We start from the raw sequence: 139,203 nt of genomic DNA, 5'->3' as shown, positions 1-139,203 counted from the left end.
ACAGCTTCCTCCCCAGCTCTGCTGTCACGTAAATTAATTACTTGTTGCATCTCCACTGTCAGAATCATCCTAGGGGGAAAAAAAAAGAGAGAAAAGCACCTGTAAAGTCTGCAACAAGCAAACATTTGTGTTTACAAACACCGCTTACTTCCTCTTGCTCTCCAAGTTTTCCTTTATGATTATCTGAGTCATATAACTTTTGGGGAGGCCAATACAGAAGGATTTAAACTTTGTAAAATAAAATAAGCCACTAGTACTCAATAAACAGCACTGTGTCATGCATCATTTAGTTTCAGAATTTCAAATGATGCTCCTGCTCCTTACAGCTGTAAAGATAGTTAACAGGGCCAGGTCTGCTCCAGGATGGAGAAGTAGAGGGGAAGATGGAAGTGAGGACGGTCTTGCTGGGGTTTTCCAAAGCCTGGAGAAGAACATTCGACCTCTTGTGTCAAATTCAGATTTGACTAACATGCACTGAGAACTACAGTGTGCTAGGGACTGAGACAGAAGCTTTCTAGTATCTTATTTTTAAGAACTAAAAGGAAACTGCAGAGTTGAGGGGCAGGCTTTACTTACATCCAGGTCATCCATGGCAGGGGGAGGTCTCTTGGTGCTGACCTTCTTCAAAAGCTAGTGGGAAGAGAAACGTAGTCACAAGAGAGGAAAAAGGGTGAGGGAAGAGCAACCTGCATACTGAGGGACCACAGGAGAATGGTCCCAGCCAGAAAATCACCCTATCTTCCAAGCCCCTAACACATCACTGGAATGAATTGGAGAAAAGTAAATTGATCCCCTTTTTAAAGTAAATTTAAACACACACAGAGCACCCCCTTACTAATCCAGGTTGGGGTCTGCTAGTGTTCTTGTAATTTGAACAAACATTAGCTGAAATTCTGAACCCAAATCACAATGGCAGGGTGCAATTTATTGGGAACTTTTAATGTGAATTTTTATGGTGCCTAGTTTAAGCTTCCCGTGAAGTTGGTCTGGCTCAAGACAACACACCCACACAGAAAATAGAAGAGAAAACAAACATTACAGAAAAGTAGGAAAAGGTCTTGTCAAACTTTTTCAGAACACAGGCTCTACTCTGTAAATAGTGAGTGAATCTATGTATACAATTCACTAATAGAATATTCATTTCTCCCATCCCTACTAAATATTGCATAAAATACATAAAGAATATCAGCACTGATGAGCAGCTGCATGGGGAGCTCATATATCTCTGCTTAGCCCTGATGACAATCCTCTAGAGAAATGTGTGCAGAGACACAGAGAATGATCAAGATGGACAGAAAATGGCATTACCTCTGCGTAATGTTCCACCTGAGCCAGCTCCACCTCTTCATCCCCTTCCCAGTCTCTCCAATTATCAAAGTCCACAGACAACCACACTGGCTGCAAGAGGAAGCTTGAGAGTCACAAGCCAGGAAGGCAGCAGCTGAAGTGCATAGAAGAGTGTGGGTACATTCACAGGAGCATGGGGGAAAGAAGGTCAATGGAAGTACAGTCTTCCCAAAAGCACCCCTTTGATTAACCGCCCCTCCAGGTTCCATGTCATTATCATTATCCACAGAGATTTGCCAGGAAACTACTAAATGCCAAGCACAATGCCAGGAATTATAGGGGATGGAAAAGCATAGAAATTCTGCTCTCTGGGAAAAGAATGAGTAGGGAGATACATCTGGAAATATAACTGTGTCTTAAAGCATCATAGGGTCAACCAAGCAAGACATGGAGTCAGAAACAACCCTTCGAGATCCATGTTCCAAGTTCCCACACTGAGACAGGGAAAGAAGTTATTCACTCATTCATTTAATAGATATTTATTGAACATATACTATGGGCCAGACTCTGAGCTTGGCACTGGGATTGTAAAAATGCTCAATATGTAGTCCCAGCCATCAAAAAGCAATTGCAAGAGGGAAATGTATATAAATTGCTATAATACAGTGTGGAAAGTGTGGTGGTAGGTTATGTAGAGGATATTTTGGGAACCTAGCCTTCTTGAAGTAGTAGGGCCTTGAAGGATGAGTAGGAGTTAGGTGGGAGAAGGTAGTAGGGTAGAGACTCTTCAGGAAGAAGGTACAGCTTGAGCAAAGGTACAGAGATGAGAAATAGCCTGATATGTGCAAAAGAGCTGCAAGCAGTTTGCTGTGGCTGGAACATGAAATTTGAGGCAGAGAATAATGAGATATAATGCTGCAGAGAAAGGAATAGCCGTGGCATGCACTGATATCTCATGCTATGGTGCTTGGACTTGAACCCAAAGGGTAGAAGTTACAAGCTCAAATGCCTGAAGGAGTCAGGGAAATAATGAAAAGGAGTAAAGTGAAGTGTACCACATGTCCCATTTAAAGCTCCAACTCTTAGCATTTGGAAATTTAGAGCAGTGTGGCCAGAGTCTTCATTTTCTGAGAAAAGCTGATAATCTGAATTTTTAGGTGAAATCTCCACATTTTACATTTCAGCAACTGATCAAAAATTCTAAATGTCACCAATCAAAATAATTTTTAACACTGGGAAGACTGCTGAAACAAATTTGAGAGCCAGATCCAATCAGCGAGCAGCTAATTTTCAACCTGTAGAAGAAAAGAAGCCATTGGAGGATATGAAGGGGGTCGGGGGAATGACAGGGTCAAAAGTGTGGTTTAGACAGACCATGCTGGGAGAAATGTATTAGATGGATGGGGGTGGCACGGAAAATACACAACAAACTCAACCAGTGATGGATGAGGCCTGAATTAGGAAGAGATAAAGTAGTGCATTCAATACTATTTAGAAGGTCAAATATTTAGGACCTGGTGAGAGATTAAATGCTGATTGGAAAGGAAGCAAAGTTGATTTCCAGACCTAACCTGGGTACTTGAGTACATGGATAGAGAGCACAGGAGAAAGAGCAGGCTAGTTCCTACCTTAATATCCTCCTTGGTAAGCCGGGGCCAAGCCACCTTTTCCTTCCATTTCCTCACAAAGCAAGTAATGGAGCGGCCAGAGCGCTTATCTTGGGAGTCCTGCCAGATAGAAAACCTCATTCTTAGGGTCCGAGGTTTAAAGCGAATCTCCCATTTCCCAGGCAGCCTTCCCATCCAAACCTTACGGTCCCACCCCACCCTTACCTTGGAGTTCACTTTGGCATAGAACTCAATCTCATTGTACAACTCCACTCCATCTGCATTCTTGCAGCTGAGGAAGAAATGCAGCTCAGATGCAGGAGGCTGAGTGTGGGGGCATTAGGAGAAGGGAAAGTTTTCCCGGAAGCCAGGTCTTTCAGAGAGGGGTGCATTACCTAAACACAATGCGGTGGTCTTCTAGGAGCACATGGACGTCAGTGCTGTCCTCAACACAAAACTCCATGAACACATACTTGGGCCTGTCGTACCACAGGGTCCGGGCATGCTGCCTGAAGAGGAGTTGAGGCGGGGCTTCATAGGGGTGGGAGAGGGAAGACTGAGGGCATTTGAGAAAGATGGGAGGAGGGGAAAATGCAGCCCTGTCAAAGTGGAGCTAAATGAGACAGAAGCGGGTGGAAGGGGAGTGACTGGAGTGGGTGTGTGTGGTGAAGGTGAACCTGGGGACAACAAAAGTGTGAGAATAGAGAGGTAGGGAGTTATGGAGAACATCGAGGTCACACACTGCCCCTCGTCACCCCAAAGTTACAGATACCTGGGGCCTGTGGTTCCCATGGTACCTCGCAGAACTTGGAGCGCCCAGAAAATGTGGGACAAGAAATCTCCACAGCAAAGGGCGGCCGGAAACACTCACCGTGCCATGGCGGCTCCCGCTGCCCGGTGGCATTTGGAGTCTGAGGCAAGGACTGCTATCTTTAGATCCTTGGGACGCCCCCAGCAGCTGCTTCTCCTTATACGGTCGGGGGAAGGGTTTAGAGGCCAGTGGGATACGGCTCTACCGTCAAGGGGGCCGCACTCGGGAGAGACTGTGGGAGAGCATAATCCTTGCAGCCCTTTAGATCTTGGAGTCTCCAGAAATGTACAGATTAGGAAGGGATGACACACCCACTGGGACCAGGGCCACGGCCACACTATACTTGATACACACGGAATGACTATTCCAGCTTCATTCACCTGTTTATCAATGCTTAGTAAACTCAGTGCCTGATTCACAATAAGGTGCTCCATAAAAAATTATTGGCCCGAATTAAATCCCATGGGAAGGCCCGCCCTCGGTGACGTCTGCAACTCGGTGACGTCTGCAACTCGGTGACGTCTGAGTCCTGCCCACCCGCTCCTCGGGTTTCCAGGAAGCGCGCCGTTGCCATGGCAGCAAGGGGGCGCGGCTGACGTGCGGCGTCGTTTCCGGGAAAATGGCGGCTGTCGAAGCAGCTGCGGAGCCGCTAACGGTGGTGGCGGCCGTTGGACTAAAGGCAAAGAACGAAGAGGAGGAAGAAGAGTCGCTGCCACCGTTCGAGGCGGTGCGCTGGGCCCCGGTGGGGGCAGTGGCGGAGGCCGGGCCTGGGGCGACTGCATTTTCAGAAGAGGCGGCGGCCGAGGAGCCCGGCCCGACCCCGGGCTCCCCGCCCGACTCGCCTGGCCGGACGCTGCGGCGGCTGCGGGCGGAGCGGCGGCGGCTGGACTCGGCGCTGCTTGCGCTGTCCTCTCACTTTGCTCAGGTGCAGTTCCGCTTGCGCCAAGTGGTGCGCGGGGCGCCGGCGGAGCAGCAGCGCCTCCTGCGCGAGCTCGAGGACTTCGCCTTCCGCGGCTGCCCTCACGTCCTGGGTTATGGGGAGCCCGAGGACACCGCCAGCGACGAGGCCGACGGGCTGCTGGAGATCCAGCCACGGTTGCGGGGCGAGGACCAGGTGAGCAGCTGGGGCTAGGCCCGGAGGGATATGGGAATGGGATAGGGTTGGGTGAGTGGCGATGCAGAGGAGAATGAAGGTAGCTGGAGTGAGAAGCCGACCGTTCGTGCGTCCGAGACAAAGACTTAGACAAGTGTGCGGGGCCCGCCGAAGGACAGGAACCTGATTGTGAGAGGTGTCCGGTGTGATGACATGAAGGGCAGAGGAGCAGTGAGCGAAGATAGTATTCAGAGGGCAACAGAGCGAGCAACCGAAGCAATGCTGCTCTCGCTCACTTTGCTGTCACCTCATAAAGTAAGTGCTGGTACCTTTGCTGATAGAGTGCCTCGACCCTGTGGATGGGGAAAATTGGCTAGTGAAGGGCAAGTGAATTGGAATCCATGAAAATTTAGGTCTACTCTCTGCCCCTGCTTTCCTGGAATCTAGAGAATCTTTAATCTTTAGACTCGTCTGAGTGAGAGCTCTGGTGAACAACAAATTAAAAGAAACACAACTCCTGATTTTATGAATTTCCTAATTATGGTATTTTATAACTCCTTCCCCATCCTGCTTAATAAATAAGTATTCTAAATGAGGTCCCTTTGGTAACAGACATGATCTATTCACTTAGCCTACCCCAAGAAGTTATGAGAATCTATATACCACACCCAGTGAATGTTTTCTTATAGTCTTTGAATGTTTTCATACAACTCTCTGGAAGTGCACAGTTGTACATAGGTGTAGAAGAGACTCACCATCTTTTCTCCACCTTTTTATTTTTCAAGTTACAACCTAAATGTGGCTTTCTTCCCACTTAAGTTGGTTTAAACCAAGAAGACTTATCAGTAACAGATACTGAACTGTTTATTTTAATCTGAAATGTTCCAGCACAATCCTGTGTTTACTGTTCCACCCTTCTCTTCACATACCCACAGCTCCTCAAGGAGCAGGCATCTCAAATTGCCAGACATTTAAGGAATAGAAAGGATAGAAAGAATTATTGTGGCCAGGCCCTGTTCAGGGGTGAGGAGCACCAAAGGTTCCCTGTGGATGTGGTGCTCTTTTGGTTGTTCATTTCACTTTTAGAGACAGTACAGCAAAAAAAGAAAAACAGTGCAGTGCTCAAAAACACCTAACAAGCAGCCATAATCTTGTGTGTATATATTGACACATGAACAGATAGTGCCAAAGTGGAGGGTATGTGTGAACCAAATGATTTACTTATCAGTTCCAGATATTTTTAACCAGTATTTTATTCCATTTCATACTGGAAGTTATTTTTTACTTCCTGCCTTTCACCGGAACTCATCATTCTGACCTATTAAACTTGTTCACTCACACTCCAATAAACAGCATACTAGAACTACCATGGCAAGTGACAAGAGTTCAGCAGACATTCTCATGAAAACGGAATCAGGATTTATGACTGGTTTCTTTCTTCCTTGGCTTCATAAAGTTGGGATACAATGAAAACACAAAGTTTATCCAGTTCTTGCTCCTTGGGCTGATTAGACAACTTCCTCCATAGTTCATTATAGCATTCTCCCCTATCCAAGGGGAATATAATCCAAGGCCCCCAATGGATGCCCAATAATATTTGGATAATATCAAACTTATATACTACGTTTTTTCCTATACTTACATACCTATGTTAAAGTTTAATTTATAAATTAGAAACAATAAGAGATTAACAACAATACCTAATAATAAAATAGGACAACTATAACAATATACTACAATAAAAGTTATGTGAATGTCTTTGGACCATTAGGAAGTAAAATAAGGGTTACCTGAACACAAGCACTACAATACCGCAACAATCAATCTGATAACCAGAATGACTACTAAGTGACTAGTGGACAGGTGGTGCATACAGCGTGGATACCTTGGTACTCTAGACAAAGCAGTGATTCAGACCCACATTTCCTCACGCTGCTCAGAACGGTGCACAATTTAAAACGTATGAATTATTTCTGGAAATTTCTATTTAATATTTTTGGACCTCAGATGACCGCAGGCGACTGAAACCACAAAAAGCGAAACCATAGATAAGGGTGGACTATGAATTTGTAATGTTGTTTTCTACCAGATTCAGTTCAGTAACATAAAACAAATGTGTATTGAGAGCTAGGCACTGTGCGAGGCCTTTAGGGTACTAAGTCAAGGTGTTCATAGACTGGGGGAGATAGAATCCCAATCAAATTACTTGAGCTAAAGTAGAAGTGTGTACAAAACGCAGAGGGGTAAATGATGCCTGGGGAACTTGAGGAAACCTCTTAAAGGATAGCTAGGCCTCTTGGGGGAGAGGCACAGCGTTCTAAGGAAAACCAAAAGATTGAAGGGGGAATATCCTGAGAGAAGGCTTCTTTCATGTTGAATAAAGCTAAAGCAAGAGGATTGCTTTTTAAATAGCTCGAAAGAAACTTAATTTGTTTTTCATCTGTTCTCTTTCATACCTTACTTCTGGAGGGCTTGGTAAGTACCATTTTAAGGTTAAATTTAATATCCTATAGGCTTCTAGTTTAAAATGCAGCCTTACACATGCATGATTTGCTGGGTTTGCTTTGCTTTGTTTTTGATACTCAAGAAAGGCATAGAAGAACCAGTGTTTGAGTATACATTAGCAAGACTTCGCCACTCTGAAGGGATTTTAATCATTTAAATGCAGAAGCTACCTGGTGGCCAACAGTGAGAAAAGTAGTCACTGCTCAGGGAAACTTACCAGACATTTTTTTTTAAATATTCTTACCTTCTCACCCCCATTATTTGACTATGAAGTTTTTTTTACCGCCCCAGGCATCTGCATTTATTCTTTTGATTCTTTTGATTTTGTAATACATTGGAGGGGTTTTGAACCTTTAAAAAACTGGTTTTGTTATGAAGCCTTTATCTAAACCCTTTCCTCCAGATTCTCTTGCAAAATTTGGCTGCAGAAAATATTCAGTTGTTCTGTGGTAATTGGCTGTGGAGGACAGCATGTCTAATTGCTGAGAGGCTGTCTTGGCTAAGATAAATTGTCTCAATCCTAACCAGACCTTTGGAAAAAAAAAAAAAAGCAGTCGTAACAAAAGGCCCCATTGTGTTCATATCCTATTTCCAATGAGGGGTAAATACTTTCTTAAAGAAAGCACAGATTTAATAAATTGCCCTGAAGAAATAATTACTCATTTTGAACCTATCTTATAAATTCCATATTTCATCTGGATTATTTGGAAACATTTTATATTTTACTAGTCATCGTTGGCTTTAGATGATTCTAAATGTTCTCTGAATTTTCCTTTTCCTATGAAATAAACCTAAGTATTTTTTCATCTTAGAGTGAGCAGGAGAAACGGGAACGTCTGGAAACCCAAAGGGAGAAGCAGAAGGAACTGATACTGCAGCTGAAAACCCAGCTAGATGACCTGGAAACCTTTGCCTATCAAGAAGGCAATTATGACTCCCTCCCACAGTCCATGGTCTTAGAAAGACAGCGGGTGAGTAGACAACAGGCATCTCCACCACTACCTAAGGTTATCTTGTTCCTTTCAGCGTTTACAGGACATTCTTTCCTAGCTTGTTTGCTCTTGGCCTTACTGAGAATTCCTTCGCTGGCCCAGATCGAAGGGAAATTTTACTATTACATGGGACCAGTCTTTATTCACACATGGAAACACAAGTTCCAAAGATTTATAATATGATGACTGAGCTCTTTCTTTTTGGTAGTTATTAATAATAGTAGTACTATATAATATTAACAATACAACTTTCTTTTATTTGATCACTAAAACAGTTCTACTTGGGCACATCATACAATTTAAACTAGCTTTTCTTCCTCACAACCAGTTGGTAACTATTCTAGGAATCCAGACTGACATTAATGCTGTATTTATTTAAGCAACACCTGGATAGATAGGTAAATTTGCTGGTAGAAATACAGCTACAGCCTCCCCTACATGTTTCTCCCTGAGATGTGGCTGTTTCTATAGCTGGACTGGAGTTAATTATCTAGATTTCCTCGTTCCTAATATTATCACGAGGATATTTTGGCTTTAATGTACCTTGATGTTTTATAAAGGTTTTTCATTGGAAGAAGGAATGAGAAGGACTAGAACTAAGAAAAATTAGGATTTATTCCCTTGAAGGCCTTGGGAGAAGCTAAGAATGAGGCTTTTTGGGCCATCAGCCACTTTAGATTATTCACACTGTTGTTCTCTTGAGTGAAACTTGCCTGGCTTGGTGGAACATTTGCAGGGAGAGGAGCCATTTCTGTCAGTGAGGAACCAAGGATTCTTGTTACTCTCAGAGAAGAGAAGGGTCTCTCCTCACCGTGATCAGCAATTGCTTCATTTTCTCCGATGAATTTGGAAGCTCTCTGTATCTTTGATTTCTGTTTAAGGGTAGAAGGTGTACTCATAAAGATTCCCCTTCCTAACTCTCTCCCTGAAACTTCCAAAAGGTGTGCTCATTGCTTGTGGTTTTTATAGGTGATCATAGATGAGTTAATAAAGAAACTGGACATGAATCTGAATGAGGACATCAGTTCACTGTCCACTGAAGAGCTTCGACAGCGTGTGGATGCAGCCGTGGCTCAGATCGTCAACCCAGCCCGAGTGAAAGAACAGTTAGTTGAGCAGCTGAAAACTCAGATCCGAGACCTTGAGATGTTCATCAACTTCATCCAAGGTCAGAGGAGCAGGTGGGAAGAGGAAAGTTGACAGACGTTACGATAATTCTATGTATTCTGAGTACTAATATCTGAAAGCACCAATCTTCATGTACTGTTTATGAAGTTTGATCAGTCAATAAGGGAGTCAGCATGGTAGAGTAGAAAGAACATGGATTTTGGAACTGGGTAGTTAAAATCCCAGCTCTGCCACTTACTGGCTTCATGTCCTTGGGCTGGTTCCTAACCTATTTGGTCTTACTCTCCTCACCCATAAAATGATTCATGTTTCCTTCAGCAAATATTTATTGAGCCAGCAACTATATGCCAGTCGCTGTTCTACACACTTAAATAAGATATATTTGTGAAAGTTTTGTCATGTGGTAGGCACTAGTAAATATTTTTCCTTTAAAAATCTGCCATAAAGAGGCTAAATAAGTATCTCTTCTTTGTAACTTCTGATTACAGATGAAGTAGGGAGCCCGCTGCAGACAGACAGTGGACACTGTGATTGCAAAGCCAATGGGAAGATAGAAAATGGCTCCACCAGAACAGGCAGCAGTAGACTGCCTCCAGGAAACAGTAAACGTGAGTAAACAGATTAGGCAAATCTATAGAGTCAGAAAGTAGATTAGTGGTTGCATAGGGCTTGGGTTGGGGAGAAATTGTGAATGGGAAATGCTAATGGTACAGGGTGTTTAGGTGGGATGTTGGTTACACAATTCTGTGAGTATACTAAAAAACCACTGAACTATATACTTTAAGTGGGTGAATTCTATGGTATGTGAATGATATCTCAATATAGCTGTTAATTAACCAAAAAAGGGGAAGTCCAGCAGCATCCTTAACCAAAATAACTAAGTCCAGTGACATCCTGGGTGGCTCTGGGCTTCATGTGGAACCCATACATAACTCAGAAGCAAGACTTGATCTCAGCTTGTGGCTTGTTGAATGTACTTCTGTGTCATTGTGGCCCTAACTAATGAGCCATTATGTTTTCTAAACAGAAAAGGCAGAAGATGTGAAGAGAGTTCGAGAGACAGGGCTGCACCTGATGCGGCGAGCACTGGCAGTGCTCCAGATCTTTGCTGTTAGTCAGTTTGGTTGTGCCACGGGCCAGATCCCACAAACTCTGTGGCCAAGGGGCCAGGCTGACAGGGACTACTCTCCCTTACTGAAGAGGCTAGAGGTGTCAGTAGACAGAGTGAAGCAGCTAGCCTTAAGGCACCAGCCACATGACCACGTCATCACCTCTGCCAACCTCCAGGACCTCTCTCTGGGAGGCAAAGACGAGCTGACTACTGCTGTGCGGAAGGAGCTAACGGTGGCTGTGAGGGACCTTCTGGCCCATGGATTATACGCCACCTCACCAGGGATGAGCCTTGTGATGGCCCCCATTGCTTGTTTGCTGCCAGCCTTCTCCTCGGCCCCTGAAGCCATGCACCCTTGGGAGCTTTTTGTAAAGTACTACCATGCTAAGAACGGCCGTGCTTATGTGGAATCCCCAGCCCGGAAGCTCTCCCAGTCCTTCGCCCTGCCTGTTATGGGAGGCAATGTCGTAACACCCAAGCAGAGCCTACTGACAGCCATCCACATGGTGCTGACAGAGCACGACCCTTTTAAGCGCAGTGCAGACTCAGAGTTGAAGGCCTTGGTGTGCATGGCATTGAATGAGCAGCGTCTCGTGTCCTGGGTGAACCTCATCTGCAAGTCAGGGTCGCTCATTGAGCCCCACTACCAGCCCTGGAGCTACATGGCACACACAGGCTTTGAGAGTGCCCTCAACCTGCTCAGTCGCCTCAGCAGCCTCAAGTTCAGCCTCCCTGTAGACCTTGCTGTGCGCCAGCTCAAGAACATCAAAGATGCCTTTTAATGGGAATGCCCTGGCCCTACCCCACCACCTTGCTCAGTGAGGAAAGATGGTTAGTCTTCAGAGTGTGGAGAAAGGAGTAGGAGGAAGGATTAAAGACGTTTTCCCCAACCAAATGATTGCAAAGTCTCATTTCCCCACCAGCGAGGCATCTCAGAAAGAAATTCTGAAGACTCTCCTGTTTAAAGGTTCTTCCCTAGTGTATAACCACAGTGTACATGTGGCACATAAATCAGTCATGGCACACAATTAATGCACCAACTCCTCATGCCATGTCTGACTTTCAGAAAACCCAGATTGCACTAACCATTCTCTTTATGACTGTGAGTGACAATATGAATGAGTTGTTGGTCCTGGAAGACATTTGTCTTGAGGCTCCTGTTGGGAGCCAAGGTCAAGTGAGGCTATGTATATTCAGTAGCTGCCTCTAAAACTAGGAATGGGAATATTCTGAGGACACTGTTTCTAAGGGAATTAACCACAAGTTGATTTTAATATGAGCCCTTTTTCATGTAGAGGTAAGAACTGAAATCTGTTCTTGGCAAGGTGGTCCTCTTCTCACGGCACAGACGATGGTCTTTTGGTTTTGGAGCTGGTTGTTTATAAGGAATGACAACCATTGTCTGGTACCATGTCCTCTGGCAAGTAACCTTTTCTCTCTGCACCTCCCAACGAGACTCTGATAATCTCAGAAGTAGACATGTTAGAAGTATACTTCTTGAATCATTGTCACCCGAGGCAAGTGTGAAAGGAAAACCGATCAGTGACCAGCAGGCAACTCCTTCCAGGGCTGTGACTCCTCTTGTCCTGGAGGCTGGATGATGGAGGAGGTCTGATCATGAGATAAATACTACAGAGCTGGGGAAATAAGACAGGTCAGTGTTGACAGACAAGGGACTAAACACTTCATTGTAAAACTGACTCTAGAGTGGTCCTATTTGGTTTTCAGTATTTCAGCCTTTTTAGTTGATATTTGTCATTCAGCCTACATACGGCTCCAGGACTGACCAAAGATGGGCAAAGTGTATCACTTTCTGGAAAACCAAATGGGCTCCCAACACTACTGATTCAGCATTATGTCATATATTAAATTGCCAGCTGCACTTTGTGTCTGCACTATTGTGTAGTGCATTTTACCTTAAATTTTTTTAGCAACATGTTATTTAAGATGTATTATTGATAATTCATTAGAATTAGTTCTCCATCTGTGTGAAACAGAATAAATGTAAAATGCTGTGAAAAAAGTGATATATGTGTGATTGCTAATAAAATCCTAGTAATTTGTATAGATGCCCTACAAATATTCAGAGACCCTTGGCTTTGGCTGTAAGTCTTGTCTGGGCATTATCAGGCCATTGGATCCAGATCATTTCTTTGAGCTATGTCTAGCTCCTGGCCTTTCTGCCTCTTCTCTGCCCTCTGCCCAAGATCAACTCAGCTTTGGTGGTGGTTTTTTGCCCCCTGAGTAAATTCACTAAAAAGTGCCCTGTCTCACCCAGGCCTCCAGTCCCATCCCCACAGCAGCCACCACACATGCCACTTTTGGAAATGGCACTTATAAATCTATTTGGATATCATTTAGGTTGGGTGACAACTGCTATAGCCATATGGCATAGTCCTGGGTCACCCCAGTATTATCTTTTTTAATCCTCAAAGACTAATTTGTATTAAGGTTTTGTGCTAGCATCATGGGAAGCATTTTTGTATGTGTCATCTTAATTTTCACTAGTAAGGCAGGACAATATTATCCCCATTTATAGTTGAGGAAACTAAACTGCAGAAAGCTGAATATTTTGTTTGGGTTTACATGATGAGAGAGCTGGGATTTGAATTCCAATTGCCTGAATCCATATTCTAGGTACATCAACAGCCTATTTAATGTTACTTGTCATGGTACCTCACTGTATCATGCTGCTGCTTGATCTTTTGTTCCTCTCCCTCCTTTCTCAAAAGTAAGATCTATCTATAGAACATATGGCTCCACTCCAGACCTGAATTGGAATCTGTTGGGTTAGAGATGCATCTTTAATAAGCAACCCAAGCAATTCTGATGCACACAAAAGTGTGAGGGGCAACTGAAGAACTGAGGCTGGTTCTGTTAGGGAGTAGATGGAAAGGGACAGAAAAGATTTAAAAGACAAGGCAAAATTCACAAGATTTAGTTACTAATTTTATTTAGAGTTTGTGAGAAGAGTCCAAGGCAATTATTAGATTTCAGGGTTTGGTTTCTGTCTTTTAAGGAAGCAACAGCAAAAGAGGCAGAAGCAGATATGGAGGCTGGGAGAAGACAGTGGAGGTGGAAATGGACAAGGTAGTATGGTATGGTGGAAAGAGCACTGGGTCTGGAATGGGGAGACCTTGCTCTGCCTCACCAACTGTGACTTTGCTGCTCTAGAACTGTCCTCTCATCTTCGAGAGGCCAGAGTAGATGATTTCTGAGGCCCCTTTCAACTCTAAAATGTCATATTCCAAATTAAAGAAGAAAATGTTTTAATTGACCGTAGAAATATAAGTACGTAATTAAGGTGCTGAACTGTTGTAATGGGGTCCCGATGGCTGCAGGGGAAAGAAAATGGTCCCTGGAGAGCTTTGAGAAAATTGATGAAATCCCGACTGGTCCCACAACTTGCCCAAGATCAATCCTATAGATTTTTTGATGTTCAGATGAGCAAAAAAACAGTAAGATGGTTTCTCTCTCTTGAACTTGGAAGATAAAGAACCATCTAAAAACACTCCTGATGGGAGTGATGGGAAATAATTCTCGTTTGAAAGCCAACTAGACCTGAGTTCAAACCTAGATTTGAATCCCATCTATGCTACTGATCAGGCTCAACCTCAGACAGAATCTCAATTTCTTCATGTCTAAAAGGAAGAAAAATAGGCTGTTGACTTACCCAAAGTGCCTAGCACAAGAGTAAAATGCTCAAGTATGGTGACAGGATAAACAGCATGGGCTCAGAAGGCCTGCTTGAGTCTGTGTCCCTGCTTCACCACTTACTAGCTGTAGACTTTGGGCAACATAATCTCTCTAAACCTCAGTTTCTTCAACTGTAGAAAGGAAATAATAGTATCTATCTCCTAGTGTTGTTATGAGGATCAAGTGAAATACGTAAATATAGTAACTAACTAGACTTAGCATAGGATAAGCAGCTACTATCACCATCATCATCTTTCACCACCAATACTGCTAGTCTGTAAGTCTGTAACTAGACTCTAAATGGCGGAGGCAAGTATCCTTGTTTGATTGATCTTCGTCCCTCCTTCCTTACACCTAACAGTTCACACAGTGGTCACTAAATATTGTGCTATTTTGTTAACTTCTTTCAAGGCCAGAAAAGTAAATTTCAAATTGTGTGACCCTCCCAGCGTCAGAGAAAGGAACTACAACCACAGGGCAGCGAAGCAGCAGATTCAAAAGGCTGAGCGCTTTCAAGCCTTGAGCTTCCCACTGTACGCTAAAGACGACTCTTTGGCCTTTGTCAATTGCTGGAGCTACCAATAAAATTTGATTTGAACAAATGAACAGCCAGGCCTTGCTTTCCCACAATAGCTTCTTCCGCCCCCAATCCAGAGTCTGAGCACCACGCAAGAGGCGGGGCGAGGCCTGAGGGGCGGGACCGGAACTGAGATCATCTTGCTCCGGGGTGAAAGGTTAGCGGAAGAGTGGTTCTTTCCTTTCTGCTGTAGGCCCGAGTGGCTGATGTCGGTAAGTGGAGGCTTGGGGAGGGTCTTAAAATCCGCCGCCATCTGCGGCCTGGGGGTCGAGTTGCGGGGCGGCGACGGGTACTTACGGTTCCTCGGTATGTAGCGGCTTCGTAGCGGATCATGTCCTGGGAGCAGGGCCCGCAGAACGGGGCCAAGACGACAGTGAGCGTAGCCTGAAGTTCCGGGCTGGCAGCCTGCGCTTGCGGATTTCTGAGCGACCTCTTTTTATCTGCAGAAATGGGCAAGTTTATGAAACCCGGGAAGGTAGTGTTAGTCCTGGCTGGACGCTACTCCGGACGCAAAGCGGTCATCGTGAAGGTATCAGTCTCGCGAGCTTTTATACGGCATTTCCCAAAAATCTGGCCGGTTTCGGAGGGCGGGCACTCTTGGAATTCAAGAACTAGTTTTGGGACATGAACTACTGAGCATTGCAGGTGGGGATAGGGGTGAGGGCGTAAGGGCTTTTGGAAGAGAAAGAAGAAAAACAAACGTGTTTTGAATTGGGCAGCTAATAGAACGCGTCCTCCACGAAAAAGGCTTTAAATAATTGGACAGTGTTTATTGAACGCTTGTTTGGTTCCTGGCCGATTGCCTTACAAGTATTTTCATGTCGAATCCATAGGGGTTTTCTTTTCTGCTGCTAAGGTTTAGATTTGTTCAGTAATTCACCAGAGGTCAAACAGGTAATAAATGCTGCAGCGGGGATTCTGTAAAAAGAGGAGAAATGGTTTCTGTTCAAAATGGTCACTTAGCATATTTTAGCCCTTTCCTCTTTGTCTTCTGCCTACATCTTTCAGCTTCTTGAGATGTCCCTAAGCCCTGGCCCCAAACAGCAGTGCTTTTGGCTGTTTTAGGGACACCGATGTACCCCCGGTTCCCTTTCCCCCATCTACCTGAGACTGGTTTCCAGAGTTAGGCTGCCAGTTTTGGAATCCTGCCTCTACCCCTTACTAGCAGTGCAATCGTGGAGGAAGTTAAGAATTTGGCACACAGCAAGCACTTCATAAATGTTAACTTATTTTTAAATCTCTTACCCTCCCAGGAGCCTCTCCAGAATCTTCCTGGTGGGAATGAACACTGCCCTTACCCCTACTATTTTTTGGGCACCTGGCATAGCACTTAGTGTCTGCTTTGTGGGTTTTTTTTCTGTACAATAGTGGGTTTCAGAGACCTGGGGGTGAGGTTATCCTTTTTAAACATAAACCCACCTACATCTAGCACAGGCCCTAATCGAGCCCTCAGTTGATAACAAATATAATTCTTGCTCATTCAGAACATTGACGATGGCACCTCAGACCGCCCCTACAGCCATGCTCTGGTGGCTGGAATTGACCGCTATCCCCGCAAAGTGACAGCTGCCATGGGCAAGAAGAAAATTGCCAAGAGGTCAAAGATCAAGTCTTTTGTGAAAGTTTATAACTACAATCACCTCATGCCCACAAGGTAAGCATTACAAGAATGGGAATAAAAGTCACTTTATTTCTTTAACCCCTCTCTGCACTGCTGAATAAGGAGACAACCGTGTTGCTATTCCAGTGTGGGGAAGAAACATCGTTTTCTTTTTGTCACTTATAAAGTGGTTGTGGTTTCTAGTCGTACCTCTTTCATCCATCTTGGAGCCATGTTCCTATCATTTTATGTGGTGATTGTGCTAACTTGTGGAGCAAGATTGAAAAATCTTTCCCAAACTTGCTCTTTAACTGTCTCTTTCACCTGAAAATTCTTTGTGCTGAATAAAGATTTGTTTCATTTGTTTGCATCCACAGTAAACACAGGAATAGGATCTGGCCTGCCCTCTTCCATCCTTTCACTCTCAAGGATAGTTATTACCGGCTTTCACAAATGGTGAACAAATGAAAGCAAGTCTCCCTCAGTTCCACTTGAATGCTGGGCCCTTTAGCTTCTGGCCTTTCAGAGTATTGCACAGCACATAAACTATCTCAGTAGGAGGGTCGAAAAGAAATACAAGATTTGAAAGAGTCCTGAACAATAATTAGCAAAACCCAGCAGCACGTGCCTTAAAGTTCTCTCTTGGGACTTCACATTTACACTTGGTTTGTTGACCTAAAATAGCAGAGCAGTTTCTCAGGTGTTGGAAAGTGATGAGATTGAGGCAACTAGCCACCCAGGTTTTGCAGTGTCATATAATGAGACTCTGAGCCTGTGTAGGCAGAATTTAACAGCACTAAATACAATGCCTCTGAATAGAAAGCTAGCCACCCACTGTGATCAAAGTAAAGAAAATGTAATAAAGTGATGGTTCTTAGCTAGAAAATGAGTAAATCTATGTCACTGAGTCTGTTAACATTGGGGATTTCCAAGGAATATCATCAGGACTTGGGGTAGCTTTCGATGGTTGATCCTGTGGAATCAGAACCTAACACCCCAGTGTCCCAGAAGGACTTAGGTGGCTGTGTGAAGGCCCTGGCAGCATACGGGCTGATGCTACCTCCCCACCATTGTCCCCAGGTACTCTGTGGATATCCCCTTGGACAAAACTGTCGTCAACAAGGATGTCTTCAGAGACCCTGCTCTGAAACGCAAGGCCCGACGGGAAGCCAAGGTCAAGTTTGAAGAGAGGTAAGTGGGCTTTGGTGGTGGGTGTTACAGTATGGTTTTACTAATTTCTCATGAAGGGAATTTTATCTCTTTGTTCCTTTTCTCAATGATGTCCCTTTTTTCCCTTCAAGGTACAAGACCGGCAAGAACAAATGGTTCTTCCAGAAGCTGCGGTTTTAGATCTTTTTTGTTTCAGTCATTAAAAGTCCAAAAACTACCCCTTTGTCTGTTGTATGTATTATTAATCTGGGAAAGGAGAACGGTCATAAGAAGAGAGACAATGGTTGGGTGAGGGGCTGTGGGAAAATATAAAAGTTAATTTTGCCTTTGTGAGACTTCCAAGGACTATGGTCCTTGGCCTGGTAATCCTTTAATGATCTGACTGCTCTCAATAGGTAAAGTGATCAGTACAACTGTACTGCTTCCCAAAAAAGCTATTCCTGGCATTTTTAGATGCAGAATTTTTTGGCATCCCTGGCTTTGGCTCTGCGTAACTAGAGAACCTGAGCCACCCCTCCCACCCACCTCCTTGGACAACCAAAGGCCCCTTCAAGTGAGCACTGGCTACTTCGGATTGAGAACTACTAACCTGAAGTTCTCAAACCTTAGCACTGGTCGCTTGTCAAGCCGGAGTGCCAGAGTCCCACCCTTTGACTTAGATTTAGTTGGTAAGAATTGCCAACGAGTCTGGTGAAACTGGTCCTCCAATGAGGACCACACTAGATGATACTGATGCAGGCCCAGAGCAGCCATTCCTAGTGGGACCAGGGAGAGGTCCCAAACAGACTGGCAAGAAGGGGTGATTCTTGGAGCTTGGGATGCTTGTGACCCTGTTTTACTGATAAGACCAACTGAGCTGCTGCTAAGCTGCTAGATGGAACTAGGATTCAGTCCTATATTTCCAAGCCTTGCACTTGGTACACTTCCACCCAGGATGGGGGGAGGGAGAGGGGAATAGAAAGGGGCTCAGTAAGTTATTGGTGTAAAAACCTGTGTGCTTTCATTTGGCTCCTCACAAGTATGGAGCATCTCTTGAGAAACTTAAGTAGCTTGTCAAGTCACAAATGAAACCGAATTTAAACCCTTCTTTGACAAAAAATTCAAGTTCTTTCCACTCTGCCTCAAGCCCCTAGTTCAAATAATGTCCAACTAGGTCTGTTTACACACTTATCTTCCTAGAAGTGTGACCTTAGGCAAGTTTATATATTTCTGTGTCAGAAATTTAGAATCTTATCTGTAAAATGGGAGAATAGAACCAAATTTACAGGGTTATTGTGAAGATTTGAGTTTAATTCATGCAAAGCAGAACCAGTTTTGGGCAAGACACCTTTCAATAGATGCTATTACAATTTTGTGAACTTGATGAAGGGGCTCTATCTTCCTGGTGCCATTTGTCATTCAATTGTTTTATCAATGTCTGCATGTGCCCGCCATCATTCTGGGCTCTAGGGAAATATCCATTAAGACAGCAGACAAAATTCTACCAATGGGGTTCTGCTGGGATTGATAGGCTGGGCATGAATGGTTGGGGCCAGAATTCAGTTTGCAGTTAATAGGGTAGCTTACCTTGAATCCTCTGCTAGATGAAGTCTGCCAGACCAGGAAGGCCCCTCCCAGGGGCGGGGAAACCAGTTGGGGGCGTGTGCATCGAAGGGCAGGGATTTCACTGAAATGAAAGCGGAAGCAAAGAGCCAGCACGCAGAACTGCCAGGATTACCTTTCAGGTTCTGGGAGAGATCAAAGCCGCTCGGGAGAAACAAGTTTAGGGTGGGCTCTGCCACTTTGTGTCCAGCTCTGAATCCTCGGCGCTTGCCAACCAGTTCCCAGGCCCATGTCAGTGACTCAGGATGCCGTAAGTGAGGAGGTGGGTGTTGGGGGTGGGAGAAGCTGAGGAGCACTCCTCTTGGGTGGGAAACTGCAGGGCTCAGCGGTTAAGCCTCTCCCTGCCCATCTCTTAGAGCTGATGAGGTCTAAGGAGAAACCTGCTGGGATTTCCTCTTCCCAATGGTGTTAGTCCCTAACCTGTTGCCTCAAAGGCAATTCTATAACCTGCACCTCAGGAGCACATGAATTCCTTATGTGAATGTGCATTTTTCTGGGAGGAGACTCCATAGTTCTCATCAGATACTCAGGGTACTGTGGCCTGAAATGTTTGAGAATTGCTCTAATGACAATTCTAAACATTTAAGAAGTGCTCACACTCATCTCCTGAGATCTCCCCCAACAAATTCTTTCCCTTCTGCTTCCAACTGAGCTTAACCATGGGCCTTCCTCTGGGTCAGAGGAAGAAGTGTACCGCCTCTGAGAACTGACCTGCCTGTCTGCTGTGGTCCACCATTTCCTGACCAGCGCATGCCCCTACTCATGCTGGACTAAGCTCTGTGAGGACTGGTTCCCAGTCTAGCCTGTTCATCATTATTCCCCAGTGCCTAGTACTATTCTTGGCATGCAGGAGACAATGAACAGCTGTTGAGTGAATGAATCTCACCCCTCTCCAGTTTTTTCAGTCTTTCCTCCCCTGCTACTACCCCATTTCAAATATACTGATTTATTTCTCACTTGAACGTTTTTCATTTGCCCATCAAATATAAGAAGGAAGACCATAGGCTCTAGAGCCAACCTGCCTGGTTCCAAATCCTGGTTCTAATTAAGTGGCCCTGGGCACATTATTAGTCTCTCTAAAGTTTACAATCTAAGCCCCATTTTCTTACCTAAAAGATGGGAATGAAAGTAGTGCCTCACAAGAATACTTACCTGCAAGAATTAAACTAGATAACCTGTAAATTAATATAGTAAAAACTTAGCACACTGCTTGACACATACTAAGCACTCAGTATATGTTCATTATTGTTAATATTATTGCTAACCTCTTCAGAACCCCAGGACCATCTTGATTTACCCCCACCTCATGCCTACCTCTCAGCTAAAACCGCTCTTAAAGGACCTTTACATTTTAAAATGGAAGGAAGGAAGGTGGGTTTAGGAAACTTTTTATTTTTCAATCACACTAAATTCATTATTAAGAGACAACATTTATTAATAACATTGTGGTGTCTACCCAAAGTTTTTAATGCATTAATAAGTATCCTTATTTATGGATATTTATTAATGAATTAAAACTTTTTAAATCAACAGAATAGGGATCTTAATATAGTTTTAAATTTTGCTTTTTTGTCTTATTGTGAGCATTTTTCCACATATGTTTTTCATTAATATGTCTTTTAATTTTTACATAATATTTTATATTTATTTAGCTATTCCTCTGTTGTTGGACATTTCCTTCTTTTTGTTGTAAACAAGACTACAATAATAATCTTTGTACATGAACTTCTGACCATTTCCTTATGATAAGCAGGACTGGCTTTTTGTTGCTCAGTCTCAGTGGTCATTCTCATTCCTCATCGAAGCTGGCCTGTTAGCAGCATTTGGCAGAGCTGCTGGCCCCTCCTCCTCCTCCTTGAAACTCCTTCGTTCTACACACCTCACCTCTCCCTCGGGTTTCACTAGCCACTCCTCTGTACCTCCTTGTTCCCCTAACCTTAGTGTTGGATGCCCCAGAAATCAGCCCTTGGACCTCTTTTCTATCTACATCCACCCCTTGTTGCTCTCATTAAATTTTGTGACTTTAAATCTCTCTGCATGGATAATTCCCAAATTTATACTGTTAGCCTGAATCTCTTCCCTGAATGCTAGATCAGATCGGTAGAGACAACTGACACTATACATCTCTGCTGGGATGTCAGATAGGCACTTCATACCTAACATGTTCAAAATAGCCCCCTAACTTTCTACCCCAAATCACTTCCAGCCACAGTATTCCCCATTTCAGCAAATGTCTCTCCTTCCCTCCAGTTTCTCAGACCAAAAAGCTTAGCATTATCCCAGACTCCCCTCTTTCCTCTACACCCTATTTCCAATCCATTAGCAACTTTAGTCAATCTAGACTGCTCCTCACATCTTCCAATGCTGCCACCTGGTGCAAGCCACCAGCATCGTTCACCTGGACACTGTAATGGCCTCTTAAGTGGTCTCCCTGCTTGTGCCAACTTCTCACATCTCTCTATTCACACAACAGCCTGTTAACATTTAAGGCTGCCTATGGCTTCCCCTCACATCGAGTAAAAGGCCCTGAATGCTCCAACCCCGTTTCCTCTGTGACTTCATTTCCAACCAATTTCCCCTTGCTTCCTCTGTCCCAGCCACATTGGCCTCCCTGCTATTCTACAAATATACCTGACAAACTCCTACCTCAGGGCCTTTGCACTCGCTGTTCTCTCCGCATAGAACTGTCCTCAACATGTATACATGGCTCGCTCCTTCATCTTCAACTATATGATCAGATATCTCAGCGAGACCTATTCCGATCACCCTATTTAAAACTGTCCTCCAGCATTCTCTGTGCTCCTTTCCTTGCTTTGTGTTTGTAACACTTATCACTAACATAAGGTATATTTTGCTTATTTATTCTGCTTATTGTCTGGCTTATCCTCTAGAATGTGAACTTCATAAAGAAGTTTTGTCTGTTTTGTTTACTTCTTTGTCCCCAGAACCTAGAACAGGGCCTGGCAGATGGTAGATGCTCAGTAGCTAATTGTCGAATGAGTGAATGAGTAGGCAAGTGAACAGTGAGTAAATGCCTTTCTTGCAGCCCTATTTTGGCAGCTCCATTTCATCCCTCTTCCTGTTTGTCTGACACTGCCCAATCCTGGCCTGGCCCTGCTTATCTCTGACCTGCTTATCTTCTCTATTTCTTCTCTGCATTCCTCTGTCTCTCCTGACCTCTGACCACTTATCCTCAAAGATTACATTTTTAAAGCTGTGTCCTTCAGAGAGCTTTTCCATCCTCTTGGCTTTGACCATCACCAAATGCTGTTCTATCCCAGAGCCTTATCCGTCAAGTCCTCTTCCTGACCCTATGTGTCTTCAGTGGCCTTGGGTTTGATTTACTTTGACCCATTAGTTAAACTTGATGAATCTCTGGTTCCTCATCTATAAAAATGGGTCTTATTAAAATAGAAAACATGTAAGATAGCATTTATTATGTGCCAAGCACCACTGTTCCAAGCAAAATTATACACAGGTGGAAACTGCTATTATGCACATTTTACATGTGAGGAAAGAAAGGCACTGACTGGAGTTAAATAACTTGAAGTAGTAAGAGGAGCTGATGTAAGCCCCAGAGGTTTGGCCCCAGAATTCGTGGTCTTAACCGTTATGCTAAACCGCCTCCCAGTACTCCCGTGGTGAACATAGATAGCATGAGATTTTATCTTATGGGGTAGTGAGGTTCTAAACTCAGCGAGTAGGGCAGAAGAATGTATATAGTCAAAATTAACTTTAAATCATGAACTCGCTCCTTAAGTATCCAGAGTTTAAAATCTCTCAATGAGCTCAATGTAGAATAGATTGCAGATTTTTTTCCAAATGGACATTGGCTTGCATTTAGAAACCATGTTATCATGTTATGTAAATAAAGAGTCTGTACAGTGGAATTCAACTAAGTGACTACAGCCAGCCTGTGTTGTCCTTAAGAGGGTCCTGTAAAAGAGAAGTTTCAGTTGGGAGTTAGAGAAAGGATGGTCGTTTTGTGATACTTAAATGAGATGGAGTCCAACTGTGCCTGGCACTTTACAGGCCATCAATAACCACTGGCTCTCTTTCCTTGCTTGCTGGGTCAGTGGCATTATACCAAATTCTCAGACATCCAGGTCTGCAACCTGGCATCATCTCACCAGTTCGGTCCTCTCTGCCTCTTTGATACAAACATCCACAGAATCTGGGGGCTTTTCCTCATGAAATGTACTTCTCCACATGTGCTTCTTTGAAGCCACTGCTGGAGGCCCAAGTCAGCTCCTGTCAAATTAGTGGGAACTAGAACCACAGAGTCTGGGTTTGTTTTCCTCGCTCCACAATTCCTGCCCCAGTTCATCCTGTCATCACTGCTAAGATCTCTTTTAAACACCGTGTCTATCACTTCACTCCTTCTTTCAGAAATCTTCACTTAGTTCCCCATTTCCTACTGATATCATATCTAAACTCTCCTGCTTGAGTTATTCTTTAAATACTCTACGACATAAACGATTATTTATTTTTATTAAGCTGTTTATTAACTAGCATTGCCAATTACTACTTTTTTTTTTTTTTTTTTTTCATTTTTTTGGTCCTTTTTAGATTTTCAATTATGTATAATTAGATCGAGATTTAAGGCAGAAGTTAAAAGCAGATGGACTGAGGACTGAATCCAGCCTAGTAATGTATTTCATTTTTCATATATTTTTTAAATTGAGCCATCTTTTTCAAATAAAAATCCAGATTTCTTATTTCCCTTAAAAATGGGAAGATATGGGATACTGGGATGACACTTCCATGTCAAAAAACCTGGTTAGAGCTGAGAAGAGGTAGCCACTTTAGTGGGGACATGCTCTCTCCAGTATGTCAGAGTCCCCACCACTCTATTATACTATACTGGCTCCCTTGACTCACTGATGTCACCTGTCTGACCCTCATCTGCAACCCCTTGTTTGCAGAAATTTTAAGAATGAGATAACTTCCTCACTACTCATAAAGCAGCATTATTTAAGTCCTAGTTTTCTTCTGCTTAAAAGAGTAAACTCACTAAATTTCTTCAATGCCCTCTGTAATATGCTCCCGTCCTGTCATTCATTCAACAAACATTTGCTGAATGCCAGGGACTCTGCTGAACTGGTGATACAGATGACCAGGACAGAGTCCCATCTTCACTTAGACTCCGGGCTGACCTTTTTTATCAGGCTTCCGAACCGCAGGGTGAACTCTGCCAGCTAACGTCTGCTCCAGCTAACAAAGGTGCATTTATTCATATCCCTGGTATCATTCCCCCACCCATGTTGTCAGCTTTTTCTCTGGACCTGTTGCAAATCACACCCAGCCTGAAAGGCTGCTTGAAACAGTAGGAGGGGTGGCAGTCAAGGGACAAGCTGAGAGATGTAGGGTAAATTATTCCCCAATTTGGCTTGATTTCTTTACTGTAAAGCACAGATTAGCAGTTCAGAGTCAGACTGCCTAGGACCAAATGACTTTGGCTAAGTCACTTAACATCTCTGAGCTTCAGTTTCCTCATCTGTAAAAAAGGATAAAAGGGTATATTTATCTCATAGGGTTGTTGGGAAAACTGAGTGATACAATCCATACAAAGGGCTTAGCACAGTGCCCGATGTTTAATTAGTGCTTAATACATGTCAGCTGATAGTATTATGACATTTTTGCAACTCTAATCCCCCATTCCTCCAGGAGGCCTCCCTGTGTTAACTCCTTTGGGACTGCCCCTCCTTCAAACTCCTGCTGTCCCCTGCAATCAATTCTGTGATCGTGCAGTCTTGGGTACTGTTTTGTACAGGCCTGAGGGCTAGACCCTTGTCTTCTATTGCCTTGTTTCAGTCTCCAGGACCTCATAGCAGGGGTTCGATCAGTGTTTGTTAAACTCTAGGTATCAGTAAGGAACCAGTCATGCCTGCTGCAAAGGCTCCTGCCCTTCAGAGAGTGGCTGAGGCTACCAAGTCCTCAGCAGAGGGGGCCAGGACCAGCCCAAGGCCGGGTAAAGGGGTTGGGTTATTCTTGGGCTGAGCATCAACTCTGCTCCTGGGGAGTCCAGAATAGGGTCTCCCTTCCCCTGGGCTTACTCATTTTCTAGAAAGGCAGGTGGAGATCTGGTTGTTCCCCTCTGTCCTAACAGGCACTCTTCATGGAGAGACACTTCCACATCCTTCAGGAGGAGCAGGCCAGACTAAAGATGAGGTTGCAGGAGCTGCAGCAGCTGAAAAGGGAGTTCGGGAACTACTCCCAGGTAAGCTGGGAGAAGCAGTGTGGCTTGATAGAAAGCCGGGTGACTTCTTAGTTTCACTCTTAGCTCTGCCACTTCCTCACTGTGTGACCTTAAGTACGTTACTTAAACACAATACTCTGAACCTATTTTCTTATCTGTAAAGTGGAACTACCTACCTCGCAAGCTTGTGTGAGGACAAACTAAGATCTTGTACGTAAAGTGCCAGTACAGGTTTAACCTGCATGCGTCCACTCAATTATCCAGCTCTACTTGCAATAAATGTATTTGTCCCTGGCACTCAGTATCAATCACATGGAACTGGGGACACTTTCTTCCTGGGAGGGAGTGGAGAACTCTCCCACCCTTGAAGGCTGCATCAGCTTCCCCTCCCCCATCTCCAGGTCCCATTCCCAGTGCCTGAAGTCCCCCTCGTGTTCCAAGGACACATTCAGCAGGGCAAGGAAGTGCCCAGGTCTTTGGTTTCCAACTTACAGATCTGCTACCCTCTGCGTGGGGGCTCTGCTCTGGTCACCTTCGATGACCCCAAGGGTGAGCTCTCTGGGAAAGCCTTGGGAGGGAGGCTGGGAGGCTTCCTAGAAGTGACCCTGCTCCCCCCACCCAGTGGCCAAGCAGGTGCTACAACAAAAGGAACATAAGATCGACCTGGAGGAGTGCCATCTGCGGGTGCAGGTCCAGCCCTTGGAGCTGCCTGTGGTGACCACCATCCAGGTATAGAATGGCAGGGTCCTGGGACATGCAGGGGATGCTGTGCACCTGGGCATGGGGGAGTGTGGGAATGCCTGGGACCACTCCTTCTTATCTCCCCCTAGGTGTCCAGCCAGATAAGTAGGCAGAGAGTGCTGGTCAGTGGGTTTCCTGCCAAGCTCAGGCTGAGTGAGGAGGAGCTGCTGGATAAGCTGGAGATCTTCTTTGGGAAGACGAAGAATGGGGGTGGTGATGTGGAAATCCGGGAAATGCTGCACGGGGCTGTCATGCTGGGCTTTGCTAAGGATGAAGGTAAGGACCCCACTGGGGAGATTAAGGCAGATGCATCAGGCCCCAGAGAAGGAAAGCCCATGATGCTAAAGGTCCACTCCACCCTGTCCTCACAGTGGCCCAGCACCTATGCCAGATTGGTGAGTTCACAGTGCCACTGGGTGGACAGCAGGTCCCTCTGAAAGTCTCTCCGTATATGAGTGCGGAGATTCAGAAGGCTGAGGTAAGTAGGAAGGTGCAGAATGGGGACTCGGCCAGGTCACCTGTCTTCTCTGCCAGAAACTTGCCCAAGGAAGGATCCAAGCCCCCAAACCCCACTGACCTACCCACTGCCAGCCTCTCCAGGCCTCCTGCCCCTCCCATGCTCCCATGGGCACTGCCTGCCCCAACCTCTGCCCTCAACTCCAGACTGTCGTGAGCCGTTGCTCATCTCCCGGCTCTTTTTCCAGATCGGATCCCAGCCAATGTCCCAGTCGGTGCTGGTGCTCAACATTCCCGATGTCCTGGATGGCCCGGAGATGCATGACATCTTGGAGATCCACTTCCAGAAGCCCACCCGTGGGGGAGGGGAGGTAGAGAGCCTGACATTCGTGCCCAAGGGACAGCGAGGCCTAGCGGTCTTCACCTCCGAGTCTGGCTAGATAGAAGCTTGCCCTTCTCATCACTCACCACTCCTCTGCCTAGGTTCTAAAACCAGGCTGGGGTCAGGTGCACGCAGATGAAAGAAGTCATGCTGGTCAATAGCAAGCAGGGACTCCTTGTTGTAAAACGCTGCCCTGGAACAGTAAAGGTGCCTGCATGGCGTGCTCTTTCTCATTTCACTTTTTGAAAGGAAACTTGGATTTGGGCATGGAAGAGGCTTGGGGGGAAGGTGGAAACCCTAATCCTCCACTATCAGCACTGGTCTTCCACCAGCTCACCTGCCCCACCACTCTCAGAAGCAACATCCAGGACCCAGGGTTTGGATTTTTATTGACACAAACACAAAGGCAGCTTCGGTAATGGGGTGGGGTACACAAAAGCAGAAGTCGCACTTCATACCATTTAGGCCTCATTTAGACAAAGAGGCCGAGCCCCTCCCACCCACCTCCCGTTGGCATTGGTCTGGGCAGTAACCTCCCTAATTCCAGCTCAGAGAAAAGAGGGAGATACACCCCTACTCCAGAAAGTCCCCCCTTTGGTTCTAGTAGCCCAAGTTCTACACCCCTCCTTACTCCCCTGCTCCATCTCCCCACCCATGTAAACGAAGTTTGGGGCTGAGTCTGAAAAGCTGCCTCCCTGCTCTGAGAAGGCAGGGGGCCTTCCATGACTGTGTGGGGATGTGCTTTAATTTTTAATTTGGTCCCAAGATAAGAAATAGATAGCATTGCCTCCCAGAGCTCTGGCTGGTAAATATCACACTTATCTGCAAGGCTGAGAAAGCTTCCCCACCTTTCTCCTCAACCACCCATAGAGAACTGACAGCCCCAGAGACAGGACATGGCACAGACCCCAGGTGGTTACGGGCTGGCCTCCCATCCATTGGCACACACAGATTTTTGGTAGTGTTGTGGGACTGGGGAGCAGCAAAACCCCAGCTCCACCAGAACAAGGAAGGCACTGGGGAGTACAGGAGTAGAGAAGGTGTGAGACAGGGACCCCCCCACACACACACATACACAAGCACAAGTTTTCCATTGCTAAGGCACTGAGAACAAATCCAGAGAACTCAGTGAAGGAAGGGGGGCTCCGTGTCCCTCCCACAGAGTCATGACCTAGGGGAGCAGGTTCCTGCCCTTGTTGTAAGAGACAACCTTGGTTAAGAGTAGCAGTAAACCTGGAGGTGGAAGAAGCCCAATTGTGCTTAAGAACTTGGGGACAAGAGGATGAGGCCATGCAGTGAGGCAAGGGAGTTCAGAGGTGGGCACTGGCTGGCTCGGGTTGAAGGGACATGCTGGACTCACACAGATTGGCCCCATATCCTGAGCTGACATTTCACTTCTTTGGGGAGGTGGTGGGGCAGAAGCAGGAGGGGAGATGAGGCAGAGGCGGAAGCACGCAGAACAAGATGGGAAGGGACTGGCTAGCCTTGGCACAAAAGCAGCACAGCAGGCCCGGGGGGGAAAGGGTGGGGTCAGGAAGCAGCCGGCCTCCCTCTAACCCTCCCTGTCCCCTTGGCAGGGCCCAGACATCCAAGTGGTCACTTCCCAACCTCTTCATAGGGAAGGAAGGAGGGAGGGGGCAGCCCTGACTAAAGAGAAAGAACAGGATGGGGGAAGAGGTCATCACCACGGAGACAGTTGGGGGAGAGAGGGCAGAGCATTATGGTAGAGGATAAATTCAAGGGTCTGCTGGCCAGCAGAATGCGGCTTCCCAGCTTCTCTCTTCCCGGGTCCCGAGGGTCTCCCAGCCCCCGCCCTAGTTCTCCTTCTCTGGCCCAGGCACCAGGATGACTTTGCCCACATTCTTCTTCTCTTGCAACTGCCTCATGGCATCCGCCACCTGGAGAGGAAGACAAGACTGCTCCCAGTGCCATCCAGCCCCTCTAGAGAGCCAGCCTAAAGGAGGAATTCTACCCCTGGGACCCCAGCCTTCGCAGGTTCAGGTCCTACCCAGGCCATCCCTGCAGAGCCATCACACACTCACCTTCTCGAAGGGCCACACGGAGTCAATGTGGGGTTTGATGTGGCCCTGGTTGTAAAGAGCCAGGAGGCGGGCCACCACACCACTGACCAACTCCCCCTCATCATTCAGGGAGGCCAGGTAGAAGCCACACACAGCCCGGTTGGCTGGTAGCAGCTGCAGAGCTGTCACACTGAACTGATTCCACCATGTGCGTGCCAAGGCCATCAGGTTCCGCTTGGGGCCTGTCAGCATGTTGGCCATTCCTGAGAGACAAGGAGACAGTCTGTGAATCCAGGTGCCAGACGCATCCCTGTGTGTCCAGATCCATGCTCATTTGCCCACTGTGGGCCCCTTATAATTATCCACACCAGTGCCAGGGAGTGACAAGATAATCCCCCACATTCAGGCTACCAGGCCCAAAAAGACTCCAGGTGACTTGAAAATGCTTCTAATCTTTGTTTATTTTTGTGTGATATATATTTTTAAATGGAAATGAAGTTTGCCCAAGAATCTCAGGAGGGTAAAACAGAAGGCAGACTGGTTGATTTTGCATCAGGAATAATTCCCAAACAGGAACACAGAAAGAACACAGAATTTATTATGACTTGCATGCAAGGCTGTAAAAACAGAATGAATTATGACTTGCATGCAAGGCTGTAAAAACAGTAGCTGTGCCCAGGCAGCAGCAATCTGAGTGCAACACCCAGGCCCTGACACTAGAGCACCTGAGTCCCTGCCCCTTCTTCACTCAAAAGCCCTAGGCCCCTATATCCCACCCTGCTTCTCCTAAGTCCTCTCCATTCTGGCCCCCTGACTTACCATAGATGACCACTTTGCCCATTGGTTTGAGGAGGTTATAGCCCTTGGCAGTATCTGACCCACCTAAAGGGTCCATGACGATGTCCACTCCTGTCATAGAGTAAGGGGGCTCAGAAACAACATTAGAAGTCACTAATCTGGAGACCCTCTCCCTACCTCATGCCACCCTACCCCTTCCCATACCCTGACCCCACCTTTGGGGGAGATCTTCTTGATCTCATCTGCATAGTCAGTCGTATGGTAGTCAATGGGGTATGTGACCCCATTCTCCCTCAGCACCTCGTGTTTGCTGGCCGAGGCCGTTCCGAACACTGTCACATTCTCCACTGTACGGCACAGCTGCAAGGCAGCCATACCCACACCCCCTGCAACAAGACACTTTCATAAGGAGAGGACAGGATATAGAGTCACCCAGCCACCACTCTCCATTTTTGCCTCTCAAGGACCCAGACCATCACCTTCAGTTTGCCTGGGCTCCTTTGGAGGCTTTCTCCCCTAATCCCATGTCCAATTTCTATGACTGAGGATTGGGGGGAGGGTGGCTGGCAAGAAAGGGATGCTGGGTGAGGGTATGTTGCTATGGATAAGCACATCAGGCTGGACCTGATGCCTGAAAGTTGCCACGGCAACAATATTGCAGAGGCCTCTGGGCGCCATAGGCCAAGGCAGCCTGTTGTTGCCATGACAGCAGTCGAGATCTGCTGCAGGGAAGGGGCCTAGAAGGAAATCTAGGTGGGGTAAGGAGTGGGGATGAAGGGAAGGAGCCTGTCACCTGCAGCCATGTGTACCAAGACACTGTGGCCAGGCTGTAGGTTGCCGAAGTCAAAGAGGACCATGTAGGCTGTGATGTAATTGACCAGCAAAGCAGCAGCTTCCTCAAAGGTCATGGCCTCAGGCATCAGGTAGGTGTTGGTTGAGGGCACAGTCACCTCCTCCTGCCACATGCCTGACCGGATAAACACCATCACCCGGTCCCCTACCTTGAAGAATGGAAGAAGAGCATGATTTAGTCACTCATTCACTCACCCATTAGCAATGTGGGACCTTCCGTTATGTACAAGGCCCTCTTTCTGGTAATGCAGTAACAGCAGAAGCAGCAGTAGTAGTCATAGTAATAATAATAATGTCATCAAAAACAATAACTTACCTTTATTGAGTGCTTACCAAGGTACAGGCCCTATTATAAGTGATTTATATATGAAGGCTCAACTAATCCTTATGCCTGCTCTTTGAGGTAGATCCTATCTTTATCTCCATTTTACAGATGTTAGACTTTACAATTGTGTAAGGTCCCTGATGCAAGAAGCTTACATTTAAGGCGGTATGAAGTATTGTTGAAGAGATCAAACTGCTTCTGTTTAAAAAAAAATGGGTTCTACTGTATACTGACAGTATGACCTTGGGCCAATAAAAAATTACTTAACTTTTTGAGCCCCAGTTTTCCTATCTATAAAATAGGGCAGTTATGAAGATTAAGTGGCAAAAAAATCATTCAGTGATTTTTTTTTTTAGCCCAATGTTAGCCACATAGTAGGCACTTAGTAGGTTTAGCTAATAATAATGATAACAAATAATGACAGTAACAGTAGCAAGGAGGGGAGATCACTAATCCAGTAACTGAAGTAAGAGGGAGTATGTGGTACGTGCCATATCACCGCACAGGTAAAGGTCTCTGAGCAGTTAGAGCTGGGTGTGGTCACCTCAGAAGTATCTGAGCCAGCATTGGGGACCAAGAAGACACCTTCACCCAGAGATGGGGGAAGGGTGGTGGACAAGGAGAGCCACACAATCCCACCCACCAGGAAAAGATATTTTCCTCACTCTCAGCAACCTGCAGGTGAGCCTCCTTATAGGAGAGAAAGGAAGAAAACAGAACCCTTCCTCGCAGCTTAGCAACTGGAGTCAAGGGGAGGACGGGGAAAGGGAGCCTTCTCAGGAGAAAGGCAGGCCTGTCCTCCCTCTCTGAAGAGCACAGAGAGGGAGGTTTGAGTGCTGTTCTGGGACAATCCGGGTCTATCTTGGTTCCTGCCAGGAATGATGGGAATTCTGTATACTAACCAGACTTGGGATCCATGAAGAAGGAGGATGGGACTCCCCTACACACCCTTTTTCATGTCCTCAAGGCCCCACACTCCACTGAGGAAGACTTCTCAGGGTAGGCTGGGATCTTTCCCTGTAAGCACTGGTCTGAGATGAGGTCTAGGGAATGGAAGCATTCCACCCCAGGACTCAGGACTAGCAGGCTCGGCAATCACCCTGGAAGCCTGGGAAAAATGCAGTGGTCAGTCTGGGTGGTGGCCAGGCCCAGATCTGGCCCAGAACAAGACTCACCACTTACCCAGGTTAATGCCCACCCCTCAGCCCATCGCAGGGCAGGGTCAGCCCTGGAATACTGGGAGGCAGAGAGGGCTCTCCCCAGAAAATCCAGCCTCTTACAATCAGATTCTTGCCCTGGACAGGATATCCTGTATTTACCAAGCGGAAAGTGTGGGGAGGAGAGGTTAGGTGGGTGGCCTTGAGCAGTAACTCCCCCCACCAAAAAGAAAAAAATAAAGAATTCCTCGTAGCACCTTCTCAAGAGTAGGATTATTTAGAAGTCAGTGGAAAGGGTGAGGCCAGAGCTGAATTCAGAAAAAAAGCCCTTTAAAGAGATGTTCGCATGTACAAAAAAAATCCAAGAATTCCAGCTCTGAGATCTGGAACAGGCAGGTCAGGTAAGAAGAAGGCTGCATCTTAAGAGCCTCTCTTGCAGGGACCTGATTTGAAAGGAAACCCCTCAACAAATGACGTGCAAAGGCTCACCCAAAGTTTCTCAAAAAGTTGGTCATTTGGAACTCTCTGGTGTCCAGGGTTGTGGCCAAGATTACTGATAAACGAAAAAGAGAAACAGCCTGGCAGAGCTGGGCCAACCTGCTCCCAGGGCCACATCCCCAATCCCAGACCAAATGGGCAATGCCGGGGTTTCTGAGGGTCCTCCACAAGGAAGGCAGAAGCGGGTTCTGACCGCCGGAACGTTCCCAAGGGCACACCCGGGGTCGTGGCCCCACAGCAGAGTCACCGGAGGAGGAGATATTGCAGTCACGGGAGGCAGAGTCCAAGACAAAGATTCAGAGACCCAATCTTTCCCTCTCCTCGTGCCTCCCTCCCGCCATCCCCCAAATCAGACTGGCAGTGTAGAGCGGGTGGAGGGGTGGCGGCAGTCTCCCTTTCCTTCAAGATGGGCGTGTCTCGTCTCTTGGCCCTGCTCTGGGAGGGGCCGCCTCACACCCCAACAGACCACGGGGCTGCATGTGACTAGGGCTCTGGCACCGCCATACGCCCCCGCCAAACCCCGAATACATAGCTCCTCAAGCTCCCTCGGGGAAAGAGGCACAACCGTCATTCAGGTTCAGAGACCACAATTACCTGGGGAGTATTTGGCGGGTAGGGGTACAGGTGTGGTTTTCCTGGGGATTGGGGTGGGGTGTAGGCCATTGTACGCATGCGCGTGGGAAGCCTTATTGTTTTCCCCCACACACCCACCATCGCAGCTTCTGGGCGGCGGCCACAGTTAAAAATGGTTGAGGAAGGGGCGATAACTCTGTCTCTACCCCCACCCTCAAATATAAATCCAGTTCTCCATGAGCCTCAGAACCAGGCTGCTTTTCAACGCTTTCTATACCCGTCAACCTCAGACCGTGCCACATTCCTCAGCCCTGCCACACCCCTGGCACCCTCTCACTCCTGCCCCAATGCCGCTTGGCCTGCGCAGCCTCTCCCTGCCCTGCCCTGGCCCGCTCACCATACGGTCATTGACGCCCTCGCCCACCGCGATCACGACTCCCGCGCCTTCTATGCCGGGAGTGAGGGGCGGCGGCGGCAGCCGGTCATGCAGCCCCTGCCGAGCCAGAAGGTCAGAGAAGTTGAGCCCGCAGGCTCGAACGCGCAACGTCAGATGGCCGGGCCCAGGGGCCGGGGGCGCGGCCGGCCGGGTCTGCAGCTTCAGCTTGTCGTAGCCTCCGAATCCTGTGAGCACCAGGCAACGCAACTGCGGAGGCGACGCGGCGGCGGCCTCCTCGGAGGCCTTGGGTGGCTGGGCATCGCTGGCTGCTTTGCCATCCGGGGGCTGCGAAGAGGCGTCTTCTCCGGCCCCAGCCTCGGCCGCCGCCACCACGACGGCTGCCTCTGCTACTTCTCTCTCGGCTGACATGGCTGGGAATCCTGACGTGCGCACACAGGAGGATCGAGTATGCACAGCTGGGGAGGGCGGGGCACACGTCAGGAAGAGCTGCGGCTTCAGTCTTGGAACCGGCGGGGCGTGGCGCCGGGCCGGGGGCGGGGCCTGGCTCGCTCACTTAAAGGGCCAGAGCCACAGCGCGGTAGCTGCAGTCGCGCGAAAAGCGGTCACAGGGAACATCTGGGGACAGACACGCGCAAGGGCCTTCTTGGAGTCTTGCAGATCGCGATTTAATTAATTAATTTATTCGTTCATAATAAACCTTATGCAAGTTAAAAAAAATATGTCGAAGGGCAGTCTGAAGGACGATCCCAAAACTTGAGCTGACATCAGATTTGGGGAGCCAGCCACCTGTGGACCGGAACCCAACCAAGTTGTTCTTCAGGCTCTGGCTCTACCCATGTGTGACTCATTTCATGTAGTCTAGCACTGGCAAACTTGAAGAAGAGAGATCGAGTCTTTAAAGTTTTCCATCTGATTTTGTTCGTTAAAGTTCTGTGCCTCGGTTTTCCTTTCTGTAAAATGGAAAATAATGATGTCGCTTGGCGAAGTGTAAAGAAAATTAAATCACGTATCCTCGATTTAAAGAAGAGCTTTTAAAAGATACCATTCCAATGCAAATCACTGATTCTGAATCAAGCCTGAAATGACTTTGGAGCTTGTCTCTGGCTCCAGCTGTCACTCTGGGCAGTTCTACCTGCCTCTTTTTCCTCCCCATCTCTGTCTCTCCGAAGTATCCACCAGAAGACGCAGCTCCCCAAAAACTTTTCACCTTGCTTTTGGCTGGAGAAACTCATTTCTGCTTCCCTGCTAATCCAAGCCCGTCGTTAAATCATCAAGCCCCAGACTAGGCCTTCCGTTGCCATGGGGACAGAAAGCCTTGACGTAACCTTTGTCCTGGTGGGTGTGTTGGAGTCCATACTCTTTGCCCAAGACTCCCTGCCGGGACAGGAGAGTGGAGGAGGGAGACCGAACCCAAAAGACTCTCTCCTTCATCTAACATCTTGCAGCCCCTCCTGTTCAAGAAGTGGATGATTGCTCCCGCGCGTGTCCGCACTAGCACACTGGCGTGCACGCGCGAGCACGCAGAAGGCCCGAGCCTCGTGCGTGTGCTGATCCTACCCTACCCCTCAAAACTTCGCCCGAGCTCTTCCCCATTCCCAAGGAAGTCAAATCAGTCAAATAGCCCGACTCGGCCCGCCCCAAAACTCCAGGGGCCCCTTAGATCACACCGGGCGAGCTAGATCCCTGATCCCGGGACTAGGTTTCCCCGAGCCCCGCCCAGCTCCTCTGGGCCCCGCCCCCCGAGTGAGCGGGCGGGAGGCGGGGTCGGGGGCGCGGCCGCCGGGTTGGGGGCGGGGCGGAGGGGGGGGCCGCGGCCCCGGGCGGGGGCTCGGCGCGGGCCCGCGAGATGCCGGTGTCCGCGGCCCGAGCGGCTGCAGCTGCAGCGGCTGGGGAGGCTGCAGCGGGGCCCGGGAGGGGGACTGCGCGGGGGGCCGGCGCATAGCCGGGACCATGGAGGGTCAGAGCGGCCGTTGCAAGATCGTAGTGGTGGGGGACGCGGAGTGCGGCAAGACGGCGCTGCTGCAGGTGTTCGCCAAGGACGCCTATCCCGGGGTGAGGGACTGGCGTCTTGGGAGAGGGTAACTGAGGCCGCGGGGGCGGATGACTGGGGCCCCAGGAACGGATGGAAATGGGTGCTGGGGTAATCAGGGGAAAGAGGGGCTCAGAGGAGGCGGGGAGTGGTGTTAAAGGGGCTCTGAAAGACTGCAGAAGGGATTAGGGGTGGGGAGGTGGGGATCAGGGTGGGATGAAGATGGGTTTGAGAGAAGCAGAGGATCCCGGGGGGCGCTAAGGGAATGTCGGGGGTCCTGGGCATCGTAGAGGAGAAGGACTAGGGGCTGAAAAAACTGGGAGGGGGTCTGGGAACCTAGCAGAGATTCCCTGAGGCAGCCACTCCTGGGATCTCCCCTTTGCCCAACACCAAATCAACTTGTGTACAGGGGCTGGGCTGGACAGAGTGTGGGAGTGAGGAGAGCATTTGGGGTGAGGATTGGAGGATCTCATCTTGACCCATCCCTCTTTGCAGAGTTATGTCCCCACCGTGTTTGAGAACTACACCGCGAGCTTTGAGATCGACAAGCGCCGCATTGAGCTCAACATGTGGGACACTTCAGGTAGCCAAGTCCCTGGGGTCACCCTAACTATGAAGACCCCTACTTTGGTTGGTATTGCCCTTGGCTAGACCCTTAGGCTCCAGGTCAGCTCAGCCCATCCATTCAATTCTAGGAGGGAGGGAAATCAATTTTCTGCCTAAAGTCAGGGAAACTGAGGCAGAGCTTGCTGACAAACATAGAAACTATGTCCAGTATCCAATCCCCTCTGGACTCGGCTTACCTGGGAAAGTTGGGAAGGAATGTTTTTTTCATTTGGGAACATGTTTTTTAGGAGATAGGACTGGGTTTAGAAAAGCCATTTAGAATTTCTTTGGGAACTGCTTTGGGTTTAGGAACTGCTTTTCTAAACTGAACTGTAGAAATCTGAGATCAAGTCCCAAGAGGATAGGAGAACTCTCCCTTCTCCCAAAAGGAGAAGTGTTTTTATTTTTATCCTGGTCCTCTGGAGGGCTTTAGAAGATGTCTGTCAAAGCCCAGAAAGCACATGCAAAATTTTGTGAGAATGTCGACAAATTTCATGAGCTTCTCAGACTCAGGAAAGATTAAGAATGATTACTTTTAGAGAAACCCCTAGGGAAGTAGAGAGCTGTTTTCTCACATCTAACCTACCCTCTGCCTCCCTCCACCTTAGAGAAACACAGACTCCTTGATGAGTATTAATAATTGCTCTTTTCCATTCTCTGCTCCTAACTTCCCTTAACCAGTATTGCTAAGGTCTCCCATTCCGTTCCAGGCGTTGCATCCACTCAGGACCCTCATCTGTCCCCTCTCTCCCTGTCTTTTCTCAGGTTCCTCTTACTATGATAACGTACGGCCCCTGGCCTATCCTGATTCAGATGCTGTACTCATCTGCTTTGACATTAGCCGACCAGAAACACTGGACAGTGTCCTCAAGAAGGTGGGAGCCTGAGGAAACAGGAAGCTAGACTCAGAAGGACCAGAAACTGTGGTCCTGACACAATATAAGCCATCAGCTGGGAGTGTATGAAGTTCTCATCCTCCTCCACCCCCCTTTCCTGGAAATTAGTCCTCAGAGCTAGATAGGGCATCTGGAGGTGATGAGGCAGAGCAGGGAGAGGTACTCAAGGGATTCCTTAGCCACTCATCTCCTTGGGCATGGGAGCCCCATATGGACAGGATGGGAATGCTGCTCTTGGAATTCAGGAAAGCCCTCTCCAGGCCCCTATTTCCATGAGAAAAGCCCGTGGTGAAAGGATAGAAGTCAGCTAAGGCAGCCCCAGTTCCCAGATGGGGGAGGGTAGGGCAGGATTGGTCTGTTCCCAGGAACAAATTTGGGACAGGGAAGGTTCTAGGCTGGCACATGCTTCATGGCCCCTGAGGTAGAAGAAAGGCCCCCAACCCTACAGCCCGACTGCAGTCCTCAGCTCCCTCCCGTTCCATACCCCATCCTGCTTTCAGCCCAAGCCCACCAGTCTCACATCCTTGCTTACATGGGAGAATCCAGAGGGGTGCATGGTTTTCACATGCCGTGAGGAAGAATGTCCTCCTGGCATGGAGGATGATTCACCCTGTACCTTCTTCGTTCCCTCTATAACTCTATTTTCTTTTCTGTTTTCTTCCCTCAAATAGTGGCAAGGGGAGACTCAGGAGTTTTGCCCCAATGCCAAGGTTGTGCTGGTTGGCTGTAAATTGGACATGCGGACTGACCTGGCCACACTGAGGGAGCTGTCCAAGCAGAGACTTATCCCTGTTACACATGAGCAGGTAGGACCCTTGACCTCTGACCTAGTCCTGGCCTGGACCTCCCATCTCTGACCTTCTCAATCTCTTATTTTAAAACACCCTACTTTGCTCATCCCTTGCCCTGGCCTCTGACCTCTGACCTGATCCCTTGACCCTCTCCTCCAGCCTCTATGCTCCTTGCCAGGGCTGTAGGCCAGGTCCCATAACTTCCTCCATGCACTCCATCCTTCCAGGGTACTGTGCTGGCCAAGCAGGTGGGGGCCGTGTCCTACGTGGAGTGCTCCTCCAGGTCCTCTGAGCGCAGCGTCAGGGATGTTTTCCACGTGGCCACAGTGGCCTCCCTTGGCCGTGGCACTAGGCAGCTTCGCCGTACTGATTCACGCCGGGGACTGCAGCGATCTTCTCAGCTGGCAGGACGGCCAGACCGGGGCAACGGGAATGAAGGCGAGATACACAAGGATCGAGCCAAGAGCTGCAATCTCATGTGAGGGGCCGGGGTGGGGCAGTGTCAAGAGAGGTGGCAAAGGGTACAGTTGTTCCCCAGCCTGCACCCAGGCTTCCTGACTTTGGCTAGGGCTTCAGGGCAGGCTAAGTGAGCAATTCTCCTGAGCAAGGGAGCCACAGGCAAAGGGTGCCACCATTCCCCACATTCTCATCCCCCTCTTCTCGACAGGAAGTTGAGGGAGCTAGCAGGACAGGCATCTAGGCCTGGAGCTGGGATGGGGCACGGGGGTTGGGGAAGCTGGCATCAAGCAGTGACCTTGGTTGAGTCTCAGTATGTGAATGATGCCTTCTTTCCCCACCTCCAGTTCCATATCCTGGCCCTGGCTTCTTTCCCTAAGGAAAATATCCATTTCATGCCCTTCCCTCTACTTTCACTTCTACAGCTGTTCTCACTCCTTCTAACCTCTAGGCAACATGCACTAAATTAAAAAGCAAGTTGATAAGCCCCTCCCCCCATTTGCCCACTGGTCCTAGCTCCCCTCTCCCCCCCCCCCCCCCCCCATATTCCTCCAACAGTCCCCTCATCACTGTGCCTCCATGTCCATGGTGAAAACGGGCTGTGGCTTTTAGTTTGTTGCTTTCAAAAAAAAAAGTCTACCAATTTCTAGGAGCAGGAGGGAAAGTTAGACTTCTAGAAGAACTTTCCTGTCTATGCTCACAGAAGTAGCAGAGGCGAAAGTCGCAGGTTGGGTCAGCAGTGTCGTTTTAAGAGCTAAAGGAGGGGGAGTAGGTATCTTGGGAATTTTCATCTCAGTTAATGAGCCAGACAATCCTAAGGCCATTAGGGGGGTTTTACGTGGACTGATGTGCTATTCATTAGTCTAATTGGGGTCCCCTGCTAGTGTGGAAGGGGTCTGCTGAAGTGGTCCAGGCACCTTGTTCACTGTCCTGGCAGTTGTAGGGGTAGGGAAGGCATCAAAAGCTTCCAGGGTCAGTTCAGAAGCTGACCCTGGGCAGAGTAAAATTTCCCAGGGGGACAGAGGTTTGATTCTGGGGCCCTACCCAAGGGCGGGCAAGGGTTCTCACCATCTTTCCATCTTGAGCTCCTTGAAATTTGAGGGGAGCATCAGCTGAGTTTAGGGTCACACCACCACCCCACCTCTTAAAGAAGGAAAGCTGGCGGAGGGGCCGGCTGGAGCACTTGTTGTCAGGAAAGACAGTGCTGGTCTGTTTTCTCTGGAGTCTGGTTTCACATTGTCCTGTATTCCCTCCCTGGCTCTGGTCCCACTGGCCTCTTTTCGGTGACATTCTCCCCCAGGAACCATCCGTGGCTCTCCCCTCCCCCAGCCCCAGCCAGTTCTTCCAGAAACACTCTGGGAGAGAACACAGACCTTACCCTCCCATCTGCTGGGATCCCCCCTAATTCACCGCCTATCCCTCCCCCATTCATTCAGTAAATATGTACTGAGCACCAACTGTGTGCCAGACACTGGCTTAGGAGACTGAAAGAACCAGTATCTCTGCTCTGGAGGCCAGCCCAGCAGGGAACAGAAGTACTGCAGGTGTGACTGTTTTGGCTGTGGGAGTTTCTTACAGTCTCCGGAGCCAGCCCTCTGAGCTAGGTCCCAAGGGTTGAGGGTTCAAGAGGAGTTTACCAGGCAGGGAAAGGGTAAGAAAGGCACTCTGAACAAGAGGGTACAGCATGTGCAGACACATGGAGATGAGAAAGAACATGGCACGGTTGGGGCTGCCATGGCTAGAAGGGCAGAAGACAAAGCTGAGAAGGTCTATCGGGGCCACTGCAGGGTCCACAAAGGACCCAGGACCTCATTCTGAGGATGTGAGGAGGCATTAGGGATTGCAAGCGGAGAATGAAGTGACCAGATTTGGTTTTTGGATAGAAGGTTATCTGGATGAGGTGATGGGGGCCTGGGGATTTGGCTCTGAGATGCGTTATCTAAAATAGCTTCTCCTTTCCCTATGCAAGGGCCCAGCCTTGAAATGAAAGGAAACCCCCACCCTCTCCTGGCTCGTCACCCTCTCCCTACCTCTCTCTACCTCTCCTCCAGGACCCTGTTCTGGTCCATCTCAGCCAATCTTCTCAAGAATTCTGGGACAGCTTCAGGGGCACAGGGTACCCCACGCTCTCAAACTAAGACCTGTTTAGAGGCTGACTATGAGATCCTCCTCAAGGACCCTAAGTCCTGGATTGGGGGTGCTGGAAAAGGCTGGGGCTTCCAGACCCATCTCTCAGTCTGGTCCCAAAGGACTGACCCTCCCCACACTGGGACCTGCTGTACCATTGACTTGGGATATGGGGCCTTGTGGCTTCTCTTTTCCACTTCGAACTTTAGTACAAAGCAGGCTCAAGCCGGTGGCCGCCAAAGTGCAGTCTGCGCCCCTCTCTTCTCCCAACCTCCCTCTCCTGCTGTGCTCAGGGAACGCAAACACATTTCAATATCCGCCTAAAGCAAATATAATTAGGAAGATAAATCAGCTGGAGGAGCCCCCAAAGTTTAATACATTTCCAATACCACTGGCAACAGATTTTGATCCCTTCTGCAGGTCTGGGTTGCCAGACGTTTTATTTCTGGGTAGGGGGCCATGCCTCTGGGCTCAGGAGCCCACTAGGTGGGAGGAGGAAATGGAGCTGTTGTTCCTTGATCTTCAAAGGCCTCTGCAGGCTGGGGAGAGGGGACCTAACCCCCACTCTCACCCCAGATGGGGAGTCAGACTGGGTTTCCTCCCCTGCAGCTGTTTCCCCCACAAATTAGACTCTGGTTTGGGAAACAATGTAGCCTCGTTAATCATTTAATGAAATAAACAACTAATCATGCTGTGATGCTTACAGTGTTTCTTAACCTCAGCAATCAGTCTGCCCAGGAGGAGGAGGAGGAAGGTTGGGATGGGGCCAGGGCAGGGGCAGGGACTTGGTCTAACCTCCAAAATGCTTCAGCTGACAGAGGGTCATCTTCTTTGTGACTCCGGCCTTCCCAGGAGGGAGAGTCTTGAAAAGAGCTTGAGATTTGGAGGCAGAAGTTTGAGTGCTTGGGTTCCAGCTCTGCCCCTTCCTCCCTGGGGAGCCTTTGGTGAGATCCTGCACCTGTATGAATTTCAGTTTTCACGCCTGGAAAAGGGAGCTGATCACATCTACTTCACTGTGTTGTTGAGGAAGATTCAGAGAGGAGAAAGGACGTAGAAGAGCTCTTTGACCCCTTAAAGGAGGCTGAACTGATGTCAACCTTTTTTCTTTACAACTTAGACATCTAGTTCTTCTGAGCTGGGCCTGAGGGAATCAGGATCTTGGAGGGGGCTTCTTGTGCTGGGGATATAAAGGCTGGAGGAAGGCCAACACACAGAAAGGGGCGATTGCTATGTCCTGTTCCCACACCTATCCCCAGGGCTAGATAGCTTTAGTGACTTCTCTTAAGTCTCAGTGCCTTTGGTCCCCATTCTTCTGAACTCTCCTATTACCTTTTCTGAAGTCTCTGGGTGAAGACCCCATGTTGCCATAGTGACCCCACCGCAGATACACTCAGACTGGTCCCGAAGGCTGAAGGAGGTGGGTCATGTCCCCGAGGTTGCCAGTGGACACCAGCAATCCTGGCATAGCTCTCTCCACCAACCCCACACTCTCTTCCCCAGGAAAGGGGTTCAGCTCTTATGCAGTATCCCCCCTTCCCTCTCTAACAACAAAGGAGTTTTTTCTACACACTGCAGCCCCTCGCCTGCCTTCCCCCTACCAGCTGGGTTCCCAGGTCTCTCCCCATCTCTAGTCAATCTACTCCCTCTTGTCAAGGTTGGGGATGAGAGTCAGAGAGAGGGAGGCTCCAGGTCCAGGCGGGTGGGGTGAGTCCCAAGCAGCTACCTCCCAGCAGCCAGAGAGACAAGAGGGACACATACATAAGTGCTCCTCCCTCCCAGGAAAATGCCTCCTCTGCTGTTGACTCCTAAATAACAGATGTCTGTCTGCATATTAATGAGATTGGACGAATAATTGGTGAGTTTTTCATTCAGTGTCAGAATGAACCCGGAGGCCTTATGTTCATGAACACAGACACCCACTCACACACACACCCCCACCCCACTCTCTTTCCCCAGAGCACAATAAGACAGACGCAGATGCTGGCAAGCTTGACCCACAGAGTGGAGGGGCAGACGGAGCTGGGAGGGGGTGTCAGCAGGAGGGACAACTCCAAGGGCTGGGGCAGGATTTGTTAGGTTTCTCCCTCTTGATTGCCATCTCCCCAGCCCCCCAGGGACAAAGCTTGCATTTGTGAGATTTTACCACATGCAGAAGGGGCCCGAAGGAAGGTGGGAACCGGATAGAGAGGATTGTGGGGAAAGGCAAGCGCTGCCTGGGGGGTTAGGGAGCAGGCAACAAAACCAGTCTTTCAGAGAGGTTATGCCTCGTGGGCTTCTTACCTTGCTTTAGCCCCTCCTCCAGGCTGTGAGGTGGAAGAACTGAGGTTTTAGGGTCAGCTGAGTATTCTTGTGCAAGTTACCCAACCTCTCTGAGCCTCTCACTCTTCCTGTCTCTGAGAACATCTACTTTGCAAGATTGAAAAGATGAAACGAGATAGTGTCATGTGTCTGTTAGTGCTTGTTTTATAATAGGCCCCAACACATATTTGTTCTGTCCCCACTTATCCCCAAAACATACCAAGACAGTTTCAAAGTCTGCCTTTCCTGCCAGACCCATCTTTGTTAGGGCAGGGATTAATTAGAAGTTTAGTAATTATCCTGGCTCCCAGGAAACTGAGAAGAAAAGATAGAGGGGCAAGAACAGAGAAAGAGGAGATTAGATAGACACAGGAGAGAAAACAGGGAAACCAAAGCCTGGAATAGCAGGAAAAGAGACCGCAGAGATAAAGAACCCTGAGCCAGCAGAGAACGGAGAAGAAATTGCAGGCAAGTAGATCAAGCCCTGGAATGAGAGTGTAGAATCTAGACTGTAGATCCTAGAAGCCCCAGTTCTGCCATGAACTCGCTGGACCTTAGCAAGTCTCATCTCCGCTTAAGCATCTCGAGTCTCCTCATCTGTAAATGGAGTTGGTTTATTCTCTAAGGTCCCTTCTCATTGTATGAGAACAAGAGTTCTAGTGGCCTGGGGGAGGGCAGGGGAAGGGAGGTGGGCCGGTGGCCCCCACCAACACACACACCCTATGGCTCATCAGTCACTCTTGCTCTGTCTCCTCTTCCCCTTGGTAAATGGATCTGCTGCACCAGCAAACAACTGTCCATTGTGTCCTAATAAGGGACGAGCAGGGAAAACCAATCACTTATAATGCAAATGAGCGGCGGCTGCAGCCTCCTCCTTTCACTGAGTGCCTCTCTTCTGCCCAGACCCCAGCGCTGCCCCAGTTGGGCCTTTCTCCCTAGCCCCAGTTCCCATCTGGTCCTGGAGGTGGGGAGAGGAGGGAGGGAGGCCCAGATTGGCCTTCCTATTGTCACTCATGGCCACTCCCTGCAAGGAGCCTCAACTCTCACAGCCTTGAGAGACCCAGCTTCTCTCCTCATTCCCAGGGCAGCTCAGATTTTGTTTTTAATAGAGGTGAAATTCACATAACAGAAAATTAGCCACTTTAAGGACAATTCTGTGACATTTCATGCATTCACAATGTGGTGCAACCACCACCTCTCTCTGCTCATATCTTTCCCCCACAGCCTCCAGGGAAGCCAAAGGGTCAAGACATAAGGGAGGCTGGTGTTGGGCTAATGGCTGAGAAAAATCCAGAGCTGGGGTGAAGGGGACAAGCTCTGCAATTCAGGATGGAGACAGAAGAGAGACATCATCACTGCCTCCCCCAGCACAGCCCTGGGCCGTATTTTTAGGGAATGGCCTCTCAAATTCCTATGGAGGTTTTTTTTTTCTTTTCTTAATTTCTCTGGTTAGAAAGTGGATCTTGGTTTCCATGGCTTTCAGAACCTTGTGGGCTTGGGGATGATCCCACCAGCAGGCTTTCCTTGGCAGCTGCAAAGGGCCCTGAGACAGCCCTCCCAAGCCCTATGCTGACAGGAGAGACCACCCCTCACCAGGCCTCAGGGGCAGGCTTCACCAAGGGAACATTTTCTACCCACTTGGCACTAGTTTATTCCAGAGTCCTTCTGTTTAACAGCTGGAAGGACCCACATAAATTGTAATCTCAGCTTCTCTTGCTAATATAAACTACCATTTGGTTTTATGTCATTTTCAAAAGAAGATGGCAAACATCTGCTTACCTGTGTGTCTGTGTTACCTTTGGATTCACTTTTTTTTCCTTTCCCTAATCTAGGACATGTGGTAATGCTTTAAAATAAACCTCTTCTGGAACTAACCAGTGCAAACTGCATCAGTATTATAGAAAAAAATAATCTTTTACAGGATACAAACTTTCTTTTTTCTTTTTCTTTTTTATTAAGCAAGCAAAGTACACTTGGAATTAAGTCTAAGTGTTACGGTTAGAGCGATCCATCATTGGGCCATGATGGGTGGTTCCAAAGGCATCCCTAGGTGATTAGCAAGTGAGGTCATTTTGATTGACACCTGGTTGCTATATAATTTTGCCTAGTGCACATATGCTTACCCAGAATTCAGTCTGTTATAATTCGGTTCATGAACTTCAGACATAAATGTAGTATTATAATGACCTTCTGCACAGGCATCTGTGGCCAGATCACGCTAGCTAAGACTATGACCCTCCTGTCCTTTGTCTCTGGGGATACAAAAGGGATTCTCTAACTACCAATAGGGTGTTCTTTGGGTAGTCTCTGGGCTGGGCCCCTATTCCTTTGTTCCCCTGTCCCTCATGTCTAACTAGCTACCTAACGCAAGTGGGCAGCTCGATAGAGAATCAAGTGCCACAAACTTTATCTTTCCCAGTCCCTACCCGGCTCAACTGGAGTCCATACTCCCTCTCCCCCAGACAAAACACAGACCAGACAATATAATGAGGGTATTTCCATCTGTGGCCTAATGAATAGGGACTCCTGGGCTAATTAGTTCCAGGTCTGCCACCAGTTCACTGGGTGACCTTTGACAAGGCCCTGGCCCTTAGTTTTATCACCTAGGAAGTAGAGATAACAATTTTACCCTAGTCATCTCCCAGGGACCAAGTGAGGAGAAAGAACTTGCAGAGATTATCCTGAACATCATAATTATTTCTCCAGTGGTGTCAGCAGCAGTTTATCTGTCTTGAGTAAGCAGCCTGGAGGCCTTGCTGGAGGGGCACATAGATAGGAGAAACTGGCATTCTGGCTTGGGCTGGTGTTGTTCTGATTAGTCACAAAGACATAGGCTTCATGATAGGCAAAAGAGAATCAAGGAGGAAATCTCTATGTGTGGGCTTGGAAGAGGACGAGTGGTTCTTGGACATTTAGATCTCATATTGTTTGTGGAGTAAATTGGGGTTCTGGAAAAATAAATGGGAGGAACTGCAGGGAATTAGTACTCCCAGTGACAGAATGTGTGTAGTTTTCCAGGGACCAAAATTTTTGAGGGTAGGGCCAGCTCTTGGACAAACACTTCACTCAGTGAGATCATTCATCCTTTCACTTATTAATTCAGCAAATACTCATTGGGTATATGTCAGGCACACAGCTAGGTTACAACAAAGATAAAATGATACTAATCCTGCCCATAAATATCTTCTAGTCAAATAGAGAAATAACTTATTGAAGGAAAAGTTGTCATAAATAAAGCAAAAATTCTGAGGTGTTCTGAGTGGGGAGAGAATCTGGCCTGAAGACCTGAGGTAGGCTTGGTGGAGGAGGTGGGGTGGACAGGATTCAGGACTGAGACAGTGTTGCAGGATACTCAGCAGAGAGACAGGACACCGAGGCAATAAGCAGGAAGTAGCGTTTATTGGTGCCGGCACGGGGCTCAGTGGATTCGCGTCCGAAGGCTGAGCCCAGATCACAGCAGGGCTTTTCCTTTTATTCACATCTCTTATTTCCCCATATTTACAGACTTGCATGTTCTTCCTATATAAGGAAAGTGTATTTTGATTGGTAGGGAAAGTGAATAACTTTTAACTGTCCCAGGAAGCGGTTAGCTCAGCCTCCGCTACCACAATCCCAGAGCAGAACTGGCTCAATACAAGATGCAGTTTGAGCAAAACCTGTGGGCCCTCGTATTTATTGGTCAGGATGCCTGAAAGGGAGCAGCAGGCAAAGCATGGACAGATTGAGTTTGGGCTTGGGATGGAAGATCTGGAGAGACTGGGTGGGTGGGTCAGAGAAAGGTATCCTTAGAAGACTGTCCCATCTCTTCTCTTTCTGGATCAGGTGCTCTTTCCCCCGATTCTGGCAGCTGGGACTCTAAAATCTCCTGGCTTCTTTTTTCACCTGGCCAAATCCTACCCAAGCTCCAAGGGCCAGCTTTCCCAGAGGCCTCCCCATAACAGGCAGACCATTATGTAAACCTTTACTTAGATTTTCCTCATCATTCAGACTCATTTCAGGATCAGCTCCCTCGCATCTCCCATAGCAAGCAGAACCTAACCCCACCACACAGCCTCCCAGAGGGCTTCTGAACCAAAGGCGCAAATCTGCAAGTTTTCTGTTGCTTTCTTGCCTCATCCATTGAATAGTAAGCAATTGGAAGGCTAGAAATGGATCTTTTCTCCCTCCCTTCCACAACCCTAGTGCGCGCGCGCGCGCACACACACACACACACTGAGGCTACCACAGAAGTGGGCACATAGTCTTTCCTCAATCCTTACCCACATCCTAGGACACAACTTAGCTTCACACAAATCTTTGTTTGAATCAAGGCTTTGCCACCTTTTATTGTGTGACCTTGGGCAAGTTGCTTGACCTCTCAAGGCATCACTTTCCTCCTTTGTATGTTGGGAATAGTACAAGGCACTTGAGTGCGGCAAATGACAGTCTTTAATGATTATTATTGTTGTTGCTCCTGAGAGCCAGCAAGATTAGATAGTCCTGAGAACCCAGGCCTGGGTTTCCATTTTCCTTCCTTTCTAATTTAGTCATCTTCTCCCACCTGCCTCCTGTTTTGCTCTCTTTGGGTATTTCCTGTCACCGGTCTGTGGGTCTGCCTGCCTTTCTCCCTCTAGGCCACCTTTCTCTTCTCCCCTCAGAGAGCCCGTTGGTAGCTGTCGATGGGCAGGTTGTCTGTGCCTTGCTTTCCATCAGTCAATAAAAATAAATTACAAAATAATTTGTTTTATTTGTTCTTGTTACCTTGAGGGCTGTCTGTAATTGCCTTTCTTTAGAAAGCTGAATTTGCATATCTCTATGCTGGAGTCAAAGGCTGCAGCTGTGGTTTCACTGCAATTTAAATATTAATAAAACCTCCTAAACCTCTAGCTGTTTTTTAAAGCAGTCTGGCCCTTCCTCTCCTAGGTTGCTAGTAGTCTTTGTCCTTTGTTTCGTGTTTGTTTAAAGGGCCATTCTGGAGTCAACTGAAGCCAGCTGCTGCAACCTTGTAGATAAGAAACACTAACCAGCCGTAAACCTATTTTTTTCTTAACAGCCCCAAGATTCTCCTCTCCTGGAGACAAATAGACCACAGGTAACACTTTATACTCCTCACTAAGCCAAACTTGAGCCTGCTTCAGAATCAGACTGCTGGGACCTACTCAGTTTCTGATTCTGTAAACTGCGGCCACAGGATATACATATCTAACGAGTTCCTAGATGATGTTACTGCTCCCCTTCCCCATAAGGAGACCATGGTTTGAGAATCACTGCACTATGTTGCATACTAAGCTGCTTTATTATTCCAGGTCCCTGAAACTAGGACCCCAAAGTTCTTGTTCTCTGGCCCCCATAATATGAGGGGAGTCTGTCCAGTTCTCTAGCCCCTCAAACCATTACTTAGATTTTCTTGATCATTCAGACTCATTTCAGGATCAGCTATCTCTACACCTCCCCAATCCCTGCTCTCCACAGGACCTGGCTATCTCTAGTTCTCTTTTTCTATTTGCCCAGATTCATTTCTTTGATTTTCTCCTTGTTATGGGCAGATTTACAGGCTGCTTGAGGGAGCTAAACATCAGGTAACGGGGCCTCTGGCTCAGCCATTTTACAGGCTTTGATAAGCAAGCTCTCATGGTGTCTGGCTAGCAAGCCTCATTCTCTCTGGAGCCTCTGTGGGGAGATCTGCAGCTCCCCCTCACCCTGCCTTATCTGCTCCTCACAGGATACACTCTGGGCAGCTTGGCTCCTTCCACTCTAACCACCCCAACATTCTTTTCTTTTTCTCCTGCATGTATTTGAGCCGATACTTTGTTGGTGATTCTGGTTGCATTTTTCAGGAGGCAGATAATCTACCAAGCTCTTTTCTAGGCCCCTCCCTGCGCCTGCATGATAATCCCTCCTCTTCCTTTCCAGCTCCTTTGCAGAAGTTCATTTCCTGAAATAAGATAAAGGCAGTACAGAAACTAGTTCCCTAAATGCTGCTGTGCCCAGAGAGGACTGAAGACTATGAGATGGAAAATGTGAGAAGACATCTTAAAGCCAGAGGTAAAAGGAACAAGTAGATCTACTCCATCATTAATTAAGACTCTTAAACCCAGCCAAGCATCATGAGGCCAAGGCTAGAAGTTGACTTTCAGGAAAGGTTACAAAGAGCTCAAAAAACAGATGGGGTGGACTACTGTTGGGGGACTTTGAGTGACAATCACAGAAAATGTTTTAATGTGTCTTAGTCATCTTTACTTTCACCCAGGATTCCTAGGAAGGCAGGCTGTGCTAGATAGATGTTGCTTTTTCTATTAACTCATCAGTGATGAGGGCAGCAGGCTGAGGCCTGGCTCACCCCCAGGGTCCGGTAAGCCATGGCTTATAACTGGAAATGAAACACTTTTGACTAAGGACTGGGTGTGAGGCACTTGTTTCTGGCCTGCCTTTACTGCTAACACTGAGACCCATGACTCCCTGGCTGTAGGCCAGGCTGAACTGGAAAGCTTTGACAACTGAAAGATAAGCAATCATGAGCTGGGAGGCTGGATGTGAGCGGAAATAGGAATAGCCATGATCCTTTGCCTAGGGCTGTTTCCCAGGCAGCGCTGCCACTTGGAGGCAGGCAGCTTCTATTGGCCCACGAAAGCAGCACCATGGCCCACGAAAGCAGCAAGAGTGCTAGTTCCCTTTACAACGCACTCCTCTCCCCAAATTCCCTTGAGGCTTGAAGCAGTGTGTCTTCTGACCTGGGGTCAGTGACTAATGCAGGTAGAAAGCTGAATGATGGGATGGAAAGGGCATAGGTTCAGATCTCTGGGTCATCATTTACTAGCCGTGCCAACTGAGCAAAAACATTCTTTTCAGTTCTCATTCTTCAAATGAGTTGTCAAATACCCACTTCATAGAGCTGTAATGAAGACTAAATGAGATAGAAATGTAATAATGGCAGTTAGTTCCATTTTCTCTACTCTTCCCTCACCCACCCACCCCTCTTACAAGTATGGTAGCACCGAATCATGATTTCATTCTCTCTGCCTCAAAGAGAATTCCAATCTCTGAACAGTGTAAAGACCAAAAAGTGATGACACGAACTTTTATCTGTGGATTAAGCATATTAAATAGGAGTAGTTGTCAGAATTCTAAAGCTGTCTTCCCTGGACTTCTGTCCCTTGATTATTAAATCAAACAGGAATGTAGGTACTGCTGTGAAGGGGCTTTGCAGCTTCAATTAAGGTTAAGGACCGTAAGATAGGGAGGTCACCCTGGATTACCTGGCAGGCACAATCTAATCACTTGAGCCCTTAAAAACAGAAATTTCTCTGGCAAGAGTTAAGAGAGATGAGGCAGAGGGGGAAATGAGAGTCTAAATGTGAGAAAGATTCGAACAGCCCTTGCCAGCTTTGAAGATGGTGGTAGAGAATCATGAGCCTAGGAATGTGGGTGGCCTCTAGAAGCTATGGATGACTTCTGGCCAAGAGAGGTCACAGAGATCTTAGTCCTACAACTTTGAGGAACAATTTGGCCAACAACAGGAAATGAGCTTGGAAGTGGCTTCATTCCTCTAAAAAGGAACACAGCCTTGCGGACACCTTAGTTTTGGCCTTGTGAAACCCAAAACAAGGAAACCAGTTGAGCCGACTTAGACTTCTGACCTACAGAACTGTGACATAATAAATGGGCACTGTTTTAAGCCCTCAGATTTGTGACAATTTGTTTGGCAGCAATAGAAACTAATACAGTAGGTTGTGAAGTCTCCTTAATACCCTAGGAGGTAGGTACTGTTACTACCCCCATTTTATAGACAAGGAGACTAAAGCAGAGTGAAAAGGCTCTGAGAGCTCTGCAGGTATGAGACTCAAGAACAGTCGTGTGCACGAGGACATGAAGTACCACAGAGGGGATACAGTCAATAATACTGTAAGAACTATGCACGGTGAGTACTAATCGGGGGGACCACTTCATAAATTACATCAATGTCTAACCACTAGGTTGTACACCTGGAACTCACATAAAATAATACTGAATGTCAACTCTAACTGAAAATTTTTTTTTAAAAAGGAAAAACAATCACGTGATAGAAGTGTTTGCTACCAAGTTTATTTGCAGGTGAAAAGCCAACATTTACAAACATATTTTGTACAATCCAGTGTGCACTGCCCTCATATACTGGGGGCTAAGGAAGACCTAATCCTTCCAACAGCTATAAGCAGTCCTGGATAATGAGTTTATGAAAAACATTTTCTCTTCCTTCAGCAAACAAAATTATTTATGAAACTGTACAGTTCAGCAACAGGGAGCGAAGAAAAAATTACCTCAAGGAAAGCAACAGCTCCTTTCCTGGTGGAATCTGTCATTTTACAGACAGGAAATATTCATATCAGAGATCTTACATTTCAAGAGGAATGGGTTACATAACAGAGCTACAACAATAAACATCTTACTTATTACTAATAAGAAATTAGAAGACTCTCTTTGGACTCCAGTTCTTGACCAGACTTTCAGAGATTGGGGCCAGCATGGCTCCCCTCTCCTCTAATTACTCTCATGTTTCATATTTATATCTACTGCCTGCTTCTGAATTCCTTTCCCGGTGCTCCATTCCAACATTCGAGAGCTGCCCAAGGACTGTTCTGCTTTTAAGTCACATCACATACCCTCCTAAGTACTCACCTTCCGTTGAAGGGTCTGACTCTTGGCCTTTATGAATGCGAGGTTTTAGAGAAACAAACTCAGGGAGACCATCTATTCTCCTGAGGCCAGCCACTCTGTGCTTCCAGCTTTAAGCCGACAGCCCCAGTACAAGGGATAGGGCTGATAAATAATGAATCAGCATCTTGCTCAATTGGTGGTGTTTAAAATGGTTTTAAATTCTTTTCAGGTGAAAAATTACCACAATTTTGTGCTCATGGCAGATTTCAAAGGGAGACTTGAAACAGAAAATCTTTAAGGGACCCTTGCATAGCCTGAAGTTCTTTCTAGGCTGACATACATAAAATATTTAGTAACCAGAACTGTGGAAGGACTGAAGAAGAACTCCCAGGGCCTGGCAAAAGGCCATTCCTGAAGCTCGTTCTTGGGGTCCTGTAGAGACAGGCCCTATACACTAGACACATGGCTGGCTGGACTCAGCAGCAGCTCTAGGAGATCTGGGGTATCAGGTAGGTGTTCAGCTCCTGGCACTGGTAGAGGGCTACGCTGTCCAACACCCATTCTCGGGTCACCACAGGTGCCTCACACATCTGCCCAATCGCTGAGGACAGAGAATGCAAGCAGAGATTAGTGTCAAATCACGTTTTCCCTGACCAGACTCTAGTCAATGTACTCTGGGGACCTGGCTATATGAGTTCTTAGGGTTACTCAGGTGGGAGCAAATTTTTGCTCTTAAGTGATACTTTAAGACATAAGACTTTATTCATAAGCCTGAGAAGTGACTGCTGGTGGAAGCCTACAGCTTCTGATAACTGTTAAAGAAAAAGTCACCAGAGACAGCAAAACAGCATTGCAATTTAATGATGTGAAAACATATTTGTAATATCATGAGTGAAAAAGCAAAACAGTATGATGAGCATGACGACATCTGTATAAAATCTATGAGTGTACATATACATACACACGTGCTTGGAAAAATTTTATGGTGATCATCTGCAAGTGGTGGGATTACTGAAATTCTTTTATTGTGTTTGTACTCATTTCTATTTTCTGTGATGAACATTCATATTTAATACCCTCCCTCCATGGAAATAGTTCATGCATTACTTTTACAATGTAAAATAAACAAAAAGTTTTAAAAGGACATTTTAGCTAGCTAGCTAGCTAGCCAGCCAGCCAGCCAGCCACCCATCCACCATCCATCTATCCAGTATTTATTGAGCACCCAGAATGTGCTGAGAACCACGTTAATTAAGCACTGGGTAAACTGGTGAACCAAACTCATCCTGCAGGACCCCATATGACACAAGTACATGCTTGTGGCCTTCTGAAGGCCCAAACAGCTGTACCATACACTCTAGTTGATCTAACAGGACCTTTACACCTAAAATCACCACAGTAATCTACACATTTAACCTGGGCCCTCTATCCCATACTCCTCTGGATAAAGGCTTACAGCAAGACTTACCATGGAAGCCACCGTCCTCTGTCCAGGCATCTGGCTGCACAACCACAACTGGGTGAGTATCCTGCATCCCCGGGAAAGAAATATTACGGGTATCAGAACAGGACTTTTAGAATAGTCACTTCATCACCTCTTGATGGTTTGCTGAAGTAGACTACTCTGGGGCGAGCACAGAAAGGAAGGAGAAGGGCACAGAGCAAAAAGGAAGGGATAGAGGGAAAGAGCCTTCCCTCAGAACATTACATACTTAGATCCTTTACAGAGAGAGTCTTCTGAGGCTACACTGGGGAGGTGGTGGCTCATAAGGACTGATAGGTGACGCCTTGCTCAATCACCGGAAAGAGTATTAACACTGTGTCCTCCCTCTCTGACAGGAGGACCAAATGCTTACCTCGCCAAGGGTGAATGATGAAGGCTCCTTCACCACAGAAGCCCCACAGAGCTGCACTATCCATTCTAGTTGATCTAAATAGGATATTTAAACCAAAATCACCACAGTAATCTGCACATTTAACCTGGGCCCTCTGTCCCATATTCCTCTCAACGAAGGTTTACAGCAAGATGTCTCAGTGGGAGTTCCTGTCTCTCTGCCCCAAAAGGACAGAAAGGCCTTAAACTACAATCTACAGTAGGGGTACGAATTTTAAGTCAATTTGCCACTGATATGCTACTTACTTTGGTTATCAGTCCCCATAAGGCTGCTTGGTAGATAAGGTTTAATAGTCTCTCAAAATATTTTGAAAGAAAAAAAAAATACAAGATCTAATTTCTATTAATTTGCTAAACTGCTGGCAAGATACTGCGAAAAAAACTCACACCTGCCTTCCATCCCTCCTTGCCTAATTCTGTGTTGGTAATTGATAATCATAGCCACTGAGAGCACCATGCTCGGTGATAATTACTATAAATGTCAAGAGACGGGAAGATCATTTATTCAGCCCAAAAAAAATACTTTTCCTCCGGGACAGAGACTCGACATATCAGCTGAGAAAGGCTACATGCTGAGCTGGATTCGATGTACTCGGGGGCCTAGAAACCAGGAGAGATTGTAGAAATGTTCCACTTGCACCTGGAAAATCAGCAGAACTGACCGATGAGTGGTTTCTGGGCCCTTTTGGGTACTCTATTCTATCAACCAATTCCTGGAAATTGCTGAGGTGCTCCTGTTTGTCTGAGTGCAGTGAGGTCAACTGACTCACCTCCAAAATGATACCTGCTAGAGACTCTGGTTTTCATTACACCGAAGTACAAAAACATTGAGAAATCCTTGAGTGGTATGTGAAAGTTTCATAAAAATTCAATCCATAACCAATAAAGAAGACATAAGCAAAATTACTTTGTCAGGCTCTCTTGCTGCCACTCATATGTCCCTGACCAGATGCCAAGGCTGTCTTCTGAGGAGTAAGAGGACCTGATCCCTGGGGCAGAAGTGGGCAAAGAGGCAAAGGTAGGGAGCCTTTGTCTTAAAAAGAAAGAACCAAATCTACATATATACCAGAGCCTGAGTTGAGGCCTACAGCACTCCTAATCACATTCAGTGTCAAATTTAATTAGAAAATGTTCATCAAGAGTCTTCCCCGGCTCTGAGGCCCCAGGCTCACAGGGCTTATGCAGCTGCTGAGCTTTCTTCTCTGTATCAAATAAAGAGGGTTTAGGAAGAGCAGAACTCTCTCCCTTCTTATTTTCCCCTTTTCTTAGACCAAAGGGCAGTAAGAGCAGTTCTATCCCATCTGATCACATAACATACTGTGTCCTGGATGTTAATTCTTCACTGCCTTCCAGCTCTTGAGAAGGAGCACAGGGCTGTTTTTTTTTTCTGACAGGGTAACATTTAGGTGTGGTTTTGCCTGACAGGTGGCAGAGAATATAATCTCTCACCAATCTGAAGAACCCCGATAAGATGACCCCTCCTATGTAAAACTCCACTATGTAAGGGAAAGGCTGGTACTGGACTCTGCAGTTCTCCCAGTCTCTTACCTGTGGGCATGTTGGTAAAAGGTCCGTAGCAACAGATTTCTAGGCCTCTGAAGATCTGGGAGAAGAGAGGGACAGAGGGACGGAGAGAAAGAAACACTAGTTGTAAGAGTGTGGGTTTTATAAAAAACAATATAAAGAGACTCTCAGTCCCATGTCCAGAACACTGGTGGATTTTAGAAGATGTTTCTGAAGTGTGTGTAGTTTATCTATAGTCGTACTTTGTCATTCAAGGGCTGAGCATACCCCCTTGCCACCAGTCAGGCCCAGGCTCCATCCTGATAACCTTTTCCAGGTGATTTAACTTCTTGTTAGAGATGAGAAGATAAAAAAAGGTCCTTTTTTTTAATAGCAAGAAATTCAGCTATTAGCTAGCATTTCATGTTTATCTAGACGTGGTACATTAGTACTTGCCATGACCCTGACTGGCAGAGAGGTCTACATTTGTATGTACACGCTCCTTTTCTCTTCTTTCTGGTCCCAAGCATCTGTTCCTGCATTCATACTGCTCTGAGAATGCCCACTGTTTCCTCAGGAACAATGTAGTGACGCCTGGTTCTGCCTCTCCTTACAGAGCTGACCTTAATGCCTGGTTTCCAGGAGACACAGATCACACTGGACCCCCTAGAGGGCCTCTTCCACCTACAGGGCTCAATAGCACTATCCAGAAGATCTTTCTGCGATGATGGAAATGTTCTATATTTGTATTAATAAGGTAGCCACGAGTCACATGCAGCTACTGAAATGTGGTTAGGATGAATGAGAAACTAAACTTCATATTTTATTTAATTTTAGTTATTTAAAATTTAAACAGCCCTATGTGGTTGGCTGGTGGCTGCTGTGTTTGATAGGCAAATTCTTACAAATGCATTGGTTTTGGTTTTTAGGAAATGACTTGGGTATCATTTAAAAGAAATCTAAATTTGTGCCAGTTGGCTGGATATATATCATTAGAGTAACCCTCCTTCTCTTGACCCTCTTTCTTTCTTCCCATTTCCACTGGAAAGAAAATTGCCTCGGCCTAGAACTCACCTTACTTCAAATCAGAGAGACTGGGGAAGAGAAAAATTGTGAAGCTAAAAGCACATGACTACCTTTTAGGAAGTGCCCCCCAACACTCCCCTACCCCACACTACAGTCAGAGGAATGAGAAAGGACAGCAAGAGAAATCTATTTTTGTTTTAAGTGCCATTCTCACTGTGTGAATAAACTGCATCCTTAACCTGTTGAAAGGACTTAGATGCCCATAATGCTAAAAGTTCTCCCCAAGCAGTCAGCTGGAGCCAAATGTTGCTGTAAAAAGTGCAAAAGATTAGAAATTTTTATATTTGGGCTGGCGCTCATTGAGGAGAATCACTAGTTATGACATAAGAAATCTGAAGTTTCACCTCTACAAATATATTTCTCTTCCACAGGAAAATACTATGGTGAGATTTTGTATCTTTAGAATGTCATTACTCTGACCAGGTACTTTCCATCATTGCCACCCCAAATGCAGGAAAAAACCCCAAACACTGGATTTCCTTTGAAGGAGGGAAGAATCTGGTGCTAATTCTGCCTTGCATATACAAATGGCTGGATCACACAAGCTCCCCTGGGGTGAAGACAGAAGCAGAAATAGGGCCAGCAGCTTTTCTTGGCATCTCAAAGTTACTTGTCAGGTTCAGAGGGGTGTGGCTGGGGTGACCCCAAGGGTTCAGAGCTCCAGGACTTGATTTGTGATCATATTCCACAGCAGTTTTCCTTGGACAATCATCTCTATGTGTTTTCTCTCAAGTTCCATACAGGGACAGAAGGTGCCCCATATGGGGTTGTCCTGAAATGTGGTGCACACTTAGAAAGAAATGCAGACCAGGAGCAGAAGCACTCAGTCAGGGACCTGAGAAAGCAGCTGGCTCAGGCCTGACACACACATGTGAAATCTTGCCTGGACTTCTCCCTGACAGCAGAGCACAATTTTGGTTATCTCTTAGTTTTTGCTACAGGATGATCTGGGGAAAGTCACTGAGTCTTCCTGGGCCTCTAGTCCTTCATTTTCAAAAATGTCAGAATAATCTTTTTCTCCTCAGCGAAACCTCCTCTAACTTTCCAAGAAACTACGGTATTGTAATTAAGAGTTCAGATTCTAGAGCTAGACTGGCTGGGTTCAACTTCTAGTTGTGAGTTCACAACTAGCTGTGTAAGCTTGGGCAATTACTCAACCTCTCTCAACCTCAATTTTCTCATGTATAAAATAGACATAATTATAGTACATGTCTCATAAAGTTGCTGTAAAATTATTAATCAGTTAAAATATGGTTGAGTGTTTAAAGCTGGCTATAGTGAACATAATGCAGATGTTAGCTATTGAGTATCAATCACTTTCACTTCTATACACCCACAGACAATACTGTGTACATCCCCTTCACAGCACTTATCACACTGCTTTCGAGAAAGACATCATGGTGAAGTGGAAAGAATAAGGCTTAGATTTACATATGTTTCAAATCCCAGCTCTGCCACTTATCAGCTGAGATTTGAACTCTAGACTGGGCCAAATTAGCTTCCTCCTCTAAGCTTCTAAGTTCTCTCAGTCATAAAAGGTACTTATTTACCTTGTTGGCCTAGGAGAACTAAAAAGGAACACACATGGAAGCACCTAGCTACTGCTCTAGCAGTGAGTCTGTAATGCCCCTTACAAGATGAGTGAGACCATCTCTGAGAAGGGGGCTGGAACACAGAGGGGTTTTTTGTCAATGTTGGGGAGGAGGGCCTTACCTTTCTGTCCTGGGATTCTCTTGCTCGCTTTGGACCTTGGTGGTTCCTTCCATTGACAACATCACCTCTGACTTCAAAATCGTGCTAAAAGAAACCAAACCCAAACCACAGGGATCAGAGGAAGAGAGGCCTCTTTCAATGGAAGCAATACTGTACATGTGTTTTGTTTAAGGAATTCAGTACTGCCAGGCAAGGTTTTGACCCTGCTCTCCCCCTACCCCATAAATAATTCTTTTTGGTGGACTGGATGAAATGACCAGTATCTCAGCTGCTGAAATCAATTCCCTGAAGCAAATCTTTGTGGGCAGAAATTAACAATTGGCTTTTCACCTCACTGGGACTTAATGCATTTTAATTTTCAACATTTATCTCCTCTCAAAACATTCACTTAGCATTTAGATTAAATTGCTAATGCTGTGCTGTTATAAAGATAACTGGAGAATTTCTGATCTCTTAAATCAATTGTGGATTACCATCTAAAGGCTTCTCAGATTTTCATTGAGAGATTTAGTTAATGAAATCAAAATGATAAAATATACATTTAATACACTGAAGAAAGAGGTTTTTCATAATTACTATTTTGACTGGTCAAGGACAAGAAAATGAAGAACAATGGGATTGGGGAGGTTACATCTTTTGGGAGAAACCTGGGTAAGAATGCTTAGAAACCATTCTGACTGAAACTCAGATTGTAGGAAGACCACATCTGTTGCCAAGAGTATTAAGAAGGAAAAATAGTCATGATAGTATAACCACAGGCTGCTGTTAGGGGAAAGACCACTTAATATTTCCCAGTCGCCTGAGAGGAATCCAGTGATAAATACGTAATCTATTTAAAGATAACCCTCAAATTTATAGTCCTGATTATACCCCTGTGCCTCCTTAACCTCTCTACCCAGATTCTTAGTATTAAATCCCAAAATTCACCCATCTAAAACAAAGCTTTTGATTCTACTCCTGCCCTTCCCTTCTCCCACTATCTTCCTTATCTAATATTACTAATATCCACTCTATTGTTCAGGCCAAAATCCCAAGCATCACCTTTTCAATTATTCTCTTTACCTCGTCCTCCAAATTTAACCCATTAGTAAGTCCTAGCTCCAAATATATCTTAAACCAACCTCTTCTTATCATCGCTATGTTTTCAATTACCTTATGTAGATAATTCAAACTCCTTACAATGACTTACACCAAATCCTACCGGCTTTGGCACTTGTCTCTGACCTTCTCCAACCCCTTGTCTAATCTCTGCTCCCTACATATTACTCACTGATTATTACTCTCCATCTACACTAGTCTATTTTTCTTTAACAAGCTCATTTCTACCTCAAGACTTTTATACTTGCTATTCCTCTGCCTAAAACATTTGTTACGTACATTTTTCAATGCCAATTCTTTCTTATGTTTTAATCTCATCTTAAGCATTTTGGAAGCCATCCCTGGTCTCCTTAACGTAGTCAACCTCTGTCCTCAATTACTCTCTGCTATTCTGTATATTTCTTCATAGTATTTATTGTTATTTTAAGTGATCTTTATTCTTGTGTATTTTCCCTGAATAGGACAAGAATCCCACTAGAGTAGGGACCTGTCAGTCTTGTTTACTGCTGCATTCCTGGTACCTAGCATATAGTAGGCTCCAAAAAATATAGGTCACTGAATGAAAGTTAAAATCAACAAAAATGTCACTTAATTATGAATGTTAAAAAGTACAAAATAGTTTAAAACCACTTTTGCTAATTTTATATTGCCTGATCTGTTGTCACCAGCAGCTCTTAGATAGTTCTGTTCTAAAATTATTCCTCCTCCTACACTCAATTACCTCTCACTGTTCTCAGTATCATAAAGAGTAATATCTCTCTGAAGGAATCTGATTTCTAAACAGATACATTTGCATATTAACAGGAAGAATTTTTCTTTAACAGTGAACAATCAGTTCTCTATAAAGGTGTATTTGTATGCATGTAAGATTTAGGTGGGCTTACTTCTTTTGCTTATCAATCTTTTTTTTTTTCCCTTTATAAACTCCTTTTCCTTCTTCCTAAGAAAGGCTTGTTTCTATTGAAACTTAGAACAAATGAGTGAGAAACACAATTTCTGGGTTTGTTCTGCTTAACTCTTGATAAACTCCATCATCAAAGAAAATCTGGGGTAAGTAGTGTGAGGAAGGAAGCAGCTAAATTTCCAATGATTATGTGACTCATCTGCACCAAGGCTTTTTGATTGGTTTGTAACATCAAATACCTACCTCATCTAGAATCGTTCTTTCTTTAATAGACTGGGTCACCCCTAAAGAGATCACAGAAAAGACAGGTCACAATGCAGAAGAACATGCTCTTTTCGTGTAGGTGGACGGTGAAGTAATTCGCATAAGCATACAGGAGGAATAACATTGAGTAGAGGTCCCCCCTATAAAGCCAGTCCTTAATAAGGCTTGTAGCAGAGATTTTCTTCTGGAGACACAGTTGATGCTTAATCTAAATATTATAAAAGTGCCTGCTGCACATAGATTTCTGCACTACTATTAAATAAATGCCTAGTTCCTATGCTAACATTGCTAGGAGCAGACTAGGTTCCCTTAGTTATAAAAAGAAATCCATTTCCCCAGCATGACCAGCTAGTTTAGTGTTATCATTAAAGACCTTTGGTAATTCAGATTCCACATCAGCAAAAACCTTCGGTGTTAAATGTTAGGTGTAAAATTGCAATTCTGAGGTGTTAAAGGAAAGGAGAAATACATTGTACTTACAGAAATAGCTAACTACCCACTTTCCTCCTGCAATTCCCAGAAAATATTTCAGTGTCCGTTCACATACAAACTCGGTGTCTGCAGAATGAAAAACATCCAAAGAATTAGCACAAGTTGAAAACAAGGTCAGGAAGTGCTGCCATAGAAGCTAAAGAACTCCAGATCCATGTTACTTGAAGTCAACCTGGATGGATGACTCCAACATCCCTGGTGATAGAATCAGAAGCTGGAAGCACCCCTAATTACAACCAGCAGGTGTGGATCTTTGGAGGCCTGGAAAAGGCTGATATAAAGTTAAAACCAGAGGAAATGTATGCCCTATCATCTAGATGCCAAAACTACCTACAGATGTTCATCATTGTGTTCAAGAAATTATCCACATCAGTAATGTCGATATTAGTGTGTGGGGAAGATTTTACTGGATGGCAATATGTGGAAGGAGAAAACAGTATTGTTGAAATGCTATATCTGAAAAGTCAATGCAAGTGACAAATTTTCACCCTCAGAACTTCTACCTGTGGAATTCTAACCCCTTTAATTCCTAATTCCCTTGAGCGTGACAGAAAAATACTGAGTATTTTCATAGCTTTTCTCCTTTCTATATACTACTTCAGAAAGCAGTAGTTGAAGAATCACTTATTTCCTAGTGTTTTAAAGGTCTCATTGAAGAACTAAGCAAACTGAGGAAAGAACACTTAATTGTAAACAGGAGAAATGTATTTAACTAAATCCTGAACACAGTAGGCCATCTGCCGGTAATAGCAACAGCCATTCCCCCTTACAGAATTCTTCACGAATTATTAAAATCTTTTTTCTTTCATCACAATTTTATAGCTTATGTTAACTTCTGTGAAAGTTGATTCAATATATTTTAAACTCATAAATTTTAGCTCAAAAGTGTTGTATTGCCTTTGAGTTTAAAGGTTGAATTACTTCAGATTTAATTTACATTTTACTTTCCTTTTCGCCTTCCAGCAGTTTTGTTCCAAATCTATAGCTTAAGATATATTAAACTTTAATGAAATTTATTTCTAAAATAGTACTTTGTTCATGCTACCTTGTTCTGGCACCAAGTTCCTGTATTATTCTGACTCTGTGTTATGACCTGTATGAAGTAGAAACCTAACATCTTAGAGGTTCTAAGGCAATGTGCCCCTGTCAAGGAGTCTGGACCCTCTGCTCAAAGACCTGTGGCAATGTGAACAGAAACATCCTGGAGTGGATCATCATATTCCCAGAGAGTTAATAATCGACTATTGGAAGACTTACATCCATGCTATGCTTAACAAATACTCCCATTTCTTCATGTAATGTTATACCACAGATGCAATATATTCTATAAAGGTTCTTGGCATACCTGTTTTCATAATGACATGAGTAGTCTCTTCGGTAATTAGATTAGTTAAAGTAATGTGGTGTTTTCTGGCAAACTTGTGTACAAGCATCTGAAATCAAATCAAATATTACATTATAATATATTACCTCTAGTGCACAGCTTAGAGTATGTTATCCTAGCTCTTAGTTTCCATTTTTTCCCTCAGAAAAGATACATTCTTTTTATTCTAAGATGCCTGAAGTCTCAAGATAAATAGCAATTTGATACAAATTATATACAAATCAGATGAAGAAATTCTAAAGTAGTCCATGTTAGCAGACGTGAACTATAACCACAGATTCAAAATAATAATTTTCCCTTTAATAGCAGATATCGTTTGGTTCCCTAAGACAACTAGTTTCTTTGTAGTGATACTCTACTATACCATAATTTAGATTTATCAGCCTACACTATATAAACTAAGAGGTAACTAGCCTATACAGAAAATTATGCTACATATATGTGGCTTAAAAATAAGATTCAACCCTCTGATAGTTACAAAACATTCAAGTCAAGAGTGCAGAAACTATCCATTTCTCTTCAGAAGGACTGGAAGAGACTCATATTACTCCCAAAAGAAATCTAGAGCCTTCTAGCTATTATCTATCAATCAAATAAAAATCAATAGGCAGTAAAGGAAATTAACAAGATCCATTATGGACACAGTTGACATAATTAGTAGCTACTGTTTGGTAAATAACTCTGTTTACCAAGGGCCATCATTTATTAGCCATTGCCACCCAAGCCAATATTTACGTGCTGTACAATACTGCAGTGGAGATCAGGTTATCTTTCTCTCATGCTACCTTATTCCATAGTGCCACAGGGCACTGAATAAAGCAGGCTAGTGAAGCTAATGACATCCTTCCCCTTTTGCCACTGCCCTCTGCCAGGATCATTAGCAATTCTGAACTGATTAATTGCTGAAATCCCAGCCTTGAAACAGTGTTCAGTTAGAAAAACAGCTGATGAAAAGATCATCTTAATATGGGCTTCCGAATTAATCATGTATAATACAGTCAGCAGCTTTCATAATAAATTTATCACACTCCAGCAATTCTGAATAGAGCTGAAAAGTTTTCCTCTTTGCTTGTTTAAAGACAATATGTACCCAAGCCACTTATAGTCTAATCTGCAGCTCAGAATTACCCATGGCAAAAATGATTAGATCATTTTAGCCACCTCTGAAAAGCTGAACTCACAAAACAAAGAAGAAATGCTATTTTTCAGTGAATAAATGGGAATTCTAGATATGCAGGCAAATGATTGAGGGCAACATAAACAGATACAGGTATGAATTTTCAGAGCAAACAGCTGGTCTGGGTACCAGGTTGTGAAATGAGAATTCTAGCATTATTGATGAGAACTTATATTCATTATATCTACTAGGGCAGACATAGCTTACTTTGTCTTTTTAGTAGTGGGACACATCTGGCCACAGGGAATGTTATGCTGAGTTGCTACCCATGGAGAAGTTAAGATGAGAAATGGTTCTTATCCTAGGAATGATATATCAACAGATACTCAAGAATGACTGGGTCATCTCTCAGTGTGTAATAAATGACACCCACTATTCATTTGATACTCTGGGTGTGTTATCTTACCATGATTCTTTAAGGAATATTCACTCGATTATTTTATTATGAAGTAATACCAATGGTGATTGATTACAAGGAAGGAAAATTTTCTAAGATGTCTGAAATCTACACTAAACAAGGTTTCAGCAGTCTTAATATTTTAATGGGTATTTTTCCACAGTGTGAAACAATTCCTGTTTCTGGCATGAGGGGCCAGGAGATGTCAAAATCCTAATGGGGAGGGGGTCCTGCAGAGCAGAAATTATGGGGCAGAATGCTGAATAACTGTGTCACAAGCCAGGATAAAGCAAACATACACTGGAGAAATGTCATTATCTGGCAGTATGCTTGGAACCAGTTTAAATTTCGTTAATCATGCTAGTATGTTCTCTCAGATATGAACCAAGGGGAAAAGAGGCCTCCTGGGGAGTAGAGCTATACTTATTTGTTTTAGATAAGAAAATTTTAAATAAAAAGCTCTATATCATACCTAAAACTATAACCAATATTAATATTTAATAATTGTTTTCTTAAGTGAATGTACACAAAATAAACCATGCTTTAGCTTTATCTAGGTCCAAATTTTTCAGAAATCAGTAATGGAAATTAAATTACATAGAATTGTGTCTGTTTCCTAGATTTCTTCCTGTAGGTTATTCATTGCTAGTATCTATTTAAAACTATCTGCAGTATGTTAATGAAGTCTTAGCCATTAAGGAGACACATACGAACACACTCACAAATTCTTTGTGGGTCAAGCCTGATGCCACCATAGATATTCTTTTGTTTACTCTTTTTGTTGAAGATATCACTTCTGGTTTCTTGCTCACACTTTCTTCTCTCACATTATACCCAACAGTATTAGTATGAGCAGCAGCTGGACTCTTGGCAGATTCTTGAACTTGAAATTGGGGTAACTTCAATGCAGAGGTTGAAGCTGGCATGCTGCAAATGTAAGCCGGCTCTGGGGCTCTGTCTTCAGAGGGATCAGACTGAGGGTCATCAGAGAAGAGGCTGACTCCAGATTCTAGGTAAGGGGTTCCCTCTGAAAGGAATGGGGAAGAAGTTTAATCTACATGACAATGAATCTTGAATTACAATATCTAGTCTGCTAAGAATCAAAAGATAGATTAAGTTAGGTTAAGAGAAAAATGGGTCCACTAATACACTGTTAGTGGAAGTACAAAGTGGCATAACTTTTCTAAAGGACAACTGGCATTATATTCCAAAAGCCTTGCATGTTTTTACATTTCTAGTCAAAAAGTCAAGTTTTAGAAATGTATCCTAAGGAGATCAAAGATGTGTGCAAAAGTTTAGTCATAGGAATGTTCAGTGCTACACTGTTTATAACAGTAAAGTATTAGGAACAACCTAAATGTCCAATAATAGATTAAATAAATTACAGCACATCCACTCCAATGGAGTACTCTTCACCCATTACATTTAATTACAATAAAATGGAGAAATGCACACATCCATGTTCACTGCAACATTATTCACAAGAGCCAAGAACGGACAACTCAAATGTCTATCAATAGATGAATGGATAAAGAAAATGTGGTAAATACATACAATGGTTTGAAAATGCTGAATGGATAGCTTAGAAAAAGAAAATCCTGTCTCATGCTACAAGCATGGATGAACCTTAAGGACATTATAAGCAAAAGAAGTCAGTCACTAAAAAAAACAAATACTGTATGATTCCATTTACATGGTGTCAAAAGAAGTCAAACTCTTAGAAAGTAGAATGGTGGTTGCCAGGGGGTAGGGGAGGGGAATAGGGAGTTGCTGTTTAAAGGGTATAGTTTCAGTTTTGCAAGATGAACGAGCTCTAGAGATCTGTTGCACAATGGAAATACTAATACTAGTGAACACTTAAACACGTAAGACGGTAAATTTTATGTTATGGTTTTTATCACAACTAAAAATAAAAGCAAAATTTAAATGCCATTGATTTTAAGATGCTATTCTATTTCAGAATCTTAAAAACAAAATTGTATCTTAGAATCCACTAAATCCAATATTACAAGGCCTGCTTTCTATAATTTTGGTCATTTATTTCATCTAGTTTAAATATCTCTTTTTTATTTCCTACATTCTCCAACTGTTTGGCAATGAACATAGATAGAGCACTTCAGTAAAGGAAAGAAAAAAAGGTTGAAAAATGAGAAATACTCAATTTGTATTTCTTCATTCATGATATCATTTCCTTCTTCATCTAATAAGTCATCTGATATCATTACCAAATTAAAAATAGGAGACCATCTCTGAAACATTTCAGAAAATGTCACTCCATCAAGAAGTAAGCACAGCTTAGTAGAATGAGATTCCTAAAATGACCCTAATTAAAATGGCCAAATACCACATTTAGATGCCAAAGAGCACCTTTTATGATAATGAGTTTTTGAGGATTAATTCAAAACTTTCCTTATTAATTAAAACTTTGATTTACAAGCCATAATACATACCATTCATTTAAAATGATTTATAAGACATAAAATGTATAGTCATTTATATTCATTAATTCATAAAATAAGAGCTTACTTTGGAGATTTGACTCATTTTTCAGTAAAGAACAGGCCTAAAACTTTATCCTAGAACTCTTATCTAACCGTTAAAGTATCTAGAGCACACCAAGATACTCTCATCTTCAAAACTGTTAGAGTTAAACCAGTATAGACAGATAAACAACTGCAATAATTTTCAAGTAAACTTGGATTAACATTCAAACTATTTTTTAAAAAATGGGTTTAAATATAACAGATGCATCTGTTTAAATATAACATGATATATTAGTATGTCTGAAAGTTAATTAACTAGAGTATCTTTAGATAAGATTCAGAGTAAAATAAACGTATTTTCTTCATCAGAAAAGATGAAATATTATCCAGATCTAGTTGTGGCAAATAAGATTGCTCATTATACCTTGGGCTTCAGGCTTTATCAGTTGTTGCTCCAACACTTTAGCAACTTTATCGAGCTCCTTTTGAGACGGGCAGTTTCTGTTCTGAAGACTCTGTGAGTGGCTGTGCACATACCACCTATCATCTAACAACTGGGATTTAGAAGGGGAAGACCTAGAAAGAAGGATAACAGAAGAAAACCATCACCACAGCTCCTGAAAGGAGGAATCGTATTTCTCTAGCAGCCAAAGCATAAGTGAAACAGTTCATTGTTAAGAGAGATCGGGAATGACTAGCAAAAAAGAACCCAAGTGAAGGTCTAGAAGCCTGGATTCATGATGTTGGCCAACATGTCAGGGTTGACACAGAACATTTCTTAGGGTCTGATCTTAGGCACTATATCTCTTAGTCGTTTAAAAGCATGTCAGCAAATTTCGGCAAATTATTCACTGCCACTCAGTCAAATTCTGTGGCACTATTCCACTTGAGTCCCAAGGGTGTGTCAGAAGCAGATTTCTCATGAAAATAGAAAGTCGATTAATTCTGACATTGGTATACTCATTCTTTCCACCCGTTTTCAGCAAAATTCATAGAATCATCCCTATCTCTTGCCTTTTCAATGTCCAAAATAAAATCATTCTAAAAACAAAAGCTAGCTATAAAGTACTGTTAGAAGAGTATATACACTCAGTAATTCCTCTACTCTTTCAGGTGTTCAGGACTTTGCTGAATAAGTTACTTAAAAAGTTTAAAGGACCACCAAGATAAGCTAATTAATTCAAATAGTTATTGGGTATTTATTATGAGTTAGGCACTAACACTTGATCCTATGGATTGCAAATGAGCAAGACCTAAATTGCTGCTCTCAAGTAGTCTAGTAGAGGGAAGAAACTCAATCAATGTGCAGGTTCTTTAAATCAATGTGTAGGTTCTTTAATAGAAGTTTCTTAGGGTGCACTGGGGTGGGGGAAGAAGAGCAGGAGTATTTGGTCTGAATATTAAATGGGTGCTTAGCTCAATTAGTTAAAGCATGGCAACGAAGTCATTACTTCTAAACGTGGGTTTAGTACCTATGGAAGCTGGATCTTTTACTTCTCTGTCATAGCCACAGTGCTAGTACCCTAGCCTCAAAAATACATCCTCAGTGACATCCCAGAAGCTTGGAAAAGATGGTATGATTAGATTATTGACAACTTACCATTATTCCCAGAAAGATAAGTAAATGTATAAAATATACATAAATTCGGTAGGAACTCAATAAATGATTTCCTCTTCCTTCCTAGAGTGGTAAGATGTGTGACTCTAATGGCTCTGAGACATTTTCCTTAACAATCAAATAGGAATAGTCCAGAACTTGTTCTTTTACCTTCAGTGTTGTTGCGAACATCAAATGAGAAAGTAGGTGAAGTATTTTTGAAAATAAAAAGTACTATATAGTCTTGTCTCACAGCAATTTGCAAAAACACTCTAAAGATACTGTGACTATTTCTTGGGGTAAATCAATAGCTCAATTTTTTCTACAAAGGCAAAAACTTCAATTAGGGCAAGGACTGCCTTGGAGAAGTCTACCATCAGCCTCTAGGCTTGTTTAGGTTTTAGTTCTATGCTTTATTCTGACTTTCAGAAGGGACAGATGTACTGTGCATCTCCCATATTGTCGCCCATGCCTTGTACAGTCCAAAAAGCCTATAAAAATTAAGCAAAAGAAGTGTCCTAAGGCAAGGAGGGGTTAGAAATGTCTGTGCACAAAAACCCAGAGAAAGTATGGTAAAAAACATTTAATAATAAGAGTTCAATATAAGCAAAGGTGTTACTTAGATACCACAATTTGACATTTACTACTTCTTACCTTTCCACTCCTGGTTCTCTATTTTTATTGGTGGATCTACCCAGAGATTCTTGAAACTTGTTTGCAGAAAGGCTTTCTGGATTCTGCCTTATAGGATATGCACTACTTTTCTCTGAAGTTAATACTGCTTTAAATGGAATGAGAAAACAAAGAAATCAACTGTTTTGTCCTGATGGTGATATTTCGGGTGAATATATCAATTTTTTTCAAAAGCAGTAATCTGTGACAATCAATTGGTTTTTAAGCAAGTATATCAGACAGAATTTTATAAACACAAGTGATCCAGCAGCAAATGGAACTAAAAAATATATAATAGGATCACTTTAAAACTGCATAAATAATGATACCTGAGACAAGGCTGAAAAAAACCATGTATTTACATTTTTTGGTCTTAAATGATAAGAAAATAAGAATGGGAAATGATTTTTTTAATCTCTAGAGCAAACTAAATTACACTCAAATCCCCTTAAGTACTGGAAAGCACAAAGCACGTTCCCTTTTCCATTTCTACTGTCTCCACATCAAAGGCTGTATAGGATGGGAGTTTGAGCTTTTTCATGTGTGGAGAAACAGAGGGGAGGGGTCAGATGAGAATGGAAAAACAGGTGACATTTTGCTTCACATTTTCAATTACTGAAGAAAAAAACAAACCAAAAAACCAACACACACGAAAAAACAAAGTGCTGACTGATAAGGAACCTCAAAGTAATAAATGGAATTAATGATGAAATGGCACAAGAAAGAAAAACACAAAACAGACCAAAGGCAAAGCTCTGGCATATTAGTACATCTTTTTTATTTATTAATTCCTCCAAATGTATTACTGTCCTCTGCTTTCTAGGAAGTAGCTTAAAGGCAAAAAGTTTTAAAAAGCAAAAACAAATACTTAAAAATTACAAATCTCTTCTATTCATGAAAAAGTCACTGACAATTGTAACTTATTTTGAGCTTCTATCAGAAAAGCTAAAATCCATAAACTAAGGCAGAAAAATTTAAATGAAGGGCTGTATTAATTAAACTGGTTTTTGTTTGTTTGTTTGTTTGTTTTAAGACACAGGGGGCCTGAGGGGAATAATCATTGATTTCTTGAGTTAATCCTCAAATGCATTATTTATAGTTTCCTTTGTGCTCATCTTTTCTGGACCTGTGGGTGTCTAGGAACATAAGAACTCTCTGTCTAAAGCTAGAGCTGCTTAAAGCAAGCAGAATCTCAGTTTAACCATGTAGGTTTTTCTTTCAACTCAGTGTGTAAAGCTTTTTAATAAGGGTATCCTTTCCCCCCAAATACAGGGTAATAAGGTAAATGATAATGTGCAGTCTCTAAGAGATCACACCAAACGGGATTAACCATTTGAAAGGGTTATAAAAAAGAAGTGAAAGGGTAGGGGGGAAGCCTCGGACACAAACACAGATATTAGTCATTCCATCACCTGAACATTTAGTGTATGAGTCCGTCTTTTCACTACAATGGGGTCAAGCTAAGAAGAAAATAAGCTATCCTGAATTGTTATTCAATAACTCAATGGTACCTAAAAAATACAGGGCGAAACTTTTCTGTTCTTTTTTCTTAATTCTTATTTCAAAAATGCAGGTATCCACAGCCCAAGTACTGAGACAGTACTGTATTCTCCTTTAAATCGTTCCCTTATCTGAGGGTCTTAATATATGTTATATTCTTCATGAGTAGGCAATATGGGCCAGATCAAACATTCAGTAAATTTATTGACTGCTTATTATGTGCTACGTACTGTGCGAAGTGTTGGGAGAATCAAAGGAAAAGACACTGGGGAAGAAGAGAGACCTTAAGAAATGGTAAACTATAAAATACAGAACCCACAATAAAATGCAGCTTTAAAAAAGCACATAACTCATCCACCCAGGTGGTTCAGAATTTCCAGGGGAGGAGCCTAGGAATTTTTAATATGTGCTTCCAGGAATGAACTTACTATGGGACAAAAAAGCTCAGATGTGTCTGAAAACCACTTCTGCTATAATGGGCTATGACATTATAAATGCTAATGTTTGCTTTATGAATGACAGGTAATCCAGGAGAAAAAAACAGTCGAGTGCCTGATATGAAATAGCTTTACCTGTAGAGGGAGGTACACATAATTTATAATAGATCGGTATACACATTTGCACAAAAATATTATACACATTTGGGAATGACCCTTAGATATACAGTAGGGCAGATCTATGCTGAGAGCAAGACATTTCATGTAAAAACCCTAGAATAGTAAATAAGTGTATTACCAAGGATAAAGTAAAACTTTCTAACAAAAATGTTTTGTATAGAGAGTTAGGAGAAATTTTCAAAAAGGTTCTCATATCCATGATAAAAGTGTATAAAAATATAGCATTTATGAAATTAAAAACAAGCCACACAGAAACATTTGTCTACAGATCTTCAGAAAAAAATAAACACCCACCCCCAAAGATGAGATAGATTTACACACATATTCAAAACTAGACATTTATAAGTTGTACATTAAAATTGAAAGTTTAGTCTGTTTTTAGACTGAAGATGGTGAAAATACCTCAAAGAAGAGAATTATGCTAGGGACTAGACTTTGGGCTTCATTATCTGGGAGATGAACTAAATGAAGATACAGTTATAAAGAAAGCATTTAAGGAAATACATTTGAACCACTGCCATAGCAACAGAGTTCCTAGTTTCTCATGCATGAACTACTGTTTCTCCCTGAACATAAAAATACTGCAAGGCACACTCCTGGCAAGGCCACCGTTCTGAATAATTAAGGCTTGAGTTCCTAGAAAGATTCAAAGGAAGGTCCTAGGGCCTCCATTAGGACTAGGGAAGAAAGTGATGAAGAAGGAACTGTAACGCTAAGTTAGCTAGGTAGGTATCACTGAGATAGTAGTGAAGAACCCTTGGGAGGGCTCACCACACCTACCTACTCCTAAGCACCAGCTCCTCCCCGGAACCCATGCCTGTGCCTAGCCTCTCATTTATCTAAGTATCTACCCTATTTAAAAATCTACCTAATGTGCTGTCCTTCATAATTCTCTTTCCAATTAAATATTCAAAATTTCATCTTACTTTCCTTCACTTACGCCACGTTATTTATTCCTCATCTCAGTGCTCACTTCTTACAGGAAGTCAGCTCTGATAACTCCACCTGCCTGGGTAATCCAAATGCCTCCTCTCAGAGGTCCATCTGGCCTTGTTAATAATTACAACGTTGTGATAAAGCATCTGACTCTGACGCATAATTGGGCTCTCTGTGATTGTTTCTGAAGCAGAGTATCTCTTCCTATAAACCAGAAAGCACATGAAATAGGGCTTTGTGATCTGACACCTGTATTACAAGGAATATGTCTGAGTGGTTTTTTTTTTAAGCTATCTAAAATAATGAGGGTTACCTATTTCCAATCTCCCTCATTACACTCAGCTTCCTATGGGTTCCCCATAGCATCTACTCATCGTGGGTACTCAGTCAGACAATGACACTTAATGACTGTCTTGGTCTCTCTGAATGGTAAATTAGTTGCTGGCAGGGACTAGAACAAAAGCTCTAAAATTCTCCTGGAGTGACTCAGCAAATATATACTGAGCAAAGATTATAAAATGTTGAAACTATGCCTATCCTTCTCAGGAGATAAAGGCTTAGGGAGGAGAAGAGTTTTGCTTAAGAAGAATTTGGTCAATATAACATACCTTTTTCTGATGTGTTTTGTTCCGGATTTAGCAGCTCTTCAGGGGCACAAGAATCAGCTATGAGGGGAGGGGACATGTTAGGCTGGCTCCCGTGCTGCTCTAACACCGCTTCCAGTTCGGCCATTTCCTGCTGGAGCTTTATCAGATTATCTTGCATGGTATCCCTCTGCTGCAAACACAATAAATGACACCAAGAAAGTTACATTCTTTTAGAAACTTGCCAGAACATAAGAATATGTCACACCAATTAATTTTAGCACAGGAATTAAAAATCATCTAGTATGGAATTATGAGTTCTGGATGAATACCTTTTAATCCAACCATATTCATGCAATTAAAGCCCATGAAATTACAGAATGACGTTTGAGGAAAAAAAATTTCCTCAAACTCTCCCAAATAGACTGCTTTATTGTGATGTCCTTTTGAAGTTGGTTTCTTTAAAGCTTGGAAGCAAAAACAAATTAAGGTGCTTAAACACTTCTGATATTTAAAATTAGCATGACTCTGTTCATGTTTTACATTGGCTGTGTTACAAAGATTTGATATTGTGAGACTTATAAGAGATTTGAGTTAGTCCATATAAAAATGTCTGATTTCTGGCTTGTGAGGACTTAGTTTTCTGGGATTCTTTGAACGTTTAGTTTCTAACAGAAACAGCAAAAAGCTAATTCATTAATTTATCTATTTGTTCATTCAACAACTATTTGTTGACCATCTATTTTATGTCAGACACTGTGCTAGTGCTGCAAATATAGCCCTCATGGTGCTGCCATTCTAGATGGGGACAGGGCACCTAGAGAAAGTCACAGAAGGACCTGTTAGAGGGCACGATCCAACAGAAAGAGCCTGAGGAAAGCCTGTAAAGACAGTTATTGTTTTCAACTCAGAAAAGCTTTCCTGCTTATAGGGCTCTTAATGTTTATTTTTCCATTTCAAAAAGAAATCTGCTAAGTCTAAGGTTTTTGATAAGCAAAGTATCTGGTAAGATTACCAGAATATTCATTTCTTCATTACTTTTTAGCAGGAACATCAATGGTTGCCAGCAACCCCTGGGGAAACAAATTGTTTCACACTCCATTTCTTCTTCTCATCCTTGAAAATGACTTTGTGACACTGCCCTCTACTAAAAACTAGCCATCTACTCTCTCTCGCTACACTGAGCTCATAAGTTTTCAGGAGCTTTTTATGACCAGAAAATGTATTCACAATGAATGGCTTCCAGTGTGGCCCTGAGACTCTCTGGCTGCCCACGTCCGCGGCAGCGCCATTGCCACCACGTGGTGCTCTTGAGTAGTTCCATCACTGATCAAAAAGGGATGGCCTCAGTCAGTTTGGAAGGAAACCATACAGACATCCATAAGCTGCAGAAGCTGTACTAGTCACTGCTGCCACGACCATCACAACTAACCTTTATGTGGCCATTAAACAGGTTAGAGAAATCAGAAAAAATAGTAAATGGGAGAATTATAGTTATATAAGTTTCCTTTGGGTTTTCTCAAAGGAATTACTTTATAACTTAAATGATTCCCTGTAAGCAATTGGCCAGATACATTTGGGAGACCAAAACCAAATTGCTTACCAAGTTTTCTTGATTCCAATTCTTAAGTGTTTCTAAAATTAGTCCTACTCTTCTATTTCCCAATATGCTACTCAGAATTCTACTTTTCATACAGCTACCTTACTGTGGAAGTTCCTTAAAAGCCACATTTATCATGCCTCTTTCTTTCATAAGGACCTCAGTGGTATACCACTGCTCAGATAAATTACTTTCTGAAAATTATATAATTATTACTCATTATCGCCTTCAGGACAAAGTTCAAATTCCTAAGCATAATATTCAAAAAGCCCTTCATACCCTGATCTTATTATCTCTTATTTTCCTCCCAAACCACCCACGTGCCATTTTCCAGTCACACAGTACAACTCTGTCTTTCCTGAGCATTCCATGCCTCTGTTCCTTTGCCTCTATTGCTGCCTCCCTTCTCTTTCCTCTTAGAAAATTTCTCATCTTTCAAGGCCCAGCTTGAATGTCTCCTTCGGAATCCCCACCCATAACACATCTCCTGTCAGGAACAGGTGATTCCTCACTATCTCACTCGCACTGCTAATGCATTAGTATACCAAAGTGGAATACGTGACCCTCCTTTGATGCAGCAGTGCTTTCATATGTCCTTGCTACAGGACAAATAAGTTTTGAAAGTTTAGCTTATTCACTAAATCCAGTGTTCAGTGGTCTGCAGTGAGCTAAGTGGTATGCATGTATGTGCGTATATGAAATAAAAAGTAGCATGAGTTCATGCATGAGTTCTATCCAGTTGATCACAATCTAATTTGAGGAGACAAGGTACCGAACACACAACTGTTATACTATTGATTCTAAGGAATGATATAACCAAATGTAAGAATGTGGGATGAATTCTACTGACTGCAGAGGACACTAGACACAGCCACACATGCTCTTTACCTGAGTGGTTAAAATATCGCTCTGAGAAGACAGCCTTGAACATTCTCCAGAGAGGCTAGTTTCATTCTCATACTCAGATGCTGCTTCATCTTTAATGATAATAAAAATAGAGATACAGATGTAAATAGACAGCAAATACTGCAACTTGTGGTATCTGGCTATTCCCATTGGCAGGACAAATATCACTTTCATGTCATGCAAAATGATTACATTCCTTGTTTTGGGACACCCAGATGTCCTCTATATATCAAAACAATGAAAACTAGAAGCAAGTCCACCAACCATTAGGGCATTAAATCGTGTTCAAATAGAGATGTTCTGGCTAGGTGAAAAACTTTTAAGAAAAAGCATCTTAGGAGGAACATGTATAAAAGTTTAAGAAGCAGTTACTTTAACTGTACTTGGAAACTCATAAAATGTACTCCCCCAAAGACACAAATATTTAGTGCATTTCTATAAAACAGATGGTTCTAATACCTAAGTCTGAATCCACACTCTGCTCTTCTTGATTATATTCTTCTGGGCCAGTTTCCCTTTCATCATCATCTGAAACCAATTCCTTGTCACTGAGAACTTCCTGGTTTTCAGACTGATGTCTCACTTGTTTGGAAGGAGGATCAAACATCAAGAAAGGATCCTGGGTGTTCGGATTAGCAATCAAGTCTTCCGATGCACTGTGTTGTGAGGAAAATAAGCTACTAGAACATCTCGCTTCCTCACTAAGGTGATGTTCCTGGGATGCCTTTGCTGATGCTATCCGGTTACTGCTGTCATTTAAACTATTCTTCAGTGATACCAGGTTCTCCTCTGTTTTCTTAGATAGACCCTCTGTGGCAACAGCATTATGTCTGGTAGATGAAGATGGTACTTTGGTGACTTTACCAAACAATAAGTGTTGAAAGCAGGGAAGCTCTTCATCCTCACTAGACACATCCTCTTCTGAGGACTCTAATTTCCTAGCCCCTCTTCGGCGACCTTGAGACAAACTTGTATGGGCTAAGGGACTAGGGCTCCTTTTGAATTCTGCTTTCTGGACACTTTTGCTAAAAACAGCAGATCTTTCCTTAATGCCACTTTCATCAAAGCCGATATTCTCTTTTATTTTGTCATCATTTAACAGGTCATCCGGTGTCTCAGAACAAACCTGAGAAGCATTACTGTTTCCCATAGGTTGCTCTAAGTTATCTGAAATCTGACGTAGAGAGACATCTGCATTAACAGCCTGAACTACTCCTTCATTTTCTCCTTGCCTTTTTATTTCAGGATGTTTACAATTACTTAGAGGAAGGCTTTGCTTATAGACTTCAGGCTGCATGAGACCCAATTGAAGCACAGCATTTAATTTTGGTCCTCTGTTTCTACTTAGTTCTGCTTGAATGTTTTCACCACTGGAACCTACTTCATTGACACTAGAGCCTAGTTCGTTAGTACTGGAACCTGCTTCATAAATACTGCTCGAGCTGCCTTCTTTAAAAGTGCTTTCTCTAATGTTATTTTGGCTAATTGCGCCCACTGTACTTTGAATGATGGTCTCATTTCCTATTGTTCTTTCAGGGGATACTGAATGTTCTTCAAACTTTTCCTCTGACAGATTTTTCTTACATGTAGTTTTAACAGATGACTTGATGGGAGAAATGGATGGCATATGATATGGGTTTTGTGAAATTCCAAGTTTATTTGCAATAGTGAGTTCAGTTTCATTTTCTCTGAACTGAAATGACTGACAAAGCCTAGAGACTTCTTTTATGCCATATTTAGCATAATCTCCTGGTTTTTTTTCTTTCTCACAAACCACAGGAAAGCCTACAGTTGTATAAACTGCCTGCACATGCTTGACGTTAGACTCTTTCTTTCCCTGATTTTCTTTTCGGTCACATTCAAGAGTGACTTTTGGACTTTGTTTCCTCAAGGACTTGGAGTGGGCATAGCCTGTTGCACATTCCTTTTCTAGATTTCCTGGGTTTGAAAACAAAGCAAATGACTGACGCTTTGAAACCTTGAATGTATTCTGTAAATACTGCGTATCAAGTTCATTCTCTTCTATGTCAATGTTTGTCTTCTGAGTGTAGTTAACTTCACGTCTCAATGGATCTTTAAAGCCCTCTGCATCATTTCTAGTATCTTCAGAACAACCATGAATAAGTTCTCTGGGGTTTTTAATTGCTGCATGATGGTTTGGTGCTGTCTTTACCCTCTCTGGGATGTCAGGTTCCAGTAATGAGATACTATCTTGAGTGCCATAATCTGTTTCAGGCACCAATAAAATACTGGTACTCTCTGTAGATCGATCAGTTTGTGAACCTCTTCCTTCACCGAAGATCAAAATTTTGGGGTCCTTGGTACTATTAGACACTTGAATTGTTCCTAGGTTCTCTTTTATTTCTTCTCTTTGAAGGCTAGGATTGACAAACTCTTGAAGTTTATTAGAACTTGAACCATTAGTAAAAAAAACAGGTATGTTTGTTATATTTAATTCTGGAAAAGCATCACTGGCAAGTCTTTTATTGATTGTCTCATTTGGCTTGTTATTCTTCTTGGCTCCAGTTGAAGATTCTTTATCTTCTATGAACTGAAGTTTTTTGCTATGTCTGACTGGCGTTTGGTCAGAATTTTTTTCCTTCAGCTCTTCACTGCTAGAACAACTATCAATTTGTAGTTCAGTATGATTAGGTGGGCTTGGATTTCTATTGACTACTAGTTCAAGTGCATGAATATGCCTGGTAGAGGACTTCCTCCTCAGCCTATTCTTCTTAACTGCTTTTGAACTGTGGATATTTAATTCTAGTTCCATATTGCTTATGCTGCTGCATATAGGTTCAGCTTTAGTTTTGAAAGTAGATTCTTTTTCCAATGATTCTGTTGGGTTTGTATTTTTCTTCTTCTGAACATAATCACCTTTTGTTTCATTCTCATGACCATTATTAGTACTATTCATCACATGACCATTCTGCTCTATTTGGTCAGTTTCCTCAATTATGTTTTCCGGAGTTTTCTGAACAACTGCCAAATCTATTTTCTTGATAAAATCCTCAGGATGAAGGCCTGATGTAGTTCTCCTTTTACGCTTTAGTTTATTTGTGAGGGGATACTCTTGTGTTATCATCTGAGGTTCTATAGCAGATGCTCCTGTAATTAGATTTTCAGTTATGTGGCTCAAGTTAGGGAGGCTTGCTTTCCTCCGATATGTTTTCCCAAATATTTTATCTTCAATATTACTTTCTACCAGTTTGGAGTGAACTCTTTCGCACATTAAAGCACCATGAGGATCATTGGCCTTTAAAGCTATTTTCTCTGAAGCACCAGAGTATCCATCTACTTCATTTGGAACTTCTACCACATTTGATTCAGACCTCCCATCAGGTGAGACATCAGAAGTTAATATTTTATCACGTCTGGAAAACCACTCATTAACTTTCTGTATGCTACTATTCCGTGTTATCCAAGAAATATCTTGAGAATCTCTAGGACTGTCAGAGCATGGAGGTTTCTGCTTATTCAGTTCTATTCTCCCATTCAGGGGATCAGCATTCAGAACTACCTTTTTCTCTGTGCTGGAAGTCTGCATATCGTTACATGTTTCCTTAGTTTCAACCCATCTGTTCTGTTGGCTCCTTGCTAAGCCAGGCTGTTTGCTTTTATTACAGAAGTCAGTCTTTTCTACATTCATTCTGTCTTTAGTGTATAATAAACTGTTCTCATGCTGTAAAGAGCTGGCATGAGCATTTGTGCCACATGGCTCCACATGCAAGTTTGAAACAGAACTACCCTGATATTTTTCTGGATGCTTCTCAGCTGCATGCTTCTCAGTGGTAGTCAAATCGTTATTACTGGATTTACGATGTTCAATATTCGTTATATCCTCAGAAAACTCACAAGCATCTGAAGATATACAAAAACAACAGGTGATTAACAACTGAATTATCATGAAAAAGTACACTTAATACAACTTAGGAGTGGAAATGAAACTAGCTAATTTTAGAGAAACTAACTTCTTAAACAACCAAGTATACAAAAGATGTAACTTATACTCTTTTACTTAATTCCTATTTATCTAGATTCTCATTAGTTCCACCTGAGACAATTAAAATTTTAATTTCAGAATTTCCCCTACTCATAAACCACACCTCCTATTTCCCTAACCTCTAACAGTGAATTAAAAGCAGACTGTTTGGACATCATACAGTGCTCTGTTTTATCTTCGGACTCACATTCCCTTTATTTAAATACCAGTACGCAAAAGAAGAAATATAAACACACCAATTAAAAGTCAACGACCAGTTACATAGGTTACTATTATAATCATATCAGTCGAATACAACTGAAATAGATCAGACTGTACCATAACATCTGAGAAAGAACGGTATTCTAACTCTGCCAAGAGATGTTGTAAATTATAAATGTCCCAAATGGCCTTCAGAATAATCTAATTACAGTTCTGTATCTACTCATTCTCTCTTCAGTGCCTGTTATGTTGAGAAGACTTGCCATTATCCTTTTTTGCAGGATTCAAACTGGCTTCAGCCCTGGCTCCTTGAGGGATGATCTGTAACAATTCGTGATCTCCCACACTACAGAGAAAAGACAGAAGCCTTAATGAGAAACACTAATTATATACTCAAAGAGCTGTCAAATGAGCAAGATCAAGTATTTTAGCTCCTCTGGGTAGGGTTGCGGTAAGTTGATCAATTTGATTCACTTAGACTGAGAATACATAGTCACAAAAATCAGAGCAGGAGTATAGAGCATTGTTTTATGGACATGCCAAAGAAAGCCAAAACTTAAAAGATAGCCCATTTAAACAACAAACAGCAGCCAAAAATACAGCAAAGCAAAAATACACAAAACTTAAAAGTATATCTTAATGAGCAAGAACAAAGATCTAAACAAAGGGAGCACTAGGGTGGAGCAGACATCCCAACAGAACGCAAAGAATGCGCCATTCTGTAACTCTGCCTTCTGTGCTTCTTTACAGGCTAAAAACCATTTCCTCCCAATTGAGAGATTAAGAAAAAGTCATTTGCAAACAAAATCTGATTGGCAAGGACATCATCATAATTTAGACAAGCCATCACAGATACTAAGGTCAAGCAATAATTCCTAAGGAAAGCAATTTGACAGGTAACACAGTTAAGGGCTGCTTGTAGGTTATTGTATAATTTATGTAGACAAAGTTTGAGGAATAGATGGAATTAAGGAACAGAGGAAGGAAAGAACTGAAAATGGAGTCCTTGAATATTTTCATCAGCCACAATTACCACTGTGTTGATACTACTGTACATGAGGAACTAAGCTAGAACACAGCAGAACCCTCTGGTGGAGGCGAGTCTCTGCAGATTTTTGTTATTTTAAACTTTTGGACTCTTTACTAGGAAATCAAGCAAAAAAGGTATTTTCTCAGCTATAAAATGAGGAGATTTAATACGCAATAGAATATACAGATGTCAAATTATGATGTACACCTGAAAATTATATAATTGTATTAACCAATGTTACCCCAATAAACAATTTTAAAAAATGAGGAGATTTAAGTAAATGGTCTATTTCAGTGCCATAATTCTAAAGAAATACCAATCGTTGATATTAACTAAATACAAAAATGCTAGCTTCATAGACAAAGGTTCTCTGACTCACCTGCAAGAACTTGCTTTATTAACTGTATCTTCAGAAGAATCGGATCCTAAAAAATTTCCCCAGATACCCCCAAATAACATGTCAATAAAAGGACTTTTATTGAAAGAGTTAAACTCAAAAAACATACTTTTTACAAGACAGATATTCATTCAAGAAATATTTACCCAGCTCTCACTATATGGCAGGCACAATGATACATAAGTCAGGCAATACAGAGAAGTGATTATAAGCATTGGCTCTGAAGCCTGAATTCCTAGGTTTGAATCATGGCTCTGCCACTTACTAGTTTTACAACCTTGGCAAAATTTCTTAACCTCTCTGTGCCTTAATTTCTTCAGCTGGAAAATAAGTATAACAATAGTAACAACCTCTGAGGTTTGTCACGCATTTCAATCAGTTATACAAGTAAAATACAACAGTGTCTAGACTGCATTAAGTACTCATAAATATTTGCTATTATAGTCATTTTGACTGTTTTTATGATACGGTCTAGGAACTTTAGGAAGGGAAAAGACATACAAATAATTTCAAGAAAATCTGGTAAGTGCTATGGTAAACATATGGTGGCGCTTGTGAGGCCAAAGAAGGGCCCCTCTCTCCACTTGTTAATATGTTCTAAAAGATAAAATGATTAGAGAAAACTGTCTAAACTAAGCTCAGCTTTTCTTAAAAGTCTTCTAGTCTAATATAATTTATATTGGATCCTTTCAAATGCTGTAGCCAACCCATCATGTTCTTTCTTATCCCAAATCTCCATCTTTCCAATGTGGAGTGAGTCCTCACTTAATGTCGTCAACAGGTTCTGCAACTTTAAGCAGAACAAAACATATCCGAAACCAATTTTACTATAGACTAACTGATACAAAAGAGAGTTAAGTTCCAATAGCATCTCAACGTCATAATAAAAACAGAAGAATTATTTGAGGAACTGCTATATATTTATTTACACATACTTGTAACTGGACATCTTTCTTTTGCTCTCTTTATAAAGAAAGGTTCTTTAAGATGAGAGCTGCATCTTTTACATTATTTATAAACATACCATAAAGCTAGTAAAATTATTTTTTTCCACTTCCCAAAGCTCTCTGCCACTGTGTAAATTATGACCAAGGTTTTTGGTAAAGCTATAAGACAAAGAATCCAACAACTATTGCTCTAAACTTACTAAATCTGAGACTCTTACCCAATTCAATGTAGACAAACTTATTCTGAGGTTGCATCTGTTGCTTTGTCCTCAGAGATCTCACAATTCCAAGGTTAGAGAGTTGGACGTTAAGACTGGTTTCCTGCTAAGCAATAAAGAATGATTGACTAATTATTGGCTAGTTCTTTGATTTTCTTTTTTTTTAACCTGGAGAGAAACTCAAGGTCATGGACAAAACAAATAGACTGTAATTAATTAGCTGAAATTTATGATACCTGGAAAACACACTTGGCAAACTACACGCCAACATGTGTTAAGTTCTGTGTGGTTTGAATATTTTTTCTTCTCTCTGTTGTTTTAAATTTTTCTAAGAAATGCATATTTTGAAGCTAATACTTTATATTATAGAAAAAGAATAAGATTCATTTAGTACACATTTCTAATCATATCTAATAACAGGGTTGGCAACTAAAATAAAATAAATTTTTAAAAAAGAATAAAAATACTAAAAATCCAGAAGTCTTAAAAACATTCGGTACAAGAAAGAATATTTAAAAACATAACATTACTCTAATAAAGCTTTCCTTCTTCTTTTAGAGCCCTTCAGCATCTACTGAAAAATGAATGCTGGTACTATAAGAATTATTATCTTTGAGATCTCTATTGTCCATTCGCATATGAGTAACAACAGTGCAAATCACTGCCTTTTTGTGTGTGACAATTACACGTTTTAAATTGAAGCAATTTTCAAATGTTAAAACTGATTTTCTTTTCAGGCAACTTTCAAAAGAAATAAAATAGAAGATACTTCCCTCATGCCTGGAGAATTGCCAGAGGTTGATTATTTTAAAAACTAGCAAGCTTAAAACCATCAGTGACCTTGTGGCTATTTTAGACAAGCACGAGAATGGATAAAGCACTAAAGTAGAGGAAAGGCCTGGCTTGTAAGGTCTTTTGCCCATACTGGGCACATAGACCTTCTCTCAATTCCTCTAATCCTTCTTCATTAGAACATTTGCCCAATCACTTAATTTACCATCTTACCTTGTTTACTGACTTTTTATATAAATCACTAACTCACTAATTCACAATGCTCAATAAAGAGATGTTACCAGAATAAATGAAAATGGCTTTACCAAGGTAGAATTTTCAAGTTCACTCTGTCGAAGTCTTTTGGCACGGTTTCGGTAGCCCAAACTTTGGATGATAGAAACTTCTTCATTTAGATGTTCAGGAGAGTTATTTTCCTTTTTTGAAAAGTTGTAACTGTTTGCAACTGTGAATTACAAGGAAAAACATTATTTTCAGAGTTAAAAAATGTATTCACGGTAATCAAAACACCAAGAGAAATCCTGTGTATGCTCTTAGTTATATTAAAAAAATGCATTAAAGTTTAGCTAAAAAAAAATTTTTTTGAAGTTTGACTTATGACAGAAATGGTATATTGGTAGAGAAAAGACACTGTTCTATGTTGCATAAATAAATATTTTATTAATCTTTATGCCCAGTTCTGTCACCTGCCCCAGGTGAGGAGTACAGAAAACAAATGCTATCATTTTGTCCTGGAAGAGCTCTAGATAGAGCGAGGAATGCCAGTTCTATAGGAAACTGTTAAGAAATCTGTGGGTCTAACTTGATCAAACATTCATCGTCTCCCTGATCAGCTGCAGGGCCTGGATCCATTTAGAGACTCCTGGCTACACCAGGCTTCAGCCAGGAAAGTCTCCATAATAACCAGAAACATGACAGCCAGACCCAGTCAGATGAGGTTAACCGTGGTATAATCGCTCGATGTAGAACCTGGGGAAACCACAATTACTGGGGTGCAAGGCCAAGAAAGGAGCCTTTGTCTGATAGCAGACACAGCTGTGGCTCCCAGTGTTACTGATAGTCATTTTCCAAAGGGAGACATCCACCCACTTTCTTTCTAGTTTCCGGTGCTGCATGGGTCTTCTAGTACTTATTTTCTGTGGAATAAACATCACATCCTCAAGTATATTGTCTGGCCTACGGCACTGCAGGGTCACATTTCTTCCTGGGGTCATGTTATACCTTGTGAGAGTCTGAAGGAAAAGTTTGGGTAAACTTCCTGTAAGAGGTCACTTCCTATAAGAGAAGGGCCAACCTATAATATTTTCTAAATCAACTTTGGAAATTCTGCTCCCAGGAAACAAATACATAGACCATCAAAGTTATTTCTACTCCTTTTTCCTCACCTCAATACTAAAAAGTTTGCCTATTAAATCGCATTTCACTGACTCTAAGATACCAACCATGTAAGAAGTACCATTATTTTCTATACTACCAATAAAAAACACTAAATTAAACAATGACACACCATTGATGGTAAGTTGCCCCCAATGTGAAAAATGTGAATCTTATGATCAATAAAGTGTGAGACCAGTGGGAATGATTTAAAAGATAGATTACAGATAAAGAGCTAAAATTAAACTAGATCAAAAGGTCTTATCACCCATTCAGAGAAAATAATTGTGTAAACTTCCTCCTGAGTTTTAATGGACAGCCACTTGAGCACTGGCCCCTGGAGCTAAACAACACTTACACTGCAATCCCGTGTCAAGCTCAAAAGCATGAATGATTTTCAATAGCTCTTCAACAAGTTGACTAAATCTTGTACTTTCTTGTAGGCTTCTGAAATTAAATTGTTTGAGAGATAGACTTAGCAAGTAATTATCAACTTTTTAAGGACAAAATAAGGAAAGACATGTAAACAATTAAAAAAGATGCAGCAACAGGAGAAAAACCATATTCAAAGAACAGAGCTTTCAGTGACATTACACTATAATCAAAACATTATTGATATTAAATAGATTTTTATAATTTTTTTTTTGTCATTCAAGTCTACCGAAAGCCTACAGCTATCTAAAATAATGGCACTCTAAATCCATAGTAGGTATAAATCCAGTGCACAGAGAACTTATTATTCTTAACATATGAACCCTATCTACCCAACTTCCCACTAGCTCTCAAGGATTTCTGTCAAATGATGACAGACAATGCCCAAAGATTTCCATTTAGTAAAGCTGTAGGACAATATTATTCATTTATTCCTTTAAACATGTGAGCAACTAATATGTGCCAAATACTGGAAAAAGTGTTGATTGAGACAGACCAAAGCCAATGCCCTAAGAGAACTTAGGTCCTGTCCGGAGGGATGCACGGTATGTAAATACATTGTGTGTGTGTAAATAATTAAGTAGAAATAAATTCAAGGAAGAAAATTAAAAGCAGGATCAGAAGACGATGGGGGCAGGGTGGTACAGTCCTACTTTAGATAAGACTGCAAGTTCTAGCATTGACCAGAAGCATTAGAAAAAGGCAGTGAATTGCTAATACCTGTCTAAGGCAGAGGTACCATAAAACTTTCAAGAAAATGCCTTAAGAAATAATTTACTCTATCAGCTAAACACTTTTTTAAACATTTTCTACTGAGGAATGGTTTGATAGGAACACAGCTACATTATTCAGGAATTTCTACTTTTTTACTGCTGTTGTTGCTTCCATCCTCCCATCACTACCCAAATTGTATACCTTTTGGTTATATCATTCTTACACAAAGGACACTGTGATGGCCCTTTCTTCTGGTTGAGAAGTTTCAGCATACAAAATCTATAAATTATAAAGAATGAGAAGAACAATTCGAGTTACCCATTTTTTTTTGTAGAGAGAATATTCAAAGGCAAATAGCCATGAAAAGATAATCTCACGACTGCCCTTAAAAGCCATTTTAAAGGTAATGGCAGGTGAATTACAACCAATGGCTTTAATTATTTTTGGATGCTGCATTAGCAAAAAACCAAAGTACATAAGCAATGATCTATGAAAACTGAACTTAAATGCATATGGCTTACTGTTACGATCAAATAAAACTTATTAAAGAGTTAATATGGCATATTTAATGATAATTATGCTGCATCATCAGACATAAATGGCAAATAGTTCAAGTAAAATGACTATAATTAGTTTAAATACTCAGCACCTCACTACAAAGCTACAGTAACCAAGACAGTATGGTACTGGCATAAAGATAGACATACACATCAATGGAATAGAATTGAGAGTACAAAAAGAAACCCACACATCTATGATCAATTGACTTTAAACATCCAGATAATTAAATGGAAAAAGAATAATCTTATCAACAAATAGTGCTGGGACAAACTAGATACCTACTTGTAAAAAATGAAGCTAGACTCCTACCTCACGCAACACAAAAAAATTAACTCAAAATGGATCACAGAAATAAATGTAAGAACTAAAACCAAATCTCTGTAACCTTGGGTTAAGCAGTGATTTCTTAAATAAATACCAAAAACACAAGCAACCAAAGGAAAAAACAGAAGCACTGGACTACATCAAACTTAAAATCTTTTATGCTACAATACCATGAAGAAAGTGAAAGGACAATCCATAGAATGAGAAAAATATGTACAAATCATATATCTGATGGGGGATTTGCATTCAGAATATATAAAGAATGCTTATAACTCAATAATAAACAAAGAAATAACCCAATTAAAAAAGAGTGAAGGTTTTGAATAGACATTTTCTCCAAAGGAGATATATAAATGTTCAACAAGCCCATAAAAGATGTTCAATATAATTAGTCATTAGGAAAATGCGAATCAAAGCCACAATGAGATGCCACCTTACATCCACTGGGATGACTATAATAAAAAAAACTGGTATTAGGGAAGATGCAGAGAAATTGAAATCCTTAATCATTGTTGGTAGAAATATAAAACAATGCAGCCACTTTGGACAACAGCTATTTTGGAAAACAATTTGGTAGTTCCTCAAAATATTAAACAGAAAGTTATCATTTGACTCTGTAATTCTTCTTCTAGATTTCTTCCCAGGAGAAACGAAAATATAAGTACATGCAAAACTTGTACACAAATATTCATAGCATTATTCATAATAGCCAAAAAGCAGAAACAATCCAAATGTCCACCAATCATGACTAGAAAGACAAAATGTGGTATATCCACAACAGAATATTATTCAGCCATAAAAAAGAATGAAGTACTGACACAAGCTGCAATATTGGATGAACTCTGAAAACATTATGCTAAATGAAAGAAGCCAGACAAAAGGCCATGTATTGCATGATTCCATTTATCTGAAATGACCAGAACAGGCAAATCTGGAGACAGAAAGATTTGTGCTTGTCGAAGGAGGTGGGAATGGGGAGTAGCTGCTAATGGGTAAGGGTTTCTTTTGAGGTGACGAAATGTTTAAACTTAGATTGTGGTGATGGATGTAAAATTCTGAATATATTTTAAAAAACTGAAATGTACACTTTAAACCGGTGAATTTCATAGCATGTAAATTATGTCACAATAAAAATGTTAAATAAAAACCTCAAGGCAGGGAGAAAATGATCTCATTTTAACATTAACAATGCCTGACATAGTGTCTAGCAAAACTAAGCTGCTCACTAGAAGTCTAAGGAAGTCTTCTGGGACACTTAGGCTTTAGAATGGCTCTGGATATCGAACAATTTTGTTGGTAGTCTCAGACAATGAATATGGCTAAGAAGACTTGAAGAACACATACAATATACTCTAATGAGTCAGCTTCCTTAACAAAGGAAATAACTGCTTCTATTGGCTGGAAATGTTTATAAAGATCAATGTTCTCTTAGGAAGAAGACAAAAGAAGATTCAAGAAAAAAGAAAAGTAGAAAGGTAAAAAGAGAAGAGAACAGAAGAGATAGCCATGGTGATCATTAAAAGCAGCGATTCACTCATATAACCAAAATTTACTACATGTCTGGCACTGTTCCAGATGTAAGGGATTCAGTGGAAAAGCAGAATAAAATCCCTGCCATTATAAAGGACATATTATTCTGGCTAGGGAGGTGACTAGGGAAGGAAGCAGAGAACAGATATGGACATTGAAGAGAGCCAAGAAAGGAAAAAGGGTGCTGAAAAAGCAGTGGGACTGGTGAACCAGACACTTAGGGAACACTTTCTACTGACCAGGTCCTTTAACATGCACTGCCCTCTCTTAATTCACACAAAGACCCTTAAGTATTATCTTCATTTTATAGGAGAGACTTGTCCCAGATTCACAGTAATCAAGTGGTAAAGGTGATATTGGATCTGAAATTGAACTGCAGCAAAGTTCATGGTTATTCTACTGGAGCAAGTGAATATAGGTAGGTATAGTCAAGGAGGCTCAGGGGATCTTCTTTACCTATACAGATGCTTTAACTACCAGCAACAACTCCTTAGTTTATGGAAAAAGGGTATCAAAAAACTACCTGTATTATATGTAAATTCTCTTTAAAGAGCCACAGAATACAGGATATCACTCCTTGAGAAGAAACAAATACTACCCGTACTCTCTACCATAAAGGCTCTAGGAGGCTTCAATGCATTACACTGACAAATGGTACAATTCAACAATTCAGAGTGGGGATAGGGAGAAAATTCCATGAGCATAGTACTGTAGAACACAGTAGCTAAACTATAGTGTTGTAGCCTGTACAATAATTACATAAATAACACAAGAGAACTAGGTATGTAGAAATCAACCAAGATATGGGTTCCAATCTCTCTTTCTGCTAGAAAAAGAACAGATGCATAAAGGTTATTAACTAAACTCAAGAGAAAATGTACTCGTACATGACTTGAAAAGACTGAACTAAGGAAAATATTGACAGATCAAAAGAATATTGGCATCTCCTTTGGGGCTCGGAAGAAAAAATTTTTAAATTGTTTTAGAGCTTTGGAAAATTATATAATATACCAATTAAATAAGAACACATGTATAATTTCTACACAAGGTTCTCAGTGAAAAGATCTAAGACAAGTTTTGGGCTTGGATTTCTAATGCTTAAGGAGAGGCAACACATTTTTAAGCAAATGCAGTATGTTTTCTGAAGGGTGTCTTCAACTTTTTAAGAAAAAGCTGATAGAAAATAGTAAAATCACAGTGCTTCAAACTAATTTGAGGGATTGTTCAGAGAGTACTCATTTTTAAGCACATCTATTATACCCGGAGCAGTTTAACAATGTCTTGGAAACTCATCTAATTTTGAGCTGTTTGTTCAAGTCTATCCTGGCAGGAAGCAATAAATTAATAGTTCTAAGTCTAGGCAAAAATAAAGGCAGGCTGGCTTTTGGTTACCTTTGATTATTTTGGGTGGCCTGGATTCCTGTCAACAGAACTAAGATTATGGACCAATATGATCCCTAGTTAAAGGAAATAAATACCCAGAGTCCCACAGCTTAGCATCTCAGCATCCTTATGTTGCTGGTCTCACCGAACCCTGTCAGTTTCTATAAGGCTCTATTTTCTTAATCAAATCTCGTTTGCACTTTAGTTTCGACTATTAAGAATCTATCCTGAACCTGTTATCTGGGAGAGTGTGTCTAGGCGCCATGCCTGGTATCCCAGTCTCATGGGTCAAGGCCCATCTCCTAGGGACAAGTCTTAACCCCTAACCCTTAGCCTCCTATGGCTGAATCCCTGCTCCATTTTGTCCCTTATAACCACCACCCTGAACTTCTGCTCATTTCTGCTGCTACACTCCTGAGAGACTATGTATGTTCAATCTACTTGCTAGACTATCCATTTCTTGCCTATTTCTGGACTACTGACATATCAACTCATTGCTAGACTCCAAAATCCCCTGATATTATGATCTAATGTATCTAGCTATCAAACATCCCTGACAGACTCACCACTTACCTGGATCTCCTCAGTCAGCTGACTCCAAGACTTGCCTTACTTGGTCTATCTGCTCCTCACACCTCAGCCATCCCTGGTCTGGTCCCTCTTATTATCTCAGTATCCTCCAAATAAGTGTATGGGGAGGTCATCATTCCAGAATACTGCTTACCAAACTTTCGTGTGTACAAGAATCTTCTGGAAAATCTTGTTAAAATGCAGATTCTGATTCAGAAAGTTTGGAGTAGAGCTGAGATTCTAGAAAGTGCCCATGTAACGTGATTGCTGCAGGTCCACGAGTCCCACTCTGAGTAGTAAGTTCCTAGAGCTGCACCATATAATACAGCACCTACTTGGCTAGTGAGCACTGAAATATGGCTAGTCTGAATTGAGATGTACTATAAGTATGGAAAAACACAGGCTTTTAGAAACTTACTACAAAAAAAAGAATGTCAAAAAAAAATCTCATTAATATTTTCATATTGTGGGAGGAGGAAAATATTTTCATATTGATTATATTTTGAAATGGCAAAATTTTAGTCATAGTTAGGTTTAAAAATATAAATATATAACTGTAATTTAAGATTTTTTTTTTATTTTACTTTTTAGTAATATGGCTACCAGGAAATTTAAGTTATACCTACGACTCATATCTCTTTGGATAATATGGTTCTAAATCTTCCAAGAAGTAGTATACATTTCATTTGTTATTTAGAAACTGTAAGCTAATGTATGAATGGCCTAATTATTTTTTTCTAGACTGGTATTATCTTTTTTGTATATCTCATAAAAGATTTTACAACTACAGGCTTACCCCAGTCTATAAAGCTACTTTATCATTAGCAATTAGAATTCATCCTGAGAAAATACAATTAATGCTTGGGGTATTTTCTCCAGCTTTTTCACCATACAGATCCAAGAGGTATTCAGATTATAAAAATATTACAACAAAAGAGATGTCATGAAAAAGTTGATCTATTACTTGGGTATTATACTCTACTTATAATTCTAATATATTATTTGAAATACGGCTGGTTCTTCTGCTTATCATATTCTCTGTATTAGGAGTTGCGAGCCTTTCTCATTCTCCCCCAGTTGCTAACTTTAACCCTTTCAATCTCAACAGATGTCTGTACCTCCAACTTCACTGAGCTCAAACTACAACTCCCCCAACTCTCCATCAGAAATTTTCTGTGGACTTATTCTTCTTTTCTTTCATTACTGCTTATGAATAATAACTATTTCTCTCTCTTATATTCATTTTCTATTTCCGATCCCTTCTACTTCCTCCTGGACTTTCTCTGTCTTGCAAATGTCATCACTCCTCTGAGGGCTCCCTCCTCTTCTAACGCAACTTCTTAACACATAGGCAAAGTTAGTGTCTTCTTCTTAGGACATATTCTACTTTCTTCTCTTACCCTTGATCATATTATTTTCTCTGCCTGTAATTTCCTTCTTCCACAAGCTCTGAAAGTAATGAATGTTGATAATTTAATCTCTTCTTTACTCACTGTAATACTACGTATTCATTATTCAAGGTGACAGAAAAGCGTACATTTCAGGAAGATTCTCATCAAGAAACAGTGTAAGTCTCACGTATAAAAAATCAATCTGTAGCTCTCTGTAACCTTTTAAATATTGGTACTTTTAAATTTTATGTTACATAAGTATTGATCTACAAAGAAACTGGTCCTACATTGAACCTTACAAGGAAGAAAGCAGGACATGTGAAATGAACAGAGAAACTGGCAAGGTTAAAACAATTTACTTATTTCACAATTGCTTGCAATCTGCTTCCACCTATGAATACAAAAAAAACCCAAATAACTATTCAAAGTCATTTCATATCCCACTAGATAAATATGCCAATATTTTATCAGGAACTACGGCTACAACCAACATATGATGACAAAGTACTCAATGAGGCAGAATGAAACAGACTTAGAATTTTCTTTCACTTAATTGAAGAAGCTAAAGCTTCTATAAAGTTAGGTGTTTTCTGTGTTATGAAGGATAAGCACAAAAGTTAATAATGGAGCCATATAAAACATTCAAACTTACTTGCAAAATATGTGGTCACATTTTGTGGAAACAGGCTCTTTGATCAGCTCCAGACTAGAAGGGTAGGAAAAAAAACGTGGCTCAATAATTCATTTAAAAATAAATATATTCTTAGTACAGAAGTTCAACTTTAAGTGGATATAACTGAGTCAAAGTAGGGTTTTAAGAGCATTCAATAACTATTTATTAAATGTCTGCTGTGCTAGAAGCCAAAAATACAGCAGAGAATACGATCCTTATCTTCAATGAGCTTTCAGACACCAAAACATAATATTATTCTTTTCAATACTCTATACTATCTATAGCATTTAAAAGATTAGCTGATATTACTTCACATTAGTTTTCGCCGATCTATTTTTTTGAGCTATCATAGGACATCATAAGACATCTTGTATCTTAACTAAACTTTAAGCTCCACAAAGACAAAAATATCTTGTATTTCTTTTGGATTCCGTCACAAAACTTTTGTGTATGTGTGATTACTTAATTTCTTAATATGGAAAATTTGAAGCATTTACACAAATAAAATAGTAAAATGAACTCCCAGTTTAAACAATTACCAACTCGTAGCCAATCTTATTTCATTCATGGCCAACATCCACTCAAAGCTCAGATTATTTTAAAATGAATCCCAGCCATCATATCATTTCATCTATAAATATTTCAGGACATATCTTTAAAAGAGACTTTTTTAGCGTAATCATGAGAACATTACTCCTAGAAAATAATTTTGCTAATATCATCTAATATACAATAAATGTTCTAATATTTCTGTCTCATAAAAATTTAATGATAAAATCTAGGCAAATCGGGATCCAAACAAGATCTACAAATTGCGTTTGGTTGATATGTCTTAAGCCTCATTTAATCTATAGCTTTTCTCTGCCTTTGTCATTTACTTAAATACTAGGTCATTTGACCTGCAGAATTTCCCACATTCTGGACTTTGCTGGTTGTAATCCTATTGTGTAGTTTAACATGTTCCTCTAACCTCTATTTCCTGTAAACTGGACCTACAGGCTTGATTAAGGTTTGATTCTTTTTGGCAAGAACTATTTTTGGTACTGTGTACTTTTATTACTTCACTTCAGGAGGTACATGATGTTTGCTTTGTGATTACTTTGTAAAAACAATGTAATAAATACTAACTTAAGAAAATAATAAAATAAATTCAAAAAAATTAAAGTTTCAAGAAAATACCTCACCCAAATTCCTATCTCTACCCACCTGTCCACAAAATCTTAAGGCCTACCTGAGATGAATTCATTTACTAATACAAAGAGTATTTACTGAGCATCTACTATATGCATGCACTGTTCTTGGGGACAGAAATACAGTAGTGAACAACATAAAGCCTGCCCTTACAGAATTTACTTTTTAGTTGCAGTAGACAGTTGATTGAGAAATGAGCAAGAACATATGGGAATAGTGCTAAAAAGAAAAATAAATAAGGGCAAGGGGTATAGGGAGTACAGCGTGTGCGGGGGAGTGTATACAGGTCAGGAAAGGCCTCACAGACAGCTGAATAATGTGAAGAAACAAGCTGTGCAACAATTGAGGGAAGAACATTCCATCAGAGGAGGCAGATAACACAGACTCTGACCAGGACCATGCCTGGTGTTTTGAAGGACAGAGAGTAGGTAGGGTGCTAGGATGGAATGATCAAGGGGGTAACTACCAGCAGAAGAGGTCAGAGAGGTAGCCGGGAACCTGAGCCGGTAGGAACTTACAGGCTATTTTAAGTCTTTAGCTTTTATTCTGAATGAGAGCTTTAGAAACTGATTTTTGGTAAAGTTCAGGCAGGACATCAAACAATAGGTAACTTGTGTGTGACAGGAATGTGGTCCTTTTCATTACATGTTAAACTTTTTAGAAAAGGATCACAAGAAAAACTGGGGGACAAAAGCCTCATTGTGAAGGATTTGGTAACACAACTCTTGTAATCATGGGGTTTCTGACGCAGCACAGGAGAAGAAAAAGAAAAATACTGGAGTAAGGTTAGAAAGCAGGGTATCTACTACCAGTTCTTTTTATTAGCAGAGTGACCTCAGGTCAAGCATTCTACCTGACAAAACCTCAGTTTCCTGTAAAGAAATTGTCACCCATTCTACCAGTCTCTTCAGGCTACTGTGAGAATAAAATTAAGTGCTACTTGGGAAAATGTTCACAACCTGAGATAACTTGTACCAACGTTTGTGATTAAAAAAACAAACAACCCAACAACGAGAACTCTGATTTGTTACAAAATCACTATTCCTCAGATAAGCTAGATATCAAAGACATTCTCAGTAAAAGAGAAATTGGATTCAGCTATGATACCAGATGGCTTTCATTCTCACCACTGACTCAGTTCCGAAATGATTATATTTCAGTATGGTAATTATAAGCCAAACTATACAAACATACTGTAAACAAACTTCAAACAGATGAAAACTCCAATATGTAAAAAGATAATGACTGTTGAAGAAAAAACTTGAAGAGGGAATGGGAATGAAAAGAAAAAAATTAAAATGTTCCTCTTCTAGGTCCCGATGAGAGTGCTTACTATAAAAGTGACTCAAATATTTTTAAACACTTTTCAAATCAGGCCTTTCAAATCTGCATTTTGAGCTTTCAAAATGGGTAAGTATTGGAAAATGAAGCTAGGTTAGGTTCTAAAAACAACCACCACTCAACTCACCAGGACACTATTTTCAAAAACTCTTCTGAAAGTTAAAATTTTTATATAGTCAGGCGTAAAAAGTTAAAAAGAATGATCAATTATCAGAAATTGTGACTGAGGCCAACAGAAGGAATTTCAGCTCTAGAGACTTCAAAGAAACTGGAAACCTACCCTATAGCTACCATAAGCAACACTGTTTTCAGTCACAATCAGGAATCATTTAAGATATAACAGCAAATTGCACTGTTTTAGGCACCGATAAAAAAAAAAAAAAAAGTAGATATGATTTCCATCCTAAAACTTTCCATTAAATGAGTTTAAGGTTTAGCAATGACTGGGATGCAGTTTTAGTTTAAAATTCTGTCTATTTCTAATAAAAACTAGATTTAAAAAAACAAGCTATAAAATATAAAATACTTGACTGAAATAAAAATTTAACATTAACATTCATCTTGCATTTTTAACTTTTATGTATCCGAGTTTTTTAATTGATGGTTTAATTTGCCAGAATGAGAAAAAAAAATTTTTATGACTGAGTTCCATGGAAATGTAAAATAAATGGACCCAAATGCCACATTATTGAGGACTTTTTGATCACTCTTTGTAATTATCATAAGTAAGTTTTATGCTTTTTCTAAAGCAATTTTTTTCCCCAATTGCCATTTCCTGCTTTTCTGGCTCTGATGTTTCACGAATGAGGCTGTAAATCTCATTTAGCTCTTGTTTTTGTTTGGCTGAAATGTTGAGAAGGGAGAAGGTTACTTATAAATCTTCTATCTCTCTGAAAATACAACTTCCATTTTCTTTAATCTTATTTACTTGACTCCAAATATGAAAAATGACTTTCATGAAGCACAAAGAAAATTTTAAATTTATTCTCCTTTATAGAAAGAAGCAAAAGGTGCAGCTTTCCAATTTATTTTTTGAATGAAACCCACCATTAGCCATCGCCATATTAAAAACAACTAAACTATCAAAGAACCAATATAGTTTATTATTTAATACCTTTGACAAATATTTACCAAGTGGCTACTATGCCTCTGAGGACACAGAAGTAAGCAATACAAACAAAAACCTCTGCCCTCATGGGGTTTATATTCTGTAGGAGTAGAGAAAAAGGATAAATTACATATACGGAATGTCAGTAATGAGAGTTACAGAGAAAAATAAAACAGGAAAAGGGGATAAGGAGTATGTTCAGGTGAAGTTGTTAAAATTTTAAATAATATTGTCTGAAAATGACAATTTTCTTTGAGAAGGTGGTATTTCAATCAAGACTTACAAGCCATGCAATTATCGAGGGAAGAAGATGCCAGGCAGAGAAAACAGCAAGCATGAAAGCTCAGAGGCAGAAGAATGTTACAAGTCTGAAGAACAGTTAAGAGGTCAAAATTACCAGAGTAAAGAGAATAAGGAGGGAGAGGGTAGGTAACAGTTGTTCTAAATTTTTTTTCTGGCTTTTCATGGAAGAGACTGAAATATGGCTAATTTATTTTGTAGATTTAAGAGACACCATAGAAATCATCTAGTGACTGCTTGATGAGGTTCATAACCTTTGTTGTGCCCTTTGGCAGCTGGTGAAGCTCATGACTCCCTTTCTCAAAGTAATGCTTTTAAATGCATAAAATAAAAATATGTAAAATTATATAAGAAACTAATTATATTGAAATTCAGGTCTATTCAGAGGCCTCCAGGGTCATAGAGGGCCGAAAAGAGGTCCTGAATACACACAAGAGAACTTGCCGGGGTGATGGAAATGTTCTATATCTTGACTGGGTTTCACAGATATATATATACACTTGTCAAAACTCACAGACTTGTACACTTAAGATCTTTGCATTTCACTATATGTAAATTACACCTCAATTAAAAAAAAAAAAAACTTGAATATTTTAGTCCCCTCTCTAAGATGAACACAAAGGCTCACACAAAAAGTCAGAGACTTGCTAAAGGCTTTGAGGACTTGTAGTATTATTTAAATATACAGGGCTAGTTTCAGTCAAAGGTTCTCCCAAAGACCTACCCACTTACAGACACCAATCATTCCTAATTTTATTTTGCCATTATTAAGTATTTCCATTCCAAGTGATCAAGCTGGTTTTAGAGCCGAATGAAAAGTTCAAGTGCCACTAATCCGAACCAGATCCATGCCCCAATGTAGAACCAATCGAGGCAGTTGGTGGACTGGGAAAGATAGGGAGCTATGTGTGTTGAGATGGTAGAGAGAGAAAAGGAGAGACAGAGGGGAGAAAAAGGAGTAATTTTCTATATTCTTAAAGCCCTTCAGTTAAGAGAAGCAGCAACTTTAATAGCTTAATCTTAACAAACATAATTTTTTTCTTGTTACTATGTAAGGTTAATTCTATTGATTTGCATAGGACATAATCTAAGAGGAAGAATCTCAAATTAATAAATTCTTCTTTTGACTTACCAGATTGGACACTCTAAGATTTTCTGCATAGCATTAAGGACATTTTGTACTTCTTCAACACGATCCGCACATAAATCCATTTCTTCCTGTTACAATGAACTTGAACACATAGGCTTAAATGTATGCTTTAAAATGTTTATAAAAAACAACTTAATTTCATTGTCATTTTAAATAAGAGAAATTTAAAATTGGAGTGCTTTAGAATTATAGCGACCATAGAACTAATCACAAAAGCCTTTCTTAAAACTCTAAACTTTTTATTTTTGTAATTAAGACCATTTAAATTCTCTGTTTTCACATATAGCCTCCAACCACCTCCTTCTGGTCTTTCCCTTTCTCCAAGCAAGGGTGACTGATTGGGTGAGTGGTGGTTGCCTCGGATTTCTCCAAATGTCCTGGCTGTTTTCTCTCGCTTAAAACAAAAATCAACAAAAACAAAACCAACACCAACCAAGGCTCTCCACCCTTGGTCTTTCCCAGTGTTTCCCAATTGCCTGCACTCATCTCAGGATCCTCAGGCACATCCATGCCAGCGGCATCTGTGACTGACGCCCCTCTACTTTCCTCTTGTCCCTTCTCAGAAACGCGTGTGAATACAGTTCTTAAAGGCTCTCCCTTCCCACAAAAATCCTGTCTCCTCCTCTTCCCAGACACGTTCCTGCCTCCAGTTCTTCCTCAGAGTCCAATTTTCACATAAACCAGCCTATTATGTCGTTCTCTTCAAGACACATTCCAGTTCCTATCATCGGTTTTCCTCTTTGGCCACACCCAGTCCCCTCCCGCACCCTTGGCTTCTCCCCTCCCCCACCATTTCCCAACTCAACGTCTTAGGCTTCTCAGGTTCCACTCTCAGCCCGCCCCTGCCAGACACCATCCATCTTGCTCTCCTTCAAAAGTCCCTCTCCCCATTCTCACCACACCTGTTCTCACCTGTCTCCCGAAGTACCCTTGAGGCCCCTCTCCCTTCTCCAGGGCTCTCTCACCGTTACACAAAACAGAGCGTCTGGGCTTCCCGGGTTAGGGGGTCCAACTTATCCAAAAAGCCCCGCGAACCGTCCTCGGTCCAGAAGCTTCAACGAACTTACGCCGCGCAGTCGCAGTTTAAATTTATCTGTAATTCCCGCACTTTTCCGTTGCCACGGAAACTGGCCTCAGCGGCTGAGCAAGAGCCTCTCAGAATACGATACTGAAACACGTTACGGAAGGGCGGAGCAGAAAGAGCCGAGAGGCTCTCTGGGCTCCGGATTGGTCATCCATTCTTTCCCTGCGGTACGTAATTAGAAAGGGACGGAAGAGACAGAATTCTGAGTTTTCTATTAGGCGCCCGCCTCTTCACCTCCACGCTTCCAAGGGCGTCTTATTACGTCACAGTGGTTCCTGTACCCAAGTCGGAATCCTTGAGGCCCGAATATGAGCGAAAGATAGTGTCTACAACACTCGCCAGAAGAGGCCCCGTTCCCTCACACTTTCCGCCGCAATGGAAGTCTCCAGTTTGGGTAAATAAAAGGATTGTGGGCAAAAAAAAACTACGATTTCCAGCATGCATTGCGGATCAAAAGGCCTTCGTCACTGTGTTCCTTGGAAACTGTAGTCTTATGGAGAGGAACTTCCGACACTGGAAGTGGGCACGATTCTCACGGCAACCTAGTTGATAATCTAAAAAGCTCCGTACGCTTATGCACGTCAACAGACATGGATTGGAGTGTTATGTTTTCGTATCTTGAGAGCGGAGAATAAGCTAAAGAACCTACAAGTCCTAGGAAGACTCCAATTCCCAGCCAGCCCCGCGAGTCTCGGGTAAGTAGTCCTTTAAGGTCAGTGAACTAAGGGAACGCAGTCGGCGCCGAATTAACTGGGAAGGGGAAATGGGCCCCGACCCACGGCTGCGCACTCGTAGTTCCGCCCCTCGGTCCCAATGTTTGTTATTGTTGTGAGGTTCAGGCTGCTCTTGTCCCGCCTCCGCTAGCGCATCTTCGACCAATCAATAGGGTGGTAGTTATGAGGAACAACTGGTAAGAGCCAATCATCTTGTCGGAAACTCAGAGAAACAGGGGACTAGGCCCTGTCTCTATCCGCCATGTTAGATTCATCCTGCCGGGAAAGCAGATGATCTGGTAGCGACCGGTCTCCGCACTGGCCTCTGGCAGGCGCCCCCCGGGGGCGAGAAGCTGGTAAGGAAGCTGCTGCGGTTACCTAGGGGTGAGGTCATATCGCACAGAGAGGATTTGGGGAAGCTCAAGGGAGCAACCCTGTAAAGAGGGGCGACTTTTTCCAAGTCTAGGGGCAGCCGATCTTTTCAGTGATCGGATGGGAGAGCCGTTCATGTTCTAGGGTCCGAGGGGGCAGATACTGCCGTAGGGATGGGGGATCGGTGGCTCGGAACGCCCGCTTCTCCAGATGGAAGGCCGAGACTCCCTGGCACAAAAAGGGCCTAGGCAAAGAAAACAAAGTCCTTAAGGGATGGTGACAGTGTTTGGGGGACATAAGATTGCTAGGAAACGATAACTGGATGACTAGTATGAAGTCCGCAAGGGGAAAAAAAAAATGACAGTACCCGCTCAGTCTCCTCACGCCATCCCCCTCCGTTTTTTGAGAACCTCATCAAAGTCTCCTTGGTCAGGGACCTCTGGTATTACAAAGGCATCGTTTTGACTTTTAGTCAAACACTTAGTTTTCTAGTCACACATTTTAACGCCCAGAACATCTTACACAGGCCTCTGGCGGACTCAGTAGTCTAAAGCTCAGATTCTCGGGTCAGCGTCATTAAAGGAATTTTTGATATCCTTAACCGAATAGAGGAAAAGCTGACTAGTGCCAAGCAAAAGTGAGTCAGTGACATGAACTTAAAATAATGCCAGTTTTGAAAGCTGAAGGCTAGGCCCCAGCTTCCTGACTTTACTGGATTCAAACTTACAGGGACAGATGGGCCTAACCATAGCTTTGGTGTTTCCACAAGTTCAAGATTAATGCTCTTGCTAAAAGAATTTTCATATATAAGCCAAACGGAAGCAGGCCGTTCTTTATGAAGATCTGGCTATTATTTAGCTAAGTTAGCCTCTCCCACTTCCTGTTTTCTCCTCATCAGCCTACCAGCTGGATGAGCTCCAAAGTATCTAAATTTCCAATTGTGTAATTTGAGAAAAAGGGAGAAAGATTAGTTTCCTCTGGACTCTCAAAAGTGTGGAAGTGTTTCCGAAGTTGAAAAGTGAGACTGTTTCAGACCCACTTTGGGCAGACAAATAGTCATTTAATTTCTTGGATTTTTTTTGTCTAAGATTCTAGGGAGTTGACAGGAATTCTGTCCAAGTTTTAAGGACCCCCAAAATTGCATTCCATATGAATGAATACTAGATGTCAGGATTGGTGCTAGAAACCAGTATCATTTGGCGATGAACTTGGCTTTAGATGCAGATAAAGAATGGGAAAATTGGGGGGATAATTGTTTTTTGAATTTTAAAAAAGATAGTTAATCCTCAGATCTTCAAGTTCTTTTTTAATGACAGTATCTGTTGTGTTGTTTCACAGGGTAGCGCATTATACTGTGGAAAACCACTACTTTAGGTCCCAAAGACTGATTTATTATAATTTTATATTTGAGTAACATTTTTGAAGAACTTGCACACATTTTTATTTGTTCCTTATGATAACATTATTAGGTAGTGAAAGCAGAGATATTAGACCTATTTTACAGATTAAGAAACTAAAGCTCAGGGGTTAAATGTCTTGCTCAGTTATATGGCTAGTAATGTGGCAGGGATGTGTTGTACTCAGCTCTTTCAACCCAGTGCTTTCTTCCCCATTACACTATAAACCCCTGGGACTTAATCTTGTTCATCTACTCCTGTGCTTAGATCAGAATCTGATCTTTATAGATGCTTATTAAAAATTTGTCAATATGTTTAAAAGCTGATATTTTTCATTACAACTTATATTTAGATTTAAACTATTTTTTCATAGTCATAAAACCAAACCAACCTCTAACAACTCATCAGTAAACAAAACCCTTAGTTAAAAATAGACATTCAGTTAAAGAGTTGTTAACTTCTTAGGCATCATAGTAGTATCGTGATTGTTTTTTAAAATTCTTATCTTTTAAAGGTACATACTCAATTGTCTTATGGATGAAATGATGGCTGTCTGTCAAAATAATCCAGTAGGAAAGGATATTTCTGTTAACAAGATTAGTTCTGAGTTGATGCTAATTATGGAAGATAGCTGATGGATCCAGTGAGATTTAATAAATAATAGTCTCTTTTGTATAGGTTTAAATTTTCCCATAATCATCTTTTTTAAAATTAGATTGCTATAGTTTGGTTACAACAGTTGACTACAGTCTCTCCACATGGGGGAGTTGGGAGGTATGTAGGGGTATAGATGAAGTGAGAGTAATGTGTTCATTACTCTCCACTTTTATACATGTTTAAAATTCTCCATACAAGAAAAAAAGTAGACTACAAAACAGATGAACTTGAATGAAGGATGTTGAATGCTACCTCTGTAGTTTCTTGGCTAGTGTTTTGGCCTCTAAATTGTTAAAATTGATCTTTTTTAGAAAACCTGAGTTGCTCAATTTGGAAAAAGGTTGCTTTTCTCAGAAAATGTAGAATGTTGCTTTGAAGTTATAAGAATGTAAATTCCCTGAGGGTAGAGACCTAATCTGATTTATCTGGTATCCTGCTACTAGCAGATAGTAGGTATCTGTTTAGTTAACCAATCATTATAAAGTTCTAGAAAATCCTAAAGGATTTAAGGAATGTTAGATGGTTTCTGTGGGCTTGACCAAAATTTACATTTTCTTAACAAACATTTAACTGTGAGATTTGTTTTAAACCACCCACTAGATTGAGAAGAGCAGAGATGTTGCCTTATTCACTGCTGTGTCCTCCTAGCCTAGTCCAAACCCTTTCTAATGTGTTTTCTCTCTCATCCTCTGGGCTCTAGCCTCACAGTATGGAACCACAGGTTACTCTAAATGTGACTTTTAAAAATGAAACTCAAAGCTTTCTGGTTTCCGATCCAGAAAACACAACATGGGCTGATGTCGAAGCTATGGTGAGTGTTAATTTTGTTTTGTTTCTCCATCTTTTAAACATAGATCTTTTTCCCTAAAGGTAGCTATTTTTAGCAGTGTGGTTTCATAGCTGCAAAGCCTGTCATATTAACCTTTTGGAAAATTATTTTTGACAGGGGTTCAGTATTCATATAGGAGATGTGCCTCAATAAAGGGAACAAATAAATTCCTTTTGAAGAGTTTAGAAAGGAAAGTAAGGGTTTTTTTGTTTTGTTTTGTTTTTTTAAGTGAAATAGGACTTAGAAAACATTAATTTTAGAAATAGTCTGAGGAATGAATTAGTATATGGGCCCCACCCTAACGAGGCCCCAGAAGAATGTCCTCTTGCCTGAGAGCTAATATGTGACTGTGGTTTGTGACTCATCAAGGATATAACTTGTGTTTTGCAAGAACTGATTGATTGTTTTTATTGCTAAGTCAGAGGTTGAATAAGTTGAGTGCAACCCCCCCTGCCCCCCCCTAAAAAAAAACAACCCTACAGGTGTTTAGACAGAAATTCATCTTTATTTTTCTTCTTGGTTTGCCCTTTGTACTCTTGTTCGATCTGTAGTCATAAATGTTTTACTTCATGTATCACTCTTTGTCTAACAAAACCCTTTGGTAAAAACTTATTTATACCTGGTTTGTAAAAACCTTTTATCTGGTTATGTGTTTTGGTAACTAAAAAGGAAAAGAAATGGTAGAGAGACTACAAAAGATGGTTTGATCTGGTCTTCTGTCTTCCAGCAAATACTACTTTATACCATCCTAGACTGACGGTTATCTAGAAAGTTAGATCTTGTTTGTCAAATGATCTGAAAATCAAACACAGTTACCTTTTTTCCTAGTAGTTAAATGAGCTGAAAGCTTACCTGTTTTCTTTTTTGTAGATTTTAAATTATAAAAGTGTCATACATGCCCATTATAAGTGAAACAAATCCAAACACCTATAAAGAAAAAGTTAATATCCCACCACTCCCCGCTGCCTCCCATCCACTATTTCCACCTCTCTGGGGTAATCGGTGTTAACAGTCTTGTATGTACTTAGATACATTTCCCATGTTCATATAGATATTGTATTAGGATTATGCTATAAACATTCTGCAGCTTGCTTTTCTTACCCAACAGTATATTATATACATAGTTCTGAATGAATAGGTAAGGATCCAAGCTCATTATTTTTAAAGTTATAGATTGTCCACAAATAATATGGTATTGTACCAAAGTGGTTATTTCTTATTGCAAGATTGTTTCCAGTTTTTTTAATTGAGGTATAATTGACATATTAGTTTCAGGTACACAACATAATGTTTCTATATTTATATATTGTGAAATGATTACCGCGATAAGTCTAGTTAACTTTCATCATTATACAGTTTTTCTATTGAGAACTTATGAGATCTACTCTCTTACCAACTTTCGCATATATGATACAGTATTATTAACCATAGTCACCATGCTGTTTATTACATCCCCAGGACTTATATATTTTATAACCAGAAATTTGTACCTTTTAACCACCTTCACCTATTTCACCTACCTCCCACCTCTTCTGGTAACCACCAGTGTATTCACTGTATCTCTGAGTTTGTTGTTTGGTTTTTTTTTTTTTTGAGTCCACATATAATAAAGTGAAATCATATAATATTTGTGTTTCTCTGTCTGACTTCACTTAGCATAATGCCCTCAAGGTCAAAAGGTTTTTTTTTTTCTAATTGTACTTTTTAAATTAATTTTTTAAATTTATTTTGCCTGGTAGATAATTCAAAAGTTACAATTACGACAAATTTGAATTTCATTTATGTATAGAAGTATAATCATTGTTATGAAATATTATAGGAAAGAACATTTCAGTTTTCCTGAAAAGTGTCTGAGCATTGAAGTGTCTGGAGTAGCTCATATAAGTCAAGTTACATTCTTTTAGATCAAGGAGTTCTAGTTGGGAGGGACCTTTGACTCTGTCACTGATTTAACTAAGACTATTAAAGTCTGGCGAATGCTTTGAACCTTGGGTTTCATAATTTACATAATGGGAAGAGTGATAGTGACTCAAGGTCAAAAGGTTTTTGGGGTTTTTTTAACCACTATAAAATGAACTGCAGGGGATAGCTGTTTGTATATATAACTTATGTGCTCTTCTATAGGATAAAGTTTTCCAAAGTGAGATTAATGGGTCACAAGACGTGATTTTAAATTTTAGTGAATACTACCAGGCGCTTTGCAGAAGAATTATAGCACCTTAAAGAAATACATGACAGCGCCCTAAAGTTTTGACAGCATTGGATGTTAATGGCTTTCTTTTTTTTTTTTTTTTTTTTTTTTTGCCATTCTGTCGAGATGACATCTCATTGTTTTAACTTGCATTTTTCTGACTACCATTGGGTTGAACATCTTTTCATATATTTGTTAGGCATAATCTTATGATTAGCAGTTTTGTAGATGCTCTTTTTGTATTGTAGATATTAACCCTTTGTCTGTTATGAGTTGCACATATTTTCCCCAGTCTATTGTTTGTCTTTTGCCTTTGTTTATGTGTGGTTTTTTTGTTTTGTTTTTTTTTTATCACATAGAATGTTTAATTTTTATATAATGAAATATGCCTGTTCTTTATAACTTCTAGATTTATGTCACAAACTACCCTTTTGATATCTTGATCATATAGTGTATACATTTCATTTGCAGGTAAAAGTTTCATTTGACCTGTACACTATTCAAATAAAATATCTGGATGAGGAAAATGAAGAGGTAAAGTATATGATGGTACCCTTGGCCAGGTATATGGAATAGGGATCTTATTTCTCAAGACTGGTGTAGGGCTGTAAAAGTTCAGAATAGTGTTTATCTCATTTGTGTAGTGGTTTAAATATGTTTGATTGCATATTCTAAGCTGACTTGTGACATCTGAGATGGAGTTGGGAAATAGGGAAGCAACATTGAAGAAGAAAATGTGGGAGAGAACTTTTAAAACTATATAGTGACCTTAAGTTCAAATATATCACAAGGTACCATTTAGTTTATAATAAAATAATAATAACAAACCTTTATCAAGTGGTTACAGTGTGTCAGTCTAACAACAATACTATGTATTTGGTACATTGTTCTCATTTATTTACCCATCAGGAAACTAAGGCACAGAGAGGTTAAATAACTTGCCAAAAGGCACAAAAGTTTGCTCCGGAGCCCAGGCTCCTAACCACTATGTTATGTTGCTGCATAATGTACATGAAATAAAGGAGGATACAGTAGTTAAGCAATAAAATTATGTTATCATTAGTCAGTTAGTTCATAATATTGGAAAAGCTGAACACTTACCTGAGATTTTATATCCGTCCTGTGAGGCTTGTCCTAGTGACAGAAATGTTCGTTTGATGATAGATTTATAATTCACTATTGCTTTTTTCTTTTTACAGGTATCCATCAACAGTCAAGGTGCGTTAAAAGCCTTAATCTAATCCTGAACGTATGCTTTTCCATTTACACAATCTTGTTGCAATATTCATTTTAGAGTGGGATTTTGTGTATAGTAAATTGATATTGCATTTACTCATCCATCAGCATTATAAAATAAAAGTAGCAGATTTTTATAGCAGTTTTTTGTACGTAGGTCAGTGCCTTGGAGTGAAGTCTAAGGACAGCTCTGGTGGGAGGTTCTCTTATATTTAACATGGTAATCTGAAAACATGCCTCCCAGTTCAACACACATAACTTGTTCTCCTGGTATGTTGCATTTGTTTCTGATCTGGTATATATGTTAGTGCTAATTTATAAACAAGTGGTATTCCAGGAGCTTATTTATAAGATAGTTGGTTGTTAGAGGTTAGAGTACATTTTCCCACAGGAACACTGTTAAATTTGAAGTTTAGGTTCCTAGGATGGCTCCCAAAAGCTTTTTTAAACCAGCTGAAATGATAGTATTAACTCCCTTGAGTCCTGAGCTTCTCTAAGCCTAGTGTGAGTGAGCTGGGTGGAAGTTTTATAACTGGAAGGCTCCAGTGGCACAGAGAGAGAGATTTAAGGGGAGAACAAACCTGCAAGTAGCTTCTGTTTGCAGTGGGATGAGAAAGGAGTTTGTCAGCAAAAAGTTAGTAGCTGTACATGTATAAGGATTGTGAACGGATGTGGTTCCATAGTGTAGCGGTTAGCTCATCTGCTTTACATGCATAAAGGTCCTGGGTTCGTGCCCCAGTGGAGCCACGGTTCATGGTAATAAAATAAAAAATAAAAAAATAAAAGATTGTAAACTAAGAATTCTTAAAAGTACGGATTGGTTTTACTTAACAGAATCTTTTGGGCTGGCGAAGAAATATCACAGTATGTATTTTTTGTCCTTTTAGGAGAGTATGAAGAAGCACTTAAGGTAATGGTTATTGCTTCTTTTTTTTTTTTCCCAAATAATTTTTAAATTATTTATTGACTGAAACTTGAACCTGAATTCCATTACATGAGAGAGAAACTAACCAATATAAACACAGAAAAACCTATTTTTAGAGAAACTGATGAATAGGGCATACCACTCAGCAAAAGGCAACTCCTTACATAAAGGTTCTTTTTATTTACTGTTCTCTCTCATTGCTGGTCTTGGTGCCACTGCCCTAGCATTTAAAAATACAAAGAACTCTGGAACAATGCTTTCTGGTTGACATTTTTCATCTCCTTCCTTCACCTTGTTCTTTATAGAATGTTTCAGTATAACGTGGGAGAATTTAAGGTATAAAGCATCCAGTTACAATCTCTTGTTTGTTAGTGATGAATTGAGCATTCCTTGAAGTCACTTCTTTAAGGTGTGTAAGCTGTCCATTCATTACCACTTTCGTAATTAAAGATATTCTTTATTCTTTAAAGTTTGACTATCCTTTATAAACTTCTAGTCCAAGACTAAGCTATTTTCCATAATCATTTTTGGTTTAGAGAGGGAGAGGCAAGAATTTTTAGTCGGGAGCTAGATTTACCCTTTTTGGTTTCTGATCAGAATGCTATTTTTGGTGCCAGTTGTTTCAATAATTTGGCCAATGTCTTCTTGGTTTTTACTCAGAAATCCTTAATTACCAGCTAGTCTCTTGGTTTTGGATATTCAGGCCCTTCCCTGGATTCTCTTTAGTTGAGATACCCATATCTTAATTTCGCATGCTTCATAATTTCCCTCTGCCCCAATTTCATGTGGTCTTCCATTTTCCTCTTTGCTTATGCTATTCCCCCATACCCCTTCACTCTTGTCCAACTCTTCCTGGCTTTTTTCTTTCCTTACTCTCAGAAGCTATAATAGTTTGAAAAAGTCTTCTAAGATCTTCAAAACTCTTTCACCTTTTCCACAGTCACTATTTTATCTATTCAGTCAGAAATCTTGGACCTCAGGAGTCCAGAGTTTATATAAGCCTGTGTTACCCCAGGAAGCAAGACACACACACACACACACAATTTACTACTTAAGATCCCATGTTTGTTTATATTTTGAAACATTTCATTATAGTCATTTCTTGAGCAATTTTTTCCACAGACTCTACCACACATTTTACTAAAAGCTTCTTGATTTATGGTCTAGAATAGGGATTGGCAAACTATAGCCAATGGCTGGCCATATATTTTTATAAATAAAATTTTATTGGAACACAGCCATGCCTGTTGTATTGTCTGTGGCTACCTTTGTGCTACATTAGCAGAGTTGAGTAGTTATGACGGAAACTGTATGGCCTGCAAGCCTAAAATTTATGTGGCCCTTTAAAAAGTTTGCTGATCTCTGATTACGTAATATCTTTCAAACGTATTGGCCATGGAATGCTATTTTAAAGTGGAATGTTAAGAAATGTAAAGTAGATAAAAGAATAGTTCTTGTCACTGGATGACAAGTGGGGAGAGCTAGAACTTTGTGGACTTGACTCCTAATCTCTTGGACACTGGAATACCTTCATGAAATCTCAAAGGCTCCTTGAAGTAAAGGTTTTAAAATAGAATGAAGAAGATGCTCTTCAAAATAAGTGACCAAATACTTTCCAAAATACTATTTTGGAAATGCTTTCCAAAATACTATGGTTAAACATGCTTTCCTAAAGACTTTCACGGGAAAATAATTATATGATATAGCTTTCTTTCTTGGGTTATGGTAGTCTGAGATTGACTTTTCGAAAAGTTGAGATTAGATCCATAAATGGAGTCCTACGTAAAAACAAACAGAAAAGTAGTAATCCAGTTAATGAAAACATCTCACCTGGTAAAGTACTGCACTAAAAACCTACTTTCGTGTAACAGCAAAACCATTCCTAGTTAACATTCTTGGCAAAGAAACAGGATGCTGAGTGTTAACATGGTATATGTTATTTGATTTAATAAAACAAACATTTTCCAGCATAATTCACCACACCTCTTTGCATTTTCATTTGGGAAATGAGACTCACATGATACGTTTTTATTTCATAACATATGCTCTCAGATGGCAGTTAAGCAGGGAAACCAACTGCAAATGCAAGTCCATGAAGGCTATTGTGTAGTTGATGAAGCTGCACCCCCAGTTGTAGCAGAAAAACAACCAGTCGCGAGGGCAGGGAAGAAGCCACTTGCACATTATTCTTCACTGGTGAGAGTCTTGGGATCAGACATGAAGACCCCTGAGGAGCCTGCAGCAGAGGTACGAAGGGACCATTCCTGTCTCTACAATTTTTCTAACCTTATGTCTCATTGTTTCTGGTGTAAGATTCGAGCCCTTCATCAAAACTTAGGAGTTTGTAATGACCATCTCTGTCTGACTTTTTGAAATGGGTAACAGTAGCACTCCTGGAGAGGAGCAAATAGGATGACACACAGATTTTATTTTCCTTTTGTACTCCTTTATATTATTGTTATTTTTTTTGGACCACATATTTATGTTTGACAAAAGAAACCTCAAAATAATATATTTCAGGAAAATTATTTTAAGTAGAAATAAAGGTAACTTCCAAGATCTTAGATTGTGTTTTCTTTGCAGCAGTTTCCACTTGCTCCATGTGACTTAGATCAGCCTCAAGACAAGCCCCCAGACTGGTTCACAAGCTACCTGGAGACAGTGAGTGTTTTCTCTGGCTTGGATTTTAGCAGCAGTGTGTGGAATGTGGAAGAAATAGCCCAGATGGCTTCTTCCTCTAGTAGCTAATAATCTCCAAACTACAGCAGTTCCAGTCAAGAAAGCTCCTAACTTTTTAAATGATGTACCAGAAAAAGTTTAATTCTAAGGATGTAAGGGAAAGGGACAAATCTCTATGCTTGAGAAAGAGGAAGGTGGAAATTAACTCATCAAAAGGATTTCTTGTTGTTTTTTTTGAACTAGTTTAGCTGTGGAAGGAAGACCTTCTTTTGCTATGTTTCTGTTACTTCGTGCAGTAGTTATTAGCTATTTTATTATGTTCTTATATCAGAGATATCAACGTTTCAGGTCTATTTGATATCTTCATGACTTTTCCAATATTGGAACTGAAGGATTTTTCCCCCATCTTCTGCTCTACATTTTAGTTTAGAGAGCAAGTGGTTAAAGAAACAGTCGAGAAGCTTGAACAGAAATTACATGAGAAGCTTGTCCTCCAGAACCCATCCCTGGGTTCCTGTCCCTCAGAAGTCTCAATGCCAGTTTCAGAGGAAACACTGTTTTTGCCAGAAAACCAGTTCAACTGGCATATTGCTTGCAGCAGCTGCCAAAGGAGGATCTTTGGTGTGCGCTACCAGTGCAGGTAAGCAGTAACTTGGGAATGAACAGCTATTAGTAGACCTTAGAGCAAGCCTTCCTGGCATTTGGGGTAGGTAAAGGGATATTGGGTTTACTCTACCTCTGAGCATCAGATATAATAGCTCTGCTTTGGGAACAAACTATTCTTCACCCTCAACAAAATAACTGTTTGAAAGGTAACTGTTCAGATTGTTGTGTTCAGGCGTACTTTTGAATTAACAGAGCCAGACAAAATTATATTCCCCAAAGCAAAACTAGATCACCAAAAATTATCTCCCTGTTGTTCCAAATGCTTTGATTTCTCGCCTTCTCTCATATTGTCCTTTGAAATAGATACAGGTTAAGTGTTATTGTCCTCATTTTATTAATGAGGAAAATTGAGACATGATATGGTCGGGTGGTGTGCTCAGATTACCACCTAGCTGTTAGTAGAGCAGATATGCAGGTCTGGTCTCATATCTCCCTACCTCAGGTACTTCCTACTGTACCATTCTTTTCCCCATAGCCAGTGTCCATCCTACAATATCTGTGAAGATTGTGAATCAAGGCCATATGCCCACGACTCCAACCACGTCCTGCTGAAATTGCGGAGACCTGTTGTGGGTTCCTCTGAACCATTCTCTCACTCAAGGCTTTCTGCTCCTCGTCTTCCTGCTGCTCTGGAACAAGCCAGGTAAACCATGTGTACATGGGATGCTTGTTCTCTGATCCGCTTCTTGGTTCTGGTGGCACGCAGTGAATTACAGAACTACAAATAGTCTTCTTAGTTCCTGCTCATTTCTAGTTGATGTGCCATGATGAGGACAGTTATTCAAAGCTAATGAAATGGAAATGAGAACTATAGAAGGAGGTTAAGAAACTAAACTAGAAGCTGACACTGGAGAGTACAAGTGGCTCAAAATAGTTTCAAAATTAATTTGTGAAGTTTGTTTTTAAGACTCATTTGTTATCTCACAGGCTCCAGAAACAGGTTGACAAGAACTTTCTTAAAGCAGAAAAGCAAAGGTTGCGAGCTGAAAAGAAACAACGTAAAGCAGAGGTCAAGGAACTTAAAAAGCAGCTTAAACTCCACAGGAAGATTCATCTGTGGAATTCGATCCATGGACTTCAGAGTCCCAAGTCTCCTTTGGGCCGACCCGAGAGCTTGCTGCATTCTAATACCCTGATGTAAGCCCAGGGCCATGGTGGGAGCCAAGACTTAAGGTCCAGCCCTCTAAGACAGGACCTTCAGCCAGCACCTCTCTTAGATATTGGCAGCCCCCAACACCCAAATCCTTAAAATTTCTCATTTTCTTATCCTAGCATTCTTAAGGGTGGTTTGGTAGGGGGTTTTTTTTGACACTTGCTTTGTCTTCTTCAGAAAGGTAGAAACCAGTAAGGTTCAGAACTGACTGGTATGACCTCTCTTTACTGGAGGCAGTCCGGATTTGATAGAAAAGGAACAAATATTTTAAGAGCCTGATTCTACTTGTTTTATTTATAGACCGTTTTAGTTATCCTCACCATAGCTTTTTAGGTCAGAAGTCAGCTCTGTTCTCTGTTTTTTAAAAAAAGTTTTATTAGTAGTACATCTTCAAGAGTCTTAACCTCTTGAACCACAGTCAGTGTTGGATATTCAAAAGCCATCACACCCAACAGCAAGTGACTATCTGAATTTCTGTTCAGGCTCCCTTTGCAACCCTGTGCCCCAGTTATGCCAACCCTCAGTGCAGCATTTGTGGATGAGAATTTGCCTGATGGGACTCACCTTCAGCCAGGAACCAAGTTTATCAAACACTGGAGGATGAAAAATACAGGAAATGTAAAGTGGAGTACAGACACAAAGGTATTTTTCCCACAAAAGTGTGAAGATGAAGTGATTCAAAGTGACCGCGTTCAGCTGACAAGCTTTTTTTCTCTTGTCACTTTTCAGCTCAAGTTCATGTGGGGAAACCTGACTTTGGCTTCTACAGAAAAGAAGGATGTTTTGGTTCCCTGCCTGAAGGCTGGCCATGTGGGAACTGTGTCTGTGGAGTTCATCGCCCCAGCCTTGGAGGGAACGTACACGTCCCATTGGCGTCTTTCTCACAAAGGCCAGCAGTTTGGACCTCGGGTCTGGTGCAGTATCATAGTGGACCCTTTCCCCTCCACAGACAGCTCTGATAACATCGAAAAGGGCATGATCAGCTTAAGCAAAACTGGTGATCTCACCTGCCAGCAAGAGGTGAGCATTGGAAGGGTGACCAGAACTAAAAGAGCCCACTCACAGCTGGTTGATCTTTCAGAAATTGGAAAGGCTAGCTTCTTTCCCTCCCCCTAAAACACACATATGCTTATATTGGACTTGTCCTCAGGGGCTTTGTTTTCATGTCCTTAGGATCTGGTGCAGGCATCCCTCAGTGCTTTTGTATCTCTTTGTCATGATGCGTGGCCAGTCTCTGCTTCTCTGGGGAAAGCAGGGTCACCTGGCTGGCCTGTGGAACTACTGGACCTAATGGCTTTGCTCCATAACATTCATCCCTCCTGAGTACCCCTCGTGTGTGTGCCTTAAGTACTAGTGAAGTCTCGCCCTGGTTGTTACTTGGTGTGCTGTTTTTCAGGCACCTTCCTATAGTCAAGTACTTTTTTTTTAGAGTGTTTACTATTTAAATTTAGTTACCCAATGTTACAGTCCTGGTTTGGACTATTAATGGTTAATCTAAGTTGTCATTATGAAAAGTTAGGTGAAGGGGATAATAACAACTCTACTATTTTTGCAACTTTTCTGTAAGTCTAAAATTATATCAAAACAAAAAGTTTTAAAACACATAGAGGTGCAATGTTTTGTTTTTAGGGAAGCAACCATCTGCTTGCCTTTTTGAGTTCTGTTAAGGGCCTAAAATTTGTCCCAATCATTTGTCTCTATAGGAAGCTTTTCTTCTGGCCAAAGAAGAAATTCAGCTTGGTGCAGTGACTGAGCAGACAGAAGAGACGGAAACCTGCATCCCACAGAAGACCAAAAATATTGCCAGCGAGAGGGAGCTCTACATCCCATCTGTAGACCTTTTGACTGCCCAGGTGGAGGATTGAGCACTTTGAGGGACAATGGACAGAAAGCATTGGGGAAAGAGTCCTTTATCTTGTTGAAAAGAAAGTGGTATAGTTATAGATGATGCCCAGAAGCTTGGAGATAAGCCCACTTTGATTCATGCAGATGCATTGAATAGCAAGGAGATCTGTGGAAACAAGTTTCTAAACTAAATGATTCCTCTTTGAATTGAAAACTCCTTCATATGCTTTGCCACATCTTCCCTTTAGTTGTCTCTTCATTTCTGCCAACTGGTTCACCTTCACCCCCACTGCATTTTCTTTTTCCTGCCATTTGGTTATTTGAATGGCTAGTTCACATTTAACTCTTCCTGTTCTCACTTGACTGAGGTGAGGCATGTATTTGAACAGAGTTGAATCTAGGCTGGTGTGGAGCTCAAAGACCTGCAAGTCCCACCAAGACAAAACATGGCTCCAGTGTGTACCGCAGGTAGACTAACATTGCCCTCTTTTTTCCCCAGGATCTGCTGTCCTTTGAACTGTTGGATATAAACATTGTTCAAGAGTTGGAAAGAGTGCCCCACAACACCCCCGTAGGTAAGAATGTCACTCAGTCCACCTTGTGTATTTTATTTATAAGCACAAAAGTACTGCAGCCTAGAGTGTTAGTATTTTGTTCTGAGGAAATAGATGGCAAGGATTTCTCCCACAATTTCTCTCAAAACAACACCCATGGGTCCATTTTCCTTCTTTTCTCTGTTGTCTGTCAGGCAACAATATAAGTTTGTATAAGACCTCCCCACTGTAAAGGAACCCCCTTCTCCGTTTTTCTCTAGATGTTTATGTCCCTTTGTTCCTTCACATTCATGGTTCTGTGTCTTAGCCATGACCTTCCAGGCTAAACACTGTTTATGATCTTTGTTACACTGATTGATCTGAGATACTTGCACACCTAGTAGTCTGGAGAAATTGTTTATAACAGATCTTGAAGCATACCTAGCTTTATTTTAGCCCTGTAGGAGGCAAGAAGCCTGGGAGCTGCTGTTTCTGGACCCTGCCTGTTGATGATGTGATGTTTTTTCTTGGTTGATGGTTTTTCTGTCTTCATTCTCCAGATATGACTCCCTGCATGTCTCCTCTGCCACATGACAGTCCCTTAATAGAGAAACCAGGCTTGGGGCAGATACAGGAAGAGAGTGAAGGGGCGGGATTTAAAACACTTCCTGGTAAGGGGTTAAATATTTATAAAGTATTTGCATCCTTTCCTTCCATACCACACCCCGTTTTTACACATACCCCCCTACTAACCTTACCTTGTTATGTGAAATGGGTTTTCTGTAACACATTTTTTTGAAGTCTCATAACACAGATAGCAGCTACTCCATGGCATAGTGTGAGAACGGGTATGTGACTAGAGAAAGCTCCTCAACACTTTAAACACCAAGTATAGATAAGGTTCGTGTCTTTCAGATTCCACAGTGTCAGTAAAGAGGAAAATTGAGAATGTTGCTTCAGTGGAGGAGGCAGAAGATGACCTGAGTGGGACCCAGTTCGTGTGTGAGACTGTAATCCGATCCCTTACCTTGGATGCTGCCCCTGACCACAACCCACCCTGCAGACAGAATTCCCTGCACAGTGAGTGTCCCTGAAATCCCCTGCCCAACAGCACAGTGCCTGAGTTGTGATTCTCAGACCTGAGTAGGTAGAAGTGCTATTCTTCACTGAGAATGGAGGTCGGTGGTCTTTTTTAGAATTTGGATCATAGTTATTTCTTTAGACTACGTACTATACCTGGCTATTTTAATTATAACATGAAGAGCAAAACAGCCATCATTACTCATTTCTGCACTTTGTCAGGGGTAGAATTACAGCTGCAAGCCACAGAGGAACAGCAACCAGTTGTGCTGCCTAGATTCTGCAGTAAGGAGTCTTCCTGTAAGATGACAGAGCTCCTTAGCAGAGACCCCCCATTGACAGCCGAATTGTCTCCTTTATCCAAAGGCAACAATCAACAATAGTGTGCAGAAGCAGGAGTACCAAACTGAGTTTCTCAAGGTTAAATTCTGCTGTAACAAATTCTTTTGTAACAGAAATTTCAGATTCTACCTTGGATATCGTTCTACCTAGGTACCAGATAGGTAGAACCAATACTGTGTATTTCAAGAACTATCCAAAAATTCAAATTCTAGTGCATCGAAATAATGTTGGAGATCTCTTGTGCTGTTATGAAGTTTTACCTATACCTTTAAATATGATTTTAAACATGATCTCTCTTATTTGAAATACACACATATATATTTTCCCCATATACACTTGTGTACAAATGTACAACAAAAAAGGACTTAACACCAAAATGTTCACAGTAGTTATCTTAGGATTATAGATACTTTTTTCCTCCTCATCTATGTTTTGCCAATTTCCTAGAATGTCTACTCAATTTGCAAAAAAGAAGAAAGTAGGCATACAGTCCTACAAAACTTGCCATGGAACATTTTCTTTTTCATAGTACTGTAAGCTCCCATGGTATATCAGTTTTGCTTTGACCACTGTCTCAGTTTATTAACTGTCACATGAAGAGAAAAAGGGATGAGGCCTCCTCATTTTAAGATTCATCGTGCTTCTCAGGAGCCAGGATGTTTCTGCCTACCTTGTTTTTGTGAGTTTCAGTTCTATCCAGCGTTGCACAGGCTTCAGAATTAGAATATGGCCATAACTGTGGTTCTAGTAGCAGCCCTTGCCTCTTGTTCATTCTTCTCCTCTGGCTTTCATAATTGTAGCTCACAGTGTTGGGCCTGGTTAGTACGTGGATGGGAGACCACCTAGGAAGACCAGGTGCTTTAGGTGTAAAAAATAAATAAATGAATAAATAATAAGGGATTGTAAGCTGACAAGGTCCTTGCAGTCTGTGAGGTCAACCAAGGGTTGCCTCACCTAAAAAATGAATAAATAAACAAATAATAATAATAATTGTAGCTCACAACCCACAGTTTTACCAGATAAGGGGCTGTTTTCTGCTGATACATTAAAATTGGTTGCTTTCATCCTTTAGTGAAATGTGCCTTGCCTGAAGAGGGACCACTTGGAGATGAGAGGGCAGAGATTGTCCATATCGCTGAAGAAGAAGCTGTTGAGGAGGAGGATGAGGAGGATGAACTCAAAGATGAAGTTCAGAGTCAGTCCTCTGCTTCCTCAGAGGATTACATCATCATCCTGCCTGAGTGCTTTGACACCAGCCGCCCCCTGGGGGACTCCATGTACAGCTCCGCACTTTCGCAGCAAGGCCTGGAGCGAGGGGCTGAAGGCGAGCCTGGGGTTGAGGCTGGGCAGGAACCAGTCGAGGCTGGGGAGAGACCCCCTGGAGGGGAGAACCAGCCTCAAGGGCACAGCATCAACGATATCCTCATGACTTCACAGACTCTGGACACAGTGCCCCTAACCCCAGAAGTGGTGGGGCCTCCACCACAGCTGCCCAGGTACCATCCACATCCCCCTTGGCTGGGCTGTTCTTCAGAGGTGGAATAAAGAGGAGTCACCTTGATCTCAAAACCTGTTTTTTGTCAGCATGGAAAGACTATTTCCCATAGTAAAGTCTGAATTTAGATGAATAAAAGTTGTACTTCCCAGTATTTGTGGATTCTGGATTCAAAAGAAATGCTTGTTTTAGTTAACTCTGATTATCTAAATATCATCTATCTACTTATGGTTTGATTGTTGAGAGCCAGTTTTTAAACACAAACGTCCCTGGACCTTCCCTGGACTCATGGGCAAAGGCAGCAGAAACTCATTCTCATATAATTCAAACAAAGTATAATTAGGAAGTTTAATCTGATATGGAAAAAGCATGCTATAAAACCAGATAGAAGTTATTTGTAATTCTCTACTGGCTATGTGTCACTGCTCTCAGTATGGAAAATGGTTGAACCTTGACTATAAACCATTCTCCTAGGGAACTAGACATTTCCCTTTATCAGCACCACTTGATATGGGGGAGAAGTGACTAGACTGAAGCCAGTTTTTCTAGCTTAACTGGCTGAAGAGGGAAACCAAAAGGAAAAAGAGCCCTTCTCACCTGATCCCTAATTTCAGACGTGATCTGGATCAGAAGTGTGAAGCCTCTGTAAAGAATTTGGCACTGCCGTGCTGTTTACTGTCTCCTCACTGTTATCAGAGGTGCCTTTTCAACTTACTTTGAATATTGTGTCTTTCTGAAGGAGCCCTCCTTGTGCACAGCGTCATGGCTCCCCAGGAATGGATTTACCAGTTACCATACGAGAAGTTTCTTCAATCCCTGATCAGATCAGAGGAGGTAATGACCAGCCTGAGCTTTCTCTCTTTTCCTATGCTCCTTTCTAATGGAAACCCAGGCATTCTTTGTGATCCTTGGACATTTTTAGGAACTTGCCCTTTCACCCTTTCTGTACTTCTCTCTCATACTTTTTTTTCCTCTTCTCTGGCTTCATATTTATTAAATGAGACCTCATGGAGGTTGGCATTATGTTGTAGTGGAAAGAACACAGGCTTTGGAGGCAGATCAGTCTAGGTTCCAGCCACGTTTCCTCACTATGTGAGGTTTATAATACGTGCAGGTCTATTTTCATATCTACAAAATAAGGAGACGAGCACCTTGAAGTTGTGAGTAGACCCTCAAAGTAACTTTCCACTCTTCCTTAAAACCTAAAAGTACTAAAAAAGTAATAAATCCGTATGATAGGATTATAGAATTAACTTTTCAGATTCAGTAAGTCGCCTTGCATTGCCTTCTGAACAGTTTTATTTAACCTACCTAAATTTTTTTTCAAGTATTTAATAAAAAAGACTGTATAAAACACTGATTAGATTGCCACCTGCCTCAATAGTAGCCTTGCCATGAGGTAGGAAACACTAGGGACTTGTGGATGCTGTATCTAACCAACAGCTCTTTTGCTTTTAGAGCCCAGAGGCTCATCAGGACTTGTAAACAGCAGACAGAAGAGCTATGACCACTCAAGGTAATTGGACCTTGTGTAGCCTCTTCCTCAGAAGCAGGTGGATATCCTAGTGTTGCTTCTGCTTAAAGAAGCCTCTCAGAGCATGTGCCATTCCAGAGAGCAGAGGAGAGCCGTCATTCCTTCTTGTTCTTATTTCTCCTAGAACTTGTGAGCGACACTGAACACAGGGCTAAAGTTGATGTTTAAGAGTGTTCACATTCCAGATCAGAAAGGAGTGCTCTCAAATTCAGCTCACCCTTAGTACCAGAGGAGAAGGCAGGAAGGTCAAGCCCGCTGTGCATCTTAGTTACTTAGACACACGTGCCTCTCTGTTCCCAGTCATCTCATGAGCATTGTCAAGGTGGGCTCCTCCCTACAGTGTCCAGTAAATCATATTTCCTTTGGGAGGTGTTTCCTCTGAGATGATAATTGAGCAGAGAGACTACCAGCACCCCACTATGCCCTTGACCACATTAATTTTCAGCTGGGACTGAAATTTGGCATGGGAACCAGAGTGGTGTGTTTTTTGCAGTGCCCATATCTTGCAGCAGTAAGCCAGGCCCTACATCAACCAAGATTTGTAGCTATAAAACTGATGAAAACAGTTACGTTCTCTTTTTACATCTAGTTTTTTTCTCAAGGAAATCTCATTTTCTTTCAAGGATTAGAGCCTAGATTATCTTGTAGGAAGATAATGGTTTGTGTTTCTTTAGGGAGGTAATTTGGTTTTCCTCCACAGACACCACCACCATGGGAGCAGCATTGCTGGAGGACTGGTGAAGGGGGCTTTGTCTGTCGCTGCCTCTGCATACAAGGCCTTGTTTGCTGGGCCACCAGTCACTGCACAGGTCAGTGTATCGTTTTCCTGAACCAAATCCAAGTCATCAGTGAAAATGATGGCATCTCTCTGGCTTTGAGAGTAGCTTGGCATAATAGAAAGTATAAACTTTAGGTTTAGTTTTTCATTAACACATGACTGCACCACTTTCTAGCTGTATGACTTTGGCCAAGTTTCTTAAGGGAGGAAAGGAAAAAGACCTAATGTTTGTTGAGGACCTGCTATGTGTGGGGAGCTATCCAGGTGCCAGCACTGCCAGATGAGTAAGACACTAGTCCTTGCCTATAGACAAGTGTGAAACAAGCCCGGTAAACAGACATGTATAGTGTAGAGTGTAAGATCCCGTGCCCGTATTTTTGACAGATGAAACACCCCAGCCTGGTGTGGGCCCCTGGGTGGGGCCAGGAAAGACTTCCTGGTAGATGATACCTGAACTAAGTTCTTAAGGACAAAATAAGTGTTTGCCAGGAAAAAGGGATGGAAAGGGCATTGTAGACAGAGAGTAGCCAGTAAATAGACTTGGAAATGTGAGTCTGAAAGATGAATTTGGGCTGAGAAGAGCAAGGAAAGATCTGAACAGCAGAATGCTGTTAAGTGGTTCGGATTTTATTTTACAGCTAGTGGGAGGAGCCATTGAAGAGTTTTAGGGGTATAATTAACATCAGATTTGTTCGTAGAAGGCTGGTGGACCTGATAAAGAAATCCACTTGAGAATCCATGTGTAGGTGGAAAAGAAGGGTAGGAGAGAAAAATAAAGAGAGAGAAATGGCAGAACTTGGAAACCATGATTAAATGGCCAGAAGGAAGTCAAGGATAAATCCCAAGTTTCTGGCTTAGGCAAACAATAGTAGCATTCATTAAGATATTCAGGAAGAAGGATATGTTTGGGCAGGAGGAGAAGAAAATTAGATCAGTTTGGGATAGTGTTGAATTTGAGGCACATCTAGGTAAAGTTATCTAGAGTGCAGCTGGATATGTATTTCTGGATTATGCAAGAGATTTGGCATGGAGATGAAGTCACTTATGTACAGGCTATATCAGAAGCCATGTGACTGGATGGAATTTTCCAGGAAGAAGCAGCCTTTAAGGATCATGCATGGAAAGAAGCAAAGCCCTGCAAAGAAGACTGAGAACTTGGAGGCAAATGAGCTCTGTGCTGGAGCTTATTGAAGGGAATTTTAAATGAGGACATGGCCAACAACATCAGATGCTTCAGAGAAGTGCGAATGGGTGGACTTTGAGGGTCCAAGTATGTCTCAGATTCAGATAGCTGGATACAAAGGGAAAAAAGAGTGAAAGCTAGGGATACATAAGGCAGAAAGAGACATTTAAAGATGGGTGAGCCAGTAGCAAAGGAGATTAACAATCAAGGTGAGAGAGGATAATAGAAATATCTGAGGTGGCGAGAGGTAATGAGTTATAGAGCAAAGTGCATGGGGAAAGAAGGATGGATAATTTATTCTGAAATAAGAGAGAAGAAAGGAACAGTAGAATTGGGTGTAGAGGGAAATGCCAGACTGTGCTCAGAACATTACCTACATTCTCTCATCTTAATCCTCACAACAGTCCTGCAAAATAGGAGGTATTCTCTGTCTCTATTTTCATAAAAATGTTGATACTCGACACAGTAAGTAAATGGTAAGACTTAGGGTATTCCAGGTGTTAGGATTTAGGTAGGTTATGTGTCCGCCAAAAGGCTTGGCCCAAAGAGGAAGGTAAGAGAATGTCAGCTCCCTCTTCCCAGAATCAGTTTTATTCTTTAAAAAAAAAAAAAAAAATTCTAAGAAGGTCTCCCAGGATATAATTTTCCAAGCAGTTTTTTTGTCCAGCTCCTTTGCATATCTGACTGAATATCCATTGCTAACTTTCAGTAACAGTCTCTTCTCTTGCTTATACTTGCTCCATCATCATGAGTGCTTTTATCTTCATAGGATTTGCAGAGCTTGTTTTCAGCTTTCTTCATCTGGCCAAAGAATGCTTCTGAAAGTCCCCTCTAAAGCATTCTTATAGTTCTAAGGACAATTCATCAGTTGCCAGGTTTTAGGTACAAACCATACTTAATCCAAAACAGCTTTCTTTGTCTTCCCCTCAGATGACCCGTTACTATCAGGTGGACAGGAGTGCTGTACCCTTACATCTAACTGCCTAATATTTTGAATAATTTACAAGATAAACATGTAAATTATATAGAGAATGTTTTGCTTTTCTTGACTCTACACAGCCAATAGTTTCTGAAGATCAGACAGCAGCCCTGATGGCCCATCTCTTTGAAATGGGATTCTGTGACAGGCAGCTGAACCTGAGGCTGTTGAAGAAACACAATTACAACATCCTGCGGGTTGTGACAGAACTCCTTCACATCAACAACAACGACTGGTACAGCCACCGCTATTGAGGAGTGACCATGTGTATTAAATAACTTTGCTGCTCAGAGATGATCTTTATTCTGTCATTGGGGTGTGAGATAGATGCCCTTGCTTACCTTTTAATCTGATGAATCTGTATAGAGCTCATCACTGAATTGTCAAGACAATACCTGTATTACAGTATTTTTTGGAGCAAATCAAAGACCAGAACGTAAATTTTCACTTTAGACATTGGATGAGTAGTAGGAAGACAACTTTTCAGTTGATATGGATAAAATTCCTTTCTCCATTTTAGTGCATTGAAGAGTATAACTTGAACTTCCTATACAGCCTTTTTTCTTTCTGCTTGAATTGAAGTTGAGTATTTTTCTGGGTTAATGTGGATATTTTTATTGGGTTGTGTGTTGTCAGTTTTTAAAAGAAATTAACCCTGAAAGTTGTTTTCAAGAATTAACTCTCATATAATTTCTCTACCCTACCCCAAGCCTCGTAGCAAGGTGGTATTGAAATGGCACCCAGAGCATGATAGGAATGTTGTTGTTCTTCCTTTCTCAAGGAGAAAATCATTTCCCTGCAATACTTAGTAATTGGCACTGCTGTTTTCTGAGGAGCCCATTCATGCATTTAAGAATATCTAGCTTCTGGGTCTCTGCACTTAGGTGAAAGGAAGGGGGAGTGTGCTAATTAGACCACCAGCACCTATTTAGCAGTGTCTACTGTAGTAATTTTGCATCCGTTTTTCTTCTATTTAAGGGAAAAATTTTAGGTAGTGAGATATTTTGCTAATCTTGTAGAGAAGGAAATAAAACTCTTAAAGGGAAAAGTAAATTTAACAGTTACCTTTTTTCTTATGTCGGGGCAGATCTTATTTACAGTAGGGTGGGGGGAAATAGAAACATGAGACAAGTGAAAGGCAGGCTCCTGTGTTAATCTCAGGAAAGTTCAGGGACGGGCAGTTGAGTGTAGTGAGGCACGGGAAAGCATGATGGCTTTCTACATGTCTGAAGTCTCTTCTGGGCTATCTAGCCCTAGAGTCTAGAACAGGAAGAAGAGGCTGGTGTTTTGCAAAACTTGGATGGGGGCAAACACTAAAAAAATATTGGTTTAACCCCAGAATGAGTTGGGGAGAGCTTGCTTCCAGGGGTGCATGTCCTCGCTTTGTTTACAGAAGGGAATTTGGGTACAATTGAAGAGGTTACAAAAAACACTAAAATATGTTCATGAAAATGACTTCCAGAAAAAGAATCTGACCCCCAGCTCGAAGGGGGAAGGATAGCAAAATAGTATTATTTAACCCAGTTGGTATTTATAATGAATGATTTTAACTACTCATTAGCCATAATGATGTTTATTTACAGTATAACTCTCAAATGCTATTAAGCCAGGAGTCACAGTACAAGACAACCAGGCTGTTCATTATTTAAAACGTTTTTATCTGGGCTTCTGGGTAGAGGCTGAGCGGCTGGATGTGTGTAATTAATTGGGTTGATGTCGGACGCGACCTGTCTCGACCATCTAAGTCATATTGTAGGGGTCCAGGAGGGCCCTGGGGTCCGGTCGTCCGTCCCGTTGTACTTGTACATAACCGCTGAAAGAATGGTAAAATAAAGGTTCTTTGAAACTCCTCCCTGGATTGGCTGGTCCTTGCTTAAGCCTCGTCGGGCGTCTGGGAGTCTTGAAGAACCGCGAACGTCTGGCCCCCGATGTCTAGAGGGGCGGGCCCTTGGGAGAGCGAGGGTGGGGCCGGAGAAGCTGGGGCGGAGCTTCCCGAGGCACCGAGTCAAAGTTCGGGGCCAATACCCTGGCTCCAGCACTTCCGATTACTCTTGCAGCCGTTTCTGTCGCCGTCACCTGGGGGTAAGGCTGTCCCGGAACCCTTCTTTCCCTTTGGGAGGCAAGGGCCAAGGCACCTTCAGTGTCTCCTAGCCCAACACACAAGCACACGCGGCTACCAAGCTCCACTAACTGCCTCTCGGGATGTTTGGTGGGTTGAATTTCCGACCTCTCCGTCTGCTCCCACCTCCCACCCCCCACCCCGGCCCATGGTCTTGACCCGGAGGAGGGCCGGAAGCAGCTTGGCCTTCCGTGGAAGCCAGGGTCGCCGCTCCCCCACTTCTTCCAACGCGACATATTTGCTCCCCCAGAACTCTGCTAAAGGGCCGGTTGCCCTGGCCGGCCCCAGCCCGCGGCCCTCCTCATAGATGCACTCCCAAATCTCTGCTCTCGCAGCTGAGAGGAGCCCCAGATCCCAGACCTGAACCAGGTGAGGCTCCCTTTATTTCAGCCCAGGAGGGTCTGACTGTGGCTCAACTTGCCCACTCATTCTGCCACCATTCGAGTTTAGGGGCAAGAAGCTGGAGTTCAGCCTTGGTCTTCCTAGTGAAGGACAGACCTTGACATTGCTACAACCATACCCCAGGCATTTTTTCCTAACCCACCTCAGAAAGCAGTAAGGAAGAGGTTTATGCTCCCAGGATTATTTTAAGGTTCTTGGCCTCACCTGTAATCAGCCTAGCCTCCTTTTTTCTTGTTTCAAAGAATCCCTGCCTTCCTATTAAAGCCTGCACCTGCCGGGGCTCAGGAATGGAAGCTTGCCTTCCACACCTGGGCTGAGAGACCTCAGGTATTTCTAAAGACCCCTGCAGAGTTGTTGCAGAGGAAGAAAGGGCTCTTTTGGCTCCTGCCTCGCCCTACACAACTTCCTTGAAGTAAGTGACTGCTCAGCAACTTTTCCAGAAAAAAAACCTGCTCTGCCATTCACTCATGGAAGTCCCTCAAGTGAAGTGAAATAACTTCTGCTTTTCTCTTCTCTCTCGTAAGCAGATTGAGCTCTCCTACAATAATGAAAGGAGTTGAAATGCATCGCGATTTCTGACCCAAGAGTCCTGTGTAACTGCTCGATTTTCCATACCCTAGCTTCCTTAGGCTTGAACTTGCTGAAATTGTGGTGGGACTCCTTGCCAGTCTTGAAAATCTAAAATCAGAGTGCATTCAGCATCAGTGCTAACAAGCTTAGCACTGAACTTTGTTCTTTTGTCAGTGAAAAAGCCCCCTGAACGATGGGTGAGACATTCTCCCAGCTGGGCTCTCAGGAGGATGAAAACAAGTCAATCCTGCCCACCGACCCCGCCACTGGCAGCAAGGCTGCCAGCTATGCCAGCAACAGTAATAGCAAGTCTTTTTCTTCCTGTGCACCTTGTGAAAGGGCTGCTGGTGCCAGCTTTGTGACTTGTCTCACCTGCCAGGGCAGTGGGGAGATTCCTCAAGGTGAGTGGCCCAGGGCTCTGGAAATAGCCTGAATCCCGGAGAAACTCTTAGCAGCCAGCTGGCCCAGGGCCAGGCCCCTCTGAGTCTCTTTAAATGGGGTGAGTCTCCCAGCTCTTGGTCCCCCAGTTTCGGGCTGGCCAGGGAGATGCTAACCCCTCCTGCCCTGGTTGTACTCTCCAGCACCAGGGGATTTCCAGTCTCTCCGCTCCCTTAGCAACACTGTGCCTTAGGATTCAGGAAATTACAAATAACTTCTCCAAAGAAGTTAGGCTCTGATTTGCTGGGGATTTGTAGCATCACATCTGTTGATTCTTCACATTTGTTGATTCTTCACATCTGTTGATGAAAATCTCACTACCATTCTAGAGATGTCAAAGCTGAGCTGCCAACTTCAATAGCATAGACCAGTGCTCCCAGACCTGCTCTGGGGCAAAGGCAGCATGCTTCCGACATAGCTCTGTGGGGTGGAGGGCTACTTCTGGCAGGCTGGCACAGGAAACATTTGTCATGGACACTTCTTGGCCCTTCCTCTCACTTCTTTCTCTTTACAGAGCTAGAGAAGCAGCTGGTGGCCCTCATTCCCTATGGGGACCAGAGGCTGAAGCCCAGACACACGTAAGCCCCTCTTCCTACCCCAGGTCCACAGGCCATCGCTCCTGGGGGCTGTTCCTCTTTGTCTCCCTTGTTTTGCCTCTCTCTGCCCCCACCAAGTTTTCTCCATTGGTTCTCCTCTAGAAAGCCTGAGCCTCACTGGGCTCAGATGTACGAGCCCCGTTTTCTGAGAATTTTCCTGGTTTAAGAAACCTGGGGCATAGCTACCTGAGGCCACATAGTGTGGCCTGAGCATCACTGCCTCCAATAAGCATGGTTCCCTTTTGAAGACAGAGAGGACCTCTTGACTCCGCAAGTCCTTTCAGGAGGGAGGGAGTAGCCCTGGCTGCAAGTTATTTTTCCTTCAAGCTTCCCTTGCTGTGGCAGTTCAGACCTGCTTGTTCTCGTCCCAGTAGAGATGGAAAACTATCTGCTCCCTGTACTGAGGCACTTCAGTACCTCAGAGGGAGCCCTGAGTTTCACTGGGGAGCCTCTGACCCTGTTTGTCATCTGGGTCCATTTCACATGGATCCTTACAACCTCCTCCCAAGGTCCTGAGCTTCAGCCTGGGAGCCACCACCCAGCCCTCCCTACAGCTACACCAGAATCCGAATCTGACAGTACCCCTCATCAGATCCACTTACAAGATGCTGTCTCTTTAATGCCCATCTCAATTTTCAATTAGGTGGACAGATGATGTCCTATTCTGAATATTAAAACTCAGAAGTCTCAAATTTCATATGGGCCGACTTTTTTCCAGTGGTAATAGCTAGCATTTATTAAGCTTTAGCTATGTGCCAGGACCTGGGATTAGTGCTTTTTCATGCATCAGCCCATAACAAATACTATGAGGTAGGTACAGTTATCTCCATTTTACAAGAAAACTGAGGCTTAGGGTTGCTCGGAGTTACTGGGCCAGTGGGTATGGAGAACAGGGAATGAAAGCCAGGCTGCCTACCTCCCAGTCCTATGCTCCTACCTGCTCTGGGCCACATCTGAGTGTAGGCTGGTTCTCCACATCCAGGAGGCTAAATGTAGAGTTGTGAGGTGGGGTGCAGAGGAGAAGAGTGTCTGAACACCCCCTGCCTGAGTGTGCTTGGTGTTCAGACTTCTCCCCTGCTTTGGGTCCTGCTTTCCCACAGGAAGCTCTCCGTGTTCCTGGCAGTGCTTGTCTGTCTGGTGATTTCCTCCCTCTCCGTCTTTTTCCTGTTTCCCCGGTCTATCACCGTGCAGCCTGCGGGCCTCAACTCCTCCAGCGTGGCCTTTGACAAGGCTGATATCCATCTCAACGTAACGGTAGGTGGGTGCCTGTACCCCTGTGCCCAGTAGTACTCCTCTATAGCCCTTATCGAGTGTTGTGACCCTGGGCGTTGATAGCCAGGGATCTTATGGTGCCCAGAGGATGTCAGAAACCTGGGGGGAAGCAGGAGCAGCCATGAGCCCCATAACCAATTGTGTAGCGTTAGGACTCTTCACAGTGAGGGGTCAAAGCCATGGCCCGAGAAGTAAATCACAGGGTGTAATAGGAGTGGCATGCTTGAGACTCCCTGGGTGGGCAGGGCAAGACTGGATCCTAAGCCAGCTTGGTGTTTTAGTTAAAGGTGAGCCCCTCACCATTAAGAGCCCCTGTGAGGGGCTCCTGGCACTAGTCCTCAGCAGCTGAGGCTGGGGGGTTTTGAAACTGTTTGATATTTCTTTTCCAAGGTGGCCACCCCTTCCCTTTCCTTGTCTTCATCCCTAGAATATCTTGAACATCTCCAATAGCAACTACTACCCCATCACTGTGACCCAGCTGACCATCGAGGTTCTGCACCTGTCCCTCGTGGTGGGGCAGGTCTCCAACAGCCTGCTCCTACACGTCGGCCCTTTGGCCAGCAAACAGGTGACTCCCTCTCCCTGGCCAGCCCTGCCCACAGGTGTGTGGATGTGTGTAGTGGTGGGAAGCGGGCAGCTGGAGTTGGGGCTAACCCTATACGCATTTGGTTGACAGATGGTTTATGCAGTAGCCAACGAGATCTGGGATGAAAACACATAGTGAGTATCCCTTGATCTCTTCTCCCTCAGCCTCTTTCCTGGTTAGAAACCCAGTTTTAATCCCCACCAGATTTCCTGATTGCTTAGCAAACCCTGCCACCAGCATCTGGCCTGCACTCATGGCTGAGACTGAAATGTGCAAAGGTTCAGGGTCCCAGCCTCTGCCTGTTTGGACATAGATTGGAGTGAAAAACAAGCTAGAATATGGTTAATCCTTACAATATGTGACCTTGGGCTCCTCAGCTTGGATTGCTGAGAAGAATAAATGTCTTGTTTTCTGCCGAGGGATGTGCCTGGGCCAAACCAATAGGGATTGGAAGACTGATATTCCAGCAAGGGTGACATACCTTAGGGAGAGGAAGAGGGAGAGAGAAGGAGTGGAAGAGGGGCCCCTGATGGACAGGAGCCCATGGGGTGAGGATGCTGGGACCTATAGGTCTCTAAGCCTTCTGACAGGCTTCTTCTCAGTGTGAAATGTGTTCCCATGTTTGTTCTCTCTCAGCAAAATCTGTACCTGGTTGAAAATCAAAGTTCACCATGTGCTTTTGCACATCCAGTAAGTACAGCTTGGAGCCCTGGTATCTCCTCTCCCACTGACTCCAGTCTCTTCTCAGCTCCTCCTTGTGGGAGCAGAGTCCCTCAAACCGACCCCATGAATCTGTTCTTGGGAGTAGCAGGTCCAGCTCCTTCTCTAGGTCCCGCCTTGCTTATAAGTGATTAGTGTGACAGCCACAGAGCTGTCTGGAGCACAGGTGAGGCAGCAGTCCCAGGTGCCTTAGCAGAGTGGGGAGCAAAAGGAGCGGGGATTCTGAGGGAGCCAACCCTCCCCAGAGAGCAGAACAGGGCCCGAGCTTCCCTCTTCCTCCTGGACCTAATAACAAAGCCTGCTTTCTTTCCAGGGGCACCCTGACCTATACTTACCTGAGCCATTCAGAGCAGGCTGTCTTCCAGAGCTACGAATACGTGGACTGCCGGGGAAACATGTCGGGGGCCCACTTGCTGGACTCTCACCCCCCGTGACCTCTCTGCTGTCTTCAAACTCCAGGCACCTGCCAGCCTGGTCTCTATCTCTCACAACTCCATGGTGATCAAGGAAGGACTATGGTGACTTCGCCAAAGGAAAATCACTGCTTTATCATACCCTCCACCCGTACCACACACGCACATGCACACACCGTTAGCACAGGAAGCTTTCTATGGAAGTTCACACACATTCACGCACACACACACACCCCTGATTTCCACAGGAATGGAAGGCTGGCTCTTCTAGTAGCAGGCTTTTCCCTTGGTCTGTCTTGAGGGAAGTCTGACTTGACATTTCTTCGGAGGTACTTGAGTCCCTGGAGTGGACCTTGCCCTGTCTGTTCTGAATGCTTTGGTTGCCCAGCTTCTCAGGGCTGCTTGAATGTGGAGAAAGCTTTAGTTTTATCTGGCTTTAAAAACATGAGTCCTTTTCAAGTTTTCCACCCAGTGATGGGAAAGTGACTTGGAAGACATCCAGTGCTGTCTCTGTGGCCTTTTTTGGGTACATAGATGCTTTCCTGTGCCTCCTTGCTTTGTTTGTGTGACAAAATGATGGTCTGCTTCTCTCCTGGTAACTCGCCCCTTGCCCATCTGCCAGCAGGATTGGCCAAGGCCCTTTGGCTCTCTATTCTTCCTAATTAAAGATTGTCCTGGTTCCTAGGAAGACCGAGTTGTTCTCCAGTTCAAGCTTCTCTCCATAGAAGTTTTATTATTCTCTTTACAGCTGAAGCTAAAGTAATAGAGGAGGGGAGGGAGGCACCAGGCACCCTTCGGGCCTCCACAGGAAAAACAGACTAAGCCAGAGTCATTTTAAAGGATGTTTATTGAAGGAGAGCTTCTGGCTGGTGGTGAGCCCACAACCCTGAGCTCATGCGATTGGACACAGGCAGGTCAAACAGTGGGCCCAGCTGCTCTCCCCATGAAAGCCTGCAGATGTGAAGCAGTCAGTACCCAGCCAAGCTGCTGGACTCTGCTGCACCAGGGCCCACCCTCTGCTCCCAGAGACCTCTGCTTTCCTTCAGGCATTGACAGCATGGAGCAGCACATCAAGTAAGGACTGATCTAGGCCCTCACCTCTTTGCTGTCACTCAGATGAAGCCAAGCCCCAGGTATTCCAGGTGCCACTGGGCTCCAGATAGAGGCGGTTTCTGTTCTTCAGCCAAATGGAAATGGTATTTGCTCACTAAAGGTGGCTAAGGTTTTTATCACTCCCAACAAGCAGAGACATGAGCTTAGGTGGTGGGGAAAGCTGAATTTTGGAAGTAGGATGGATAGAGAGGGGAAAGTGATGACAGAACCTGGTGACTAGCTGGCTGGGGAACAAGAGGAAGGAAGATTATGCTGTCTCCACATTAATGTCTGGGTAATTGGGGTCAAGGTGGTGTTGGCAAGAGCTCAGAAGTTCAGGAAGCTCAGGCTAGAGCTTGTGTTGTGCACAGGTCACCAAATGTAAAGAATTTATATTGTATTCAATAAACTACAGTCAATAAAGTTTAAAAAAAGAAAAAGTCTCCTCGTGAGTGGAGAGGGAGCTGGTGGACATGTCCCGTCTCACAGCCTGTTTCTTAATGTCCGAGTGCATGCCAAATTCTCTTCCCCAGGCTGAGCCCCTGGATAACGTGTCTTGCCTTTCTGGATTCTGAGAGATGGCTCCCAAGGAGCTTGATCTCTCCCTTTCTCTCATTGTATATCTCTAAGGTCCCTTCCAATTTTAATATTCCTGTTCCGTGCCCTGGCCCCGATGCTTCCCTCGGGAATCACTGCACTAAGAGGTGCCTTCAGTCTGACCCAAAGCGATGTTGTGGGGACTACAATGACAGGACCCAGGTATCCTCACCAGTCCCAGGTGACAGAGGCAGCCGGGCTGGGGGACCCCGTTGTCAGCTTCAGGAAATGGTGAGGGGGATGCCCAGGCCTTTGGAGCCTCTTGGCTGTCTCTGCTCCATGGAACAGCTGAGACCCAGGAAGGAAGAGGCCTGTGGATTTTTGTGGGCCGGTCTCCCTCCTCTTCCCAGGGCCAGGTGTCCTGCGCCTGAGAGGTTGTATATGCCCTTTACTCCGAGCTTTCTCTCTCCATTCCTGCCTCCTATTATCCATTCAACAGTTGGGTGCCCACTGTGGGCCAGGCATTACACTGGACTTGGGAGGGGGGGTGTCCCTGCCTGCCACCTCTTCCTACTTCTGCCCCAGGCCTACTCTGGTGGGAGGCAACCCCTCTGTCCCCAGCTGAATCTCAGTAAGCATGGGCTAGGAGGAAGGGATGATGGCTCCTGTGAGTGCCATAAACCTGAAGCCCCCGACAGAACTATCATTGCTAAAACGGCAAGCAGTGAAGCTGTAGACTTGAGTGTCCAAGGCCAAGTCCTCCCACTGGCCTAGAGAACCAGGGACTTTCACTTTCTTCTCCCACCCTCGCCAACGCCTTCATGGGTCTTCCTGCCTCCTTCCCCTCATTCCAGTCTCACAGAGCTGACCAGTCTCACTTCTTTCCAGGAAGAAATCACATTTTATTCCTGGCTAGCCTCTTCTTCTAGAGTGGATCAGGAGAGGGTGGTTTTTGGAGTGGAGATGTTGCTGGGTGGAGAGAAGGTGGGCTTGCTCATCTGTTTTTTACTGATGGCCTGTAGGGTCTTGGGGGTCTATCTCTGGATCACCACTGCTGTATGTAATTCTTTGACTGAGAAGAGGGAAAGACAGGAGGCAAAACAGGTTAGGTAGCGGTTTCTGGGCCTGCTGGTTTCAGAACATTTTATTAAGCCTTTTGAGGCCAGAGGAATCGAAGTGAAATGTCAGAGCCCAGTCCTCATCCTAATAGGGCTAGGAATGAGCCCAGCTCTAAGCTAAGTGTTTTTGATGCCTTCTCTTGTAATTGCCACAAACAGCCCTCATGATATCTCTATTAAGGAGGTGGCATTATTCTCATGTTATGGATGAGGCAGCTGAGGCTCAGGGATTAAATCACGCTGCCAGGGAGCGGTGATCCTGATTGAGACCAACGACCTCTGACTTCAGGTCTTGCCTTCCTTGTGCTCCAGCTCTAGCCCAATCAGCACTTGAAACAACCCCTTTATTTTGCTTCTCTAGGCACCTGTCCTATCTTTCCAAAAAAAGATTGTTAACCTTTCTACTTATGCTTAGTGCTGAGCAACAGGTCCTACGTAGACATTTTTAGGGGGCAAGGAATGGAGGAATGGGCCCCTTCCCCCACTCCTGCCAAGGAAGCCTCTCTAGACTCCACACGCACTCACACATAAGCACACACTCACAGACACGCAGCCAGAATCGGCCTTCACACTGTCTCACCGTGAATCGTTTGTACTTGGTGTATTTATCTGGGCTACCTTGGTCTGATTTCCTGAAACCTGGTGATGAAACAAAGCACATGTTACTCATTTTGCAGTTTCTGAGACTGGAACAGGTCAGAGCTGGACTGTTTACTATGTGACTGGGGAACAGGTGGAGGGCCCTACCTGGGCACTGCACAGACTGAGCCCACCTTGAAAACTCTCAACTAGGAAGCTGCATTGTGACTCCCTGTTCCAGGCTTCACAGGTCTCGGTATATCTGCTGTTAAGTTCATACCCAACCCTCTGACCACCCTCATCCCCTCTGTCACCCTTGCCCTAGAGCAGCGGTCTCCAACCTTTTTGGCGCCAGGGACCGGTGCTCCTATGAGAATCTAATGCCTGATGATTTGAAGTGGAGCTGAAGCAGTTATGCTAAATACAGAAGCTTTGCTCACTCACCCACCCACCGCTCATCTCCTGCTGTGTGGCCCGGTTCCTAACAGGCCACGGACCCGGTACTAGCCTGTGGCCCAGGGGTTTGGGGACCCCTTCCCTAGAGGAAGGGCTGACAACTTCTCAGCCAGTCCCTGCAGAAGTGTGCAGCCTTCTTTGCAGCTCTAGGTTGCAAACAGGCTCAAAGAGAGTAGCCCCCAAGTAAAGGCCAAGGGTGCTAGGGAGAGGCAGAAAGGGGGTGGTGATATAGATTCTGGACTATAGGGCTGGGATGAAAGCACGGGGCTCTCTCCTTGAACACCTCCCCTTCCCAGGCCTCTCACTTACCAGTGTCTTGAGGGATTTTCGGCCCTCTTTGGAATTCGTCGTCAAAGTAGTTACAGTGACTTTCATCTCGATGAGTCCCCACTGAGCCAAGCTGGGGACCAGGTTTCTGGGAATCCTGGAGATTGTGCTTGCAGGTGTATCGAGTAAGAGGGTCTTGGGCATTTTGTTGCCTTGGCTGAGGTGGCGGCTGTGGTGGCGGTGGTGGGGCTTGTGGCTGCAGTGGCTGCGCCTGCGCCTGCGCCTGCGCCTGCGCCTGTGGCAGCTCTGCTAGCTTCAACAGGGGTGGCTGTGGTTGTGCCGGGGGCGGCTCTTCTCGTGCTGGGGGCGGCAGTTCTCGTGCTGGGGGCAGCTGTGATTGCATCACTGATGACTGTGGCTCCTGCTGTGACCCCTGAGAAGACTGGGTTTTTTTCCCACTTTGGTATTCCTCCCTTTTGAGTTTCTTCAGTTCCTGGCAAGAGGCCCCGGGCAAGTGACATCCTCCTCCCTCCCACCCAGTTATTCATCTGCCAGATACCACAAATGAATCCATAGGTTGAAATGGCTAGAGGGTCTCTATGTTCCCTGGAGTTGGAGGGGGAGGTTAGAGAGAGAGGACTATGTCCCTTCACACACCACAACATCCAAGGGCTGTTTCTCTGGTGACAGAGCCCTCTGGCTCAGCCCCTGCCCAGGAAACAGAAGTCTCTGAGCACCTACCTCCTAGCTTGGGAGTTTTGCACTGAAACAATTCGCAGTACAGAAAGATAAAGAATAGTTTCTAGCAAGTGCTTTGAAACAGCACTGTCCAATAGAAATAAAATGCATGTCACGTGTAATTTTAAATTTTCTAGTACCCACATAAAGAGTAAGAAGAATCAGGTGAAACTAATTTTAATAATACATTTTATTTAATCCAATATATCCAAAACATGTAATCAATATGAAAATCTTACATTATATTCTTTGTTTTTTACTAAGTCCTCAAAACCCAACATGCGTTTTACACTTAACAGCACATCTTATTCTGGACACTACATTTTCAGCAAAAATAATCAGATTCAGATTTATAAAATTACAATTGAAAAAGTAGATTCACATGTTTAAGTTGTTCCAAATATAGTTTTCCAATATATAAACAGTATTAGTTTTAAATTTTACATTTAAATGAATTAAGTGTATATAAAATCTTAAATTCAGTTCCTCAGTCTCACTGGCCACATTTCAAGGGCTTGATAGCGCATAGGCTGGTGGCCACCCTATTGGACAGTGCAGCTTTAAAATCTCCCAGGACTGAGTCCCCTCAGTAAGTCTCAACCTAGCACAACAGCAAAGCTGAGTCACTCCAATACATGCACAGTCCATCCAAGAGAAGGTCAAAGGACATTGCTTTCCTCCTACCCCCAGCAAAACAACATTCACCAGATAATAGCTTCCTAGGGGTCTGTCTTCCCTCCCCATTCCCTTCCTGGCCCTGGAAGGATCCCAATGAACCTGGCCCCTCTCATGCACCTGCTCTTGCTGTTGCTGCTGCTCTTGCTGGGCCATCAGCCACCTCCTCCGATCCAAAGCCATCTGCCGGCGGCGGGCCTCCCAGTGGTAAGCACTTCCCATGATGGTGGGGGTGGCAGAAGGCCCCAGGCACAGCTCAGAACACTGCCACTGCCCCCACCACCTCTGTCTCCTCTCACCCCAACCCCACTGCCTATCACCAGAACCACCTCATAATGTGGCCACTGCCAAGGCAACTGGGTAGGACCCCCTGCCTTGGGGAGGAAGGAGGTGTTTCTCTCAAGCCTTCTAGGGAACATCTGTAATGTATCTTTCTCTGTAGGGCCCTGAACAGGTAGAAGACACTTCCCACCTAGTTCTGAGTCTCAGTAGGCCCCAGGAACAATTCTGAAGTCAACTGGCTTTTCTCTTTGGTTTCTTCCTCCCACCCATCCTCCTCTGGTCCCCTACTGATCTCCCTCCCCCAAAGGTATCTGGAGTTAGCTTTCCTACAATCCTCCATCTCCTCCCCTTGTGCTGAGTCAGGAGGAAAGGAAATACAAAATCCAGGTAACTCCAGAGGCCTGAGCCCTGTGAAGGCAAGGTGGCTAACTGTAAAGTGACCTAGTCTTGAGATTTATAATGCAGGCCACAAGCCGAGTGTCTACCTCTTCTTCTGACCCTGCAGACCCTACCTCACCTCTGGGGGCTTCAGTTTCCTTGCCTGTGGAACCAGAAGGGTATTACTTCTTCAGAGGACTTGTATCAGGACCAAACGGATCAATGGATGAGAAATGTACAAGATGAAAATTGTTGAGCTACACAGTATTATTGTCCCACCTGACTTGTGTCCCAAGTAGGTAGAGTGGCCGGTGTGTGTGTGGGAGCGGCAGGGGGAGGAGGGGATCATTTCTTCTTGCCCAGGAAGCTTCTGGGGGCAGGATCTGGGTAGACTATTGACCTACCTCCTACATATACATGCCTTTAACCACAGATATAAATCTTTTTGGAAGGAGCAGAGCCTGAGTCCAGCTTCAGGGCTAAGGGCAGGGAAAAGGTATAGGTGAAAAAGGGGCTTTATACCCAGCCCCAGCCTGTATGGAGGGAGGGTGCAGGGAGCCCTTGAACTAGAGAACAGGTGCCTGGAGAGCCTGTCAATTCAGGCAGCTGGTATTGTGGATCAACTTGGGCTTTGAAGTTAAACAAAGACTCAGATTCAGGTTCAAAAGTGGTTGTGTCACCTATTAGCTGGGGGGACTTAGGCAGGTCACTCAGTGTCTCTGAACCTTTCCTCTGAAGCTTGTTAGAAGACCCCAGGGAATGCATGGAAAGTGCCTGCCCTCACAATGGGGACCTGGGGATGGCCAGCTGGTAGGGATGCCCCAGCTCTGCTGAGGGGCCAGTGGGGCACTGAGCCCTTCTGGATTTCTTTCCTCCTTTGCTAGTTCTTTCTCCTCCTCCTAGCACCCAGGAGCATCATCTGTAACAATAAATGACAGGAGTTTCCAGATGCAAAAGATGAAATTGAGGCTTGTCACTGGACATTTATCTTCATATGAACTAATTCTAAAAATATTTAGATGGAAATGATAATAAGAGGAAGAGAAAGGCATTTGACCTCCCAATCATTAAATGTGCAAAGGAGGAAATGGCTTCTTGTTTGCATCTCTTCCTCTCACTTCCCTCTTACTCTTCTCCTACCCTAGAAAGAACAGGGATCAATCGGATGGGGAGATGCTCAGGGTGGAGGAGGTGGGCTGGGCTGAATTTAGGGAAGTGTTCCCAACTGTCTGAGCAAGTCCTCATGCCAGAGGAGGCGTTTTCAGGGTGAATCTGCCAAAATTGTGCCCTTTCTCTTCTTTTTGAGCCCCTCTCCTGCTGCCCCTGTGCACACTACCTCTCCCAACCCCATCTCTGACTTCAGACTTCCCTCTAGCTCCAGGATTCTACTCCATATCTCACTTGACCCCTTCCCATCTCGATTTTAACTGATATTGGCCCTCAGGGAACTTCCCATGTGGTCACCGGATTGTGGCCACTTGCATTTTTTTGAATGACTAGAAGTTAATTTTTATTTGGCCACTTGCATTTTTAAAGTAAGCTTGGTATTAGTCAAGATCCATAATCTTTTGTTATGGAAGGAATAAAGTATAGTTAGAAGCAATGGGCCAGGTAAGTCCTATGAAATACCAACTAGGTATTACTAGGTATGCAAATGTGGTCTAGTGCCTCTTTCTCTCTGATCAGTTTCCTCACCTGTTGTGATGATTAAAGGAAATAATCCATGTCACGCACTTGGTTCAATCATTGGTCAGAGTGCTGGCCAGCAGCAGACCTCTTAAGGGTCTCCTTTGTTCAAATAAATAAAGGCAGAACTCTTCATTCCACAGGGCAGACATTTACTGACTTCATGCACCCTGTGTGCTCTGCATGAGCCTGAGAGACTGTGGGGATACAGAGGATGTACAGGCTACAGGGCCTGGCCTCAGAGGGCTTACGCTCTAGTGAGAGAAACAAGACTGGCCACGAACAGGTATGGACAAAAGGGGTTCTTTTTGGAAAGTAACCTCGCAGGGTGATCTGGTTGTAAATTCCTAACTAGGCGGGTCGTGGTTAGCAGCCGTCAGACCTCTGGCATATGACTTTTTAGAAAAAGGTTTAACTTTGCCTTGAGCAAGCCCTGTCCAATGTTTTCGTGCATCTAAATGAACACGCCTTTGAAATAAGCTTAATCACCCTCAAGAAAACACAGGATCTTGTTAACTATCCCGTAACCCAATCCTCACCTTGCATCTCCCACCCTCATGTAATCTTCCTTACCTTCTGTTCCCTCCTGGGTCATTCTGCAGAGCATCTGAGATCTTGCCTCCCGGCAATTGTCATCAGTTTGGGCTCAAGTAAACTCGTAAAAATTGTCTACAGATCTGGATGTCTCGTCAACACGACGAAGGCAGTGATAGTGCAGAACAGCACATGTATCGGGCCTTTGTAAATCGTGAGGTAATCACTTGTAGGAGTTCAGAGAAGGAAGAGAAAGTGTCAGAGACGAAAGCTTCCGGAAACATTTCTAGAAGTTAATTAGTCCTGTGTAGGATTGGTAAGGAAGGAGACAGGACTGAGTGGCATCCGCCCAGCCATTGCAACCTGATATAATCTAAGCACCCCTGAAGAGATGTCACAAAGAGACAGTGTGACAAAAAGGATAGGAAAATGAAATCGTAACTCTCATTTGTACATGGAGGCCGGGTTCTTGCATTTATTACATAACTCAATATTAACTCTTTAAAGGCTGCGTTTGAGGGGGGATTAGAAAAAGGGGAGGGGAAGTCATTGTCAGACAGGGGAGCCTACCCCTTCCTGCCCACTAGCTTCCCTGTTTACCACCAGCCTGCCTTGCCGCCTCCCTCTCTCCCTCCCCTGCTACAAAACTAGCCACCTGGTTTCCTCCGAGATGCTGGAAGTCTCCTCGAATCCCCGGAGATAATGAGACCTTAGGAAATTCGTTTCTTACACTCCCATGTTGCGGGGTGGCAGATTGCAGCGGGAGCTAAGGCACAGAGGTGGAGCTGAGCACGGTCAGTTAGGAGAGGGCAAGACAGCAGGCCAAAAGGTAGGGAACCCCTACTCCACTGAGTGGCCGCCGAATGCCAGCCACTGGTCTAGGAACTTTCCATACTTTCCTTTTTAGATACACAACTCAACCCGAGAAGTATGGTTATTCTAAAAGGAAGAAATCAAAGCACGGAAAGGTTAGTTGATTTGCCCAATGTCGCCCGGCTAGAAATTAGCCAAACTTGGCTTTGAACAAATGTTACAATGGCTATGAAACCAAAAACACACAGAGAACTGAAAACATACAAATCGTCTTACCCGTCTTCAAGAATCTTTGACATTTCTTTAACATTTCTCCTACATCTCCTGGGCCTCACCCAGGAAGGAAATTGTCACTTGATTATCTGATAAAGGATATGAAACTGGCAATTTCACCACACCATCTTTTGTTGTCAGGGAAGGTGTCGATGAACAAATGGGAAGGAGGAGGTGGGGCAGGGGAGGGGTGAAGGAAGGGACCCAGCTTGTCAGAGTAGCACCAGGTTGCAGGCCTACCTCAATCGCGTCTCCTTTAAATAGGAACTCCAGTCCCCAGCCCCAGCCCCAGGAAGCCTTCCTCCATTAATGACCATTTTCTTTCCTCACCTCTGCAGCCCTTTCTCTCCACAAGATCACAGCCCGGGATCTACTAGACTAGGGGATTCGCCGCAGAGAACATTCGAACATTCATTCATTGAACAATCATACGTGGAGTGCCTGCTAGGTGCGAGGCACCACTCTTAAGTTCTGAGCATATAATCCTGAGTGAGATGGATAAAGATCTGCCCTCATAGAGTGTACATCATATTGGGGAGTGGGAAGAGACGGGCCATGAATAAAGAAGGTAATTTCAGATGGTGATACATGCCATCAAGGGAAATAAAGCAGAGACGTGTGCTGGAGACGGGGAAAAGGGACTACTTTAGATTGCGGGGGCTGGAGGCGGTGGGAAGCGTGTGCTCAGGTATTCCAATTGGTGACATTAGAGCCAAAGTTTAAGTGACAAGGAGTCAGGTAAGCATTCTAGACAGGACACACTAGCCAGGACCCACCTGCTTCCTCCTATTGGCTCCCTCACCTGGATCGGATTCCGGCTGTCGTCGTCATTGCTCTCCCTCAGAGCTCTCTCTCCCATCAGACTGAGCCCTGAGCCCAGGGGCTGGTGTCTCCTCATCTAGAGCTCCACAGTGCGCAGCACCATGCCTGGTACATACTAGACAGTCGGGAAATCTTGCAGGAATTCATGAATGCGTGACGGAATGATTAGATGTACTGGAGGGGGAGGGGGAGGTCCCTGAGTATGGGAACCAAACATTTACTCCTAGCCTGGGAGTTTCTTGGTCTAGGGTCCTTGAGTCCTTGGAGGGTCTGTTGATACTGGAGTGGCCAAGAATGCCTAGAAACCCTGCATTTCTATGCAAGGTCTGGGTAGTATTGAACTCACAGGCCTTTAGCGGGAAAAAGAGACTTGGAGAAAAACAGAGCCTAGGGGCGGGGATGACAATGGAGAGAGAGGCCCCCTTTGAGGCCTCGCAGGCTGAAACCGTGGGCTGAGTCATCATGAGTCCCACCTCTCGCTAGCAGACTGGCTTGGACACAAGCCACTTCCCCTTGGGAATCTCGGTGTCCTTGGCACGCGATAAGGGGCTTAGATGATTCCAGGTTCCTTCCTCATGACGGTCTATGCTCTGGAGTAGGGGAGGGTAGGGGATGCGTGGAGCTCACCTAGGAAGTGGCTGAGGACATCCTTGCCTCCACAGCACAGCATCCTAACCAAGTACTTGTCTGAGTGCACAAATGAAGAGAGGTGGGGCGGGAGAATGGATCCTAGGAGCAGCTATCGGCTTGGGAATCACAAAAACCCACTTTTCGATCTCAGCTTTGTTTCTTCAAGAATAAAATGAAAAAAAAAAAAAAAAAACACAACCTACCTCTTAGAATTAGTGCAGGACAGAAATGTGTGAAAGGGCCCCTTTGGCCGTACCCTTCTCCCCTACTAGGGGCCCTTTCAGAGGCCATGGGCCTAAAACCAAGTCCCAGCGCCCAGCCAAGGGCCGGAAAGGGGTAGGTGCTGCCCCCCGGTGGTTATGTTTATCACTGCCTGATTCCCGAAGAAAAGTGGAAGAGTAGGGGGTTAAATTGTACAGGTAGGTTCCTTTGCCTCTCTTCTGGAGTCTTCCTTTCAGACAGGGCCTTTTATACAATTTGGGAATCGTAACTCCACCCTCTTCAAGTTATCTTGTGGAAGGTGAAATCAGATTTAAATGAACGCTCTTTGAGCAGAAAATTCTAATTTCAATTATATTTCCCATACTTTCACTTTGGGCCAAATAATAGGTGCCGGGAAGGCTGAGGCCGGAGGAGGCTGCAGGGCAGGAAGGTTATGAAGAACTCAGTCGCAGCCATGCTGTGGTGTCTGTGGGGACAGATCCACATGGGAACCGATGTCCGGCATCCATTTGCACGGGAGCCTGGCACTTAGGCGAGGCCTTGGCTGGGGAAGGGGACTTGAGTGGTCAGCAAGAAACAGCAACGGGAGCCCTAGAAGCTGATAATGCCCGAAGAGCAAAGGTGAGGGAGGAGGAACAACCAAATTAGAGGCGGAGAGGTGAGGCCGGGGGAGAATCAGGCCCATGCTCTGAAGGGAAAGCCGCGACTGACCAGTCATCCGAAGCTGATGGGCTTTCACAGCAGGAGCCAATCTTCGGCAAGCTGATCTGTTTGATTCGGTCTTTTTTATTTGAGAGAATGCTCTGCCGAGTCACCAATGTTGTCTCACGTACATTAAGAGGGAGTACGGCCTCAAATAGTGGTTCTCAAATTTGCGAGTATATCAGAATCATCTGGAGGACTTGATAAAACACAGATTGCTAGGCCCCACTTCCAGGATTTCTCAGTCAGTCAGTCACAGGCGGAGAATGTGCCTTTCTAACAAGTTCTCAGGCGATACTGATGTCGATGGCTTGGGGACACTTTAAGGGACACTGGCTTGGAAGTTCCAATCCCGACTTTAGTATTTCCCAGTGAACCCTTGGGTGAATTACTTATATTTCCCAGCCTCGACCTCTTCATCTGTAAAATCAGATGATAGTACCAATCTCACTGGGTTATTATGAAAATCAAATAAGGTAAAATAAGTGAAGTACTCATCAAAGGGCTCGGCACATACAAGTCCTCTATACCTGGGAAAGGCTATTATATTTCAACCAATAACAAAACATATGGCCCAGAAAGCAAGTCTCATGTGGAACATCTTCCTCAGATAAGTACAAAGCGACATATACAAATCGACCTCCCACTGCTTTTTCTTTTCCAATGTATGTGACTTAAAGTATTGCTTCTCAGTCTTTTACGTGCCCATGAATCCCCTGTGGACCTTATAAAATGCAGATTCTAGTTCAGTGGGTGTTATGAACTGAATTGTGTCCCCCTG

General features: G+C 43.0%; 10 protein-coding genes across 33 annotated transcripts in view; 6 read left to right on the top strand and 4 right to left on the bottom strand.

Annotated features, from left to right (window-relative positions):
* Positions 1-4,157, bottom strand: part of LOC120611057 (alanyl-tRNA editing protein Aarsd1) — a 15,393-nt gene extending 11,236 nt beyond the window's left edge. Inside the window, exons 1-7 of one of the 3 annotated variants that reach the window (XM_039873379.1) lie at positions 3,766-4,157; positions 3,290-3,403; positions 3,120-3,186; positions 2,916-3,014; positions 1,309-1,398; positions 577-630; positions 42-69 (exon numbers count right to left, since the gene is read on the bottom strand). In XM_039873379.1, the coding sequence (XP_039729313.1) occupies positions 42-69; positions 577-630; positions 1,309-1,398; positions 2,916-3,014; positions 3,120-3,186; positions 3,290-3,403; positions 3,766-4,139 (826 nt within the window). In that variant the 5' untranslated portion in view covers positions 4,140-4,157. Of the gene's footprint in view, positions 1-41; positions 70-576; positions 631-1,308; positions 1,399-2,915; positions 3,015-3,119; positions 3,187-3,289; positions 3,494-3,765 lie in introns of all 3 variants that reach the window. The other 2 variants (XM_039873378.1, XM_039873380.1) reach the window with 2 other exon arrangements.
* A 140-nt stretch (positions 4,158-4,297) lies between these two features.
* RUNDC1 (RUN domain containing 1) lies at positions 4,298-12,616 on the top strand. The gene is made up of 5 exons (XM_039873381.1): positions 4,298-4,819; positions 8,116-8,274; positions 9,265-9,463; positions 9,912-10,031; positions 10,451-12,616. The coding sequence occupies exons 1-5, from the start codon at positions 4,325-4,327 to the stop codon at positions 11,314-11,316; spliced, it is 1,839 nt and encodes a 612-aa protein (XP_039729315.1). The 5' UTR covers positions 4,298-4,324; the 3' UTR covers positions 11,317-12,616.
* A 2,260-nt stretch (positions 12,617-14,876) lies between these two features.
* Positions 14,877-17,794, top strand: RPL27 (ribosomal protein L27). Its single transcript, XM_039873385.1, has 5 exons — positions 14,877-15,019; positions 15,254-15,336; positions 16,292-16,461; positions 17,488-17,598; positions 17,709-17,794. The coding sequence occupies exons 2-5, from the start codon at positions 15,256-15,258 to the stop codon at positions 17,755-17,757; spliced, it is 411 nt and encodes a 136-aa protein (XP_039729319.1). The 5' UTR covers positions 14,877-15,019; positions 15,254-15,255; the 3' UTR covers positions 17,758-17,794.
* A 1,432-nt stretch (positions 17,795-19,226) lies between these two features.
* IFI35 (interferon induced protein 35) lies at positions 19,227-27,195 on the top strand. 2 transcript variants are annotated; one of them, XM_039873384.1, is made up of 7 exons: positions 19,227-19,429; positions 25,289-25,399; positions 25,780-25,927; positions 26,001-26,107; positions 26,209-26,395; positions 26,491-26,597; positions 26,824-27,195. In XM_039873384.1, the coding sequence occupies exons 1-7, from the start codon at positions 19,409-19,411 to the stop codon at positions 27,013-27,015; spliced, it is 873 nt and encodes a 290-aa protein (XP_039729318.1). In that variant the 5' UTR covers positions 19,227-19,408; the 3' UTR covers positions 27,016-27,195. The 2 variants fall into 2 exon arrangements, with proteins under 2 accessions (XP_039729318.1, XP_039729317.1); XM_039873383.1 differs by having other exon boundaries at positions 19,231-19,441.
* Positions 27,196-27,328: 133 nt separating this feature from the next.
* On the bottom strand, positions 27,329-34,055 carry VAT1 (vesicle amine transport 1). Its single transcript, XM_039873382.1, has 6 exons — positions 33,579-34,055; positions 30,570-30,777; positions 29,992-30,162; positions 29,798-29,887; positions 29,000-29,241; positions 27,329-28,855 (listed from the first exon to the last, which is right to left on the bottom strand). Exons 1-6 carry the CDS (start codon positions 33,984-33,986, stop codon positions 28,772-28,774), a joined length of 1,203 nt encoding a protein of 400 aa, XP_039729316.1. The 5' UTR covers positions 33,987-34,055; the 3' UTR covers positions 27,329-28,771.
* A 1,371-nt stretch (positions 34,056-35,426) lies between these two features.
* RND2 (Rho family GTPase 2) lies at positions 35,427-38,885 on the top strand. Of its 2 annotated transcripts, none has more exons than XM_039873375.1 (5): positions 35,427-35,630; positions 36,103-36,190; positions 36,979-37,088; positions 37,781-37,915; positions 38,128-38,885. In XM_039873375.1, the coding sequence occupies exons 1-5, from the start codon at positions 35,529-35,531 to the stop codon at positions 38,380-38,382; spliced, it is 690 nt and encodes a 229-aa protein (XP_039729309.1). In that variant the 5' UTR covers positions 35,427-35,528; the 3' UTR covers positions 38,383-38,885. The 2 variants fall into 2 exon arrangements, with proteins under 2 accessions (XP_039729309.1, XP_039729310.1); XM_039873376.1 differs by lacking the exon at positions 35,427-35,630 and adding an exon at positions 35,686-35,718.
* An 11,935-nt stretch (positions 38,886-50,820) lies between these two features.
* On the bottom strand, positions 50,821-96,998 carry BRCA1 (BRCA1 DNA repair associated). 13 transcript variants are annotated; one of them, XM_039873359.1, is made up of 23 exons: positions 96,744-96,998; positions 95,814-95,912; positions 90,721-90,774; positions 84,511-84,588; positions 83,522-83,610; positions 82,095-82,234; positions 80,998-81,100; positions 79,815-79,860; positions 78,669-78,751; positions 74,661-78,062; positions 74,184-74,272; positions 71,720-71,888; positions 68,041-68,164; positions 66,214-66,365; positions 64,029-64,333; positions 61,694-61,781; positions 60,337-60,414; positions 59,836-59,876; positions 57,591-57,674; positions 54,837-54,891; positions 53,251-53,324; positions 52,863-52,923; positions 50,821-51,995 (listed from the first exon to the last, which is right to left on the bottom strand). In XM_039873359.1, exons 2-23 carry the CDS (start codon positions 95,891-95,893, stop codon positions 51,883-51,885), a joined length of 5,508 nt encoding a protein of 1,835 aa, XP_039729293.1. In that variant the 5' UTR covers positions 95,894-95,912; positions 96,744-96,998; the 3' UTR covers positions 50,821-51,882. The 13 variants fall into 13 exon arrangements, with proteins under 13 accessions (XP_039729293.1, XP_039729285.1, XP_039729284.1 ...); XM_039873351.1 differs by having other exon boundaries at positions 68,041-68,167; positions 80,998-81,103; positions 95,814-95,938; positions 96,744-96,997; XM_039873350.1 differs by having other exon boundaries at positions 68,041-68,167; positions 80,998-81,103; positions 96,744-96,997.
* A 142-nt stretch (positions 96,999-97,140) lies between these two features.
* On the top strand, positions 97,141-121,352 carry NBR1 (NBR1 autophagy cargo receptor). 6 transcript variants are annotated; one of them, XM_039873365.1, is made up of 21 exons: positions 97,141-97,610; positions 100,755-100,865; positions 103,546-103,608; positions 104,274-104,292; positions 105,198-105,220; positions 107,288-107,482; positions 107,819-107,896; positions 108,340-108,554; positions 109,056-109,223; positions 109,508-109,717; positions 110,216-110,375; positions 110,463-110,753; positions 111,437-111,586; positions 112,078-112,153; positions 112,672-112,782; positions 113,027-113,191; positions 114,606-115,029; positions 115,768-115,862; positions 116,487-116,544; positions 117,263-117,371; positions 119,583-121,352. In XM_039873365.1, exons 2-21 carry the CDS (start codon positions 100,764-100,766, stop codon positions 119,754-119,756), a joined length of 2,886 nt encoding a protein of 961 aa, XP_039729299.1. In that variant the 5' UTR covers positions 97,141-97,610; positions 100,755-100,763; the 3' UTR covers positions 119,757-121,352. The 6 variants fall into 6 exon arrangements, with proteins under 6 accessions (XP_039729299.1, XP_039729300.1, XP_039729301.1 ...); XM_039873366.1 differs by lacking the exon at positions 97,141-97,610 and adding an exon at positions 97,827-97,984 and having other exon boundaries at positions 107,822-107,896; XM_039873364.1 differs by lacking the exon at positions 97,141-97,610 and adding an exon at positions 97,828-97,984.
* Positions 121,353-121,481: 129 nt separating this feature from the next.
* On the top strand, positions 121,482-127,498 carry TMEM106A (transmembrane protein 106A). Of its 2 annotated transcripts, none has more exons than XM_039873371.1 (8): positions 121,482-121,990; positions 122,768-122,994; positions 123,546-123,609; positions 124,728-124,881; positions 125,327-125,467; positions 125,576-125,619; positions 126,122-126,175; positions 126,519-127,498. In XM_039873371.1, the coding sequence occupies exons 2-8, from the start codon at positions 122,787-122,789 to the stop codon at positions 126,637-126,639; spliced, it is 786 nt and encodes a 261-aa protein (XP_039729305.1). In that variant the 5' UTR covers positions 121,482-121,990; positions 122,768-122,786; the 3' UTR covers positions 126,640-127,498. The 2 variants fall into 2 exon arrangements, with proteins under 2 accessions (XP_039729305.1, XP_039729306.1); XM_039873372.1 differs by having other exon boundaries at positions 121,483-121,584.
* On the bottom strand, positions 127,448-131,253 carry CCDC200 (coiled-coil domain containing 200). 2 transcript variants are annotated; one of them, XM_039873374.1, is made up of 3 exons: positions 130,710-131,253; positions 129,946-130,004; positions 127,448-129,319 (listed from the first exon to the last, which is right to left on the bottom strand). In XM_039873374.1, exons 1-3 carry the CDS (start codon positions 131,068-131,070, stop codon positions 129,293-129,295), a joined length of 447 nt encoding a protein of 148 aa, XP_039729308.1. In that variant the 5' UTR covers positions 131,071-131,253; the 3' UTR covers positions 127,448-129,292. The 2 variants fall into 2 exon arrangements, with proteins under 2 accessions (XP_039729308.1, XP_039729307.1); XM_039873373.1 differs by having other exon boundaries at positions 129,252-130,004.
* Between the last annotated feature and the right edge of the window lie 7,950 nt (positions 131,254-139,203).

Source organism: Pteropus medius, unplaced genomic scaffold (genome assembly GCF_902729225.1).
Source record: "Pteropus medius unplaced genomic scaffold, Ma_sr-lr_union100, whole genome shotgun sequence".
Taxonomy (NCBI): Eukaryota; Metazoa; Chordata; class Mammalia; order Chiroptera; family Pteropodidae; genus Pteropus; species Pteropus medius.
The sequence above is the reverse complement of the archived record's forward strand: the minus strand, read 5'-3'. Positions and strand labels throughout refer to the sequence as shown.

Coding starts and splice junctions, on each gene's coding strand:
- CCDC200 (XM_039873373.1), bottom strand. CDS start 131,070: ATGCAATCACAGCTGCCCCCAGCACGAGAACTGCCGCCCCCAGCACGA. Junction 130,005..130,709: donor GAAAATCCCTCAAGACACTG/GTAAGTGAGAGG, acceptor TTTCATCACCAG/GTTTCAGGAAATCAGACCAA.
- RND2 (XM_039873375.1), top strand. CDS start 35,529: ATGGAGGGTCAGAGCGGCCGTTGCAAGATCGTAGTGGTGGGGGACGCG. Junction 35,631..36,102: donor CCAAGGACGCCTATCCCGGG/GTGAGGGACTGG, acceptor CCCTCTTTGCAG/AGTTATGTCCCCACCGTGTT. Junction 37,089..37,780: donor TGGACAGTGTCCTCAAGAAG/GTGGGAGCCTGA, acceptor TCCCTCAAATAG/TGGCAAGGGGAGACTCAGGA.
- NBR1 (XM_039873365.1), top strand. CDS start 100,764: ATGGAACCACAGGTTACTCTAAATGTGACTTTTAAAAATGAAACTCAA. Junction 105,221..107,287: donor AGTATGAAGAAGCACTTAAG/GTAATGGTTATT, acceptor ATATGCTCTCAG/ATGGCAGTTAAGCAGGGAAA. Junction 115,030..115,767: donor CCTCCACCACAGCTGCCCAG/GTACCATCCACA, acceptor GTCTTTCTGAAG/GAGCCCTCCTTGTGCACAGC.
- RPL27 (XM_039873385.1), top strand. CDS start 15,256: ATGGGCAAGTTTATGAAACCCGGGAAGGTAGTGTTAGTCCTGGCTGGA. Junction 16,462..17,487: donor AATCACCTCATGCCCACAAG/GTAAGCATTACA, acceptor CATTGTCCCCAG/GTACTCTGTGGATATCCCCT. Junction 17,599..17,708: donor AAGGTCAAGTTTGAAGAGAG/GTAAGTGGGCTT, acceptor TTTCCCTTCAAG/GTACAAGACCGGCAAGAACA.
- TMEM106A (XM_039873371.1), top strand. CDS start 122,787: ATGGGTGAGACATTCTCCCAGCTGGGCTCTCAGGAGGATGAAAACAAG. Junction 122,995..123,545: donor CAGTGGGGAGATTCCTCAAG/GTGAGTGGCCCA, acceptor TTCTCTTTACAG/AGCTAGAGAAGCAGCTGGTG. Junction 125,620..126,121: donor ATCTGGGATGAAAACACATA/GTGAGTATCCCT, acceptor GTTCTCTCTCAG/CAAAATCTGTACCTGGTTGA.
- RUNDC1 (XM_039873381.1), top strand. CDS start 4,325: ATGGCGGCTGTCGAAGCAGCTGCGGAGCCGCTAACGGTGGTGGCGGCC. Junction 8,275..9,264: donor TGGTCTTAGAAAGACAGCGG/GTGAGTAGACAA, acceptor TGGTTTTTATAG/GTGATCATAGATGAGTTAAT. Junction 9,464..9,911: donor GTTCATCAACTTCATCCAAG/GTCAGAGGAGCA, acceptor TTCTGATTACAG/ATGAAGTAGGGAGCCCGCTG.
- IFI35 (XM_039873383.1), top strand. CDS start 19,409: ATGTCAGTGACTCAGGATGCCGTAAGTGAGGAG. Junction 19,442..25,288: donor AGGATGCCGTAAGTGAGGAG/GTGGGTGTTGGG, acceptor CTGTCCTAACAG/GCACTCTTCATGGAGAGACA. Junction 25,928..26,000: donor CACCTTCGATGACCCCAAGG/GTGAGCTCTCTG, acceptor CCCCCCACCCAG/TGGCCAAGCAGGTGCTACAA.
- BRCA1 (XM_039873351.1), bottom strand. CDS start 95,893: ATGGATTTATGTGCGGATCGTGTTGAAGAAGTACAAAATGTCCTTAAT. Junction 81,104..82,094: donor AACTTGAAAATTCTACCTTG/GTAAAGCCATTT, acceptor TTTATTGCTTAG/CAGGAAACCAGTCTTAACGT. Junction 78,063..78,668: donor TCCTGCAAAAAAGGATAATG/GCAAGTCTTCTC, acceptor GTATATCTTCAG/ATGCTTGTGAGTTTTCTGAG.
- VAT1 (XM_039873382.1), bottom strand. CDS start 33,986: ATGTCAGCCGAGAGAGAAGTAGCAGAGGCAGCCGTCGTGGTGGCGGCG. Junction 30,163..30,569: donor CTTGGTACACATGGCTGCAG/GTGACAGGCTCC, acceptor GTCTTGTTGCAG/GGGGTGTGGGTATGGCTGCC. Junction 29,242..29,797: donor GGGCAAAGTGGTCATCTATG/GTAAGTCAGGGG, acceptor CTTGTCTCTCAG/GAATGGCCAACATGCTGACA.